Here is a 124,642-nt window from a genome sequence, read left to right on the forward strand (position 1 = left end):
TTGGCGGCGACTCTGGAAGTCTGTGCCGCGATCGGTGGCAACTCTGGAAGTCCGTACCGCGATCGGTGGCATTTCAGAAGGCGTGGCTGTGCGTAGCGGCAGGAGCCATCACGCGCCGCAGCAGTGGGCGTGGAGCCAGGTGCAGCTGGCTCAAAGTCCGGCGACGACCGCGGGTCCGGCGTTGCTGGCAAGAAGTCCGACGACGGCCGTGGGTGAGGCCCGATGGTGGCCGCGGGTCCGGAGTCGCTGGAGCGAAGTCTGGTGGCGGCCGCGGGTCCGCTGTCGCGGGAGCAAGTTAGACGGCAGCTGTGGAGCCCATGGCGCTGGAACCTGCTCAGACGTGGATCGTGCGTCGCAGCGGGAGCTGGTGGTGGAGGGGGGTCCAAGCGCTGGTCGTTTTGGTGGTCGGATCATTCTGTCACGGTCGGGTGGATCATGGAGCAGGACGACCAAGTGCAGCTTGGACCAGGGTTTATTGCTGAACTCAAACTAGGCAAACTAACAGACTCGGCAACTGACATGACCTAACAAAACCTAACAACGAGACTGACCAAAAAGACGTGAAACAAAATGACAGGGTGACATTACCAATGACAGCAACTGGAACCAAAAAGAGATCATGACGTGAACACATAACATAAATCCAACACCGAACGACCACAACCAATGATCCGACCGGGAGTGAGGGGCAGACAGGACTTATATACATGACAGGTAACGAGAGGCAGGTGGGAATAATCACACTGATCATGGGCACACAGGAGGGGAGGGCCGAGCACACAGACAGAAACCAAGACAACAGACACATAGTGGAGCAGTTGGGGACGAGACGTGACAACTAGAGGATTGTCTCAAGTAAAACTCTTACTCCTGAGAGGCATATTGGCCATATACAGGTCATAGCTTGCATTCTTCTACATGTCATATGATAACTACCATAATAATAAAAAAAAATTCAACCTTTTATTTGTGGGCTTAAGATGAGTGTATTTTTTTTCTCAGCTTTTTTCAGGTCTTTATCAAAGTCATATGTCCCTCACTGCAGTTACACAATATACTGTCGTGACACCATACTCTCCACAAGCAAACATAATTTAGTGTACTATAGTTAGCTGACATTTTAAACAATATACTATGTACACTAAGTTGTATGCTAATAGATATATGTATAATGTGGAGCAGTAGAAAATTGGAAACAAATTTCAATATACAAATATATAAAAATTGGAGAGCCAGAGTATGCAAATTTTAAATTGTGTATCCAGAAATCTTAGTGTCATGGAAGGAATGGAGCAGGGCGTCCAAATGCAGCTTGGACAAGGGTTTATTGGAGAACTCAAAGACAGACTATAAGAAGCTCGACTAGGCTAACTGAACAAAAGAGAGACGAGAACAATCCGACAGGGGTGTGACATGCAGACAGGATTTATATACGCGACAGATGAGAGGCAGGTGACTGTGATTAGTACATAGATTGAGAGTAGACACAAGAAGGGAGGAGCGAGCACACAGACACTGACACTTAGTGTGTTTGCATGTATTTGGTTAAATGTACAAACTACAAGATTTTAGTCAGTCACGAGACAACATGTATTACTTTATCCATCCATCCATTTTCTGAACCGCTTAGTCCCCATGGGGGTCGCGGGCGTGCTGGAGCCTATCCCAGCCGTCATCGGGCAGTAGGCGGGGGACACCCTGAACCGGTTGCCAGCCAATCGCAGGGCACACAGAGACAAACAACCATTCGCACTCGCACTCACACCTAGGGACAATTTGGAGTGATCAATCGGCCTACCAAGCATGTTTTTGGGATGTGGGAGGAAACCGGAGTGCCCGGAGAAAACCCACGCGGGCTCGGGGAGAACATGCAAACTCCGCACAGGGAGGGCCGGAGGTGGAATCGAACCCGCACCCTCCTAACTGTGAGGCGGACGTGCTACCCAGTGCGCCACCGAGCCGCCCCGTATTACTTTATGTTCATGAATTTATATTTTTACAGCACCATGGAGTTAAGCTCAAAGCACCAAGCATATTTCAAGCAGAAGCAGCCACAGAAAAGTACTGCAAAACAATGCTTTAAACCACAGGTGTCAAACTCAAGGCCCGGGGGCCAGATACGGCCCGCCACATCATTTTATGTGGCCCGCAAAGACAAATTGTGCATCAAATTCACGTCAATACTAGAATTGCAAATTGTCTTCACTTTTAATATCTTTCTTATTTTTTTTATATTTGACCAGTTTGACTTTACTTTTTGGTTATTTGGGGGACGCATACCTTTTATCAAGATAACATTTATTGACAGAGATGAAGAAGCTCTGCAAACATACAAACATGTATAAAGTTCAGCGAAGAATATAATAAACTTTATGTGCAGGGAACACTAGCAACACACAACTAATAATGAATAAAATGGGATCACTTACAGCACAGGTGTCAAACTCAAGGCCCGGGGGCCAGATATGGCCCGCCACATCATTTTATGTGGCCCATCATCATCGGTTTAAAGTCCGTTTTCCAGGCACCGCTGGGTTGGACTGGGTTCTTGATATGGCTTTCTTCCACCGGGAATGGTCCATGGCCATCTCGTGGTTGATGCCGAGTGCCTTCATGTCGGCTGACATGGTCGTCTGCCAGGTCTTTTTAGGTCGGCCACTGGGTGTTTTTCCCTCTACGTTATACGACATAACTTTCTTCACCCAGTCGTTCTCGTCCTTCCTCACTACATGTCCGTACCATCGCAGTCTGCCTCTCCTCACCACATCCACTATGGCCTCCACTCCCATGTTCTTTCTCAGCTCTGCACTGTTTTTTTTTCTCCCTCATTGACACACCACACATCCATCTGATCATCCTCATTTCTGCTCTGTTTAGCTTTTCTTCGTGTTCTGTTTTCAGGGCCCATGCCTCACTTCCGTACGTCATACTACTTCTGACGCAGGCTGAGTACACTTGGCCTCTCATCTTCAGGGATGGGGCCTTAGATGTTAAGAAGGGCATGAGTTCCCTGAATTTCTTCCACCCGCTTCTCACCCTTATGGTCACTGCTAGGTCCACCCCCCCATCAGCGTTAAGCATGTCTCCAATGTAGCAGAAGCTGTCCACCACCTCGTACATCTCCCCATCTACTATGAGCCCCTCTTGCTCAGCTGGGTCTGCTTGGGCGACTTCTCCCCTGCACCGCTTGCATTTGAAGGTCTCACTTGCAACTAGTAGGCTGCCTTTTACTCCGCTGCATCTCCGGTGTACCCATCTCTGACAACCCTTGCACCGGATAAAGTTGGCTTGCACCCCCTTCCCGCAAACTCCACATGGCCATGCTCCTGACTGTGGTACCACTCCCAGGCCAGCACCACCGACCATGACCTTTGATTTTGCCGCATTCACCTTCATTCCTTTCACTTCCAGGCAGGTCTTCCAGGCCTCTTCTCCTGGTGTTTCTCCTGCATCTGTCGGATGACAAAAATTGCGTCTGTTCTACCTTTACCAGGCATGAAGCCATACTGCATCTTGTCCACCTCTACCCGTGACCTCACCCTCCTTTCCAACACCCTCTCTAACAACTTCATTCCATGCTCCAGCAGCTTTATGGCCCTGTATGACCCGCATGCAAGTGGGTCCCCCTTCCCTCTGAATAGCGGCACCAGGACGCTTCTTGTCCAGTCCTCCGGAATGTGTCATCCACTGCACACCGACGTCTCCCGCTGCCTTTAGCATCTCTGCCACCACTCCAGATAGTCCAGCTGCCTTTCCATCCTTCATGGCCTTCATGGCTTTCCCCACTTCTGTTCGCGTGATCAGGCCGCATTCACCCTCCACTTCGTCGCATCCCACCTCTCCATCCCAGTCATTCTCCACATTTAGCAGCTTCTCCATGTACCTTCGCCATACTTCCTTCACTCCTCTGTTGTCTGTCACGATGTTGCCATCCTCATCCTTTACACAGTTTGCACCGGTCACATCACGCTTCTCCTTAACCATTTGCTTTGCTATCTTGAAGAAGCTCTTTTGTCCTCTCTCACTCTCCAATTCACTTGCAAATTCTCTCCTCTTGGTCTCTTGGGCCTCCCACACTGCTGTCCGTGATGCCCTTCTTGCCTCTACATACCGCGCTCGGTCTGCCTCCCTTTTAGATTTCTTCCATACTTTATGGCACCTCTTCTTCTCATTCACCGCTCTTTCGACGCTCTCATTCCACCACCATGTCTCTCTTTGTCTTGCTTTACCCTTTGACCATCCGCACACCTCCTCTGTAGCTTCAAGCAGAGCCTTCTTCATTGCCTGCCACTTGCCATCCACACCACCCGACTCCATCATCTCCTCCACTTCTTCTGCTATATGCTCAATCTTCTCCCTAAACTCGTTTTTACTCCCTACGCTATGTAGCTTCCACACCTTCAACTTGGGAGGATGCTTCTTAGCCTCCACCTTCTTGATTCGCAGAGTTATGTGTCATGCTGTCATGTGTCGTCCGGATCATTTCCTGTTTTATTGTGTGATTTCCTCTCGTTCCAGTCAGTGTGTCCTTCCCCTGTGCGTCCGGTCACGTGATCCCCTGATTCCAATGTGTGCACCTGCGTCACTGACCAACTGTCTTCACCTGTGTTCCCCTCCTGTGTCCATATAACCCGCGTCTTTCCCCGTATCCAGTGCCAGTGCGTCTTGCCTTGCTGAGAACACTAGCGATCACGAAACCCTTGAGTCCACGTAGAAAGCCTTGTTTGAACGTCTTTGCTCACCGATGTTAACTTGGTTACATCGCTATCTTGTTTTTGTATTTCCCTCGGTTCGAGGCGCTTTGATTTCTTCTTTTTCTCCCTCGGTTCGAGGCGCCTTAGTTTCCCCTTTTTTCCCTCCTCGTGAGGCGTTTTTTGTTCGACCATCAGTGGAGACAATAAACACTTTGTTGAACTTTGGAATCTCTGCATTCGAGTCCTCTCCCTGCTCTGTGCCTGACATTACGCACTGGCCAGACATGGACTTGGCAGAGACAGCGCAGCTGGTCGCCCAAGTCCGCTCCCAGACGTCGCAGCTGGGCCAACAGCAGAAGCAGGTCGACGCTCTGAGTGTTGGAGTTCAGGAACTGGCGAAGAACCAGGAAGGCTTCCAAGAGGCGGTGGCCGCCCAGGTGGATGCGTTGAGTCATCAAATGCAAGACGTCATCACTCTGCTGACCACGGGGCGAGCTGCGACACCCTGTTCCACAGCGGCGCCCCCTGTGGACCACCCGGCACCCGCGCCTATTGCGAGGGGAATCAGACTGGCTTCCCCGGAACGATATGCAGGTGAACCCGGGCTGAGTCGAGCCTTTATAACGACTTGTGAGATGCAGTTCGAGCGAGCTCCCGGCGACTTCCCAACGGAACGCTCCCGGGTGGCGTACACGATATCCTAATTGACGGGAAGAGCCCGGGCGTGGGCGACCGCAGAATGGGCCAGGAACTCCGCTACCTGTCACTCGTTTTCCGGATTCATCGAGGCCCTGTGCATGGTGTTCGATCCAGCTCCCACGGACAGAGAGAAGGCACGAGAGCTGTGCCATATCACCCAGGGTCGAGAGACGGTCAGCGACTACGCGATCCGCTTCCGCACTCTGGCCGCGGAAAGCGGATGGAACTCGTCGGCCCTGTACGATGCTTTTCTCCGGGGTCTTTCCGGGACCATCCAAGACCAACTCATCCCCCTTGATCTTCCTGTGGAACTCGACGCTCTCATCGCGTTGGCCGTCCGAACAGACAACCGACTACAGGAATGGAGGAAGCAGCGCGCAAGCCGGGGCGCGATCGTTACTCCTTCCGCATCATTGGGCGGGCGGTCATCCCACGAGACGCACCACCAAAGATCGACCCCGGCATTACCACTCGCTGGGACGGAACCCATGCAGCTCGGCAGGGCCAAATTGAGCGAGGAGGAAAGACAGCGTCGACGCCAGGAGGGCCGCTGCTACTACTGCGGGGCGCTTGGTCATCCCCGCCTCTCCTGCCCGGAGCGGAATGCGCTGAGGGTAAGCACCTTCTCCGTGGTCCGGAAGAAGAATAGGGTTCTACCCGTCGGGACACTAACCTGCCAAGGCAAGGAAATCGAGCTTGGGGTGTTGATTGACTCTGGGGCCGACGAGAATCTGATTGACTGGGCTTTCGCTCGCAGCTTAGGGGTAAAGACCGAACCCTTGAACACGACCATAACGGCTAAGGCACTTAACGGACAAGCCCTTTTTGACGTATCCTCTATCACCGAACCCCTCTCACTGGCTTTTGGGACTCATCATGAACTAGTAAGATTGCATGTAGTCACCTCCCCCCTGAATCCGCTTATCCTCGGTTATCCGTGGCTAAAACACCACAACCCTGCAATAAACTGGGAGTCAGGGGAGATAAAGGGGTGGGCATCCCAGTGCCAAGTATCGTGTGTCAAACCGAACCCTTCGATCGAGTCCACATGCACCTCTCCCTTGGACCTTGCGTCTCCTGAACCAGAGTCCAGATCTCCGGACCTAAACCAAGTACCCAAATGCTACCATCAACTTGCGGAGGTATTTAGCAAAGCCAAGGCAAGCTCCTTACCACCCCATCGTCCTTACGACTGCGCCATAGACCTATTGCCCGGGGCTTCGATCCCCAAGGGGAGACTTTATTCCCTTTCGGGCCCCGAAAATAAGGCCTTAAATGACTATATTGACGCGTCACTGAAAGCGGGTCTGATCAGGCCGTTGTCATCGCCTGCAGGGGCCGGGTTTTTCTTTGTGGGGAAGAAGGACGGAACCCTGCGCCCCTGCATAGATTACAGTCCCCTCAACCAGATCACTATAAAGAATCGGTACCCCCTCCCACTCATGTCGGCCGTGTTTGATCAGTTGCAGCAGGCTCGGGTATTCACCAAGCTAGATTTGCGTAACGCGTATCACCTCGTGCGCATTCGGGAAGGTGATGAGTGGAAGACGGGCTTCAACACCCCCAGGGGACACTTTGAATACCGGGTAATGCCGTTCGGTCTCACCAATGCCCCCACGGTCTTCCAGGCCATGATCAATGACGTTTTGATTGATTTCTTAGACCACTTTGTTTTCGTTTACTTGGATGACATCTTAATTTATTCACCAGATTTGAGGACCCATGAGAGTCATGTTAAGTCGGTCCTGCAACGGCTCCTGGACCATCAACTTTAAGTGAAGGCCGAAAAGAGCGAGTTCCATGCAGAAACAATATCGATCCTTGGCTTCATCATAGCCCCAGGGAAGGTCCAGATGGACCCAGCCAAAGTGAGCGCGGTGACCCAATGGCCGGTACCGGATAGCCGCAAAAGAGTACAGCAATTTCTGGGATTTGCTAACTTTTATAGACGCTTCATACGAGGCTTCAGCGCCACCGCGGCTCCCCTGCACGCTCTCACCTCCCCGACGGTTCCGTTTCGCTGGACGGCGGAGGCTGAAGCCGCCTTCCAGGAGCTGAAGAGGCGGTTCACCACCGCCCCAATCCTTACCTTGCCTGACCCATCTCGTCAGTTCGTGGTGGAGGTTGATGCCTCCAGTCAGGGAATCGGCCCCGTCCTGTCTCAGAGATCCCCGGCCGACAACAAGCTCCATCCATGCGCCTTTTTGTCCCGACGGCTGACCCCCGCGGAGCAGAACTACGACGTCGGACATCGAGAATTGTTGGCGGTCAAAAAAGCCCTTGAAGAATGGAGACACTGGCTGGAGGGAGCCCAACACCCCTTTCTGGTTTGGACCGATCACAAGAACCTGCAATATATCAAGGATGCCAAGCGATTGAACTCCCGCCAGGCTCGTTGGTCCCTCTTCTTTAACCGTTTCCATTTCACGTTGTCTTACAGACCGGGGGCCAAGAACACCAAACCTGATGCGCTGTCACGCGTCTACAGCCCAGACCCGGTGTCCACAGAGCCAGAGCCCATTCTCCCCCCTCACTGCGTGGTGGGAGCCGTAACCTGGCCCATAGAGGACTTGGTGAAGCAGGCAAACCACGATGATCCACCCCCTAGAGGAAGTCCCGAGAATAGACTGTTCGTTCCGCCCCAACTACGATCCCAAGTGATCCACTGGGCGCACACCTCCCGGCTCACGTGTCACCCGGGCGTGCGAAGAACCCTGCACGTCATCCAACAAAGATTCTGGTGGCCCTCCATGGGGGCAGACGTCCGGGAGTATGTTGCAGCCTGTTCCATCTGTGCGCGAAGTAAGAACACTCCGGGCAGCCGTGTGGGGTTGCTGCAACCGCTCTCCATCCCCTCTCGACCATGGGCCAACATCTCGGTGGATTTTGTCACGGGACTGCCGGTGTCTAGCGGTAAGACGACGATACTCACCGTCGTGGATATGTTCTCCAAGATGGCCCACTTCATTGCCCTGCCCAAATTACCTTCGGCAAAACGTACAGCAGTGGTCCTCATGGACAACGTCTTCAGGATTCATGGATTTCCTCGGGACGTCGTGTCAGATAGGGGCCCCCAGTTCGTGTCCCGCTTTTGGAAAGCCTTCTGCAAGCTTATAGGGGCCACCGTGAGCCTCACTTCGGGCTACCACCCGGAAGCGAACGGCCAAGCAGAACGCATTAACCAGCAGCTGGAAACGGGCCTCCGCTGTTTGGTGACCCAGAACCCCTCGTCGTGGAGTCAAAACTTGACCTGGGTAGAGTACGCCCATAACTCCCTTCCCACCACGGCTACCGGGATGTCCCCCTTCATGTGCGTTTTCGGATACCAGCCCCCGCTCTTCCCCGACAGCGCGCCGGAGGTGTCAGTTACCTCGGCGCGCGCCGTGGTGAGACGCTGTCGGCGTATCTGGGCGGCGGCAAGGGCCATACTGGTCCGCCAGGGCGACCGGGTGAAGAGGATGGCTGACCGGAGAAGTCGTCCGGCGCCCGTCTACCGGCCCGGCCAGCGGGTCTGGCTGTCCGCCGGGACCTTCCCCTCCAGGTGGGCTCCAGGAAGCTGGCCCCCCGTTTTGTGGGGCCGTTCCCAATTTCCAAGGTCGTCGGTCCAGCGGCTGTGTGACTCCGTCTGCCTCGGTCCCTTGCGGTGCATCCCACCTTCCACGTCGGGAAGGTCAAGCCGGTAAGGGAGAGTGGGATGGTGCCAGCTCCCGCGGCACCTCCGCCTCCGCGGACGGTGGGGGGTGGGCCTGCCTACACAGTTAAGAAGTTGCTGGACGTGCGCCGGAAGGGCCGTGGCTGGCAGTTCCTGGTGGACTGGGAGGGTTACGGGCCAGAGGAGCGGCAATGGGTGCCGCGTAGTTATATCCTGGATCCCGGGCTACTAGATGACTTTTACGCGGCTCACCCCGATGCTCCGGGTCCGTCTGGGATCCGGCCCTAGAGGGGGGGGTTATGTCATGCTGTCATGTGTCGTCCGGATCATTTCCTGTTTTATTGTGTGATTTCCTCTCGTTCCAGTCAGTGTGTCCTTCCCCTGTGCGTCCGGTCACGTGATCCCCTGATTCCAAGTGTGTGCACCTGCGTCAATGACCAACTGTCTTCACCTGTGTTCCCCTCCTGTGTCCATATAACCCGCGTCTTTCCCCGTATCCAGTGCCAGTGCGTCTTGCCTTGCTGAGAACACTAGCGATCACGAAACCCTTGAGTCCACGTAGAAAGCCTTCTTTGAACGTCTTTGCTCACCGATGTTAACTTGGTTACATCGCTATCTTGTTTTTGTATTTCCCTCGGTTCGAGGCGCTTTGATTTCTCCTTTTTCTCCCTCGGTTCGAGGCGCCTTAGTTTCCCCTTTTTTCCCTCCTCGTGAGGCGTTTTTTGTTCGACCATCAGTGGAGACAATAAACACTTTGTTGAACTTTGGAATCTCTGCATTCGAGTCCTCTCCCTGCTCTGTGCCTGACAGTTATGTCTCCGATGACTAAGCGATGCTGAGACACACACTCTTCTCCGGGGATTGCCTTGGCATCCCTGACCAGGACGCGGTCCTCCTTTCTGACCATGATGTAATCTATTGTGCTCTTGTAGCCACCCGAACTGTATGTTACTAATTTGGCTTCGTCCTTCTTGAAAAGTGTGTTGCACAGCACCAGCTCCAGTGCGTCGCCGAACTCTAGGATCCTCTCTCCTTCTGCGTTCCGCATGCCGTACCCCTGTCCCTCATGTACCCCTCAAAGCCATCTGACTCCCTCCCCATTCCTCTCCCGAGGAGCCCACTGGGCAATGGTACTATGTAACCCATAGTTGGGGGCTGTTCGTGGGCACCAGGGCATGTCCACACACCGGTGGGCCTGCGTGCCGCACGTCGAGGGGCCAGACCTCCTCCGAGTCCCTCGTAGTTTTGCCTGGGTCCGTGTTGTACCCAATTACCATGTGTCGCCACGTGGAGGCACTACATAGGGCTTGCTGTTAGAGAGGCTATGTACTGGCAGGGAGAGACTTACGCACTCGGCTCTCCCGTTTGCATACTGCTAGCCAGCGGTGAGGGTTGACAGTGAGAAGTGACATGCACTGGGCACTCCACCAACACACTAGATGCATCACAACAACCCGACTTGGTCTTATGAAGTCAGACACACGTCTTATGAAGTCAGACACACGTTTTATGAAGTCAGACACACCGCGAAGACAAATTGTGCTTCAAATTCGTGTGTCATTACTAGAATTGCAAATTGTCTTCACTTTTAAAAAAATATATTTTTTAAATATTTGACCAGTTTTTACTCATCTGATTTGAAAACGAGTTATTTGTCAGTTTGTTTCGTAGCTTTTACTGTATATACTATGAGGTGCTCATACATTTATTTGGGTTGACAGTCATAATGGCCCTCCGAAAGAAGCTATGACTACAATGCGGCCCGTGAAAAAAATGAGTTTGACACCCCTGCTTAAAACCAACTCACAAACAAAGCAGTCATGTATGAAGCAGATATCTTGCAGGCTGCACAGAAAAATCAGAATTTTGCCACAATGTCTCAATCTAGTTTTGAACGTGGTATGAATTAGTCAGGTGATATAAATTAATACATTTTAATTCAAAATAATACATCATTTGTCTGCGTCAAAAACGTCGACTGCTGTGTAAGTGTGGACACACACACACACACGCACACACACACACACACACACACACACACACGCACACACACACACACACACACACACACACACACACACACACACACACACACACACACACACACACACACACGTACCACTGGCATCAGCATAAGCCCGAAGAAGCAGAAAATGCGCTGAAAAAGACCACGGAGTTACTTTGGACAGCCTGTGTCCCACTCATGCCGCCTACCTTGACTGCGGTCCATTATGGGAGCTATTAAAGGAGCTAACAGCCATCAATCTGTCCATTTGGACAGCAGCAAGTGGGTGGATTAAGTGGATGAACTGGATGGCCTCTGCTATTGTCTTGCTCAATTTCTTGCTTGCTGAACTGCCTGCTTTTTTATTTGTTATCTACCATTTTCCTACGTATGGTACCTATAGTGCTATGAAAAAGTATTTGCCCCATTCCCAAGTTATTTTGCTTCTTTACTACACTTAAATGTTTCAAATCATTAATTTGGTCGATTTTGATATCTCACAAAGACAACCCAAGCAAATATAAAATGCAGAATTTGAATAACAGGTCAACTGTGGTTAACCATCGTTATCGAAAAGCTGAGTTCAATATAACTGGCCACACCAAGGCCTGATTATGCCCAGATTTATTCAATCAATAATTCTTTAGTAGTACCTTTCAGTAAAAAGTAATAACTAGGCTACAATCTAGGAAAAAGTACAATGGTATTTCCAAGGCTTTTGGTACTTACGCAAACATTCCTCGGAGTTATCAGCCAATCAAAATTACCAACATTGCAATAATGACTTATCACAAATGAACCCACAATGAGGTCCAAAGAAATACAGACGTCATTGGCCTCAGTCAAGGACTTGCTACTCCAGATCCTGGACAACCTGCTGTGATTCATGGAACAATGTACTCAGCTGTATACTAGAAAATACTGTAGGAAAACTTTCGACCATCATTTTCCGCAGGGCACTTTATGCTCATAAACCTTTATATTAATGAGTTATATGTCATACCGTTAGGGTTTGTGGGTTGTTATTGTCTTGTCTTTTTTGTTGTATTGTCACTTCCTGTTTTATTTTGATAAGTAACTCACCTCTCGTTTCAGTTCGTGGGCCCTTCCTCTGAGCGTCAGTCTGATTGTCTTCCCTGACCCCAACTGTGTGCACCTGTGTCCTTGCTCCTAATTGTGTGCACTGTGCCCTTACCCTTCTGTGTGTATTTAGTCATCGTCTTCCCCTTGTCTTGTGCCAGTGCGTCTTGTCGTGTCAGGAGGACTAGCGGTCACGTAAGCTGAAAGATACTTTTGAATATCTTGTCTAGTTTTTATTTGAAAGAACCCTTATTATCCTCGATTTACCCAGAGAACTGTTTAGTTAGTTAGTTAGTTAGTTAGTTAGTTAGTTAGTTAGTTAGTTAGTTAGTTAGTTAGTTAGTTTGTTTGTTTGTTTGTTTGTTTGTTTGTTTGTTTGTTTGTTTGTTTGTTTGTTTGTTTGTTTGCTTGTTTGGTTGGTTGTTTTTTTTTGGTCTGGATTTCCCTCTTCAAGGTGATTTAGATTTTTGCCGGATCTCGCCTGTCGAAATAAATTCCAGATTTTTTTTTGTCACTCTGCATCCAAGTCCTCTCCTTGTTCCTAGCCTGACATCATCCATCCATCCATCCATCCATCCATCCATCCATCCATCCATCCATCCATCCATCCATCCATCCATCCATCCATCCATCCATCCATCCATCCATCCATCCATCCATCCATCCATTTTCTGTACCGCTTGTCCCCACGGGGTTGCAGGCGTGCTGGAGACTATCCAAGCAGTCATCAGGTGATAGGCGGGGGACACCCTGAACTGGTTGCCAGTCAATCGCAGGGCACACAGAGACGAACAACCATTCGCACTCGAATTCACACCTAGGGGCAATTTGGAGTGCTCAATTGGCCTACCAAGCATGTTATTGGGATGTGGGAGGAAACCTACGCGGACACGGAGAGAACATGCAAACTCCACACAGGAAGGATCGGAGGTGGAATCAAACCAGCACCCGCCTAACGGTGCTACCCAGTGCGCCACCGAGCCGCCATCAATGAATTATATTAATGAATTATATTAATAAGTTGAAAATCTCTATATAAGGGTGGGTCAGAATCTAGCAGAATCTCATCAACAGTTAATGCAAATGCTTGTTTTCAGTTGTTTCTGTCAAGGGTGGGGTCAGATCAATTTCGATTCCCCCCATAGAATTTTTAAAATACATTTAAAAAATAGTTGAATGGTCTTTGAATTAAATAATCTTGGTTTAACAAGCAGATATATTTAAGTGTAAACATGTCTAAAATATTTCAGAAAACGGGAAGGTGACAAATACTTTTCACTGCCCTATATCATCTCCGTCTGGCAGTATACTTCTGTCTTGGACCTGTTTGACTAATGTCTGTATGGAGCAGAAGTACGTCTTGGAGACAAAGAAATCAAATTCTCTGCTAGTACCTAATTCCCACTGACATCCACTTCAGGCTGCTTGTCTTTCTTTACCTGGATCCTGGAGAGGAAAGGGGATGTGGAGGAGGGGGGAAGACATGAGGGCATGAACTAGATACTATGCACGTGTGTGCGTGTGTGTGCATGTTTGTGTGAGCATATGTGCATGCGTGCGTATGTGTCTGTACAAGAGAAAAGGGTGCAGTTGGATTAAGGCAGATACGCGCACTGACACCCTGCGCTTCTTGCCAGAGACCAACCTGCGGCAAAGACCTCACCTCATCATGATTTTCTAACACATACACACCAATCCACCCACGCTCACACACGTACGCACACCATCCCCCCCAAACACACACACAGGCAGCTACAGTGCAACAATAAAGTGCAGGCACAGAAACTGTTACAAAAATGTGTTTATCCTCTGCATTGAGATGACTATACTTTGTAGTAAATGCATACATGATAATACAGGCAAGCTTAATTGGAGTTAAGCTTGCTTTTAGGACTTGGAGGAGCTACCAGGTCGACGGGTTTGCTTGGTTTTGTTTGTGTTTGTGTGTGTGTGTGTATGTGTGTGTGTGTATGTGTGTGTGTGTGTGTGTGTGGGGGGGGGGGGGTCAGCCTAGCATACTGTGGTTTCGATGGCAGCCAAACTGGCTTTTGTGTCCTGAGGGCACGCCTATAGGATGCAGAATTTGCAAAGTACCTCGCTGCGTTGGCCCCAATTTCTCACCATGCTAAAATAAGCCTAACACATCAGCAACCCAATCTTTAGCACAGGTCAGACTTTTTACGTTACGGCTACATCTGCATTGTGTATGGCAATAAAGACTTTTTTGGGGTGAAAGAGATGTACAAATCAGTCTTCTGCCCAGATTCTTGCATTTATGTTGCTGTGTGTCTTTGTTTTGTCTTGTCTCGGTTTTTTACATTCTTTCTGGATCATGAGAGAGGACCACCTGGCACCACCCCAAAACGATCTGCTTTCAAGAGGACTGTGAAAAGAGCATGAAATATGAGCTTACAGTATTCCTTTAAAATTTGTAAAGCTGCATTTTCTGTTGCAGCCACTGAGTGGAATCTCACCTCATCGCCATCATCATCATCATCATCATCATCATCGGTTTAAAGTCCGTTTTCCAGGCACCGCTGGGTTGGACTGAGTTCTTGATATGGCTTTCTTCCACCGGGAACGGTCCATGGCCATCTCGTGGTTGATGCCGAGTGCCTTCATGTCAGCTGACACGGTCGTCTGCCAGGTCTTTTTAGGTCGGCCACTGGGTCTTGTTCCCTCTACGTTATACGACATAACTTTCTTCACCATCTGACATTTAAATATACATATACCTTATTTAGATTTCAACTAAAGAACTGGCTACTCAGAAATGTTAACAATAACAAAACCTGCTCTCACTGGTTTGCTGCCATCTTATCTTCTGAATGCTCTCATGTTTGTTTGTAGCTTTGTTTGTTTGTTTGTTTGTTTGTTTGTTTGTTTGTTTTGTTTGTTTGTTTGTTTTGAGCATTTGTTTAATTATTTTTCTGTCATGTCTATACTGTATATTATAGCTTTTTAGAACCCTTTTGCTATTTTATATGTAAACATTGTTTTATGTAAACATGCATTTTTAGTCAAAGTAGTTTCAATAAATGTATCATTATGTATTTTTCTTTTTTTTCTTTTAGGGTGACTCCATCTGTCTAGGCCTCTAGGGGCTGCAGATGAAAAATACCACTTTTATAGATGGCGTTTTTATAGATTTTTTTTTTATTCATATGCACTGTCCCTGAAAGAAAAAATATCAAGAAAGAAAGAAAGAAAGAAAGATGTACAAAGCACGCCACAGACATGAAACTTTAGGAACTGTTTCAATTTAACTATATGAAATGTTTCAATTTGTTGAAATTTTCCATTTCTTTTCACATGGCCCACAATTTTAAGAGTTGCAGATTTGTATATGTAGAGTAAATAGACTCGTCACGAGTCATTTCAAGGCCACGTACAGACAAAAGAACCATTCATACATCCAGACTTAGGGGTAATCTACTAGACTCCCCAGTCAACCCAACATGCATGTTATTGGCATGTTGGAGGAAGCTGGCAGCTGCAGCACAATCTGTCTGCCTGTGCCTCAAGTGAATACTGTACACTAAAATCACATTAGACCACCTTTGCATCCAATTAGACCTGATTTTAGTGAGTCTAAAATCTAGTCTATTTTTTGTAACCCAATTTGCATATGCCAGTGAGGCATATCTCATATACCAAATCCACAAACACTGAACTGGACTTGCACTGGCACGAAAATGATGTTACGCCCGTTTTTATGTCGATCTAATGGTTGCCAGTCTACCAAAATAGGGCGCTTAGAATTAGATGAACCTTCGAGAAATCTGGTGTGGCCTCAATTTGCACTGCTTGAACACCCTTTTAACATTAACAAAGATTCCACATGAGAATGGCACACTATAAAAATAGAAACATGACAATCATTGCATTTAACTTGTTTTGAGGCAATTATTTCTTATCTTTATTCTGCATGTTTCCATAAAGTTGACAATATGACTATTGACTGTTCCATTTTGTTTCCTGTCTTGGTAATTAAAAACCATATATCACAATGAATAGCCTGCATGATTTTTCAGAAGATTTACATATTTTAGGAAAATCATGTTCACACCTGCAATTTGACAAACCCAATTAAATGGGGTCATAACAGGAAAGCTCTAGTCTTGTCAGTTCCATGGCAATTAAATGACATCATTACCGGAGGGTATTGATTGTCTTCTAGTTGAGCGAAGCAGGTCAGCTAATAGATGGTGCTTCCACATTTAGAGGTAGGAGAAAGCTTTCGACCCACACATCTTCCACAGAGAAGATCAATTAGGTAGCCGATGTGCCCATCAAATGTAAGTCTGACAACAAGTATCGTTATTTGTGTAGGACCTTGTGCAATAGAAAAGGAACAATCTGTAACGAATTTCAGCATATGACAACAATAAATTCAAACAAAGGTCAAGTGGTTTAATAAGAAAAAACTTTTTCCAAAATACTATATTGTGAATCCTTGCTATTTGGAGGGATTAAGGACTCGAATTGTAAGCTTCTTTGCATGTATTTCCATCCATGCTTCCATTTTCTGAAATGCTTATCCTCATGAGGGTCGCGGGCATGCTGGAGTCTATACAAGCTGACTTCGGGTTGGCGGGGATATCCTGAATCGGTCATCAGCCAATCGCAGGGCACACAGACAAAAAAACATTCACACCTGAACAATTTGGAGTGGTCAATCGGCCTACCATGCATATTTTTGTGGGAGCAAAAAAAACAAAGCACTTGAAGGAAAGCTACACAGGCATGAGTAGAACATGGAAACGTCACATAAGCCAGAATCAAACTGTGGAGTGGATGTGCTAACCAGTGCATCACCATGCCGCCTGCATATAATGCACGCCCCATAAATATTCATTGTTGCCAATATTAGTAATCAAACCCTGAATATACCCAAAACTTTGATACCCAAACTTTAAGAAACTAATTTATTTCGCCTATAAATAAATGGCATACAGAAAATTAGATTTTCAAATAATGCACCAGAAGTGCAAGGCTGTGTATGTCACCTATCCGCAAACGGCAAAATTACCATTTACTACTTTGTTGAAATTATCTATTATTTCTGACCAATTGTTAACTTCCAATACCTTTCTCTCCATCATCTTGAGAAGTTTACCTGTCAATTCCAGAAACCTTTCTTAGCTGTCAGCCCCAGGAGTCTTGCTTAAGAACGTTAAGACCATTACTAGAACATCAACTAGTGGCCAATGCTAGCTGCGCTTCCACCAGCATGGCGATTTCGCCACCATGGCTCTTCCATCAGCATGGCGCTTCCGCCAGCATGGCGCTTCCGTCAGCATGGCGCTTACGCTAGCATGGCGCTTACGCTTGTATGGCGCTTTAAAAGGAGTAAGGGTTTTGGGCTGCATCTCAGGGCATTGCAGCGACTTGACTTGATACATGGAAGGGGGATCCTCCCATCTGTGGTCCCTTCTCAAGGTTTCTCATTTTTCCCCTAGTAATTTTTGTTTTTGTTTTTCCTTGCCCTCTTGGGAGCTGAAGATCAGGGGATGCTTTGAGAATAATTGTCAATTTGTTTTGTATATGTGAAGCCCTTTGAGACTGCTTGTGATTTAGGGCTATATAAATAAACTTGACTTGACTTAAACTTGACTTGAAGGTTGTGAATGGGAGGACTATTTTTGTTTAAAAAAATGTATTTTTGGTTTTAGTTACAGAGCAGTTAATTTTGTTCATGAATTGTTCATTTGGACATGTATATTTTTTTCTCATTAAATAAAAAGCATTAAGCTACTCACTTTCTTGAGTAGAGGGTTTTAGGGATTATAGAACAGAACAAATCTCAGAAGAGCCAGAGCAAAAGGTGGGGGCTGCACCTAGACAAACTCTGTGCTCTGACGTGTGTTACTGATGCCATTCTTAAGCGGCAGTCACATGAGGGCATAAACCCATGCCCTATCTAGCTCTTGTTCAGAAATGCTCTCTCACATGGATTTGCAGCCACTCCCATGTTTACATTCCATGCAGGGTCCAAAGAAGGTTAACTTGGCAAGAGAACACGATATTTCGGTTTCAGTTTAACTTTTAATCCCACTGAAAGAAAATCATGACGAATAAGATCAAACTGAAAAAATTAGGTGCACATCTTGAAAATACTTTTAACTCTGTCACGTGTGGCTTTTGATGTGTTTGCTCTGATGAACTTATGGCAAATTTACCCCATCGTGGACAACAACAATGACATTTCATTGCAAATTGTTTAACTAACCGGAGAACAATTGTCAATAGAGACAAAGCCATGATCAGATTTGTGTGGTACAATCACGAGCATTCATGTTCACATTTGTTACAGCAGAGTACTGTGCTTTTAAATAGAGGAAGAATTCACACCTTTGTAATGGGTCAAGGCAACATTACACAGTCTGATTACATCACACAAGTGTGTTGTTTTGGTTTGTGGGGGAAGTAAGCATGACCGTGGAGTCATATGTTAGAAATGTTTATTCATACGAAATTTACGAACATGAGTGAAAGTTGTCATGTTTGGCATGTATGTATGTGTGTGTGTGCGTCTATAAATGAATTTCATCATTAAAATATATTGCTAATTAAAAGTTTTTTAGGTTTAAGTTGTCTATCCCTAACCTGTTGGAAACAATGGATATATGCTGCGCATACAGTAATTGCCGAACAAAAGTTTAATATTCTTTGAGCAATAAAACCCAATTATCCTTTTTGAATTTATTAGTTGAAATATAAATGTTACATGTAAAAAGATGGAACTGCAGCTAAACTATTAGTTCCATTTATGCATTTCTACACATATTTACCAATAACCTTCATGAAGCACAAAATGTTAGTCTTGATAATGTCAGGAATTAGCCATATCTGGAGCAAACGAAATTATTTTCAATCACCAGTTCTAAACTTACAATCAAAAAAAATCAAAAGATAATACATTAAATGAAAACACTCGGGTACACGTATGGTGGTTGATGTGGAACATACACGCCTGGCAACCTACGTACATTGGGTATTGTTTTGCAACCTACTGGAAAGTTGACAATATAAAACCGGAGGTTCAATCCAGGCCTTCATCAAAGAATTGGCTGCCCTCTTTTCTGCTGCACATAATGTGAGTAAGACAACAAAACAGGTCATCGCTGCCTATTTTTCCAAATGGAACCATACTGAAGCGACTCAACCACTCTCACTCACGCAGTCACGTCCCTCTGCCGCCCCGATGTGGCATTTGAATGTCACGGCTTTCCATTTAGCAATTTAGTTCATCAACAAACAAAAAATACAAATGATTCAAAGGTATTTTTTTATCCTTCCTTCGTATTCGGCAAAAAAAATATGCTTTACATTTAATTGATGCAGAACTAAATTACACATTTTCATTTTAGAAAGGGGAAACTCTAATGAATGAATGAATCTTTATTTCGAACATGATTTAAAGAATAAAACCAATTTTAAAAAAACAACAACAATATATACCAATGAATAAAATAATAAATTTATGGAATGTAAAAAGTGTCTTGATTGTGATGTGATTTGTGTTATAAATGTGCTCTGCAACGTATGAGCAGTATTATTAATTGAAAACAATAAATAGGTTTTGGCTGAGGTTACCTGTGAGATGAGATATGTAAAACGTATTTCTTGGGCCAAGCCTACGAGACAACAACTGCTCGACACATCATGTCTATGACTGCTATGACGGCAATCAGCAGTGTGCAAGGCTAAATTACTTGAAGACGCAAGAGCAACATCTTGATTGTTTATTATTCTATTTTTGTATTGCATTTTATCTGTACTTTATACTGTTATATATATGTATGTGCATGATATGCCATGTGGAGCTGCCAAACTAATTTTCACAGCTAACACTGCGTTAACGTGACAATAAAGGAATTCAATTCAATTCATCTCACAACCCACGTAAGCACGAATACACGGTTGAATTAGGACACAATTGACAAAGAGTTGCGTTGCCTTGTGTGTGATTTGTGGTACGAACTCCCGTCAATGGCGCAGCTGCGTAGGTGCGTGATGTGTAACGCTACTATTAGTCATCAGTCATAATCAAACAATGGAAAATGGTTTGCGTTCAAAGAACCCCCCCCCCCCTCTCTCTCTCTCTCTCTCTCTCTCTCTCTCTCTCTCTCTCTCTCTCTCTCTCTCTCTCTCTCTCTCTTTATGATGTTCCCTAAATGTGTGCCTTTTGTACAATATTGCAGCCCGAGGTCAGAAGATTAGAAATTTGAACTTTGTAACCGAACCATCAACAAATACACTGGTAGGTAACAAAATAATTAGACGTTAGATAATTATCTTAAATTGTCGTAAATAATAACTATCCTAACGTCACCATACAAAATTAATAGAAATTTGAATTTTCACGGTGGTTTCAAAATAAGGCAGTCAGTTCTGCATTTTGTAATTCTAACCCTAACCCTAACCTTTTATAAAACATATGCAGGATACATCCATTTTCTTATGGCTTGAATATGAATACAACTGACTGTACATGAGAATTTATTAATCACACTGTCATCTGATTGTTTTGAATATTTTATTAGTTTCAATGGACAGGGATGAAGACCAGTTAGAAGACGTGGGGGGCATGGAAGCAGAAGAGGGACAAAATGAGCAGCAGGATGGAAACGAGCAAGCTGCAAATGACGGTGAACCAAATGAGTCTCCTTTTCCTCAGGTAAAAGTCTGGTACTGTCAAAAAACCGTCATGTTTCAAATGATGAATGCGAAATCATTGTTTTTAACGTGTTACTTTCTTTTTCACAGAATGAGCCTGGATCTGAGCCGGTTGATGTGGACTCACAGCCAGAAAGCCATTTTCTTACATGTTAGCATAAATAGCAATCCAACCAATTATATGGAAGGATGTAATCACATTGTCATCTGAGTGTTTTGAAACTTTTCTATTTCACTAGCTTCAGTTGAGACAGCTGAAGGCCAGTTAGAAGCAGAAGAGGGGCAAACCTTGCAGCAGGATGGAAATGACCAAGCTGCAAATGATGGTGAACCAAATGTGTCTCCTATTCCGCAGGTAAATGTATCGTACTGTCAAAAATTAAAAAAAAAAAAATTCCATTCTTAAGACAAATGATGACCACAAACTCACCATTAGAATTACTGGCACTGTTTTCGCAGGATGAGCTTGGACCTGAGCCTGTTGATATTGACTCGCAGCCAGACAGCCATTTTCTTACATGTTAGCATGAATTATAATGCAACCAACTGTACATGAGAATGGAATCAAAATCTGATTGTTTTGAAATTTTACTATTTCACCAGCCTCAGTAGAACAGTTAGAGGATGTGGATGGAATGGAGGCAAAAGAGGGAGAAATGGAACAGCAGGATGAAAATGACCAAACTGCAAATGTGTCCCCTTTTCCTCAGGTAAATGGGACTTTCAAAATACCTGAGATGTCTAACTCCAGTCCTTAAAAGGCAATATCCTTTGCATTTTCAATGTTTCCCTCATCTAACACATCTGATTCAAATGATCAGCTCATCTGCAAGCGCTAACAATCCTGATCACTTTGAATCAGGTACGTATGTTAGAGGAGGAAACAGCTGAAACCGTTGAGGGACAGGTGTGGACACGCTGGAATATCTTCTTTTTTTATTTACTCATTTTTAAACCAAACCACCACAAACATCACTGCCAGATTAATTGTCATTGTCATTGTTTTCACAGGATCAGCCTGGATTTGAGCCAGTTGATGTGGGCTCACAGCCAGACAGCAGTGGTGCTGGAGACCCTGTTGTGAACACACTTTCTGGTCTGTTTATTACAAAATCTACTGGGTTTTATGGCTATTGATAAGGCTTAAATGTCCCCCTCCCTCTTTTTGTTTCAGAGCAGGAAGATTTTCCACCCCACCTAATGAATACAGTCGAGGAAAAGGAGGATGGGGAGACATTTACAGATGAGGACGAGGATGAATTTCTTGTTCTTGACGCTGAACATGTGTGTGGCTTTTCTTTCGTTTTTCCCAATTATTATTGGTGATACATAAGATATTGTAACGGCTGGTTACACATTTGCACATACTGTCTAGTATTGAAGCAGATGTATGTAAGATGTAAAGAGCAATGATAATAGCAAAGCGTGTTATTGAATTCCGTGTATCAACCAGAACGGCTCAGATTATTTTGTTTCATCTTTTGACAGCCTTTGGTGGCAAAGAAACAAGCAGCACTGAAGAATCAACTCGTCAAAGAACTTGAAAGGCTTACCATGCAACTAAGACAAGAAGTGGGATACTAGTATTTTTTTCCTAATTCCAAAATTTCAAGATCTAAGTTGCTGTGTTGCCCTTGCTCACACATACAATCAGGTAAAAGTCTAATCATGTTGCTCTTTGTGCAATCTGTCCAGGTGGGCTTGGAGAGGATAGAAGCAGGCCAAACAGAGGACTTATATGTACAGGTGTTCAGGGAACAGGAAAGGCTAAAAGGACTCCAGGCTCGACTAGCTGACCAACAAAAGTCTAAGCTCTTGGGCGAAGAAAAACAAAGAGTAGCACAAGAGGAACTGAAGGCAATGAGGGCTCGCAATTCCAACATTAAGGACAAGAGCGCCAAGACCAGGGCCAATGGTGAGACCCCCCCATCCATCCAATGACAATGAATGAATTCATAATAATGCAGTGTACATGTAGTTTCACTTTTAACCTACTGATGGAAAACATCATTGATAGTTTTAAAGAGTCAATGCATATGGAAATGTACCGTGAAGTGTAAACACTAAACCGAGATACGAACCGAACCGTGGATTTTGTCAACTGTTCCACCCCTAATATGCAAGACAATATGGTGGGACTCAACTATATTCTCTTGTGCATTTAAGTATCAGATATTGAACATCAATGTCAGAGTCTACTTTAACATGTCTGTTTCTTTTTTTGTATAGCATCCAAGCTGCAGACCGAATTAGAAAAACTTAATTTGCATGTTACATTCACACAAGAAATCAGTGAAGATCTGCAAGCTAATGTAAAAGCAACAAAGAATATGACAAAAAAAGTCGCAACGGAGAAATCAAAAGTTGAAGACCAGAAACTCAAGCAGGTAAACTGGCTCATGAAATACAGAGGACTTGACCACAATCTGTTCTATGAAGGTTTTTGACCTTCAGTATGTTCAGGTATACAAGATAGTTTTTCTAATTACAATTTGTGGAAGTAATAAGTCAAGGGTAAGATTTCGGCCATCAGAAGACACTTAGATTGTACCAAGGCTTGAAATAACTTTCTTTCTTTGGGGAGTAGTTTTGCTAATCAATGACTTCAATAGAGGTCCAACTATCTCATTTTGAGGAGCAATTTATTTTAAGTTAACAAAGGCTTTATTTATTGCTCAAAGGAATTATTCAACAGATGCTGATTATATTTAACAAATTGCTGTACCAACAGGATTTGTATGTAGAGCGCCTCACATCGGAATTGGACAAACTGAAACAACAGATGGACCTATATGAGGTCCAAACCTATGCCCAGGCAGAGACAACACAAGCAACCAAAGAGGCTCTTTCTGAGGTGTGTACTGCACATAATAAACACAATCCTCAAACATCCCAAAAGATGCTTTTGAGGGTTGGCCAAAGACTGCTAATTCACTGTAATTGTGAATGTGAGTCTGAGAATGTGCGACTTGTATTAACCCTGCGACTGACCAGCGACCTGTCCAGCGACCTTTCCAGCGTGTTCCAGCTTCTCTCCTTTACTCAGCAGGGAAATGTTTTCACCCTAATGAAGACAGGCGGTGTAGAAAATGGATGGCTTGATAGATGTACGGAATTTCATTATTCCCGTGAAGGAGTAACTCCTTTGTCTTTATGCAAATGTGTGTTCAGGCTGAAATGCAAATGGAGTCTCTGGCGATGGCACAAAAACAGTTGCTGCAGCAGTGGAACAGCAGCCTGCTTAATATGAGGAAGCAAGATGAGGAATTTGGAGCATTGCAGCAGGCTATAAAGTAAGGATGTTTTACAAACACTGGAATTACATGTTCCGGTTTATAAGGCAAGAAAACGAGAATCTCGAACACAGTTTGCGAAGATTGCTTCAGTTATTGATTCATTTCTATAGTCCAGTTCTAAAATAGTACGTGAGAAAAAGTGTAGCCTTATCTCCTGAACTACACGAGTGTTTTCAATTTCTCTGCACAACATTTGCACTTGTTATAATTTGCATTTAGTTCAGACATTGCTTTGAATTAGTGCCACAATGAAGAAATAATTACATTTAAATTTCCTCTGCTATATATTAATGCCCAGCAACTAAAGTACATTAAATGATAGCTGTGTTGGGTCAATAGAGTCACATTAGCCATGTGTCCCATAGCATCGCTGAGCATCAAGTGATCGTGATGGACAGAGAGATTGATGGCAACAAGAAATATCTCTCTGAACTGCAAGAGAAAAGTGAGACTTTGACCATGTTGCTGAACTGCGCACAGATGGACTGCGATGTGACAAAAAAGATGATTGCTCAGAAGCAGGCACAGCATGAAGCTCTGCAGGAGCAATACAGCATCTTCCTTCGTGCTTTGGGGGAGACGGAGCGGACACTCGAAGAACTCACTAAGGTTGACAGACCACTTCCAAGGTTGCAGATGTGATTCTATTAAACAGATTATTATTATTTATATGTGTATATGGGTTCTACTTGTTCAGACGGATAACGGCCTTCAAGATGATGCAACTGATCAGAGACGAAAGTTGGAGAAAAGTAAAAACAGTCACCTGGAGATAGAGAATTCAATCATGACTCAAATGCTGCAGAAGCTCATGGACAACAAGGCCGCTCAGTATTATCAGCGACTCACTAACAAAAAAGCCGCGCTCAAAAAAGAGAAGGTAAACTGAATTTCTAGCGAGCATAACAATAATCAAGTCTCATATCCAAGTACCACTAGAAAGTCTACATAACACAATCTTTTGCTGATCAATCTTGTTTGGGTACAGTTTAACCAAAGTCAATCTTGTAAAGAGAAATAACATTAGACACAATCCATTCTTCCATCATCGTTTTTGTTTCATAGTTACTATTGTGAAAAAATCATGTAATTGATCGTTTATTCCAATCTAGGTTTAAGCTGTCATCAACATAAAAAAGGTGTACAAGTATCAAAAGAAAACTGCAGTTAAAAGTAAAAGACATTTTAACTGACAAATGTACAGATATGATTCCTGATTTTGACTGGTGAGATTTTGAGATTGGTGATTGATTTTCTCTTAGTAGTATAGGCAGTGCACTATATCATGACCAAACAATAAAGCTTGATGTTTGACACTAACTGCTGGAAAATTAGCTTTGGAATAATGAATTACAGTTAGCCTAGGACATTATTTGATTTGAACTTCCCCTTCCCACAGAGTCATTTGATATTCGTTATGCAAAAAGCAGTGGGGAAAATGGCAGTATTCTATTCTTGATTCCCTTTCGTCATCTAGGTCTTTCAGCTGTGGCAGCTGGAGAGTTCCGTAATGGCGGCTGCCCTGGAAAGCAATGTGATCAACGAGAAACTTGAAAATTTGACCCGAACGCAGAAGGAGCTTGATGAGGAAATAAGAAAGTACAACAAGGTGGTCGCATCAAACCAGACTAACAGTTCATCGATTGATGCACTCATCGCACAGAAGCAGACCACCATTGCAAACATCAACAAGAAAATTGAGCTCATTGCGGCTCGAACTGGGGTAAGGAATCTTGTTTACCGCCTTATGATTAAAAATAGCTCAGCCTCGCATCGAATTCAAGTTCTTAGCATCATAAATATTTATATTTACATCTGCATACTTTCTGGAATGTGATCTAACATATCTGATGTGTCATAACAACCCAGATGATGCCCACAGATTGATTGGGACTCTCCCTGACCAACCTTACATGTTACAGTTTATCTTTGCCATCCAGTAACGACGTGTGTGTGCACGTGTTTTCAGCATGAAGACCTCAGTCCGCTGCAAATCAAGGTAGAAGCGATAAAGAATCAGATTGAGGCATTAGCACAGAAAATGAAGAATGATCAACAGATGTGGCTAAAGCATCAAGGAACACTTATAGGAATAACCCTGGAGATTCAGTCACACAACAAGGAATATAACACACTGCAGGCAAAGTACACTGTGATCTGTCAGAAGAAGCTTTACCTGGAATGTATGTTACATCTTCAATGAAGCAAAGACTTGTAAATTGTCAGATACACAGCTATAGATATTCGCCAAACATAATCCCCGAGTTGGCATGCTTGCTTCCAGGCCAGCTTGAAGTCTTGCACCGTGAGGAAAATGAGGTGGAGAAGAGCAAAAAGATGCTGCAAAGAGATTTGCTAAAGCTCAATACTCTTCTGAGCAAGAACTCACAGCTGCGCCTTGCTTTGGAGCAGGAGAATTCTGTGATGGAGACTGAATTCCTTCACAAACTCAGAGTATACCCTTACTTCTCAGTCTCTTCTAACATATTGTTGCTGGATTCTTATGTAACCTAACATAATGTTTAGGAGGCGGAATGGCAGTCTATAGAGATGGAGGCCAAACTGGAGAAGACCCAGGAGGAAAAAGAGAGAATTATCAGCAGTCTGGTGGAAGCTGAGTCAGTTGTTTGTTCAATATCAATTCCTATTTTGCCCTAGTCAACAATGCATGCAACTAAGGCTGAGTTTGATGTGACAGGCGTCAGATTATGCTGTGGGAAAAGAAGACGCACGTTATGAAAGAGACACGTTTAGTTGTACAAGAGGGTCAAGAAGAAGTCCAAATAATGAGGGATGATGTTCACCGTATGGAGGTACAGACACTTTCTTCTTCTGAGAGATGTGTAATCATCAAGGTGTGTCAAGTTTCAAAATTCTCACTTGTCCCAGTGTCTTATATATTCCATATAAACAAGTGGAGTTGCAGTGTGGTTAGGGCAGGTCACAAACACATCCGTGATTATTGCGTGTTTTTGAGATCTACAAATATATATATATCACATTTTTCTAATACACAAATACATTCGCAATCATTTGGGCATCTGTTCTTCAGCAGTAGAGGAATCGGGCAATAACCAGAGGGTGCGCTGTTTGATTCCCACTCCACCTGAGTCTTTGGTCGTTGTGTCTTTTGGCGAGACATTTCCCCATCCTTGCCTTCAGTGCCACTCACACTGGTGTATGAATGGTGGTCGGAAGAGCAGTAGGCGTGGAACTGTTGCCACGCTTCTGTCAGCCTGCCCCAAGGAACTTGTGGCTACTCTACGCAACCACCACCAGAATGCGTATGCGTGAACATTTATGTGATGCAACATCTGTGAGCCTTTGAGTATTGGTTTCTACAGAAAAGCGCAACATAAACCCAATGCATCAGAATTATTTTCATGTGTTCTTTTATTGTTGTTTGTGTATTTGTCATGTATGACTTTGACCACTTGTAAATATTCACGTGCAGCTCAGAGGCCTCTTTTAAAGACGGCTCCATAAGAACATGCAGTCATTTTTGTCGCGGCTCACATCGTGATGGATGGATGGATGGATGGATGGATGGATGGATGGATGGATGGATGGATGGATGGATGGATGGATGGATGGATGGATGGATGGATGGATGGATGGATGGATGGATGGATGGATGGATGGATGGATGGATGGATGGATGGATGGATGGATGGATGGATGGATGGATGGATGGATGGATGGATGGATGGATGGATGGATAGCGAGAGATACTTTACTGATCCCCTCACTAGTTTGTCCAGGCGGGAAAATGTAGGAATAAAAAAATGCCCAGAAAAGTCTTAATAAAAATTAATATTCAGAGTTCAACTTCTAAATGTTTGTTTTGGCCACAGTGTTTGCTAAAATTTACTAGGATTTGCTAACATGGATTCCAAATGTTGAGATGCTTGTTTGTGGAGTACTGTACCGTGGATGTGTTTATTATTACAGCGTTGGCTCAGTTTGCTGATGAAGCAGCGTGAGCAGCTACTACGAGACAGTGTAGCAGTTGTGGAAAGGAGGGGTTACATCATTGAGCGCAACGAGGTCATGGCCCGTAGTACTCAAAAGCCCACCGTCAAGGGTGAGCTTAATCTGATGAATAATGGCTTGCGGCGAAAGATCAAAGATACAAACAAGGTGGTGAATTGAGGAATACTACATTGTATACATTGAGGGCCATTGTACAACTAACTACCTAACGTATAGTTTAAATATTTCAGTTGGTGAAAGAGTATGACCAGGAGATCAGAGAGCTTCAAGAGGGTCAGGTAAATCAGTCAGAGCATCCCTTGTTTCTCGTAAATTATTCAGATTATTTCTAAACTGAAATTACAATGTTTTGTTTTCACTGTTCATAAAGACTGGATTGTTCTAATATTGAATCCATTTTCTACATTATAAGATGGAAGTGAAAGATTTCTGGTCCTGTCAGCTTTAATATGATTGTGTACAATTGTCCATCACAGGAGGAATTTCAGAACAAGGCCAAGAAAATTCAGGAGATGATTGATGGCACTCCATCAACCACTACTTCACTTGAAGCTGCTCTGCAGGGTGAGACAGAGCGATTACATATGATCAACAATATAATCCACCGTGTCTGGGTGGAAATGCCAAAGTACCAGGGAGCACTCTGGAAGGTGTTGCGGTCACTGTCAGAATTTACAGACCTTGAAGAAGGAGGCACCAACAGAGTGGAATAAAATGAACAACAGTACTACAGGAGAATGAGGGGTTGATGAATATTTATATCTTAAACTATTGTAAACCAATAATAAAAACATGATTTATAGAAACACTTTCTGTGGATTGTGGTTAGGTGTTCCAAGCTACAGCTACAACTGAGCAGTGGAGGTTAGCGACGGTTTGCTCACGGCCTTAATGGGTTTTTTTTTTTTTGTAAGGGCGCACACTCAGGGTTCAGCGAGGTACGGCTTATGGCTTTCCACTCATTTAAGACTTTAAGAACTACTGTATGTCAGGATGCACTTATACTGCAGTGTTCTAGTGACCCAGTTAAAATATTTTTCCATGGCCCATTCTGTTGAAGTAAACATTCAGATTTTATCAAGCTTTATGTTAATTTGAATTATCAAATCGAGTAAGCTAATCACATGACACTATTATATCTATACTTACCAACGCCAATGTTCCCTGGCTTGCTGGTGACCATGACTTGCTTGTCAGAAAGATGTAGACACTTGTCACTCAAACTTGTCTTTTCCTCACGACGGTTGCGGGTGTGCAGGAGCCCATACCAGCAGTCTTTGGCAGGTAGGTGCAGTACACCCCAAACTGGTCGCCAGCCAATCACAGGGCACATATAGACAAACAATTTTTCATACCCACAACCACACCGACAATTTGGAGTGCTCAATTGATTTACCATGCATATTTTCGGAATGTGCTTTACCGTGCTACCCTGGTATACATAGAGAATATGTTGTAATTGGGAAATATTTGTTTTGATAAAATCACTATCAAAGTGTACCATATGTTTCTAGTATGCTGACATGAGCACAAATCACGAACCAGTGAACTCACAATTCATTACCAGGGTAAATTCGTCTCTTTCCGCTACTGTGCAGAAAGTAAGATTGCTGGTAACTAAAGGACAACACTTGGCCTTGGGGCTCTTCTTTTTTAAAATGTATTATCTTTTTAAATAGTGGCTATAATGGTTAGAAAAGGCACTTAACAGTGACAATATCCAAGTTGTCGACACTGAAGACAGTTCGCTACTTATTTGTTTGCTTGCACTGTTGCCCCGTACGTACATTGGGGGAAAAACAGTACTCATTTGATTTTTGTTTGAATTATTATTATATATACTTTAAAGGCTGCAGCGATTAGGGACGGGCTGGATGTGGCCCGTGGACCCTACTTTGCCCGGATGTGCTGTGTGTGTCACTGAAGGGCACACTCCTCTATTCAGTCACGCACTTTCAAGGAACTGAGCTGCGGAACCAGCAAAAACATGACCCATTGAATTCTGTGAACGCAAATCTCGAATTCTATAGATTTTCAAACACTGAGAATTACTATTTGGAATAAATTTACTTTAAATTGGAAACTGACGTGTATGGATTCAGAAGTTATATAGCGATAGTCCCTATTGACTATGTGGTTCGTGGTTGAGCTACATTGAAGGAGCATGTGCAGTGGCGTCGCAGGAGTCCCCTGGGGCCCCAAGCAAGAAGGTCGTCAGAGATACTACAAGGGGGGTGGGTATCAAACCCATAATACCAACATGTATAAATAAAAAATACAATGAATAATGAAGAATATATATTAGTTATAGATGATAGTAAGTTTTGAGACTAATTACTCTTTGATATCATCACACTGACACTTCTGTGGTATGTACTACAGTTTAAGCAAATACAACATTTACTAAATGTAGGGTACACTTATTTCACACAAATGAACAACAATATACTGTACAGCGGTACTTCAGAAGGTAAAATACAAAACAATGCCGACTAAACTTGGTGAATGGAAAATAGTACATACTTCTACATCACGTAGCCCTAGCCCGACCTACTCCTCTGAGCGGCTGCACGCTGTGTGAACACAAAAATTATAACCTTCTGGCATAATAAAATTTATTTGGAGCTGTTCCATTTAGTTTCACAGTTAGTGAGCTTGCCATTGTTTAAGCGTTGCCGATGCTTCCCACCACGCATGCGAGCACAGAACTGTGGATTTCATGTCTGGCATCTTATCAGTCAAACGAAACTAAGTTATTCAAAATGTTACTCATTGCCACTATTAGAATGACTAATGTTGTGAGCTGTGCTTTCAGACAAACTCCAAACGACTCTCACGAGTCAGCATTGGCAGTCATCAATGGACCACAAAAGGAATTCATTACGTGCATTATGTTTGAAGGGGTGCTAGTTCTGAGCATAACCCCCTGACAAGCGTAAAGATGCTTAAGTCTTTCGGAGAATGTGTGCACTGCTACATTTGACAAGGGACTTTGCTCCACCCAGAGTTCTTATATTTCATGAGTGCGTAAGTGATACGCTTAAGTCGATTGGAAAATCTGCACAGACCAAAAAATGCGTGGCAGCACGCCTTTTATACACATGGCAGATAGTTTATTCATGAAATTTGTGGCTTGAGGAAAAAAATTGCTCATTTGAGAAGCACACCTTGTTTTGTACCTCTGACATTGTAGATAAATACGCATGCGTAGAATATATTTTTGTAATTATCTAGAACTAGCAAATACAAATTTAAAATCTTCCCCTGTTTATTGTATCATTTACCACAGGTCAGGCTCCACCCACACAATTTTCCTCTGCTCCTCCCAGATGATGGTGCGCAACCTGGCCAGTAGTGAAGTTTGGTCACACCATGAGTCAGGAGCCACCCGGTGATATAAACACGGCAGTTTGTCCAACAGCGTCTCCTCACTTCTGGAACACACCAGCAGATGCTCCTCAGACCAGTTGAGACGGTGAAGCTTTGACCTAGAAGGTGCACAATCAATCAGTCAGTCAATCAACCAACCAACCAACCAACCAACCAACCAACCAACCAACCAACCAACCAACCAACCAACCAACCAACCAACCAACCAACCAACCAACCAACCAACCAACCAACCAACCAACCAACCAACCAATCAATCAATCAAGATCATGGTTAACATTAGTATTAAAGTATACAGTATACCATTTTCAAATAACATGCTGATAATAGATTGGATTTACATGGTTTTTAAACATAGAATGTTGAGACGAAGCTAAAATCATGTTCATCAGATGATTTTTCTTTTTTTAGTTGAGGTGGAGGCTTCAGCCGGATAATTAATACACAAATTTATGGTGTGACCTTGTCTGTCAAAAGGATGAGGGATGGATGAACTTTAAATGACCTTGAAACACTCAATTGTGTAAATATGCATTTGAATATGTGGCTTCCGTGTATTTTTGGGCTTTTGTATAACCCATGTCCAGTGTAATGGTATCAATTAGTCATTAACGTCATTTCTTAAATACTCTTAGTTTGGATGAAGAAGGAAGAAACGGTACTTGAGTTTGCGTGCGCTGCGTGCTGACTGGCCGATGAAGATGATAATAGGGAAGATTTCTGCCCTGTGCAGACGCCGTACACAATCCAGCCCAAGAGGTAAGACACAATGTATACCCTAAGATGAAAATTAGAAACAAACAATGGAACATTGGCTAATGAAGAAAACCTAATTGGATGGATCTGTATACTTTTCTTGGAGTCTAGCGTATGTGCGTTTACTGATATATTGTGTGTAAGCAGCTTCTTCAACAGTGTCACAAACTCTCCTAAAAGATTCATTATGAACACCCTCTGAAAACTCAGGGAAGTTACGTCAGCCAAGCGAGTTCTCATGCCTATGCTCTTCCTACTATCACTAGCCATCATTAGTTTGTTCACCAGTTACTTGTTTAAATACATCTAAGACCCAGCAGAGAAATCTTGACGGAGATACAGTAAATGCACGCAATTTAGTCAGCCTAAAAGATGAAGTCTACATACATACATACATACATACATACATACTGTATACATAGACACACACTAACCTTCTTCATGACTTTTTCCACACAATGCAAGGTGTAGCAACAGTTGCTTCCCTGCTCACACCCCTCCAGGAGCTCAGACTTTTGCATTCGGGCTGAATGTTCAGTGGAACTCAACATCTCTGCAAGTTGCAATAAACACATTAAATATATAGACAGAGATGCAATTCCACCCCCAGTTCTCCCCGTGCCTGCGAAGGTTTTCTGTGGCACTCCGGTTTCTGCCCACTGCCCCAAATCATGCATGATAGGCTTATTGAGCATTCCAAGTTGCCCCGAGGTTGAGTGCGGATGCTTGTTCATCTCTGTGTCCTCTGCGATTGGCTAGCAACCGGTTCAGGGCCAGTCCCCCGCCTACTGCCCGATGATCTTTGAGAATTGGAGTTTGTTCGAATTTTTTATGGCTCTTACCAGGTTCACAAATCTCAAAGCCCTGCCATTCTGCCACCTTCTTATCCAGGATGCGCCCCAGGATTGATGGTAGTAACAGGACTGGTCGACAGATGGGTGGAAAGTGGGGTGTGACCGGTGTGTAGGGCATGAGGGTTAGACTTCTGGGTGCTGATGTTTTATCTAGGTGTAAGGGAGTATACAGTGTTTTTATGCAAACATTTATTACAATTAAGTGTATAAATTCTCCTTTGTTATAAAATGTAAAATGTTGTGTTTCTGTACCCGACTCTGTGCTCTTGCTCTTCTCATTCTCTACACTGACCCAGAGAGGGTTTCGGCCTTGGCGACCTGTGCTGACAATCCTCACTGTTTTCTGAGTATTCTGATCCACCATGTGCCCTTGCTGAAGAGGGAAGTAGTATATATTAGTTAGCTGTGCAGTTTTACCCCTTATTCAATCACTCTTACCTTTTGAGACTTAGATGTTTGAAAGTTCATTTCTTCAATAGCTCGAATAAGAAGTCGTTGTGCTCTGTGATATCAGAAAATCAAGAAGGTGGTAACTGATAATGATGCTTGATGTCCAGAACCTTTGCATATGGCTCATAAATACCTGTAGTAGTTGGGTACTAATCCACTGTGGAGGGCCAGAAGCTGGCAAGGATGAACTTGATTCGCATACCACGAGTCTTCGGTGTCTGTCGGTCTTGTGTTGGTCACATGTAGAATGTCGTTGCAAGATACATTCAGTGTCCCTTTGAGACTTGCAGGGATGGTCACGTTGACGCGCACGTAGAAAGAGTCACCTGATGACATCTCACTCTCCTGCAATTGCTGAAGCAATGCCTCATAGTCTGGACAAAATGCAGAAAGAAAACAAAGTTCTATAAAATGAGTGAGCTGAGTTGTGAAAAAAATGTCAAACAAAGTCGAAGCTAATTAATGGAATTGTTGACGTTTCAGCGACTCTCCATTGTGTTTGTTATACTTACCTATGTACCTAAAAAAATAATGGCAGAAACACTGTACTTGAGACTGTGTCACGGATGTATCCACCGTTTGGTGGATTAACTTTTATACCACATCCACATTTGCATAGTAATACTATAAATGTCAGAATACATTTGGGTTGTACATTCAACAAAACAAGCAAGGATTGGTGATGATGGGTCACAGTGAACTTCCAGAGTGGCATTGCACATCTATTATTACTGAAAAGGCAAACAAGACAATGCCAAGCCACGAGTTTCAAGCACATGCTGTGGGACATACCATCTTGCCTTGGACGCAAAGAGAGATGGCAGAGACCAGTGACCTGACCTAGTGCCCACAGAGCTTCTTCTAAAGTGGAATCCTCCAACACCATCTTTAGAGCTTTCTCGTCCTGTTGGTATCTCACCTGCAATTCATCAGTGTGTTGAATTCTTGAATTTTGTTAAACACCTCAGATACAGTAATAATAATGGATGTAATAATAATAATAATAATAATAATAAACATATAATAAATAATTAAATAACAATTAACTCAAAATAATAATAATTAAATAGACCTCTCTCACCTCCACTATTTGTGCTCCATGGGTGATACCCACAGTATTTGCTGCACTCCCTTCTGTTACTTCGTGTACAAAGACTCCAGTCTTATTACCTCCTACCACTGCAATCTGACTTAGAAGTGCCTCTCCCTGGAAGGCAATGGTGACTATGCGGCCACTAATGCGAACTGCTTTTGGACGTGAACGCACAAGGAATGGAGGTACAGCATTTTTATCCAGGCTGTTGAAAGATTAGAGAAAATAAGAAAAAGTAAAGCACATCAATCAATCAATCGATCGATCGATCGATCAATCAATCAATCAATCAATCAATCGACCAATCGACCAATCAATCAATCATCCATTAATTCATCCATTCATAAAGGTGGGTCTTGAGCCTGTTCTTAAAAATGAGTACATTCTTTGCAGCCCTGAGGTTCTCCGGAAGGCTGTTCCACAAATGGGGGAATTCATGCCAAATTTGGTTTCTGTGTTTTGCCACACGAACATTGTGATTGTTTGAGGCGCAAAATGTGAATTTTGACTCGCAAACTAAGATGCAAAATTGCTAATTTTGAGCTTTGAACAGTAGTGAGCAAGTGAGTGACAAGAAAAGTGAGTAGTGAATTGTAATCCAGTTGTTTTGGTTTGTCCATGACAGCAATGTTTTTTGAAAATTTGGACCGTACATATTTGATGTGTGGTTTCAAACACCCCCTCCGTGAGTCTTCACCTTATCGTGGTGGAGGGGTTTGCGTGATACTAGGAGCCAAATTGTCTGGGGCTTTATGCCCCATGGCAAAAGGGTCCTAGGTGAGGGGCCAGATAAAGCACAGCTAAAAAAAAACCTTATGATGAGAAATTCAAATGGACTTCGTTTTCCCTTGCTCGGACGCGGGTCACCGGAGCCAGGCCTGGAGTTGGGTCTTGAGGCAAGCGTCTGGTGGCCGGGCCTTCACTCATAGGGCCCGACCGGGCACAGCCCAAAAAGGCAATATGGGTCCCGCTTTCCATGGGCTCACCACTTGTGTGAGGGGCCAATGGGGTCGGGTGCAAAGAGAGTTGAGCGGCGGCCAAATGCGGGGACCTTGGCGATCCGATCCCCGGCTACAGAAGCTAGCTCTTGGGACATGGAATGTCACCTTTTTGGCAGGAAAAGAGCCTGAGCTGGTGTGCAAGGGAGAAAAGTTCCAACTAGATATAGGCGGACTTGCCTCCACACACAGCTTGGGTTCTGGTAAAAGTCCTCCTGAGAGGGGCTGGACTCTCTTCCACTCTGGAGTTTCCCATGGTGAGAGGCGTCGAGCAGGTGTGGGAATACTTATTGCCCGAAGGCGGAGGGAGGCTACCCTCTTGTTCACCAGGGTGAACCCCAATGTGCAGTCTGTAAATGTGCTCTCTGAAGGGAGGCCAATTGCCCCCCCATTGTATGCTAATTTATTGAAGGGGTTCTATCAAGGCTGTGAAGTCTCTGACTACTGTATCATTTCAATAATCCCTGTGAAAACTTTTACTGGGGAGAATTCCCTTTTAACAAACTGTGAAGTGTTTATTTATTACCCCATGCTCTACCTTGTGGAAAGCCTAGTTTCAAGATTCAAAGTTTAGATTTCAATTCTTACAATATATTTTGTAGTTGGGTGACTGACCAATGAAATCTATGGTTAAAAGATGCCTAGAGTCATGTGACTGTTGTAGGACTGCCTCACCTGTATGTGCCTTTGTTCCCAGCAGACGCACATTGTCTTGATGTCTCTTGGTTGTCTCTTGTTGGAGTTTTTTCTTCTGTCAGCACTAAACAGAAGAGATGGTGTTTAAAGATTTGGCGTCAATGTTGTTTCAATGTGGGGACAAAAAAATGTATCCTTAATATTACGTCACTTCGTGAAGACTTGTCATCAAAGGAAGACGTGTCAATAATTTTATATTTTACTACAATAATTAGAGACCATTACAAAACAATACCTTGTCCTGATTAGGCTCATGGGTAACTGGAGCCTATCCCCTCTTAGTAAGAGGTGGGGTGCATTCTAGACTGGTCGGCAGTCAATTGCAGTGCAGATAAAGCCCATCAACCATGCACAAATATAGCAAATTTTTAGTGTTCAATGAGCCTAACATGTTGTCTTTGGAATGTGGGAGGAAGCTGGAGTATCCAAAGAAAACATGTGCAAGCACAGGGATGACGAGCAAACTCCATAGAGACATTCCCACAAACTGGATGTCGTCAATGTGATGCAGACATGTGAAGCGATATGATCCACTGTGCTGCTAAATTTCATGTTTGCATGGATTGGTGGAAGGGTCGTGTCCCAGTGATCCTAGAAGTTGTGGCTTGATAACCCTGGAAGGGTCATCCATCGAAAACAAGTGGCTCTAGGGGTGTGGAATGTCATCTTTTTGACAGGGAAGGAGCCCAAGCTAGTGTGCGAGGCTGAGAAAATGCGACTCGCTACAGTTGAGCTTGAGTCCATACACAGCTTGGGCTCTCGTACCAGTTCTCTTGAGAGAGCTTGGACTCTCATCCACTCTGGAGTTGCTCAAGGTAAGAGACATTCAGCAGGTGTGAGCATACTTATTGCCCCACAACTTAGCGCTGATACATTGGGGTTTACCATGGGTGAACAAGGGGTTGCCTTCCATTGCCTTCAAGTGGGTGGACAGGTTGACTGTGCAACAAATGCAGTTCAGAATACCCACTATTTTGGCGCATTGGGTGCTGCTGACCTCAAGATAGTACATTTGTGAATCCGTGGGGAAAATATTATCATAGACCTCCTCAATTCCACTGTTATGCCGTCCCATGAGGAAGCAGATTCTGGGGTCTAAAGGTAAAAATCTCCTCGGTGGCAAGTAACCGGGGGTGGTTGTGATCCACCTGGGGATGTCCTGATTGACATGCCTCTGAAATATCGCATAGGCATTGGAGCCAGTAGATTGGCAGAAGGGAGGGGGTTAGGTAGTTAGGTTTTAGTTTCGAAATGTGGTTCTTGCATGTAAGTTGAAAAACCACCGGTCAAACAAAACTTTCAAGCTTCAAGAATGAGAAACTTTCCAAACAAGATTGATATCGTCCATGCAAAATCACATGCGTTACAAAAGGAACGTCAATGTAAACACACAAAACACACCTGTGGGAAGAATCTCAAAATCGTCCAATGAAGAATCATCAGTCTCCGCTGTTTCCAGGCTACAAAATAATAAAACACATGAGATGATATCAGATTTGTGAGTCACAGACCTACACACATTAACACACGGACACAATGAAGTTCAACTTCATACTGTTAGATTAGGCCACTTTGGCACACAATTAAATAGGTGACTCAAGCTAGCCTACTGTGCTACTGAGACTTTTCTCCTTGTTTGGCTATCCTTATATATAGCACTCTTGGCACACATGTTGACTCCAGTTGACCGTGGAGTTACACATTGTCACACAGGCTACACAAATGCACCAATCAAAGAGCGGAGAAAATATAGTATATCGCACATAGCAGAATTAGAAAACATCGGTCCCTGGAAAGAGGAGGATTGCCTTATTGGACTGTGGGTAGATTGCAACATACAAGCAAACCTCAAGGGTATGTATTGAAAAAAGTCCAGAAAGTATTTCGTGTGTTTACTTAGTTTCTGACTCTGCGCGGAGCTCATACCAGGCATTTGGTGATTCTTTGTGCAACGAGTTCGTAAAGACTGCAGATAAAATGTGATGAAAAAATGTATTTACTACATATGAAAGCGAGCGGATTTGAAAACAATCTGAATTGAGCTGTTCAGATAGTCCCCTCCAGATGTAAAACTGAATTTAGTTTAGTAAACATGTGCGTGCTGAGTCTGAGGCATTTGCAGCAACTCAGACAGGTTTGACTGGCCAAGATGATCACATTGTTTGGAGAGGAAAATAAATTATCTTCTCACGTCATTGACACGTTGCTTTGTCATTACATAAAGAAGACATGCTGAACTCCTGCCCTTTGTCAGGTGTTTGTAAAACTTTGCCAGGGGCCTTTGAGCTAATAGTTTACTTTTAAATAACCGAAACCCAGTAAAATTTTACTCACAGACGCAGACTTACCTGCTGTCTACAAAAAGAGATCCTTCTCTTTTGCGGAGAGACTGCGGACTGGGAGGCTCTGCATTTCGGGATCGGACACTTGCCACTGCATCTTCACACTTCAAGATAAATGTTGATATGTGCACACACATATAAATAAACATTAACATTTTAAAACTCTGGTATATATGCTTAATTAAAGGCACACCAAAGTCAGGTATCTACTTAACCAATCTACTTACTACCCTTAGCTTACCCTATTGACAACCCTTGGGTAATTTTGAACACCAATTCTGACAGTAACTTAACTTTCATTCACATACTGTACCTCCGATGTAAAGGGATTCAGTGAAGTCAAAGGTAAAGGACTAATTGCATCCATGCGACAAAGTCTTCGTCTGTTTCGGAATGGTGACTCTTTAGAGCTGACTATATGATGCTTCCAGCCAGCAGCGCTCTGCTTAAGAAAATGGCATGTCATTAGAAGTTCTTTTCCTCGGCGAGTGCATTTTTAGTCCAAAATTACATTAGAGCTCTGTTGTTCTATGTTGTGTTTGGCATTCACACAAAAGGCTCTCTCCTGGAGACCCATCATTTGAGACCTCAAGATGTCCTTCTCAGCCAGGATGCGGGCGATCTGGGTCTGGGCCTCGTTTCTAGAAAGGTATGCCTAGGATGCAGGGAAACCACTGCAACTCAGTTACATTCAATCCTACCAAGGTTTCCAACCTTTTCAACCGTAATTTACGATCAGCAGTATCAAACAACATTCAATAAGCCTAGCATTGACACCTTCCCAGCGTCAGTGTTTAATCGTTTATCATACAATGATGACAGAAACTAGATTGAAGGTTAATAAAGAGCCCATTCGAATTGTAAAAAAATGCAGAGTTGAACAGTTTCTTGACAATCTTTCTTAAGAAGGGATGATTTGAGATGGGTGTACAATTTGTTAATCAGTGTTCTCTTGTTTAGAAATTGTTTAATGGCTGCTACTTTCAAGTGTTTATGAACCTCGCCTGACTGAAGTGAGTAGTTGATTATTTGCTGGAAATCACAGATTTCACAATGGTTTTGATGAAATGAAGACTGCTAGTTTATGGTTTTGACTGCTGCATCAATTAGTTATTGTATTTTGATTCACAGTATCAAATTTGAAAATTGAGTAATTCTTGGGTGATTTTAAGTGTTAACTTAACCATAATTGTCCCAAATCTGAAGCTGTCGCTTGCTGCTTCTTTCTATAATTCAAACTCATGTAGGAAAAATGTTACCAATTGTAATTACATATGTTAATTTAGGGTGGTTTTTGATTGATTGGCTGAATAAGCCTTTATTTTGAACATGCAAACAAACAGTGAGAGCAAATGAAGCAAAAAACAAAACAAAAAAAACATTAAAAAAGGAAAGAAATCAATTTAATTTGTATTTGAGTAAAGGAATAGTGTTATAAACTCTTTGTGTGCTGGGTAAGGTGAAGTCTAATTCCTGGGAAGTGTCATCTCTATTTCACCTTAATTTACAGTGTCCAATAAAAAGTTACATTGTTGAGTCTTGCTTACTTGGTCTCTCTCTGTCTGCAGCTCTCTCATCTGGTTCTGGATCGTAGTGCTCGTCTGTTGATGCATGTTACAGTCCTGGGTCAGCTGCTTCACTTGGAGGGTCAGACACTCATTCTGATCCAGAAGCTGAACAATGATACACAAAATGTAGTTGTCACTTTATAGAGACACAACATTTGATAACTAAATTAAGACAATGTTTATACAAAGAGAAACTTCATTCGTGTATAACAAATGTATTTGGAGGACAAGTTCCCCCATTCCATTACTGCAGAGTCAAGTGTTCACTGCCTACCTCAAGAACATAAAGCTGCTACATCTGTCTGTCAGCTTCATTGTCTGTCTCGAGGAAACATAGTAGCTGCTAAGCAAGAACTCCTAGAATCCTAACTGACATATTCCATTTCACAAGTCACAAAATACCTACTAACGACATGTTAGCTGGAGCAAGAAACATCTGAAGGCGTCAAAATTCTAAACACTAGTTCCAGTGACAGTAACTGAATTCACCTCTTGTTTTTCTCTGTGCATTTGTTCATTTTCTTCCGTATATCGCTTGAGTTGATCTACGAGCTCCACTTGGCTATCTTTCGCCTCAGCCAGGTCCTGAGCCAGAATATCCTGATGAGCCTGACAGAGTGAGAGTCGATGAAACACCAACAATGCAGATAAAAATAATGACGGCTTCTAATAGAATCTTTGAGTATTTTTCTCACTGGGTTCAGTTTCTCAATCTTGACTAACTGGCAGCGCAGACTCCTGACTTCCTCTTGCAGCTGAGACTCCTCAGCTACAGGGAAAGCTTTCAGAGAGCGCCGTTTCTGCAAGTCACTCTCTGTTTTGGCCTTTTGCAGTTCTGTTTGCAGTTGATATATCTGTTGTAAGTAAGGATGAGACAAAATATTGACAATTGTGATACATTACTGTTACATCTCAAGGTACAATACAACAACAGCAGTGGTAGTCGCAAATGACTTTTCAATGTGATTATCCACTTGACACATACTGTCCAGACTGCATCTGTAAACCAAAAATTAAGAACGTTTATTGATTTTTTTTAAAGAACAACTCCTCTACTACATTTGTTTCAGCAAATAGCCTCTTTAGTAAAATAAAAAAGAGAAATACTAAGAAACTGTATGCGCACAAGTATTCACAGCTCTTGCCACGGAGGCTTATTGTGCGTCCACTGATCATATATGAAAGGTTCCTACAGCTTAATTGTAGTAAATTTTGATTTGACATCATTTGGAAGAACTGACTCAAAAGGCAGGGGAGTCCCTGGACTGGTTGCTATCCAATCCCAGGGACGTTAAATCAAACAACAATTTATGGAATGTTGGGGAACCTGGAGTACCCACAGAAAACCCATGCAAGACAAATACATTGTAATTAAAGAGACCTTGTTATCACAGTATGTAATCTGGGGCAATCACAAAAGATGATGTGCGTGGAATGCTATGCACAGCAAACATTTCTGAAGAGCCACTTTGTTGAAAACACTTTTTCAGACATGAGTAAATAGTTGAGTGAAATCATAAAACACAGAACAGTATTGGACAGTGTACATTTTTGCTCGACATTTGAGTTTAAAGTGTGATGTTTAAATGACAGAATGCCCATAGACAGGTTTATACAGCACTTTTGCTATTGAGCAAAGCAAAATGACAACCTGTGTTATCAGTGCATTGTTTTTAGTTTTACATCAAATCGTCGTAATTCATTATTTACTGGCAAATATTCCCTCAGGATTTTGACAATCAGATTCGGGTAGTGAAAACATACTGTAATTTTTGGACTATAAATCGCACCTGATTATAAGCCGCACCAGCTAATATTAGGGGAAAGTCTTGTTTCGCTCATATCCTATAAGCCGCACTGGACTATAAGCCGCAAGTGTTTTAATGTTTAATTACCATTTGTAAGAGAATATACACAAAGAGGATTGTCAGGAAAGAGATGGTTCTTTGGGGGCCGCATACCTTTTATCAAGATAACATTTATTGTCAGAGATGAAGGAGCTCTGCAAACATACAAACATGTATAAAGTTCAGCGAAGAATATAATAAACTTTATGTGCAGGGAACACTAGCAACACACAACTAATAATGAATAAAATGGGATCACTTACAGCACAGGTGTCAAACTCAAGGCCCGGGGACCAGATATGGCCCGCCACATCATTTTGTGTGGCCCGCGAAGACAAATTGTGCTTCAAATTCGTGTGTCATTACTTGAATTGCAAATTGTCTTCACTTTTAAAAATATATATTTTTTTAAATATTTGACCAGTTTTTACTCGTCTGATTTGTAAACAAGTTATTTGTCAGTTTGTTTTGCAGCTTTTACTGTATGTAATATGAGGTGCTCATACATGTATTTGGGTTGACAGTCATAATGGCCCTCCGAAAGAAGCTATGACTACAATGCGGCCCGCGAAAAAAAGGAGTTTGACACCCCTGACTTATAGGGTTAAAGTTGGCAATGTGATACGGGCTACACAAAGAGTGTCGCAGGGTTCAAAGCTTGTGCAAAAAGTAGCGGTTTATAGTCCAGAAAATACAGTAGTTTTATTGTGAATTATCAAATAATATTATGTTGATTATTTAAGGGGGTTGGCACTTGCACTCTTGGTAGTGTTGTGAACATACTTTCATTTGCCATGTATTTTGAGAAAAACAACATTGTCGTCACGTTAAATAACTCATCATTAATTGAGCAACTACTCAAATTTGTCCTGCTACAGCATTTATAGACAAATGTTGTATCATTATTGAGATTACAATGCAGAAGAATTGGCCCAAAACCAAAAAGTTATTCTTAGACTATAATTGTGGGAGGCAATTACTCAACTAACTTGATAACTTTCCAGTTACATCACAAACCTTGATCAGGTGTATGATAGGGTTGGTCTATTTTAACCAAAAACAGTGATGACTACCAACCTGCAAGTTGAGGTCATGGAGGCGCATGCTCACAGCTGATTTCTCCTCAATAGCTGCAGTATAGCGGACATATAAGTCACACTTCTCGTCCTTCAATTGTGTAACTTCATGCTGCAGTGAAGACAAGTGTCTATGTATGCGCTCATATTCCAATTGAAGGCATCTGGACTTTTCCTCGCGCTCCATTATCTGCTGAATCTCAGACTCAAGTGAGGCACAGTGAGCACTCATTCTTCCAGCCTCAGAGCGAGCTTCCCAAAGCTCATTCTGCATCCCGCTTACTGCTCTGATAAGGTATTCAGTCAGTTCAGAATACTTTATCAGGCCTGCGCAGAGAACCAAGACATAGGGTAAGTAAGCTATATGGAATATAAAACTCATTGGCACTAGCGGACATTTGACAAACCACTGAATCTTGAGGGTTCTGAGCTGGGTTTGCGTCCAGTAATTTGAGTGTAGAGTGTTGGGTAGTGGATCATCAGGCTCTCCAGCAAAGCTACTGCACCGTTCCTACCTTGGGTCCGCAACAGATCCATCATATGGCCTGCAAACAACAAACAGTGTGTGTGTGTGTGTGTGTGTGTGTGTTATCAATCAATAATCATAATGATTATTGATTGACTTTATTGAACTTTGTGATACAGGTCAGGCAATTGAGAATACATTTTCTTGGCAGCAGACAATAGATGAAAATAAAGTTTTAATTTAATTGAAAAAAAAGGGCAATTTTAGAATGTATTTGCAATAACTACACTTACAAGTAATAAGTTTACAGTAAGACTGTCTAAGTTTTACGTGGGGAGGAGGTGAAGTGTTCATTTTATAAAAATGAAGCGTAATGTTTACCAGGTAATCAAAGTCAATGTCAAAGTCTGCTTTATTGTCAATTTCTTCATGTCAAGACACACAAAGAGATCGAAATTGCGTTTCCTACTATCCCACGGTGACAAGACATGTTACATATATATATATATAGCATCTTACTTGTTCTCATTGAGCGATTGGTGAGGTTGTGGCTGGAGAGGATCTCATCCTCGTCCATCTCAGTGAGAACCCTGGCTTGCCTAAGGTACGGGATAAGAATGCACGGCCGTACCCCCAGGGACAGCCGATGGCGGTTGTCATTGATAAGTTCCCAGAGTTCCTCTTCACCCATTCCCTTCAGGTCCGGCCCCTCGGGCACACTTTCTCCTGCCATCATGATTGTGTCGTATAAATCAACAACAATGGCTGCTGGTGGCTGGCGCTGCTCGGTGACTCATTACTAGAACAAGACAAGAACAATGAGACGGAAAGAGGCAGGCCAATGATATAAAAGGCACAGTCTCTCCACACCCACTAGGTGTTTGTCAGGTGTTATAGCAAATCAAGTGTAGAGTGTGAGCGACTGTGTGTGTGTGTGTGTGTGTGTCTGTGTGTGTGTGTGCGTGTGCGTGTGTGTGTGTGTGCGTGTGCGTTTTGGTCTTTGGGCATGTGGAAAGACCTGTAACACAAGTCTTCTCCACAGTAAGGGCAGATTACATACGTACAGTTGACAAAATCCCAACACTGGGTTGCAATCATAAATTACATGATGACATACAAACACAAAGCAGACCATTTTTTCAATATTAAACAATGTGGGATTGGCCTGTATCAGTCTTGTGTTTTACAACCAATTATATTAGTTGTCACAAAGAACTACATGTACTGAATGTCTCATCTACTCACACATTAGGTGACCAGTTTTCCTGTACATCATAATACATAATTTAAAAAAGCTCTGCAGCTCTGCATATATATGAAGGTTATTTAACTAAAATTAAAATTACATGCCTCACAAGTTTACCTTGGTAATTCCTCATTAATATGTCAAGATCTGTCACAATTTGTTTCCTTGTTTTAATGTCATAGTTTCGGTTCACGTGTCTGTGTGCTCGCCCCTATCCTCCTGTGCTCACAATCTACGTAATCGCCGTCACCTGCCTCTCGTTACCTGTCTTGTATTTAAGCCCTGTGTGCGTGTCACTCCTTGTCGGATTGTTCTCGTCTCTCGTTACTGGTCTCCAGTCTGTTCTGTCCTAATTTTTCTGTTATTCACGTCCCTCGTCGAGCATCTATAGTTTATCTTTTGAGTTCGTTCAATAAACCCTGGTCAAGGTGCATTTGGTCGCCCAGCTCCATTCACTTCATGACAGAACAATCCGACCAATTCAGCGACCAGTGCTTGGACCAACTGTTGCCGGGTCCCGCAACTGTTGCATGGTCGCCACAGAGCTGGGTTCCAGCTGCGCAAGACGCACGGCCGCTCCCAGACCCAGTTCCGACGGCGCAGATGCTGCGGCCGCCACCAGTTCTGGCGGTCACCCAGCCGGCCTTTGGCGGCGTGTGACGAGCGGCCGCCACCCGACCCAGTTCAGCGACGCAAGATGCACAGTTGCCCTTCAACCCAAGTCCGACGGCGCGGATGCTGCGGCCACCACCAGTTCCGGCGGCGTGGATCCAGTGGCCGTCATCCAGTCAGCCTTCAGCGGCGCCTGACGCACGGTTGCCCCCCCGACTCAGTCCCGATGGCGTGGATGCTGCGGCCGCCACCAGTTGCGGCGGTGTGGATCCAGCGGCCGTCAGCCTTCGGCGGCGTGTGATGTGCGGCCGCCACCCTGACCCAGTTCCGGTGGCGCGGATGCTGCGGCCGCCACCAGTTCCGGCAGCGCGGATCCAGCAGCCGTCACCCAGTCGGCCTTCAGCGGCGCAAGACACATGGCCGCCCCTCGACCCAGTTCCGACGGCACGGATGCTGCGGCCGTCACCAGTTCCAGCGGCGCGGATCCAGCGGCCCTCACCCAGTCGACCTTCGGCGGCGTGTAACGTGTGGCCGTCTCCCCGTTCCCTCCAGCCCCTTGTTAGACAGTTTGGGATTTTTTCTTTCTGGGATGTCAGGAGTCGTCCCTTACTGTCAAGATCTGTCACAGTTTTTCCTTGTTTTAATATCATAGTTTTGGTTCACGTCTGTGTGCTCGCCCCTCCCCTCCTGTGCTCACAATTTATGTAATCGTCGTCACCTGCCTCTCGTTACCTGTCATGTATTTAAGTCCTGTCTGCGTATCACTCCCTGTCGGATTGTTCTCGTCTCATGTCTTGTTTCTAGTCTCCAGTCTGTTCTGTTCTAGTTTTTCTGTTCAGTTATTCACGTCCCTAGTCGAGCATCTATAGTTTGTCTTTTGAGTTTGTTCAATAAACCCTGGTCCAAGCTGCATTTGGTTGCCCAGCTCCATTCACTTCATGACATAATGAAGCCAAGCAAACATTCCAGACAGCTGACAGAAGCAAACAGTCCAGTGCAAAGTCCTTGTTGAAATGAGGAAATTGGATTGGAGCTGCTGTAAAGTGACAGGGATGTCCAAACTACGGCCCATGGGCTGTGATTGGTCAATTTTTAATTGGCTCGCAAGAAATTTTATAAATAGAATATGGCCCGCACTTAATTGCTTCCCTCAGTGTATTTAGTGTGTACTTTTTAATTTTAACACCAGAGAGAGCTACAGCTCTTACGTACTACTGTTGATCAAGGCAGTTGCTCCACCAAAGAAGGACAAAAGTAGACAAAGAAGAAATGTACCCCAAGATATGAAACATGGCAGAACCAAAGAAGCAAAAATTAGAAAGTCAGCATCTGCTCCCAATGAGTGCAATGCCACTCTCAATTTAGGTGAGTAAAAGATATATTCCACAGTACTCGTGTTACTAACCATTTATGTGCAGGTATACATGCGCCAAATATCATTAATGCACATCAACTCTGTCACGAGCATGTTTTTGTCCACCACTTGCGTTTTTCTTGCTAACACACCGCACAGTGCACACGCTGCACACACTGCACACTCATCCAATGCAGATTTGCTCATTGGTCAAATGACATTTGTCTGGATTTTTGGCACAAGTGCCATCGGATATTCACCGCAGCTAGATGGGCTGATTTACATATCCAGCGCGGCTGATACGCACGAGAATAATTTACTAAAATTATACACATTTAGGGTATTAAGTCTAGTTTAGTCTGTTGTTGATAACCATTTCAAACGAATGTTAATAGGCGTGATGCTAGGCCTAAAGACTTAAAGAGCAAGCTTAAATTTACCTGTCCTTTTTCCCCTTTTGTTTTTTCTCTGTACTGTAAATCTTATATCTAAGAAATTTGAGGCTGCTGTTCTGAGAATGAGCTAGCAAAGCTTTTTATACATAAATCAATAAAGATCTATTTATGGAAATCTGTGATGAATGCAGTGTCGAATTTAATTATATTCAACAATCTGACATTTTTCTCAATAATAAATCAATTTTATTTTTAAAAATGTTACAATTATTTTCCATTTCCAATTGTAATGCCGCAAAAGATCACTAGAGGGCCGCAGACCACAGGTTGACAATCCCTAGACCCTCGGGTTTCTCATTTTGGTTGCTCACTTAGTGAGCAAACTATTTACTGAGCTGTGAATGATTTATGCAAACAAACAGACGATCTCAAGGCAATCTGTTAAGGAAACAGGTACACAGTCATTGCTGAATTATGGGAAAACTCGATAACAGAGAGGAGGAAGTCTTTCCAAAGCATATTTTAAGATTATCTAAAAATAATCAAGATAAATAAATTGTTTTACTTCAACTACATGTGTATGAATGGAAATTGAACCCACCTAACTCACTTCAACCAGAGTTGTCCTGAAAAATATGCCTTGCACAGAAACATAAATCAAATGAACATAAGGCTGTCCCATTAGGCCAGACTTGGACAAAGTGCGGCCACGGGGGACACATACTCCGTGTCCACCAGCCACAGTGAAAGTAAAGTGCAAATTATGCTGTGATTGTATTTTAAAAGTTGCACTTTTATTTTAAGTTCACACGTGAACAGAAGTACAAGGAAGGTCGTGAGCAAGCGCTACAAATTGTGTCTGCAATGCAACCTAATGATGTTATGGCTGGATTTTGTGATTTTTTTCGACAGCTCAAGCAACAATTTCCCACCTCAAATATGAAAAAATGTGGGCAACATTCTTATTTCCTGCATGTTGGAGGGAAAAGAAGGCCAACAAGATTTGGACTACGAACGCTGCAAATCAATCTATCAAAATTTTCTACTTATTATGTTTGGGATTCCTGATTAAGAACAGCTAACATGACATGGCGTTTAGGACACAAAATTAACGTTATAATTTTTTAAAGTGTGCAGCTGTTTTTTAAATGCCTGCTTATAATTTTTTTATTTATTTACTAATTGTAACAATAGATATCGTATCTATGCATGTAGCAATTATTGAAACAACACATCCATCCATTTTCTGAATTGTTCATCCTAACTCGGGTCTCGGGACATTGCAACATGCTTTTTCTCGCTTGACTTTCATGTGGCCTTTTGCTAAATTAATTGGCCACCCCTGCATTACATACTAGACAAATAACCCTAACCCTTGCAAAAAAAAAAAAAAAAGAGAGATGCTAGTCTGCTTTCTGACTACTGTTGAGGTACCCTTGAGCAAGCCATTGATCTCCCAATCTAAGTTTGAGGGGAGCATTATATATAAAAGAAATACACAAGACCGGTTCTCATGTGAAGAGACCTCACAGGGATGAAAATAGGGTCTTGAAAGTCAACAGGTGAAATGTCACAATTTTTAAACATAATGAGGTCAAAGAGGTGACCTTGACTTTTTGACTGACATTTTACATGTTGTGAAATACCCAAAAATAGTATGGAGTGCTTTGGTATCTTTAAACAAATTAAAGGGGTTCCAAATAAGGTTTTATGCTGCCAATACCGATTATCCATGCATGAGATTAGCCACTCACATGGATTTGCTTATGCTGAGCATTTTCCCCCTTAAAAAATAACTCAGAAGTGATTTAATGGTATTTTGGAACAGAGTGGCGGTGGACTTATTGATTAGGAGCACCGGACTTCCAGCAAGAAGGCCGACTCTTCAGCTGAGTGTGGCCGTTTGAAGCACGTCCTTTTCGGATCGGCGGTACTCCATATGTGGACTTCTGGGGAAATGTTCGTAAGTCAAATGAACCCTTACCAATTTCAATTGAATATACTATAACGACGTATAAACAATTCAGCTTATATAAAGCCTCTTGGAATGTGTTGTGTTTGTGTATGTTGGTGACTGGTGAAAGGAAACAGACAGACGTGACAGAGCACTTTCAGCTGGCTTCAGAGGCTGCTCATATCTCTTAAATCAGCCACAGAGAGATTAATCCTTGTGATTTGTTGAAGTAGTCATAAGTAGTCCATGTTCATGCAACTTTTGGTGCCAATTGATAGCTGTTTTTACAGATTTTAAACGATAGTCTGTACAATCATTTCTAATGGGGCAATTGTGATCGCTTCCTTCCGTGACATCAACCAAGACATGAAGGGGAGGGGTGTGTTGCCCAATTCCTCATTAAAAGTGGACGTTTCTAAAGGCATTTGTTATTTTATTATTTCTCCAAAATGAATGGGGGAAATAGAAAATGCTAACTTTTTTATTTTCCGAGTAAAAAAATACATAAACTGGGCAAATTAATGAAAAAGTAACCATCTTCGCTTGTGTGTCTGTCTGCAATATGTCACATGTCCAGATGCATCACTCTAATTGATAAGTGATTGTCTACGTCTGTTTTGTTTTATTTTCGTGATTAAAAAAAATACATAAACTGGGCAAATTAGTGAAAAATTAACCATCTGGGCTTTTGATGGCTTTATGCTACTCCCATGAGTGAAAATTCACTGGGACTAGAATATGGTTAAATTATCTAGTGGTGGCTTTGTGCAAGTGCAATTCATTTGTTGAAAGGACAGTGGAAGGAAACACCTGGTCTGGAGCTAGTCTCAGAGTCTCCAGTGGTCCATATTCAGTTGCAGATCCATGGTGGATCTGATGAAGAATGCCAGAGACATAGTATTTATTTCTGTTTGTCATTCACAATAAGCAGTGTCAACATGTACCCATTTTTATCAAATGTATCAAGATGTCCAACAAATACTGAGTATTCAAAACTGCATTTAGATTGGTTGCTATTGACCCTAAAGAAAAAAGCATTTTCCGCACTATTAGGCGCACTTAAAAACTTAAAATTTACTCGAAAAACCACAGTGCGCCTTATAATGCAGAGCGCCTTATGTATGGATCAATTGATGAATTTGGTGATCCATACTGGTTGTACACAGCGCTCTGCCAAAATGTTTCAGTTCGTTTTAGTACGACTAGTAAATTACAAGGTCGCATCGCTTCTCAGCATTGCGGCAACCGTGGTCAGGGGGCGTCACTGAATAGCTGTTGTACCTGCGAGGCTATTTCATTTCAAAATAATAATAACAATAATAATAATAATTCATTTAATTTATATAGCGCTTTTCAATAACCCAAAGACGCTTTACAGGGAATAAATAGAGTGGGGACGTACGGGGGGTGGGAGGGGGGTGGGGGAGCAACAATAGGATATAGTTAATAACAGGACATCGGTCAGCAGTGCAAAGGAGATGGATGGAGAAGCAGGAGGGGCGGGAGCGGAGGTTGTTGAGGTTGGCAGTACGGGAGGTGGGGGTGACGAGGGGTTGGTAGTCCAGAAAGAGGAGATGGGTGAGCCATCGGGGAAGTGCCGATCGAGATGTAGCGGCAACGGCGAAGGATCCCAGGCTCGTGGAGAAGCAGAAGTGGACCAGGTGGTGAGGCCGGTCGTACCACTCGAGCGGCAGGCCCCAACGCATCACGGCGGCACACGGCAGAGCCACAGTTGGCGAGCCCGCAGGGAGTCGAGCCCGTCCCCCGAGGACGCCGGACGAAAGGCCAGAGAGCCGGGCCAGAGCTGCCGTCGAGTCCACAGCAGGCGACCACAGGCTCAGAGTCGGAAGGCAGGAGCGTCCGGTGGTGGTTTTGGCCAGTTGGCTGTTGGCTAGCTGGCTAACGTAGCTGGAAGTCCGAGGGAGAGGAAACAAGTCGGCGAGAGTGGAGCTGCAGGGATGCGAGGTGGACGAAAGACAACACGAGAAATAAAAAAAATAGACGAGTACACTGAAAACAGGAAAAAACGAAAAACAAGTAATGGACATGGTCCGGGACAGAAGCGGCAGTCAACAGTCTGACGCCAGCGTTGCTCTGACCCGATAGACAACAGACGGTGGGGGAGGGGGAGTTAGTAAATAGGCTGTTCCGTTAATGTTTTCGAGTACGTTTACGGATCAATATCCAACGGAATCATAAATAAGTAGCACCAATGTGCTAAATTAGTCTTTAGTCGGTTCCGATCACTTATTTGGGAGAGAATTTGAGAAACATGATTGTTTTACAGGGGGCTGCCACGACACTTTGCTGAGGCTCATGGGAGTCTGCGAGCTGAGGCTCATGGGAGTTTGCGGGTGGCTAATGCTATAATGATAGCTGTTATACGCACGAGGCTATTTCATGTCAAAACAGGCTGCTCCATTAATGTTTCGATTAAATTCACGGATCGATATGGAAGAGAAACATAAGTAAGCAGTACCAATGTGTTAGATCGAACTTTAGTCAGTTCCGATCATTTTATAGGAGATAGTTTGAGAAACGTGATAGTTTACAGGGGGCTGCCACGACACTTGGTTGAGGCTCATGGAGTCTGCGAGCTGAAGCTCATGGGAGTTGGGCGGGTGGCTAATGCTATAATGATAGCTGCTATACGCACGAGGCTATTTCATTTCAAAATAGGCTCCTCCGTTAATGTTTCGAGTAAATGTACGGATTATATGGAAGGGAAACATAACTAAGCAATGTGTTAGATCGAACTTTAGTCAGTTCAGATCATTTTATAGGAGATAGTTTGAGAAACGCGATTGTTTACAGAGGGCTCATTGGTTATTGGCTAATGGATGCATACCGCAACCCTAGTCAACCTCAGTTTGTTGCATTATAGCTTCTATTTTATGCACCTTTTAATCCGGTGCGCCCTATATATGAAACGATTTCTAAAACAAAAAAAATCAATGAGTGTGCGCCTTATAATCCATTGCGCCTTATGGTGCGAAAAATACGGTATACTGAATTTTAAAATGTTTGATGGTTTAAATTAAATCACAGTCAGAAACACTTTACAAAAAAAAAACATCTGAATGTAATTTTAATAGTACAATAGAGCAGTACAAAGCAAGGGCAATAAATTATCACTCAGCCATTCAGACACAATCCCTGATACAATGACGCATAGTATGGCTTAACTGCATGCTTCTGGAGCACATACGATAGCAATAAAAACTTTGTCTTTAATATGAAAGTAACAGTTTCAGTCAGACTCTATTATATTACAGTGGAGTTATAGAAATACAGTATTCAGGTACAAGAGCCATTGTTAAATATTGCAAAAGCATACAACTAATAGTCACTGCTTGCTCTATTTGGGCTCAACGATTGACCATTTTCAGTCCACGAGGTTGCCAAGAGTTGTTGCCATACTAGGAAATCAATCCTAAAAATGCACTTAGTGTTAATGACATTGTTGTTAAAATGAGCAAATAGTCATTCCTTCGGCCCCCCCACACTAAAGTGCTATCAATTCAAATCAAAAATTGGTTGACTAACATGACAGTCAAGATCATTATTTTCAACTGGAGGTAGCAAAAGCAACCACTACTGAACTGATGATATTAATCTTTTCAAAATCATACCAATTAAATTAGAGATCATTTAAATAAATTTACAACCTCACTTTGATAGTAGGTTAATCATTAATGCAGTCATTTCGCAAAATGGTTAAAAAAAAATCACAAAAAAATACTGGTAGGCTTGATCTGTGTTGTAATTTCACAGAAGCACATCTTACTGTTTTTGGTTTTGTAAACAATAACATTCTAGGCATTTCTTACTGAAAGCCCTAAATGGAAAAACATACTATATGTAACTTGCAGTACACATCTTTTTATGAATATTTTGGCCCTAAGTTTTAAATTCTAAGATTGAACAAAATATTATGGCCAACGTAAAAACATCCAATAATATGTAGTATATAAATTTTGTGAAACATTTGGTGTAGTATTTGTTTTTTTTAACACTGTTGACTTTTTGGGGATCTTAGAGCGACAAGTAAAAGGCCTACCACTACAGCAACCCAAAACTCCAAAGAGTAAATCTAAGTATGTAAACAATTACAAATACAGTATGTTCTTACACTTCATCAGTGTAGTAGACTCATTTTTATCACGGGGCACATCATAGCTTGGGTTTCCTTCGGAGGGGGATTAAACATTTTGATTACAACATATTATTACGTGTACACAATAAACTAATGGATAACTAGTTTTTAAAATCAGAATCCAGGAACATTATCCATTTTCCTAACTGCTTTTACTCATGAGGGTCGCAGGCACGCCGGAGCCTATCCCAGCTGACCCTGAACCGGTTGCCAGTCAATCGCTGGGCACATATAAACAAACAACTATTCACACTTACACGATTAACTGGTAAAAAAATAAAAATTGCAAAATCTTAACATGATTACAATTGAAGACAATTTGCAATTTTGGTATTTTAACCACATAAAATGATGTGGTGGGCCAATCTGAGTTTGACACCTGTGCTAAACATTCCTTGCTTAAAACACTTTCGTAGCATAAATCAGGTAAATTATTTGATAAACGTAATGACATACATTCTAGTACAAATCTACACTGTAACGCAAGCAGATTTGCTTAGGCAGAGTGCAGGTGGGTTACTGTCAAACTTTTGGGGTTGTGCACATCATACAGTCAGTAAAAACATGCACATCACCATTCCACTCATAACCATGCCAGCTGAGGTTTTGCACCACGGGTTGCTACCTCCCGCCTCACAGTGCAGTGAGAGTACGGAAGATTTGAGTGAGGCAGAAGACAGATGCAGTGAGTGCAGTGCACTGTTTGGCTAGCAGCTTGGTGCTCAGGTCATGGCAGCTATGCTTTCTGCCGGCTCGCTCTGCTGCCAGACAAAAGTCCCTGAATGAGCGGGCCACGTCTTGCAGACCAGCAACTGCTTCTGCATTCCTTTGTTTACACCTGTCACAACTAGAAAACCATATGCATGCGCCAGCCAACTCCACCAGGGTCCGGAAACTATCAGCCAGAGCGTTGAGCATTTTCTCTGGACTCTGGCCAATGACAACCACTTCTTGGCAGTATGTTGTCAACCGCCTTGCCTCAGTTTGGAGCACTTGCTTGTTCTTTGTAAAGTGGGAAGCGCACGTTTCCCTAGGGTGAAAACCTCCTCGACCAACTACAGATCGATCAGCACTGATATTCTCCAGGACAGACAGGAGCTGATCTACATCCGCACGTAGAACTTGGAAGCCAGTGGGTGCTTCTGGGTAATGTTGCTTTCTAAGGCGATTAATGGTGTCTTTTTGGGTTTGAGTATGAAGATACTCTGCATCAGATAGAGGTGAGAGGAGGGGACTGAGCTCAGACGTTGCTGAGGACTGTAAAATGTGTGGATAGTAGGGAGGGTTTATGGAGGAAGATGTAAGAAGAGATGATGTTGGAGGATCGGTTATGAGTGGAAGAGGTAATCTTGAATTTTGCGTTTCGCCACTGCCTTGGCAAGAGAACTCATAGACGGTCAAGTCCTCATCAAAGCTGCCCTCTCTGCTGAAGCAGTTGGTGTAGACTGCTGGGCAACCACAAGCATCCATATTTAATCCTTCAACTACTGACTCACACCTGGACGTCAGCACAGATGTGCACCCAATCTCAGGTTTCAAGTTTGGAGTAGTCCCTTCCTCCCCTACGTGGGATGGTTCCTCCCAGAAGGTAAACACCTTGCAGCCTGAAGAAAGTGGGTGCGATGAGTCTGTTGTCTGTTCTGCTGACCTACAAAGACCCATCAAGGGCCTGTCACTGCTGGTCCTTTGCGCAATTTGCGACTGACTATGAAAATGCAGACACGGCCCATTTAGATTTTGTGTTGTCACCACAATCGGAGGAGGGCTGTGGGTTGAGCGAGTGCTCACTTGTTGTCCTGGTATGCTTTCATCGGGCTTTGTATCTCTCATCTTTGATTCTGGAGGTACAATTATAGGACCAGGAGTGTCCACATTAAAATCTCTTCGGAGGCTACTCAACGTGGAAACTGGAGGCTCTGTTATTGGATCCAGAGTATTCTCGTTTATTTCAGGGAGAAATATATGTTTATGTTGTGGTTCAGGTTCAACCTGGACAGGTAAGGATGCTGCTTCATGATCTATTAAGTCCTTGGCTGGTGTTTCCTTTAGTTCTGATACTACAGTCGAGTTATTGGCTGCGGCTGTTTCAACAAAGAACTCACACTCAACCTCTGATCCTGTAACAGTTGTATCTGAATCATCTGACTCCATTTCCTCCGTTGTTGTCTCTTTAAATTCATTGACATCATGAATGTTATTTACAACATGTGAAATATGAATGTTGCCCTCACCGTCCCTAATAGGACTTTGGGCTTCATTTTCCAACCCAACTTGGTTGAGGGTCTCTTGGGAACGTGACAAATAAAGAGGTAACTTTTGAATCTTCCCTCGAAGGGTGGAGGCAGACAAACGGCCCATAATACTGGGGGAACAGGATTGGAAGATGAAGTGAGTTGGCAGAAGAGGCTCTTTGGCTGGATCATGGGCCACGGCAGTGTTAGCTTGAAGTGAGCTAGAATCAACACTTGGAGAAGTGTATTCTTCTCTATTAGTTTCAGCCATGCATAAAGCACTTGAAATATCAGTTTTTAATCCAGTCCCTGAATTAATTGAAGGATTGATGACACTTGTTGCAACTCCAAGTTTAGCTGTGATGGAGTTTATAGTGTGAGTGTATTCGTTACTTTTTATATGGGTGGAAGTGGTTGAATTGTTGCGACATTGAATACTAATCTCAGATTGATCCTTGCCTGTAGGTGAATCGATACCCATGGTGCAAGTTATAGCTGTTGTCCAATCATGTTTGTCAACATTGTTGCCAATATAAGCAGTTGACAAGTTATTATCATCAAAAACATCAGAATTCATGCTGTCAGTGACTTCATTGTAAGCAGTCATAGCCACTGTAATCATATCAGTAGGTTCATCTCCACTTGGTGTAATTTCTAAATGTAACTGTGAGCTGTTGACTTTTTGTTTCTCCTCAGAGTTGGATGAAGATGTTTTGGTCGGGCTTTCTGGGAATTCTTTAGGTAAGTAACCACTTTGGGAATTGTGACAAAGTGGCATTGAGGGCAGAGGGGATGAGGGTGGAGGTGGTGGGGGGCAAAATGATAAAAGTGTTGCATCATCTTTAGGCATATCATCCTCTGCATGTGAATTTTGAACATGGGCAATCGGGTGAACACTCTTGTCATTCAACTCTGTCAGCCATGAAGTCATAATGAAAGTTTTGACCTCACGTTCACTGCAGTTCATTGGACCATTTGAATTGTCTTGGTTCTCAGTAACCTTCGACAAGAGCTTATCTGAAGTGGATGGGTCATTCCCTGTCACACTTTGTTCTTCTTCCTCTGTTTTTTTCTCTCCCTCCTCCTCCTGATCTTTTGCAGTCTCTGGTCTCTCAACTCTACAGTCAAGACTTTCCTTCGCTTCTGGATCCAACCGACATCGCACAACAGTGATGGAAGGGGCAACTATCTTAATGTGATCTGTGACAGATTTTGATTCCATCGCATCAGGTTCCATCTCCATTTCTTGTTTCCTGTTCCTGGTGTCTGACTTCAGAAGGTCGCTTGTTTGTTCATTGGTTCCACTATAAGAGGGAATGGGTTTTGACTCAAGCTGTGCTGGTTCCCCTTCAGAGTAAGTCATGGAGTACAGTACAGTAGAACTTGGATTATCAGTTTGTTCTAAAGGTTGAGGCTCAGAACTCAGTCTGTGGGCATTGCTACTTTCGGTCACAAAGTTGCTACTGAGAGTGGAATGGGCCTGGTCGTGCATCGATGTTGGGCGGGGTTCTGGATACGACACCCTGGAGGTATAATCAGTTTCCATGAAGGAACGACGCTTTCGGTGTCTTTTTCTCAGGTCATACAATGTTTTCTTGCCACTTCCTTTCTTGTCTTGTTTTTGCTCCTCCTCTGATTTTTCATCGGTCTTTGTATCTGCCATAGAGACACTGATGTCACTCAGGTTGAGTGTGCTTACAGAATCCAACTTCAACTCAGTGCTATTATCTGTAAGAAAAAAAACAAAAACAGACAAACTTTTATAACGTGTTTTCAATCCATTACTATACATAAAATACTTAACTCCAAATACCGTAGATGTTTTACATGTAGGTTATAAACTCACACAATTAACCTTTCCTCATTGAAAACAAAACAAAATTGTCTCCTCAATGCATGCATGCCACATCCAACATATGTGTTTGTGTGTTGTCATGTTAGTGATAACTAGTATATAATAATAATCAAGCAGTGTATGAGCTTCAACCACTAGATGGCAGAATCCTGTAGATTTGCAGCCTACTCTTACAATACAGTACTGTTTTTCCGGATTCAGAATCAATGGGATGATAAACCAAATCACAGAGTTGCCATACACAGTTAAAAACACAGATACTAAAATAATTGGCATGCTGGATAATTCAAATTTAAATAGCTGAGGATTTTTTTTCCAATGTTTGCAGTTCATATGATATCTCGATAGCTATTAATCATCCAATCAATATTTCGGGTCATATTAACTGTTCATTTATCTTTGCTGCCACTTATCCTGGTCATTGTCATGGGTGAGATGTAGCCTATTACTTTTTAGAACAATTTAGAATCTTAATATGAATTTTGTCATATGTGTGTCTGTGCACAAGCACAGTAAAGCATGCAAAATCATTATATGCTAGCCCAATCCACTTCAAACCCAAAAGCTTTGACGCCGAGTTAGTATCAAATATTCATGGTATTATTTATTAACAAGAGTTAGAATTGGAACAGACAGCACAGTCATGACTGGTTAGCATATCTGCCTTGATGTTATGAGATTTGAATCATACCTCCGGCCTTTAAATTTCAAATATTTTTCTGGGAACTCTGGCTTTATTCCACATTCCAAAAATGACCATATCAGGTTAATTAAGCACCCAACATTTTTCATGTCTGTGAATGGTTGTTTGTCTTTATATGCCCTGCGATTGACTGGTGACCGGTAGAGGGTGTACTTTGCTTCTCATCAGCTGTTATACACCCCAAGCACACTGAATTATACTTGAGAACCAATAATGGAAACTGTTACCTTTTAGCTCCATGCCTGACGTTGGGTCATCAGGTGACGTGAAGCCATCTCTGGCATCAAAGAACTCCTCATCGGAGCTGCTGTCTCCAAAGCCGGGTGGTGGCTGTAGGATTGGAGCTGACTCATGTTCGTTAACTTGACGCTGCTCTTCCACCATCTTCTCTCTTTCTCCTTTCGGAGTATCATTCACAGGCTGGGAAAGGCTACGAGCACTGTCAGGGGTGATGTTGGAGCAGAGTTTGTAGTAGCAGCTGGCATCTCTCTGGTCAAAGTTAAACACAAAATCTGAGTGGGAAGAGGCCGAGGACAAGGACGGGGACTGTGGGTGTCCCTTAATACTGCTCTTCCTGCCTGTTTGTTTGGAAACATAACCTTCACAAATTTTGCTGTCAATCAGCATATTTTTCCTTTTCCTCAAGCTCTTCTCTTCAGCCTCTTCATCGTCACTGGCTTCCGGAGGGCTCGGCAGGAAGTCCACAAGGCGAGAGAGCTCAGCGAAACATATGCTGTCCTCTTCAGTGTAAGAACTGGTGGACTGATTGGTAAGGTGTGTGTCATGTGAGATGGGGGCAGCTTCCAAATGTTGGGGATCAACTAGGTCATCAGGCCTTCTGTTGTCCCCTTCATCACTATTGTAGGATGTCAAGTGAAGAAGAGGATGGGAATGAGCAGGTGGAGGAACCAGTGAGTTGGCTTCAGAGTGTGGGCGAGCATAGGGATGAATTTCAAGGGGTGAATAGATTTGAGCATGATTTTGTGTTGACACAATTGGATGCAATGAGGAAGAGGAACATGAAATCAAGTCGTCTTCCTCCAGGAGGTCGAGAGAATCACTGGAAGGGCTGGTAACAATACGAGAGTCAGTATGACATGAATCTGATTGTGATGGTTGGTCCTCTGCTATTCCACTTCCCAACCTAGATTCCTGTGGCTCATTTTCAAGTTTCATATAATCCATTTCTGGTTGTCCAACATTTTGGGCTGCTTTCTCCCTGAGCAGTATGTTACACTCATTCTCATACGCAGATAGATGATTTTCTGTTTTTGTATCAGCATCATTCTTGTCTTTTTCCCTTTTGTCTGACGATTTGGTATTTCTACATTCATTGTCATGCTTGTTTCTCCTGACGTGCCTTTTCCTTGCCTCTGGCTCTGAAGAGGATCTGACACGTGGGCGGCGTTTGGCATTGAAAGACGGATGGGTGACAGGCCGCTCCATGTCTAAGTCGGACGAATGGTCTGAGTCGCTACCACAACGTGAAACATAACCTGTGGACCAAAATGAAAAATGACATTCAATAGCTGAATGCATTCAATACTGTTTTAATTGCTTCCAGGTTTTATTACGCTAAGCCTAATGGGACTTCTTGGAAATATACAGTATTTGATTTGATTATATGAGCTGTCCGTGTACCCTCTTCAGCAGACACTCTGTGTTTTTTTGGGACGTCCATCCAGGGAAAGATGTTAACATTGGGGTCAACAAATACTCGACAGTATCCTGCTATTAGGCATGACATATCTTTCGCTGCAGCTGTCTCCAGTAGTAGTGTGATCGGCTGAGGATGAGAGAAAGCAGCAATAATGGGTCAAAGAAGTAGGGGGATTAGACAAATAAGAACACAAACTGTAATGTAAGGACAAACTTGATCAATCACAAAAAATATACGTGTATACACATACATAAGCCATTGTGCGCTGTGTGCAATCACTCTTCCCCAGCTGCTGCAGATATATGTACATAATTCAGAAAATACCTATAATCAATACAATACAGATACAATAAATAAATTATCTTCTTTTTGAGCTTTAAAGAAGCTGTATTGTATTTTTAAGCTTTTCATATTTAACTATAGGCATGTATGCATATACGTATAGACACACACACACACGCTCACACACACGCACACACACACACACACACACACACACACACACACACACATCCATGGATGGATGGATGGATGGATGGATGGATGGATGGATGGATGGATGGATGGATGGATGGATGGATGGATGAAGTACATTTTATAGTTTGCCCAGGGGTGCGACCTACCGATAGATATCAGAACTGCAACCTCAATAGAAACATTTAAGACACGATTAAAGATAAATTTTTATGCCAGGGCCTTTTAATTAACCCGTGGTGGCCAATTTAGCGGGAGTTTGTGTTTTTGCCCCCCCCCCCAAATGGACATCCATTTTTTCCTTGGATTGTTTATATTATGTGTTCTATGTGACCTCTCTGCATCAATTGCAGCCTAGTCATCCCAGAAGAGGAATCCTCCCATCTGCGATCTCTTCTCAAGGGTTCTCATTTTTCCCCCAGTAGTTTTTTTTATTTAGTTTTTCCTTGCCCACCTGGGATCAGGGGATGTTTGAGAATAATTGTCAGTTTTTGTACATGTGAAGCCCTTTGAGACTTCATTGTGATCAGAATCAGAATCAATGTATGCGCATCCACATTTACACATAGTAATAGCATTGTGTGTGAGTAAATGCTCCAGGTCTTACCATAATGTCCTGCAGGTATATTTTAACCAAGCCGACCTTTTCAGACTCGGGAACAAGCTCGAGGCGTGTGATGTTGTTAAACTCTGTGAGGTTGGAAAGGATGCTCAGTTTGTGGTTGATCACCTGACTCACTCCATAACGGGCGCCCACCAACAGTGTAACTGTGGACTCTCTGTCCTGGAGCTGGATCGAGGGCAGAGAGCTTGTTAACCATATAGATATATATTTAATGTATACTGTATATCAATGTTCTACACCACTCGTTAGGTTCAAGGGCAGGGTGAACTGAAGGCTATGCCACAATGTGACTTTGTGTAAGACGGGGCTTTACCCCGTACTCCTTGCCGGCCAGGGAACATAATAACCACAATAACAATAATCACTTACCACTAGGTCACTGTGCTGAAAATAATCAGGATATTAATGAATAAATGAGTAACATAAAAATGTGAAATTCTTACCATCATAGTTGCACTAAAGGTTTTCCCGCCATAAGACTTGAGATCACTCAGTTCTTCCAGATAATTGATGCGCGCTTGATTGACTGTCAGGCCCTTTTGTTTGGATTCATGTTGTGATTGGCTCTTCTTCAGCTGGAAGCTAATGGCCTTCATCAAATCTTTCTCTCGCATGTTTCTCAGCAATGTAGATGAAACAAAGTTGTCAATACCCCACGTTTTACTGCAGCAAACACATTAACACACAACGTGATCAGTTAGGAGAATTAAAGTTGCATACATACTTTTTAAAAAAGTTTCAAATCAAATTTAAAACTCCACTGTTGGTTTACAATATAGCGGTTGCATTGTAAGGCGTAATATGTGCATCGTTACGTGACTATCTTCAGGCTGGTCTTAGGGGACAGTCCATAGCTCGCCAATCTCTCCTGGATTTGCAGTGCGGCAAGTCGTAGAGCCGTGTTACACCTCATTTCCACTGCGAAACGCTCTTGCAGGACATCATTCACTCCCTAACACAAACAGAAACACATGAGTCAGCCTCATATTTTCTGATTTACATGCATTTGCTTTTATCCTAAACAGGCTGAACTATTGCCAGGCTATTCTGTCCAGTGGAAGAAAGGTATCACATTTTGTAGATTGTACAGTACAACAACAACAAGCTCACAATGGCCTCCCACAAATTTAATTTTAATATCAATCTATTGATTTTAAATTAGTAAAAGAATGTGACCTATTATGTTTCTCTAAAATACTCCTTTCACGTCTCCGGCTCAAACCTTAAGAATACGTGAACCCCTGCAGGATTGTTTCAGTGTGCATAAAACCAAATCTACAAGCACCTTTTCTCATCCCATTTAATTGGCGTTAAACCTGTTACCTACCTGTTTTGTTTTGTTTTTTTGCTTCCTCAAAACTAACCCTGTATCATATTACCCTGCTAAATAACAGGGTCATCTGATCTGGATAAAATGCTGGTATTTCAATGAATTTGTCAACAAATCAATATGGTACAAAGCCATGTTGTAAAGTAGTTGTACATCATATAATGTCTGTTGTTCAAACATTCTACATCAGGGATGTCAAACTCATTTTTTTCACAGGCTGCATTGTAGTCATAGCTTCTTTCGGAGGGCCATTATGACTGTCAACCCAAATAAATGTATGAGCACCTCATATTATATACAGTAAAAGCTACAAAACAAACTGACAAATACCTTGTTTTCAAATCAGATGAGTAAAAACTGGTCAAATATTTAAAAAAAAAACATATTAAAAGTGAAGACAATTTGCAATTCTAGTAATGACACACGAATTTGATGCACAATTTGTCTTTGCGGGCCACACAAAATGATGTGGCAGGCCGTATCTGGCCCCCGAGCCTTGGAATGACACCTGTGTTCTACATAGTAACATTACATCTTAATCCTAATTCCCATTTATGAAAAAATCTATTAACACTTTACGGACTCTCATGACCATGTCGTACATACAGTACATACAGCTAGTTGTGGACAATGGTTGGCAGGGTCATGAAAATAACTGTTGAAGTGAGTACACTTGAGTGTTGTATCATAGGAAGAGCTTGAAAATACAACACACCTATAAATATATTTAGTGTGGTACCTTTAATCTGAGAGAAACTATCGACAAGCAAATTAAAGTAATGTATATCAAAAATGTCAGTTTGGGCATATAGAAGCTAAAATGCTAGCAGTAGAGATTACTGTTTACACAATATACCTGCAAGTAAAGATACTCAAAGGCAGTCGGATCATCTTGTAGCAAAGTCTCAGGTAGTTTTGGAATGAAACAAACACGGAATAGACATCTGTAGTCACGGGACTCCTTCTTCTGGACCACCTGAACTCAAACCAAAAGTGAAAATAAATATTTGTGTCACTGAACTTGTCTGTGCCATCAGAACAACAAGTCTTTATGTCATCGTACAATGTGCTCTGGAGGGATAGTCTAATTTAAACTGATGCTTAGGTTTTGGCGACAAAATTAACACTCTAAATTGAAAATTACACCTTTGTGTGTGTTTGTGGAAAACTGATTGCAAGACACTGGGCAAGATTCACATTTCACTTTTAATCTTTCCACTATAATTTGTTGACATACAAATGTCATAGAGAAAGCAAAAGAGAGCACTGCATAGCATAAAGAACACACTGATTTCATAAAAAGAAAATGTAGACATACTATGTAAGCATGGGACAATTTCCCCAGGGCAAATTGTACATGCATCACTGTAGAAATTCTTACTCCCTTTGGGCCACAAATTCTCATCCACATGACATTACCTTCACTTGCTATGAGCTATTTCAGAAAACTGCTTTATCATTGGGTGAGCTAATGCTTCACACATTTCCCTTTGTTTTAAAGTCAAGATTCACTTGGGTAAAAAATCTAATGGAAATGCATAGAAATAATCTTAATTATGCTTAATAACCTGAATAAGGCAATAATGACATAAGCATTTTCCATATAAAGACATATGATGAACTAATGCCAACATTTTGTGGGGTGTGAGACAATTCAACTGAGATTCAACATTATACATTTTGAGCAACAGCAAATTAGTAATTTATAATGTTGGAAATAGCAGAGAATTGACATAATTAGCATGGATGTGCAACTTGTTCAAAGAAATGAGAAATTAAATCTGCTGCAAAGAGGTCAAAGATACGTTGCTACAAAAAAACTTCAATACATCCATTCGGTGAAGCGTGTAAAGAGTGTCGTGTCGTAGCAATACCTGCTGTATTTTCTCTTCATCATGTAGCAGAAGGAGTTTAGTGACACTGTATAGCTGCTCGAGCATCAGGGAGAAATGTTCAATATTTCTCAGAGAAAGTTTTTCCTTAAGCGTCATCACAATGTCCTGATGAAAACAACAACAAAAATAGGAATAGAAATACACGATATCAGAGGTTGATAAACATTGTTGTACTTTATAAATAAAAATCAAACTTGCAGTTGCAAGTTTAGTGATTTGGGGGAACCAGCATGGCTTATGTGATGGTTACTTGGCAAAAAAAAAGTGTCTTGATAAAATTTCAATTTCAAATTTGGTGCAGAAGCCATTAGACATGGCTTGTCATGATTGCAGCACTAATTTCGCAATAGGTTACATTTTCGATAATTTGGCCTCACTTTGGTTTCTGTGTTATTGTTACTAATGATGCACAGACTAATAACAGTACATTTTCAGGGGTGACCATGGTCATCCCCTGGTGACGCCCTTGGCTAGATGTGGGATGGCTTGTGGGATGGCTCGAGACTGACAAGGTGTGGCCATTGCCACCCTTTGCCATTATGTTCTTTCATCTCTTGCTTAGGAAATATCTCATTTACACATGTAATAATATGAATGTATGTTTAAACTTACCTTGACTGTTGTGCTGGGCTCGAATTTAAAAGCCTTGGTTTGCCCATTCTCCAGATATACCTTCAGAACATTAGGCAGGAATAGCAGTGAGTTGCCCTGCAAACCATACAAAGAATAAAAATAAAGGAGGAGTTAGACAAAAGCATAGTTTTTCACATGCGGAACTATTTATTCATTTTCATTCATTCATTTTCAACACCGCTTATCCTGTCCAGCTGAGTTCAGGCAAAAGTAGACAATACCCAGAACTGGTTGTGCCCCCTCCCTAACATGGATCTACTTGTTGTGCACATTAATCACAGTCATTATTGGGCAATGAGGCAAATATCGACTTGCATTTTCTCTGGGATTAGTAATGGGCACTCCAGCCTCAGTGGTTTTTCCCATACAGCTAATTTCACATCCGGTAACAGAATGGAAGAAGCCAGAGCCAGGCTTGTGTGATAAAAAAAGACATCACTTATCTTGAGTGGACAGCATACAAGCAAGTATATGTCTGAGCACATATTCACACAACAACACGAACAATTTACAGGACACTTGCTACATCCTGCTCATCGATATACAAAACTATGTTGATTTAAAATATAATCCTCATGCTAAAAATAGATCCAACAGGGGTCTGTCCACATGACCACCAACTGAGATATTTGTCAACCAGGTGTTTCCATATACTCTGACTTTGCCCATATATCTCAGATGAGTTCACAGACATCAGCACTATGCCATGCAGATCTGTGAAAACAGATCTGAAAACAAACATTCACAGAGAAGAGCGTCGTCATAGAAGTACTGTAAACGGAGATCGTGTTAACACTAACCTGAGCGTGTCCATTGAACTCCACCTCCTCAGCAAAGCGAACTTTTACAGGATTGGACTTGAGCTTGGCCCTCTTCTCAGGCGTGATAAATGATGACTTAGGGCCCTGAAAGATATACAAGGTACTAAAACGATTGCGGGATATTTTCATAATTTAATCAGCAGACAATATGATGCAAGTCATAGTATGTACTTTGAATAACAAACTAAAATTTAGAGGCAAGACATTTTCTTCAAAGTGGGCATTCAGCAAGGATTGATTTCATTATGGCATTTGTCTTCATTAGGGTTTTGAGTGTGCTGAAGCCTATTCCAGTCAATCACAGGACATTATAGATAAACAATCATTTACACTTACAGCTACGCAAAATGTCCTTGATTAACTTCACATGCATGTTGCAAAATGTGGGAGCAAGCCCAAGTGTCAGGAGAAAACGAATGCAAGCTCTTGGAGGCTGAAGCCATGATTTGAAACCCCAACCTCAAAACTGTGAAGCAGTTGAGCTAACGACGATACCTCTGTGCTACCAATGCTATTGACACTAACAATATGAACAATAATTACTTTTACAGTCTTCAGTCAATTACTGTATTTTACGGACTATAAGGCGCACCGGACTATAAGGCGCACCTTCAATGAATAGCCCATTTTAAAACTTTGTCCTTATATAAGGCACACCGGACTATAAGGCGCACCATTAATGCATCATGTCAGATTTTTAATCCAAATCAAATCATTCTCCATTTTATCTTTTTTATTTCAACTTCAGACACAACAAATTACTTTATAATCACAAAATAATGATCCATAGTCTTTTTGATTCATGATTCATAGTCTTCAGCGGGCCACTTATGATTGATTTCAAGACACAATGCTTCGGGCCAGTTTAAATTTAGGAATTTGGTCCATATATAAGGCGCACCAGACTATAAGGCGCACTGTCGGCTTCTGAGAACATTTTAGGTTTTTAGGTGCGCCTTATAGTCCGGAAAATACGGTAATGTGAAATATTCAATTCCGTTTAATATTTTCAGTAACATGCCAATGAAACTCGTAGAAGCTGAAAGCTATGAATCAAATGAGATTAGACTTGCTACTACATCAGCAGCGGCATAGCGGAGAATTTTTGAGGCCCAGTCTCATTTATTTAGTGATCCCATTCACATGAGTGAAGACATAAATTTGCTACTTGGAAATTGATTGAAGTGCAATGCTTGGACACTGCACACCGACATACATATAGAGTACAACCAACATACACACGTACAATTAAGAGGGATATAGCAGCAGGACCTTGGTGACAGGAGAGCTGTGCAGTAAGATGTTCAACCTGAGCCTTGATAACATGATGATTTATAGGTTTGTTGCCAATAAGAGCATACATGTGAACATTATTCATTGCATCCACACGATATGAAGGAACACACACATGCAGTATATAGTAAATCAGAAAGGTTCAAGGACTTGTTTCACAAAAGTCTTCCAACCCAAACTACAAACCATTAGTTTTTCTCTTCAACGTGGAGCAGACAATCAACAATTCATACATTCTGTAGCGTTTGCTTCAGATGTTTGGGATGACTGCAATACAGAGATTCCCAGAATAATTGAGCGGATGAATGTGTGGCAGAGAAGACTGGGAAAGTTCCTCCGACTCCAGGGGGATTTCTTTGAAAGGGAAGATTTAAATTTCAAATAGTTTTACATTCTATTTTTAGGATTAGAAATTTTGTTTTGTGCCACTAGTCCCGGATCTTTTGTGATACAGCTTGTACGCAGAGGTGGGCATTCTGTCCCAGACTTTTTTTCCGGACTGACAGTGGATGGACGGACCGTTGATAGAAGCGCTTTACAATGTCAGGGACAGATGAGGACAGCTTTGAATGCATGACAGACGGATGAGGATGGAAGGGTCCCTAAGTCGTGGACGAATGATGGACGACGGACCGACAACATTTCTGTAACTGGCCACCTCAGTATATGTTTTGTCAATCTTTTTCACCTTTTTGTCACTCAATGTAGACAGTTGTCCATATGAAATTTAAAGTCTAGCTCTGGTGGCAATTCACACACTAGTCATACTAATTAATCTAGCCATCCATTTTCTGAACCGATTGTCCTCACGAGGATCGCGGGCATGCTGAAGCCTATTCCAGCTGACTGGGCAGTAGGCAGGGGACCAATCGCAAAGCACATTTAATATGGTTGTATTTATACCTTGATGCTAAATCATCATTTTGTGCTATAGGGTATATCACCGGCTTGCGCTAAATACCCAACTTAAAACCAAAACAAATTTCAAATAAATTTTACACACTGATAAGTGTGTGTAAGTCAAATTTCAACAATGCCTGTTGCTTACAAATATGTGTATGACATTGGTGAGACACTGTGACTTACCAACATTGTTCTGAGTATAGTCAGAGACAATGACTCTTGACACTCTCTATGAAAAAGAACGAAAAGACATACATTAATAAAGAAATACAGGTAACTCAGTTTAAATTTGGTGTTTACATTGCTACTCATGCATGCATTGTGTGTTGTGGTTGAATGAAGTTGCCAGTGTAAGTGCAGACCTGATTATTTCAGCTGCTTGCTCTGGTGTCAAGTCATCGACAACAACATTATTGATCTTCACAAGCTGGTCGCCAGGGACAAGACGGCCATCTGCAGGACCACCTGAATGCATAAAATGTTCTTGTACTATCACAATTGTGGGGGTTAGTGTAGGTAGCATCATGTATTCTCCTACACAACTTCAGGCTCTTTCATTTCACTAAAGAAATTTAGGAAGTGCGACCTGTTTCAATTGTAATTATTACATCGTCAACAAACACTGAGGGGAATAGCATTGAAAAGATTTGTTTGTTTCATTTTCAGTCAATGCATTCCTGACTTCAGCACTGGATTGCAGACAACAAAGAATCAAGCGCTTCAGGCAATTAATTGATTGGCCAATACTGTGAACAAGAAAGTCCAATGACCTAAAGATTTAAGAAGCAGAATTGTCAGCTTAATAGTTGTGTTTGTTTGGAGCCATTTCTAAACAACTACAGATGCCAAGAAGATCATCAGTTGCAAATAAGTTATTTGGATTTGACCAGATTTGGAAGTAGAACTTGCGAAGAATCACCCTCGGGGGAAAGTAAAATAGGTAAGGACATTTGCAAACAACCCAGGAATTAAAAGTGTGCAATGCAGGCATGTTTAACTGAATACAAAGCTGATAGCAGGATGTCCTATTCTGTTGTATGAATGGCAATGTGTTAATTGTAACCTCTTGTCATCTAATGAAGCGGAATGTACGTATTAAAACTGTTCTGTCTCTTATGTGCCACTTGCATAAAAAGATCACTCTTAGAGGACTATGACATCATCATGATGTGTGGAAGTAAACCTCTGAACACAATTGTATTTATGAACAAAGAGCAAAAGCGACACATTTCACACTGTCATACCTTGGGTGACTTCTTGAACCACGATAGGTGTCAGGGAAGAAAGTGTGAGGCCATGAGATTTGAGCTTTGGGTCCCGCTGGATCAAAACATTCAAGCGAAAGGGATAGTTCCGCTCCTCTGTGCCAGAGGATTCTGCTGGCCTCCCATCTATTGCAACTCTGTCTCTGCAAAGTGGACAGAAACGAGTGAGTGAGTCATTGTCAATTTGATACTCATTGTCCTTTTTGTGCCTTGTGCTCAAGTTGTGATCAAGTTGTTAATTAGCACCTTTAAGAGTGCGAAAAACTATCGCATTATTGCTGGATGTGTGTTTGTGTGTGTGTACGCACTTTAAATTTGCCAAAATGAAGCATCTCACACAAACTGTGTGTAGGAAAATCAAACTACTAATATGACATGAAAGACTTTCCAAAATGCGAGTCAAGACGATCAGCGTTTTAAATCCTTCGATTTTGAGCACTGCCTGCTTCTCATCTCCCTTTTAAGTCACCCCTATCAGTTTAAAAGCAACTGGAGGCTAGAAACAAGATCAATGACATGTGAAAATCATTTTTTTTTTATCTTCTCAGAATGATGTACGTATGTAAAACGTTGAAGCGATAGTGCTCAACATTCAAAATGAAACACGCAATAAAAGAGCAAACTGCTAGCTGTAACTTCTACAACAAACAAAAGCAGTAAATGCTCCGGTGAATGAAATGAACAATACAATGTAGCCATCCATCCATTTCCTCTACCTCTTTTCATCATTCCACCCCACACCAGTGATAAATCGCTTTTAACCCCTTTGCCTGTTCAACTAGATTATTGCTAATTTAACAAGCTTCACTAGTTTACTTTTAACTGCAACTCAGTTTTCAGACTGTAGACTAAAATGTTTCATTTGAAGAGGATTTATTAATAGTAGTAGATGGCAGGGAGGAGAAAGAGTGAAGTCTCCAACAACCAGTATGTAGGCACCCGATGGCCCGGACACCGAGTTTAATTACATTAGTCACGCAACCCTCTTTGCAATACATAAACTTATTGCATGTGCTGCATTGAGGTGACAGGTCATTTATCTTAAAAGTCAAGCCACACTTTAGATTGTATATATGCATATGCCACGGAACACACACTTTGCAGTTCTTCCAGTTGGCACTCAGCAGATAAGCACTCATCGGACTATGCTCAAAGGAGTATGCAAGTGCGCTCAAAGCACGTTTCTGTGCTCAACATTTCGATGGTAATTGTGGCAATTGTAGCACAGCTTGAGATGAGGGTTTTCTTACTGCTACTTTTTTATAACACAACACATACTGACATTGATTTATTACCCAGGATTAACATGTACCTCCCTATTATTTGTAACATTTGAACTACTGGTTAGAAATACGCTTCAGACATAACATTTTATATCCAAAAGTTTACCTGCCCAACGAATGAGACCTGCTGCCCAACTCCCGTGAACGTCTCAGCAATCTGCCCACCACCTGCTCCACCCTGCTGGTCTTGCGGGAAGGGGAGCGACTCCTGTCCTGCACTTCCATTTACCTGAGAAGAGGTCAAGTTTGCTAGAATCACAAATACGTGTTACTGATTCAATTAAAATCAAATGCATTTAAAAAACGGTTGTTTTTAATCAAGACATCAAGAATATAAGAAATGGACCGTCACATACATTACGAGGAAAATAGATCAGCTGAAAATCCTGTTGGCAGTTAAACAGGATCAAACAGCTCCTTAATGATGATCAGAAGTTCCACAAGGCAAAATTGGCATAAAATAAAACTAACATGCACATACACAGTGATACATGCTGGATATGCTATATTCATGAAGAGTAGTTAGGGTATAATAATTTTGAAATGATTGAAATAAAGGATGACTCGATCCCATCTAGGCTGTGATGTATTCCACAGCTGCAGGAAGCAATCTCTGGCAGACGTGCTTTGCTGATGATGGCATTAGCACCATCCATTAGAAGGAACAAGCGGATGAGGCGGGAAAAGAGCGGGTAAGTTGCCAATGTAAAAAAAAAAAGAAAGCATAGAAGAAAGGAGGACAGAAAATATGGTAACAGGTTAAGAAGACAAAGACAAATATCTTTTATTGCCTCTGACATCAGCCATGATATTTTCTGACTTCTTCACTTCACTCCCCTCTCATGAATCACAATATGTGTTTGTCATGGTTACTTGAGCTTACATTATTCAGCCACTGGCATTGGCATGTGGAGAAATTGACAATAAAGCTGACTTTGACTTTGACTAATACAACACCATAATGGAAGATTACCACCAATTAATGTTGCGATAGAAATAAAAACAGAAGAAGAATCTCACATTTTTTCTTATAATGGATTTTCTGTGACAAAGCTACTTCTATTCCTGACCATCACATTTTTTATGAATATTACTAGAATATTGATCATAGTCTTGTAGGCCTTAATATAGAGTGCCCATGCATTTGTTTTCTGTAAAGTTATTGCCATTAGGGCTGTGGGCAACTAGAGCCCATCCCAGTTGATTCAGGGCAGGTTGGGTACACCCATGAAATGACAGCAGGCCATTGTAGATATAAAGACAAATAACCATCCACACTCACATTCACACTTAAAGACCATTTAGCAGGGATAGGCAAGTGGTGAGCTGATTAATTTTCACAAAAATATTTTTTTTCTGGGGGCAGGGGGGTGTAATAAACATGCTTCCTGTATTACAGAGGACAGCAACACACTCATACGGCCTTGGCTGCCTTATTAAAAAAAGATGACTCAGTGGGAGAGGATTTATTTTTGAGCACATGTATCTTCTTTCCCAAACTGGTGTGAGAAGCTTCTTAATTGGGAAAAAACACGTAGAGGTTGTTAACAATTACATCAACAACGTTACCTATAGTCATAACACCGACCATATTTTTAAATCTTGTAATCCTACTTTTCAGCCCCAAAAATATGTCCGAGGCGAATTTCAAAAATTTGATTTTGTTGGACTCCCTCACGTGTAAAGTACATTGTCAATAGAATTGCCATTCCGTTCCATTTGACTCTATTCCAGGTTTCTCTGTAATCGTTCGCAAATAAGTCACACCCTTCTCCTCAAATCTAGCCGCCTTGCTGATTGCGTGTGTGTGTGTAGGAGGAGGAAGGAGGCGAGTGCTTGCCAGCAAGTGTATACAAACAATTGCGAAACGAGAATGCACGTTTACGGAGGAATACATTTTTTTTTTTTACTTACTTACTTTCTTTTTTACTATAAAACAAAAAAAATGTTAGTGTGTACTTGTTTTTCCTAGTGTAAATATGTTCTTGTTGTACATATGTAGTTGTTATTGTAGATATGTTGTTTTGTATTATTCACCAATAAATGCAATTGATAGACAGACACCTTGTCATTTAACCAGGAGATCCTTATATCTATTTAAAATACTACTTACTTGCATGTTATTTTAGTTAAATACAATGTTGATTTCTGACCATAGCTGATTGTTAACAAAACTATTTAGCAATCATACCATTTTTTAAGCCCAGCATAATGAAAGTTATACTATACATGCTGAATGCAATAAAGTCACAGTGCTGGCAAATGAGATTACCAAGTAGTGTATGTCTGCAGGCAATGACAGGGACTTTGTGCGTCACCCACGCTTAGCCAGATTAGAATGTGTTTCGCCTTAACCTTACAGGTCTGGCTAGGGCAATGGACAAAGTTAAACGGGATCACAGACAGTGTCTGTGGTTCACTACACACTTCCCTCTCGCTGTCTGCCCCATGCAGTACTTATCCCACATTCTGCTAATAGTCTAATCTTGTCATTTGTCTTTTTATATACAGCTATAAAAGGTTTCGGGTTCACAGACCAACACACCTGCTCTCAGCCCTTTGTGTCAGGGCTCCACGTGGGCGCCACTTAAAGTCCCATCCTACTTCTCCATCCATCATTATGTTGAAGAGGACCAGCCTTCATTACCTAATGACAAACACAAATTCATAAAACTCAGTTATGGTGCACAGGAAATCAAACATCAACAAATTAAAAGGCACCAAAACAATGCAATCCTCCAAGTTTTTATTATGTGTAGCTACTACCTATCATAACCATTTTAAACCTGACTTGAGCAAAACTCAAAATACCTAAGTCAGCATTTTAGAAGTGCCTTTTTTATTTTTCAAAAAACAATATTCCCATTTAGACATTCAATGGTCCAGTCTTGTAGTCGAACTGATTACGAATTCAATGTTTTGTGAGGTAGGTGGATGCCTATTCTAAATGTAGAATAGGCTATTAGCGACGAGCATAGACACTCCACTTACATAGAAAGCTGTCTCCCTATGTCAGGGGTGTCAATCTCATTTTTTTCCCGGGCCGCATTGTAGTCATAGCTTCTTTCGGAGGGCCATTATGACTGTCAACCCAAATAAATGTATGAGCACCTCATATTATATACAGTAAAAACTGACAAATAACTCGTTTTCAAATCAGACGAGTAAAAACTCGTCAAATATTTAAAAAAAAGATATTATTAAAAGTGAAGACAATTTGCAATTCTTGTCATGACACATGAATTTGATGCACAATTTGCCTTCGTGGGCCACATACAACGATGTGGTGGGCCGTATCCGGCCCCCGGGCCTTGAGTTTGACACCTGTGCCCTATGTGATTACAGCACAAACCATTGCATACTGCTGCACAATAGTAACACTTCCTTGCAAACGTCCCTACTCAAATATTTTGTGCTTACACAGATGGAGAGAGAGAGAGAGAGAGAGAGAGAGAGAGAGAGAGAGAGAGAGAGAGAGAGAGAGAGAGAGAGAGAGAGAGAGAGAGAGAGAGAGAGAGAGAGAGAGAGAGAGAGAGAGAGAGAGCAGCAACAAAAAGAGAAAACAGAATGGGAAACATCTCAGCAGAAATGAATATAGAAATAGTGGGATAGACCACCAATCAACGAATAAAGGCGTCAGGGAGGGAAAAGAATCAGGAATTTGGAGAAAGAACAGGAGACAGCTTGGGGAGACAAGTGAGAAGGGGGGAAAAAAAATGATGGTCCTGCCAGGCTAGGCTCTTTGTGCTGTTTGTTGAGTCCCACTTGCCCCAGCTCCAAACATCATGCATATTTAATGAGGACCTCGCAAAGCCCTGGCAAAAGTCCCATCAGCCCAACTGTCAAATACTGACTCAAGACTTTTCTTTCCTGTAGCTCTCACTCTAGTCAATTTTTCTGTCGTGTTTTATTGCTTGACTTGATCATATTTACAGTGTAATGGAAAATTATTTACCCAATTGGCTTTTTTTTAAAACCTATTTCTTAAATTAATATTTACAGTACATTGAAAAATTATTTACCAAATTGGCTTTCTTAAATTACCTCCAATTTAACATGTTTTTTTAAAATAAAAAACTATATGATGGATATGCACAAAATAGTCTGTGTTAAAGTGAAATAAACCAGAAAAGGAGGTTACTAATCAGTTCAGCAGCAAATAGTTCAGTGGGGGCTTAACACTGATCCATCATCTCATTACCCCAAAATCAGTGAAAGATGGTGGTAGCAACATCATGCTGTGAGGATGCTGGAAACTAACATAAAATAATACTTAACATGTACGCTGCACTCAACAAATCATATTCTCATCCATCTAGCAAACATTAACATTTGAACATAAAAGGCCATGCTGTACGTGACTTTTTCTTTGTGAATGTAGGTTTGGTGAGTTCAATTGTGTTTGTGTTTGAGTGTTTCAATGTGGGTGTGTCCTCGTCAGGGGCTGCACGCATCAATAATGTATTCGGATAATGCGGCCACTTCACTTTGCCAACAATTTACAGACTTGTCAGCGCACAGACGAGGATAGACACTGAGAGTAGAAGGAGGGAGACATAATATATGAGGTTCCAAAGAACACAGTGTTCATTCACACAAAAACAAAAAATAAATAGAAATGTTAAAAAATGTCAAAATGTGTTGCCTCTGTTTAAAACTTGCAGGGAGACTTGCTCAATAGGAATTTGAACATTTTGCATCTTTTTCACAATTGAGAAAAGAAGAGATTTGCTCATAGGAATTTGTAATATTTGGTAATATTTTGCATCTTTTCACAATTAACGAAAAAATGCAATCACAATTGTAGTTTTGTGGTGAAGAGAAATATTCACCATATTTATAGATTTAATTTGTTCTCTCACCCTCATCTATGCTAGCAAGCTTTGAGTAGTGACAAAGAGGTCATCATCGTGGCAGAAATGAGTGTCTAGGGTCACCCTGAAGCATCGGCGCAGATGGCATTTTAGAACTGGCTGTATAGCGCTGTCAACAAATCATTTCAAGTCTGTGACATATATTTTTGTGTCGCGCCATCAGCTTTAATTTGTATTCAAGTACTTTCATATAGTAACTGGATTTTTTTCATATGTAGCAATTGTGACCAGCCAGTTTGTGACCATCTGATTTCTTATGTATGTATGGACCAGTTCAAAAGTGATTTTTCCGAATTTCTTAGTTGTGTTTATAAAAGACTGGTCAACTGTGACTAAACCCTGGAGAACCCTCCCTTGACTGACTTAGCCTGCTCACATTTACCAAGAATTTCCAAGAGGCCAGGAGGGTCAAGTCGACAAAATAAATATTATTTTTTCTAATTTGTACAGATATAATGAGTGGTTTATCAATATCTTTGTACCTGAATTTGTGCAGATTTTGCGAACAAATTTTAAACATTCTCAGACCATGCGTAGGAACAACTAATGAAGGATCAGCTGCTGACAAAATGTCAAAATACATATTTTATGTATTGAAACTACAGTCTTGAATAAACAATAATAATAATTCTAACAAGTACTCAAGTCAAAAATGTGCTAATGAGTTGTCACATTTAGCATCATTCTGTTAAAGTGCTTGGATGTGCTTGCGAGTGTATCCTTGGCACTGTGCGTCACTTGAGCACCTGTGATGCAAGCATCCGAAAATCCATCGAGCCGCTCGCATTAATCCAATACATCAAATTTTTTGCATCGATGCAGTAACCGCACCTCATAATCGTGATTATGTTTTCTGTGTGTTTTCATTCTGTAATTAAAGTTCAGAATTAATTAAAAATGAATGGCATGGAGGCATATCATGGAAAATCCACTTGTTTTGCATTTATATTCATTTTATTGTGTACTTGGAGTCTCCAAGATTGTAGAAAATTGTAATCTATCCCTCCAGGTGCTGCAGAGATACTTTTATGATCTGTTTCGGGGCTATTTTTTTACTCCATTCAGTTTTCTCCGTTTTCTATTACATGTTTTTATCTATTACATCACATACGTTGGGGCGGGACTATCAAAGAAGGTAATAGGTGTGGCCAGACGGTTTCGCAAATCCGCCATCTTTATTACTCTGAGAGATTTTTGGAGTCCGAACAACTCAAGGATGCCCAAACGGAGCGATCAAAATGTTCATTTGTTGGATGCATCAAGCCACACAACTCATTGCACCGTTCCCCAGCACCAGAACCTCAAAGAAGTGCCTGGTCAAATTTCAAGCAGTTTTTTCACATTTGTGGGCAAAATCCTGTTTGTTAAGGAGTCTTTCAGAAATCTTTTGCCAGTGTAGAGAAGGATTCACCGAAAGACTTTATTTCGTTGATGGTTCAGTTCCTTCAATCTATGGAAACGACGGACACAATAAAGCAGTAAGCCTGAGATGACAAAAATAATCAACCGTATTTCACTTTCATATTATTGCGTGCCTATGTTGCACTCATTTTCATATCATTAGCGTCAGTCTTTCTGCTGATTTTAGAGCTGAAAAAGTCAGAACCGAGGCAACCTGCAATCGTACCAAAACCTTCTTGCGGCACGACGTTACACTGTGCAACACATTCACCCAAGCAATAGCACACCGAAATTTCCATCACATTTTGCACTCAGCTGAGCTAAATTTGCCGATCAATAACAATGCTACTTGCTGTATTGTGTCTATGTATAAATGTTTGCAAAACGGTCATCATCGTCATCATCATCATCATCAGCAGCAGCAGCAGCAGCAAAACAGTGTTGCAACATCATGCAAACAGTGATATGCACACCGAGAGCCTTCATCGAATAGAAAACTTGATAAATGCATCAAAAATGTATCCGAGCCTAAAAATAACATCATAAATTAATAAAGCATGAGAAGGCCTTCCGAACTGCACTCATTTCATCTTATTTCATCTGATCTCTTCTCAAGTCTCAATGGTAATTTTGATCCCAAATCCGGCCATGAGTTATATACACTGCTTGTGGCACAAAAATGGGCACGTCCTTTGAGCACATGGAATAGCAATAATAAAAGTTGCCTGGTTCAGGGAGGAATGATGCAGCAAAATATTCAGAGTAACATTGTCCAATAAAATGCATGGGAGTGTGTGTGCACTTGAGATACAGTTGGTCACTGAATGAAGCTATTGATTTGTAACTGACTGTGATTTATTTGTGTAGTCATCAATTCCTCTGAAGTTGCTGAATAAAGACGTTGCCTACTTTTAGAAAATGTAGAGTGTTTTCTTTCTCAAGCTTTCTCCTGTCAGCAGTGAGACATCTTGGGTATTAAGTTCATTTTTCTTATAGAGCTCCAGTTCTTTCAGCACCACCCATCTGTCAGACTGTCTCTAATCTTAGAAATCCCCAAATAAAGCGCCATCATCATTATGTCTGTGCATTCCTTTCATCATATCACTTAGTGTATCTAAATATGTAAAGTTGAGCAGTGGCAGGACTTTCTTGCATGTGTTATCCATGAGTGGAGGTGAAGCTACTTAATCACTATATAAAACTTTGATGGTACTGTTGTTTTTGATTCGGGTAGGTCTGATGTAGATTAGCTGTCCGTTATGTAACTACTAATAGACACTTTTGAGGAATATACAGCATCCATTGCACACATTGGTGGAAGGTATATCGTTTATTGACATATTTATTGGATTGTCAGAGAGTTGGCTGCTGTGCTGGAGTACCCTCAAAGGAGTATGCTCCTCTCGCCTTGCACTTTTAAGATTTAGGAAACAACATAATAAAATGTCAAATGCCTTACTGTTTAATTTGTATTGTACCTTTTTACTGAGCAATCAGCTCCGTTTAACATGTGTACTACTGTATACCTCGAGTCGGGACAGAATTTTGGCAGAACTCAAGAACCGCGCAATAATATTTTTTCTTATTTTTTTTTAAACAGTGTATTGCAATTTCCTACAGTGTAGTTGTTATTCAGTCTTGTTAATGAGAGTTAAAGACCTTACCGTGCGGGTTTGTGTTTCTAATCCTCTCCAGAGAGGTTTGTGGTTGGAGGTGGTGGCGGGGCGGAGTTCACACTGTCCCGGACGTGGAATTAAAGCGTCCACAAAATAAAGACAAATAAATAGAAAACAGCAATAACAACACTGATTCTCAGCGGATGCAGCCCTCCATGTTAATGCAAATGACGCACGTTATCCAGAGCTGGGGAGCGCGCGTGATACTGAAAGGTGAGACGCGCCGCACATGCACACTACACAATCCTCTCTCTCTCTCTCTCTCTCTCTCTCTCTCTCTCTCTCTCTCTCTCTCTCTCTCTCTCTCTCTCTCTCTCTCTCTCTCTCTCTCTCGCACGCTCGCTCTCTCTCTCTCTCGCTCTCCGGCTCTTTCTCTCTGTCTCTCTCTCTGGCTCTGTCCGCCCCTCGCTCTCGCTATCTCTTACGGTGGAGGCTCCACTCCCTCCCCAAATCAAACACCAGAGGATGGATAAGTAAAGAAAAATTTTCATTAAATAACTGACAAACAATTTCATTACCGACAGTGGAAGAAAACAAAACATAATTGTAGCGATTTAGCTTTGATTGCAATATATTTAAGAACGTGAGATAAATTGTTACTGCATCCCATTGTGTGAGGACGCAAGGGTTAATGTTGTCCACTTATAATGCCTATAGAAAATCATCATACGCCTTTACAATAGTTGCATTATCTGTCATACCAGAAATCAAAACCTAGTTAAATATAAAATATGTTTTTCCAGGTTTATTGGACAAATATAGATGCACAACATCAAAATAATGAGAATAAAGGCAAGAGCTCTGAAAATTAATTAAAACAAAACTAGAATAATAGGGTTTTAAAAGCCATCAGCCCCCTGATGATTTTTTTTTTTTTAGCTTCCTTTGGGCTTTACTTACAGACAGATTTAAGGATCATCCATCCATCCATCCATCCATCCATCCATCCATCCATCCATCCATCCATCCATCCATCCATCCATCCATCCATCCATCCATCCATCCATCCATCCATCCATCCATCCATCCATCCATCCATCCATCCATCCATTTATCCGTTCGTTCATTCATTGCATAAGGAACCAATTAACTTACATGCAAGATATGTCAGTTCATGGAACATTTCGATGAGGAGTTTGGGTGCGAGCATTTCTCAACATGTTCACAATTACCCACCACAATTTTCAATATATCCTCATAAGTTTTTACATTAGATAGACATTAAACTCTGTCTTTGAACATTTTATTCACACTGCAATGTGGAAAAACATACCAATGGTGTTATAAAAGAAAACACAAATATGTTTAATTCCTACCGTTTGCTCATGTGCTTTCAGAGATGCTCGTGTTATTATTTTGCACGGGTTATATTATAACTGTGATGTCTTGATCAGCCACTAGATGTCGGTGTTGCACAAAAAACATTGATCCCCCAGTTTTGTCTGGCCCCGTTGATGTCCTTTCTCGTTTCAATAAAGTCTCAACCATCAATCTCCTCTTTATTAATACGAAAATAAAATCACAGCAATACCGCCATCCACTTGTAGTAAATCCTACTTGGTCTTCATGCCAATCCACAACATCTTTGGTCTAACATTCCCATCTACATTGTGGTCCCCCAACAGAATTCATCCATCCATCCATGCAATTTCTGTATCGCCGGAGAAAACCCACGCGGCCACGGGGGTATGAATAAAATAAAATAAACTTTTTTTGTTTCTTTAATTTGTTTGCATTTTATTAAACCTACAAATGTGTCAGATAATTTTGCCGTATATATATATATATATATTGGGCGGCTCGGTGGCGCACTGGGTAGCACGTCCGCCTCACAGTTAGGAGGGTGCGGGTTCGATTCCACCTCCGGCCCTCCCTGTGTGGAGTTTGCATGTTCTCCCCGGGCCCGCGTGGGTTTTCTCCGGGCACTCCGGTTTCCTCCCACATTCCAAAAACATGCTTGGTAGGCCGATTGAAGACTCCAAATTGTCCCTAGGTGTGAGTGTGAGTGCGATTGGTTGTCTGTCTCTGTGTGCCCTGCGATTGGCTGGCAACCAGTTCAGGGTGTCCCCCGCCTACTGCCCGATGACGGCTGGGATAGGCTCCAGCACGCCCGCGACCCCCGTGGGGACTAAGCGGTTCAGAAAATGGATGGATGGATGGATATATATATATATCAGGTGGTGCCAAACAACCCCCTCCCGCTTCTTTGGCCTGCTCCAAGAGCTTCCTCTCATGATGAAAAAAAACTCTCGATTTTCAAAGCTAACCAATCGACCCGAGAAGCTAAAATTTGTCTTTCAATTCGGTCCTAAGGAGGGCAGATATTTTTGTTTCATGGCTGACATGAAAGGAGAACAGAGGATCCTCTGTCATTAGCCTTATTAGCTTCATTAGTGCAGTATGGATGAACTTCAAATGACTGGCTTCCAGTTATTTGTGTTACCATAGAAGCAACATGAGTACTTTTTAATTTTCTGTGTTGGAGACTGTGGTACTACGAATGAAAGTGGTTGAAAATGAAGACAGCCAATACTCCTCAGTTCTCACCACTAGATGGTAGAACCAGGCAGAAGTGTAAGAGGAACTGACAGCAATATATATATATATATATATATATATATATATATACTATTTTCAGATGTGTGTAATAGTGTTTTACCTACACATCCATAAACTATCCAATCTATTCAAACGGAAAAAAAAATATTTACATAGTAGTTGATACAAATAGACTGCAAAGAAAGGGAGTACAAGTTTTGACTGAAATAAAGCACAAGTAAATAAGTCATCATATGGGTATGATGCTTAACTGTATCTAGGCACAGTGGTAAAGTCATGTGTGGAACAAGAAAAATTCAGCTAACATTTCACAAAATACAATTGCTCTATCATAAGTAGGTCTTGGATGACCAAGGGCTAATCCCATTGCTGAAACTGTAGTTAGTGTCAGAAAGGTCATACAAGTAGAAAACATTTGTTACAATTGTAATTTGTATTTTTTCATCCATCCATCTATTTTCTGTACCACTTGTCCCCACAGGGGTCGCGGGCGTGCTGGAGCCTATCCCAGCCATTATCGGGCAGTAGGTGAGGGACATCCTGAAGTGGTTGCCAGTCAATCGCAGGGCACACAGAGACGAACAACCATCCGCACGCGCACTCACACCTAGGGGGAATTGGGAGTGCTCAATCGGCCCACCAAGCATGTTTTTGGGAAGTGGGAGGAAACAGGAGTGCTTGGAGAAAACCCACGCAGGCACCGGGATAACATGCAAACTCCACACGAACCAAGCACTTAAATATAAAACAGCAGTACTTTGTAAAAGTACAAATGATTTTTTACTGTTAATAATCTTTGACAACTCCACCTAATGATTGTGTCTTTACTGACTGACTAGTATATATTCAATTTAGGGCAGCACTGGTTACAGCACATCACCTCACAGATCAGAGGTGCAGGGTTCGATTCTGGGCTTCCTGTCGTTTGCATGTTCTCCCCGTGCCTGCATGGGTTTCCTCCAGGTACTCCAGTTTCCTCCCACATTCCAAAGGCATGCATGATTGACCAGTCCAAATTGTCTGATTGCGTCTGGCTCGTAGATTTCGGCTCTTCAAATAAAACCACTTGTTTTAATCCAGCCATCGAATTTCCGCGGCTAAATCCTGTTGAGGGCTGCAGTTGGCTGCAGGAGCAACTGTCCATTGTTTTAATTGGATAATAGCATACAGGTAAACGCCCCCTTTAGAATTTGTTTGCCCGGTCATTAACTCAGGAGCTGAGGAGCAACTGTCTATTGTTTTAATTCGATAATAGCCTGCAGGTAAACGCCCCGTTTTGAATCAGTCTGCTAACCCTTCGACAAAGAAGATGGCGAAAAGAAAAACGGATGACGAGTATCGTACATTTCTGAATGGACCGAAGAATTCGACTGCGGGAGACAGTAGAAAGAAATGAAGCTTTCATGAAGATTTGGAAAGAATCGCACGACGGAAAGCAGAGTTGGCGAGCAAGTACCTGTGGACAGAAATGAAAAAACTTCAACCCAAAGACCAGCTGATTCTCCAAACTTGGAACGCGCTTCCTGTCACATACCACACACTGCAGCGTGTGAGTATTGGTGTATTGACCATGTTTGGATCTGCATGTGAGCAGTCATTCTCACATCTTAAAAGCATCAAGAACAATCTACGATCACGTTTAATGGATGAAAGTCTCAACGCTTGCATGAAGCTTAACCTCACCAAGTACCAACCAGACCACAAAGACATCAGCAAATCCATGCAGCACCAGAAGTCGCAATAATGGTGAGTATTACAACATTATTAAAAATAAATAAAAATATAGGCTTATTATACTGACATTTAGTTGAATTTACTTTTAAAATATATTACTATATGGCTCTCACTGAAACACATTTCCAAATATTTTGCTTTTATGGCTCTCTTAGTCGAAAAGGTTCCCGACCCCTGCTCTAGTCTAGAATCATTGGGTCCCTGACATTGAAGATGCGAATAAAAGGGCAGGCAAAATTTTGCATGAGATTTAGATGGCAGGTGGGTCTTTAAAACCAACCCAAACTTGATTCCTTGTATCTTGATCAAGGAAGTCCAAACACTGTGCAGTAGATGGTGGATAAGCGCAGCAAGTCTGATTTGGTTCCAACTTGTCTTTTATTCATTCCATCACCTCCAGTACCCACACCTCCACCATGGCCCGGTTTCTCCTGGCAGTCCTTAATCTCACTTCCTAATCGGCTGCAGACGTGAGGCTTTGCAACTCCCTACACAGCCTTGCGTGGGATATGACCAAGTTTAAGAGAAAATGCAGACATACTTGCATTTGACAATGGGATAGAGATAAATAAACTATAGAGAGCTCAGTGGGCCTTCGGATGTTGCCCAGATCTACTGGATTGACCTTCAAACCATTCATACCCCTGAGAGGAGATTCTGCTCAGATGACACTCATACATTTGATTCTGTACCCTGAACATCCATGACCATCTGAGTGACATACCATTTAAGTGATTATAATACATAAACTGCCATTCTCTGAACCTAACACTCCATTTCAATGAGTGTGATAAAGTAGAGGGAGCTCACCAGAGTTGGAAAAAGGCCCCGAAATAGTTTGCTTGCAGCTCCCAAATCAGGCCATGGTGTCAAGTTGGCGTCTCCCGAGAGAAGCTGGCTGGACACACCAATCACATTAAAAGGAAACTGAAATTTGAAAATGCCGGTCACGTCCTTTGTGTCAAATTTCTGGCAGCACTGGATCAATGGTCCTGCACGTCTTGGTCATTATCGTGCACGTCAGTGATTAATCTCAGCAGAGAGCCTAAAAATGATCAAATAACCTTTGATAAATCAAGCAGAATATCTCAGATCAAACTAAGCTTTATGTTAGCACAGATGAAAACTTTGTGTCGCACCGAGGTTTGATTTGGACTAGTTTAGTTTGGTGCTTGAAATAAAATACAGAACAGAAAGGCCCAAGTACTTTATTATTTATTATTTATTTATTGTTGTGTTATTTATTCATTATTTATTCAACACACTTTTGTTATACTTGTTTACTTGTTTGTCTGTTGTGAGTCATGTCTTGTCACCGTGGGATAGGGGGGAACGAAATTTCGGTTTGTGTGTCTTTGGCATGTGGAGAAATTGACAATAAAGCTGACTTCTGACTTTGACTTATTCAGTATGCTCTACTGTTTCTCTCACATTCCTTCTTTTTTGGGTGTTTTTAAAAAATATTTTGCAAAGCAGATCATTTTTACATGGTACATACGTGTGTATATATATATATATATATATATATATATATATATATATATATATATATATATATATATATATATATATATATATATATATATATATATCTTTGTCAAACTTAAATAAATCTAATACAAACAAAATAATGACTATTGGATAGAGTGCATTTATTTAGTCGAATTATAGTCATTCCAGGCGTCTCTGTAAGAGGGTTTGCTTACTTGTTCTTCACAGTTTTAACATAGCTTTTGCCGCTGTGTTGATCCGACTTCAGCTACACACCCACGCTAGTAAAATTAAGTTTTAGCATATCAAGCCAACCTGTACCTTTCTGTACTGTAAATTAAAGCACCCACCTGTTGTTTTTACAGAATCAGGGACTGTTTATTTACTCAATTGGGCAACACATGCATTGACAAATTGAGATAGGGCACCTTTTAGAGTAGAGGCCACTATTTATGTAATATATACAGAACAATATTAATAACCAGTCATTTAAGAGCCAACTAACAATCTATCTGAAGTGGAAAAAAGTCATTCTGGGCTTTGTTATTCACTTTGGCAGAAGGTTGGCACAAATACAGTATGGGATTCTCATAGTCTTTGTGAACTGTTTTACAATTCATCATCTCTTGTAAAGTCGACTGGCTCTTCATTTTTGTGCCAAAACAGCCAGATGGCCAGCCTTAGTCTGGCTACAGATTTGTGTTTGTTCCTCTTAATATACGTTACATCTGATTCACTGACTCTGACCTACATGCCAGTGAGTGGTCTAGAATATTTTCCTTTACACAAATCAGTCAAAATGCAACGTATGGCCAATTTTGATGATCAGGTAGAAATATAGATAGAGCAGCAAAATGTGGTCTTTAAAGTTGCGAAACCCACTGATTTGTACATTGGCATAGATTCAGTTGCCCTTCTGTTTTTTATTATTAACACTGTGTTTTGTTGGGTTGGCTACACTTAATTTCTTTCAATGGATAAATGCAACTTTGCCATATACTTTATTTTGGATGAAAATTGTTGTCGTAATCTACTGTAAAGAAGAAAATAGATGTCTTGCAAAAAACGTGTATAATCTCAAATACATTTTAATTTTTAATGTAACAGTTTTTGTCTTTTCCTCTAATTTATACAAAAGACAGTGCTACCATTGAACCACAGCCATATCAGCTACCAAAAGCTACAACTTGAACAACTTATCACTAATACATTTACATAGCCTCTTATTTTCAATGACCTAATATTTAGTTACACATTATTGATGTTTGCCTATTCAAGTCAAATCAAGCACATTTGTCTTGTCTTGTCTTTATTCATAGAAAAGTCTCAAAGTGCTTCACAAACCGGCACTTGACAAATATTATTGATATCCCTCAATCTATTTAACATGAATATTGTAGAGAAGCAACATGTGAAGCTCAGATCATAAAACTGAATATTACAGCAAGCGCAATAGAGAGGCAAATTTGAAGAACTGTCCACAGCACGTGTCAAACTCAAGGCCCGGGGGGCCAGATACGGCCCACCACATCATTTTATGTGGCCCGCGAAGACAAATTGTGCATCAAATTCGTGTGTCATGAATAGAATTGCAAATTGTCTTCACTTTTAATATCTTTTTTTTTAAAAATATTTGACCAGTTTTTACTCGTCTGATTTGAAAACGAGTTATTTGTCAGTTTGTTTTGTAGCTTTTACTGTATATATGATGAGATGCTCACACATTTATTTGGGTTGACAGTCATAATCCTGATGATGGTGCAGAAAAGCGACCACATCACACCCATCCTCCGTTCTCTGCACTGGCTCCCCATCAAATTCCGAACTGATTATAAGATTGCCCTCCTCACTCACCAGTGTATCCTCGGACATGCTCCCCCATACCTCAAAGAACTCCTTGCCCCAAAACCTGCCACCCGAAGCCTCCGCTCATCCAATTCACACCTTCTCCACGTCCCAAAAAACAAGTTGAGCACCATGGGCGACTGAGCCTTCTGCCATGCAGCCCCCACACTGTGGAACTCCCTCCCCGACCACCTAAGAGCACCCCAATCCACTGACTCTTTCAAAACCGGACTTAAAACTCACCTCTTTATTCTAGCATTTCCGTAATTCCTGTTCTCATATCCTGGTTGTCGTACAGTTATTTTATACTTGTCCTTCCTTTGTTTTCTTGTTTTCACTTGCCATGTAGCACTTTGAGATTCCTCCGAATGTAAAGTGTGTTATAAATATAATTTATTATTATTATTATTGTTATTATAATGGCTCTCCGAAAGAAGCTATGACTACAATGCGGCCCGTGAAAGAAAATTAGTTTGACACCCCTGGTCCACAGATATCAACACAAAGCTTGTTTGTGATTTTGCAAATGTTAGTGTTATAAAGTGCCATTGTTGGACCCTTACATTCTTGTCCAACATTAAAGAGGAAGTAGCGGTAGCAGGTGGTGTGCTTGAGGAAGAGAATCTCCCTGTGGTCCCATTCAGGCCTCAGAGGCTTGAAACAGGCTTGAAACAGGTGGTTAACGCCTTTAATGTTGCTTGGCTTTTAATCCTTGTGTGGCTCAGTTCTTCAGCTTTATAACCAAGCATACTGTACACGCAACTTGGGTTACTGGAAAACCTCTGACAGAACTTTTGCTGCTGCTGGCTGTTTTATGTAGTTGCATCCTACACATGCCTGCGGTCATAGCTCTATGACTACTTAATCCTTCTATGACATGTGAAATGCTCTTTCTGTTCTTGACACATTATGTACAATGAGAAACCCTTATCCACCTGTCCCCAGCAACTGCTACATAGCTTTTGCCATCCCTTTTTGTGCTTAGGTCAGCCTTGGACAGGAGTGTCAAACTAATTTTTGTCACGGCTGCATCGTAGTCGTAGTTTCCGTCGAAGTTTTTTATTTTATTTTTTTATTGATCATCTTCAAGAGTTTTTGAATTAATGGGGACGACCCTTGACGGGCAGACCCTAGACACTGCATGGTGTTGAACGGGCCAGCTTCCTGGGATGGGCAGAGTGCATGCAGCTCCTCCAGCCCCACCCTTGGCTACATTTATATGATTACCATTAAAGTAGTAAAATCTTGATTGTGCCTTGATTTTGCATTTTAGCGAAGTACCTTCCCTGATTCTATCAGAATATCATCTGTGGGACTAATTTTAGGCTGGGGTCATTCCAACATGACAGTATGTAATGCTTCCCACATGTTGTAAGATGACGTGCATATAGTGACCATTGATACTGGAATGCTAACTCTACTTACTTTGTATAAAAGGGAACGTTTCAACCACCACAGCACTGATCCTGAGCAATCATTGCTCAATTATTATGTTTTAACCAGATCTGCACTTACTCGCTTACTGTCAGTAACATAGTGCCACAGGCATCTTGAAGGCCAATTCCACCATTGCTTTCAAGGTGTAGCTTCACATGTATCCCTGTTTTAATGTCACAGTGACCTACGCTGCCTTGCTAAAGCTGTTATTCTCACATTGCTCCAAGTCTTGTTCCAATAACTCAAAATAACCTCTCTGACTCTTTCATCGTGCTCAAGGATCTTCACACATCTTGTATCCATCATTTGTCCCTCCCACACATGATACTCTCCGCCTCTATTCTCACGTTATTCTGGCCATTTTTTGCCTCACTCATTTGCACTCTCCTCTAGTCATGTGAGAATCAGGCCTGTACTCTTTATCCTTTGGGAACAGTTGTGTGTGCGAGCCACATTTGTTTTGGCACAAGCTCATGCTTCTAATATTGCCACTTAAGATTAAGTGTACTAGATGACTGTGGAGGGAGGCGTCCTTCTCATGAGACTACTGTGAAAGATCAGAGAAAGTGGGAGGTGATGTCCACTAATCCATCAATTTTTTTCTATTTTCTTCCACCAACCAGCTCGAGTTAAAAACGCTCAAATGAGTGACCTCTGGTTTTGGAAAAAGTCCCTTGTAAAGGAGTATTTGGCTTTCATGCAGGGTCCTTTTTAACAGTGGTTTTAAAATGTATTAAAATTCAAATACAGTGATCCCTTGCCACGTCACGCTTCACCTTTTGCGGATTAGCTACATCGTTGGTTTTTTTTTTTTTTATTAGAAATTAATGTGAAAAATAATTTGTGGCTCAACGCGGATTTTCTGTGAATTTCCAGCAGTGGAGAATACATATATTTTATAAATCTTTACATGAAGAAAGCCCAGTGTATAAAAAGATTTTACCAATATCAATTCAAACAATAAAGATATTTATTAGTAAAATTAATATGAATTACAGTACGTAAATAGTGCATGTAGTACTACGTATTTGCGGTGTATTTACATGAAGAAAGCCCAGTGTATAAAAACATATTACAGTGATCCCTCTCTACTTCGCGTTTCGTTTATCGTGGCTTTACTACATCGCAGATTTTTTCCCCCAAATTAAAAAACAATTTAAAAGTAAAAATAAAACTTCTAAATTGAGGAAACATGTGTCTAACCTTTAGGACAATGTAGTATTACTCCAAATGTTAGTTTACATTCCTTTAAAAGTCCGTTTTCGCGTGTTAGCACGATCGCGAATTAGCATATTTTCGCTAACTTGTTAGCCTGCCCAGTACTTCTTGTTGGTGACCGTACTTCGCGGATTTCATTTATCGCGGGTGGGTTTTGTAACCAATTACCCGCGATAAACGAGGGATTACTTTACTAATATTAATTCTAACAGTAAAGAAATTTTATACAATTACAGTTATTGTTCTGTACTGTATTGTTCCACAATAAAGTATGACAGTTTGTGATTGTTCTTTTATTTATGCTGCAAAGGTACTATACATGTTTATGTAGTATAAAACTATGGGGGAGGGGGTTGTTATAAAGCGTTAATATTACATCAATAAAACTGTTCCTACTTTGCAGATTTTTGTTTATTGTGAGTATTTTTGGAATGCATCCCATTTTTAACAGTTGTTACAAAATTAAGTTCAAAACTTATATCTGAGTCTCAGTGCAGGATTTGAGCCCACTCCCACCCACATCCAAAGCCAGGGGTGCAACTCACCAACCCACGGTGACACCTTTCACTTTTTAAACCCTACTTTGAAACTGTGTTTTAAAACTCGAGGTCTTTAAAAAATATATATATTTTTGAACTTGTTGGGTAGCTATTTATGCACTGATCTGTTCCCTTTGTAGTTGACGCAAATGCATGCCGTCAAAGAGATTAATAGCTCTGTCACTCGTAATGAACTTCAGAGGAAGTAACCCCAAATATGTAAGCCGCAGTTTGTGTATGTGTGGGTGTGTTTAAGCTGCTGTGCAAAAGGGTTGGCCTTTGAAGTTGTGTTGCTCGGATCTTTTAGTACTTGGCCGTTCCCAGGCTGTCTGAGCCTGTCCTTGTCTTTGTCAAGGGCAGGACACAGAGTGATACAGATGAGAAAATGAGAGAGAAAGTCTTCTTTTCTCAACTTTACAGTCTTTGAGTGATACTATTAAAAGAAAACAGGTCAAAGAGGGCACAATTTTCTAAATACCCCTGTAATTGCTGCTGGAAGTCTGAGTGTGCATGTACGCGTTTGTGTGCTTTCTTGTGATTGTGAGGGAATATTTATGTGTGAATATCCTTGGGTGACAATGTTACACTTTCCAGTTTACATTGGCAGCTTTGTGAAATGGTTAACACATTTATTTTTAGTTAACATATACAATAATCCCTCGTTTATCGCGGATAATTGGTTCCAAAAACCACCCGTGATAAGTGAAATCCGTGAAGTACGGTGACCAACAACAAGTACTGGGCAAGCTAACGAGTTAGCGGAGAGATGCTAATTCGCGATCGTGCTAACACGCGAAAACAGACTTCTAAGGAATGTAAACGAACATTTGGAGCAATACTATATTGTCCTAAAGGTTAGACACATGTTTCCTCAATTTACAAGTTTTATTTTGACTTTTAAATGTTTTTTTTAATTTGGAAAAAAAATCCGTGATGTAGTGAAGCCGGGGTAAACGAAACGCGAAGTAGTGAGGGATTACTGTAGTTTCATATCCCCCCCCCCCCCCCCCCCCCCCTCTTTATTTCTTGAGCAACCCAGCAAGTAACCAGTCTTTTTTTTTCTTGAGCAACCTAGTAAGTGGTTCAGGAGAAAAGTAAAATAACAAGTACAGTGGACTACATAGTCCTTTTTTTTCTTTTTTTTTTACACTGGTTAACAGATAGGACATTACGGCATATGGCTCGCACATGTGCTTTGCAGTCAATAATTCTAGATTTAAATCTCATTTCAGGCAATGCTGTGATGACTTTGCATATTCTCTCCTTGCTTTGTGTCGACTATGGTTTCGTGACACATTTTAAAATATGTGCACATTCGGTTGATTTAAACTAAGTTGTCCATAGGCACGAGTGTGGAAAGTTGTGTCAATGTGTGATTGAAGTCCTGTCAAGTCCTGGAGTCCTTGACAGCCTCCTACCCAGTGCCAGGTCATCTGTAACAATGACCCTAATATGCAGTAGAATACAGATGGATGTTTCACTTGGGTGGTGAGATTAAAAAAAAAAAACAAAAAAAAAAAAACAGCCAAATAAAAAGCAAACACATGGTAAAAATAAACAGTTATGAATGATGCTCATTTTCCATAAGACTTATAAGCTTGAATTCAATTGTCTTCATCCATTAAGTGACTTTTAAGGGATATTTTTCTAAAATGTTTAAGTTGAAAATGTAATTTTAAAACTTTTGAACTATTTGCAATGTGGGTTGTGGGACTACTCTTTTTCCGTCATTGTTTAAAGGGTGTTGATTTCAGTGCTGGTTATGGTCATATTTCCAAAACCTCCTTGGGAACTTGAATAAACACCTTTGAGGTCAAAAGTCACATCTTCTTTTCCTGCTCATACCTTTCAGGCTATCTCTGTAAAGCAGTGCTTTTAGAAACATCCAAGTTCTCCCCCTTTGTCTAGGATGTGCTTTTAACAAACCAGATAAAGCTCGTGTGTGTGTGTGTGTGTGTGTGTGTGTGTGTGTGTGTGTGTGTGTGTGTGTGTGTGTGTGTGTGTGTGTGTGTGTGTGTGTGTGTGTGTGTGTGTGTGTGTGTGTGTGTGTGTGTGTGTGTGTGTGTGTGTGTGTGTGTGTGCGCGCATGTGTGTGTGTGCATGTGTGTGTACGTGGATATAGTAACCCTCAATATCTCTAACCTTCAAAAAAACTTCTGTTGTACTGCCAGAACAGAAATAAATAAAAGTGAGAAGAAGCTTGAAATGTGTGGCAAAGAGCCAGAACGAATTGTCAGATATGTTTCAGCAGATCATTGTCTGTTTTTGCTCCGGTTTATCTTGCAGCCTTGTTGCCATAATGTTACTGCTTCTGAGATTTAGGGTAATCTTTTTTTACCATTTTATACCTCTTGACTAAGAAAATAATTCAGGTTCTTACCTTTTCTACTTTGTTACAGTGAAAACTGCAACCCTTTACTTGTGAAAGTCTTCTGTGGTCCAGCTGCAACCCAAAAAATCGAGCATCTGTTGAGAATGCGCCCTCTAGGGGTATAAAGTCTAAACATTAGCAGCCTCTACCACAGAAAAAGGGGATGAACTCATTCTCAAAACAAGATTTTTGATATTCCCCATCCTCCACTTTTGATCTGGGATCATCACAATACTTAATTCCCACAGATAAAAGGAATACGTATGCAGAATAACAGATGGGCTAAGATATGGACACCATCATCAAGTTAAGGCAAATATTTAATAGCTAGAAGCGTAGCCAAGGTGTGAGCTCACCTTAAGCACTGCTATCTATCAGTCACTGTAACAAAACAGCACTTCCTCTGAAGCTTTCTGCCTGAAGGATCTCAGGAACAGGGTTCCACCTGGAATCTGTAATATACTGCACCTCAACACATCCAGAAACATCGCTTCACACACATACGTATATTCTTTAAATGAAACATCTGCTCAACTATACGTTTCACCCCTGCAACAGAGTATGAGTAATTTGCTTTGACTGATCCCCCTTAAGGGTCCACAGGTTTTCCCCAGAATAGATATCTGAAAAATATTGCACAGATTGATAGTTAAATAACAACTATGATTGGAGGTGGAAGGATATCTTTTTATGGAGGTGAAACTTGAGGCATGTGTGTGTTACTTGGCTGCTCTTCTCAGAAGTCGGCCTTTACCAATGTGCTTGCTTGGCAAGAAACTTTTTCAAAAGCATTTTTGAACATTCTTGGATCTAAGATGAAACGCCCACATACGAATTTGTGATCTCAGATAGCCTTTTGACTCACTTCAATTGCATGTGTGTAGGTCCGCCTTTGGCTCCTCTAAACAAAATGCAAGTGACGTGACTACATAGCAAAGCTTCAATATATAAACATATATTTCTAACCTGAACCTCAGGGTCTCCAAGTTCTCAATGTTCCTATCAATAGGTACACCACACAATCAGGCATGAGTGTGAATGGATTGCTCGACTGTTCATATGCTCATTACAATTGACTTGTGATCAGTCCACGATCATCAGGGATCACGTTTAGATTATTTGTTAGTAGGAAAAAGTGCTCCAGAAAATAGATAGAATCGCTTTTCAATGATTGATGGATGGATGGATGGATGGATGGATGGATGGATGGACGGACGGACGGACGGACGGACGGACCTACGGACGGATCCGTCGCCATTTAGTCACTATATAATTGCATGATTACGACATAAAAGAGAGAAGTGGTCAGCCTTGGCTGCAGTCTTTTCCACGCTGGTTGAATGCTCTTATTTCCCTAAATCACACTCAAATAAACTCAGTACCTAAGTGAAAATATATATCCATTTCATACTTGCCAACTTTCTTGATCACGTGGGAGTCTCCCAAATTTCATGGATGGATGGATGGATGCAGTGGCGTGCTGGGACTGTTTTTCAGCCCGGAAGTTTCAAATCCAACCGGCCCAATGGTAGGCGCACAGAATAATATAATACCTCTGTTATCCCTACCACTATGTCACTTGACTCCACTATTTAAGTGCTGACAATGGGTGAGTATAACAGAAAATAAAAGATTACATAATATATAGATAATAAAATAAAAAATATATAGTAAAACACATAATTAAGATTGTAAGTAGGCTACTGTAGCATTTGAGTTATGTTTTATGTTGCATTATTAATATTATTTCCCATTATTAAAATATGCTGTATACGTATATTCTAAAATGCAAGATGAATAGCTAGCAGAGCATCCAAGCCTTATATTAGCATACTAATTAGTGTTGTGCCTGATATTAGCCCGTGTTGTGCCCTGAGCCCCTAACCCTGGCTCTTTACCATTTTCCTCTTCGGTTGGTCTTCTTAAAAAACATATTTGTGAGCTTTGCACACTTGGCAGCATTATCCTGTAAAGCCTGTCTTTTACGTATCGGAGCTTTTTCAGCCCCACTTGGCTTTTTTCTGTCCATCGTTTAATTCACTGGCTACACCTCTTCCAAACACCTAGCGTCATCCAGGCATGAAAATCCACATATAAAGTACAGGTTTTTTAATTAGCAAGGGTGAAAGCCAAGGGCAAAAGTCTTTTTCTTAAAGCCTAAATTTTATTGTATTTGAATATTGAGCCATCGACACCAGGGATCCCCAACCAACCGTACGCTGCTCTATTAAAAGTAAACGGGTTGAGGACTACTGCATTACATTAATTTACATTGGTGCCTTTAGGAGTAAATAAGCAATCAAATCTTTATGGGAACTCTGTTTACAGGTATGCATATGGAGGGGGTTGAGTTGGAAAGGAGTTAACAGCTTCTTCTCTGGACGGAGTCTCAAAGTCACCAGTAATCACCAATAACACCACAAAAAGTTGCTAGACGTGTTGCTAGTCACTTAGAGTAGGAGAGATGGAAAAGTAACTAAAAGTCAGGTGGGAACCCTAGGCAGCGAATGCTTCACCGCACATGCTCATCATGTAAGCTCTACTCTGCACTTGCATGAGACAGCGCTCCCGCCATAAAAAAAAAAAAGATAATTTGAATTATGATGCAAGTGAATGTTACGTGTGCTCAAATCCTTTATCTATTCTATGTTTTGACAGAAGAATGTCAACAATATTTTATTACTACTTTTTATATTTTATTTAAACAGTTTCAAATTGAGAAAAAAATATATGAAAATATCATTTTCAAAGGTGTGAATTACATGCTTGAATAAACTGACCACTACTTCATTGATCTGACAGGTTTGAAAATCCTGCAGGCAAGAAGGTATCTCTCGTCTCCCTCTTTGCTGTAGTCGTAACCTACTTGACTTTTTCCATGTAAGAATAAAAAAAAAGATGCGTATATGAATAATAAATATGACACCTCTACATTTTAATTGATTCTTCTTGAGCACCCACATGAAAATTGCCAAGATTTCCATACAGCCCCTGAGAGCCTGTTGGATTTTTCCTTTTATTGACTAATACCATAATACATTTATTGCTCTGGATCCCTGAATTAAACAAAGAAGAAAAAGGAGAGGTGATACATTTTTGACAAAGAGTTTTTAATCATATGTAATATGTCAGGGAGGTATTTTTTTTAGCTTTTGTTGCAATGCATAGAGTCTTTACTGCAATTGTTTCTTTGTTGTTTGCTTGGATCATACCTGCACGTCTGATGTTCATAACAACCCGATCTGCGTCAAAATCACTAAATCCAATGAGTTATAATGAACAGACCCAACCTAGTTGTTGGCTTTTTTTTCGTCGTCTTCTTCTTTACCTTCTTCCTTTTCTTCTCTGTCTTCTTTCCAGTAGACGAGCCACGACAAGTCCCCAACCAGCAATTAGGACTACTGTAATTATCTCTCTTCTGCAACACTCGTGTGCAATATCATTGAAAATGCGTAATTCATTGATAGTGGTCCCTCTACTTACAAACTTAATTGGTTCTGTGATCAGGTTTATAAGTAGAAACGTTTGTAAGTAGAAGCAACATTTCTCATACGAATCAATGTAAAAGCAAATAATGTGTGCCGAACACACATTTTGCCCTCGTTTTCCATGAAAAACATACAGAGAACCAAAATGACAGGTTTTATTTTTGCTTATATACTCGTCATTACATTTTGGTGCATTTAAAAAATTGAACCCACCGCTTATAAATTCTGAGACTCAGTCTATGACTGAGCCATGTGGAAAAGTCATCAGGCAGTCAGGAATCACTGTTGGCTAAAACGTTTGATGGCCTAGAATCAGTTTGAAAATGGGATATTCTCATGGGTTGACTTATTCTAAAAAGGCTGCTGTTAGAATGAGTACCCCTGTAACTTGGAGAGGGAGGCACCTATTCAAATTTGCTACACTTGGTGGAAATACCAAGTACACACAGAAAAGGTAAAGTGATGCCCGCCATAAACTGCGCTACCAGGCCCTACTGGGAGCAAAATAAAGTTCAATATCTTGCTCAAAGGCAATATGATAACCCGGATTAGTGACTTTTCCGACTGTGTGAGTGGTCATTGAAAGTACCTTGCAAAGAACGCGAGTGAGAACTTAAAACAAGAAATTGAAGAAAAGGAACCTAGCTTCCAAAGATGAAAATTGACAAACAAAAAGTTGTGTTCTTCATGTTATTATTGAAAACAAGCTGGTACTGTCTGCCAACCGGCAACAGCTTCTGTCTTTCACTCAATGCGTGGGGGCTCCTGCAGCAGGGGATAGTACATACGTACTCTGTCACGTGTTCGATGATATCCATGCCTTTGCGATGCTCCTTTATCATTTCGTGTTTCATATTGATCGTCCTTGAAGACATACTTGACTATATTACTTGTTTTTTTATACCACAAATGCGGCGAGATGAACAGGGAATGGCATAACAAACGAGACAAGGCGGGGGAGATGGGGGTGGCTAGTGCGTTGGTTCGAGAGTCGAAAATTGGTTAGTAAGTAGATGCAAAAAAAAAACGTGAGGCTCTGGTTCGTATCTCGAAAAGTTAGGCGTTCGTACCATGGTATGTCTTTTTTAATTAAAAACTTCAGTCAGATGAGTGAACAAGTAAACAAAAAAAATACCAATGTGATTGCTTGTTTTGCCGAAATATTGAAATATGACTTAAACAGTTATATGTTTTGTGATTATGGTATGTGTGATGTGCTTGGGGTAAAGTTTGCCAACATGTAAGAGAAGTAGTAAAACTGTGTAAATTCTTTCCAGAATTGTTCTGAGGCACAAGATGTGATGGACGTCACCCAGTAGAGATGTGACTTGAGTACAGATACAGCTGTACTGTTTTTTTTTTTTGTGGTGGGTAAACAATAAACACTTATGAAGCGGGATGAAGACTGTAAGGGCAAACTAGATCAGACCATTAACAGTAACAAATCTCAAATTCATGGGTTGTAGTGTGACTTTGTGTCAGTGACTTTTATAACTGGCCTGAATGCTGTTTTGAATTTAACTGATAAAGTGTAGGTCAGAGTGGCACTATTGTCCTCATGTTCTCTGCTATAGCATTAGCAATTAATTTGGAGGCAGAGGTAAACTTCACTTTCAGCAATAAACCTCTTGTTTGTGGGTCAAGGATCATTGGTGTTGACCATTTCTAACAGACAAAGGTTACCATAAAATAGATTAAACTTCACTTTTTGAGGGACATAATTGATTCACCCAGTCTTATCTAAATAACTAACAAGATTTGAAGATGATTTAGTATGCAAATTATTTTTTTATATTACCTGTCTGAATCCTTCCTATGACTTCATTGTTATATAAATGATTTCCACAAGTAATAAGGACACAGAAAGTCAAAGTCCTGGGGATTACTGATAAGAACTGATGCTCAATAGTGCTGAATATTTAACACTACTAGATTGATTTTATTTGGCAATTTTATCATCATTCTCTGGGAGCATGAAAAATGGTATCAGAGAATGACATTTCCGTCTGCACATGTCCTTGGACTGAGGCTGTGTTTCGATAGAAAAGTAATTGCAAATGATTTTTTCAGCATTTCCACATTAACAATGATAACAGCACGAATTGATTTTCTGCAGCCTGTATTGGAGAGATGTTTGATAAGAGGATCTATTTCTGTGTGGTAACATTCTTAATAATAATTATCATCATCGACATCGACATCATCATCAATTGATAAACTGTACCAATATATGCTAATTACCATAAATTTTAGGGTAGCAGGTATAATTACGCAAATACAATAATGATTAATAACAGTGGAAAGTTATTAAAAGTCAAAAGAAAAAGTTTACTGCAGCCATTTTTTTTTTTTTAGGGGCTCTTCAGTATACTATAAGTGTATATTAGTACTAGATACTAGTATCAGCTGCCCTCTTATGGCAGTTTTATAATCAGGTAAAAAAAAGTTGAAATTAGAAAAGACAGTTGCCATTAATTTCATGCAATTTTAAGGAATAATGCTTTGTAGGGCTTTCTTTAAAATTATTGATTGTTGTTTTGGGGGTTAAATATTATGTATCAAAAGTACCAGTGGTATCTTTACTTGGTATCGATGGCTGCTCAAAATTTGTGTATTTATATTGGAATCGACCTAAAAAAAAGTGGTGTCCAACATCCCTAATTCAGGCACATCCTGATATATATATATATATATATATATATATATATATATATATATATATATATATATATATATATATATATATATATATATTTTTTTTTTTTTTAACCCAGTGTGATGGTGTATAAAGGCAAAATTTAAAAAAATCATCATCAAAATGTTCATCAACCTACAGCAATAGAGTTTACCCAGAAGACAGCACCTGAACTTCTGTTGCAAAAGATCCAAACTCCAGATGCGTTGTATTTTAACCAGATCCATTTATATATCTGCTGTCAGTGAGCCAGTTTTGAAACATATCCATCTCACAGTCAGACTGTTCTATCCATAGATCCTGACTGCCTTCCAGTCTCTTTGGTGTCATTCTGGAATTTCTAGATTCCACGTCTTATCTATCTGTGTTGGCTGACAGCACAGACTGCTGAGTGTTAGATCTAATTTGTACAGCTCAGCATAAACAAGCCAGTCACAGTGAGCCAAGTCAACCAAATCCAAGGAACAATCTGAAATACATATATAGAGGTATGGAATTAAATCTTTGGTCCAGCCTGCCTGAATTGAAATGCTTTTAAGAGATGCAAAGGTTATTTAGGTTTGGAAGAGTTCAAAATTCAAAAACACTCGCGGCGCCTACCCACGTTGCTGATAGTGTTGTTTCGAAGTGTGGCTAGCAGCGCTAATAACAGGAGTTGTGGCAAGGTACTGGAAGGGAAATAAAACAGTTTCTAATTTGAAATGTCAAATTGACAATGAAAATTGTCTATTTAAAGATGGGATTTTCCCCCAAACTATCTTTACAATATCCTTTTCATTTGACTATTTATGACTCACACATCATATAAATAGCAGATTAAAACGTAAAATGTACACAATGGTTTTTTTTTTTTGCAAGCCTCTGGAAATTAATTTTCAGACTGGATAAGATTCAAATTTCCCTTTAACCCAGTCACTTTAATACTGTGTGCCTAATTTACATATGACCCGGCTAAATTTCTTGATTTGAAAATTTGGCCCATCTGAATTAGCAATTGAATAGCGCTGCTGTACAGTTTTACAATCAGCGATACCAAGATGGAATCAGCACAGATAAGAGCTGCAGATCTTCTGTTTTAAACACAGTTTTGGGGTTTGTTACTCATTGTTTGAATAAACAGTCTGCATCACGGGAGGAATGTCTTGCCTGCAAGTCAGGCCGCAGTTCAAAGGCGATAAAAGCGTCATGGGATAGGAAAGTCAGGGGTCAGGGGGTGATTTGCTGAGGATAGGGGTTCTGTTGTCCCCAGCTGTCCTGTGCTTGTCATCCCCACCCACCGACCAAGGGTTAGCACCAGGTCAGACGGCCACATAAAAGAGAGAGAAGACAAAGGTAAGCAAGTTCAAATGCAGGCTACAGACTTGAAAATGGCTGAAGGCTGTCTGTGAATGTGTTTTGCGACAGTAAAAGCTGTCATCTCTCGCTCTCCGTCTCTCTGTCTCACGTGGCCAGACGTCCTATTGGCCTTTGATATATTTGTATGTTACAGCAGCCTCTGCTCATAGAGGGAGACCCACAATATGCACCTGTGCAAATATTAACATCCTCCATGAGGAGTCTTTGAAGTGCAGAGGGCAAATCCTGGGGTCGCCCCCCTCAGTGGACTTGACTGGAAGCATAGGGTCTACTGAGACAAGAGAGCAGTGGGAAGACACTTGAGATAAGATGGGTCAGATTCTCTGACGCACTTGAAGGCTAGTTGACACAGGAATAGTTTACACGAGACTGTTTTACCCAAAAGCAGACAAAAAAAAGTTTGTTTTGGTCCTTTGTTTGTGCATATAAACTTTGGAGAAAAGGGTCTCAGACAAAGTTTTTGAAAACAATCATGGTGGGGGTTTGAACAGCAAACGTGACATTCACAAGTGGGCTATAATATTTACTTTCAAAAGCTAGGTCCAATCAATTCTTTAAATTGTGCTTTAGAGTGATTGAGTGTTGATTGTTGTCTATGGGTGCCCTGCCAGTGATTGTAGTTAGTTTTTTTAAAAGTATTAGTGAATGTACATTATTTTTACAATGTTATTGTCTGTATGCAAAAGTTCTAAAGTCATAAACATGTAGAGACAAGAAATTTACCAGGGCAGAAAATCTGTATCAATGTTACAACTCCATTTAGGAATTGAAAAGGTATTCTCTGGATTATATAATCTGCACAATCTGCTGTCATGACAGTTAAAATAAACATTTCAAATGTTGTTCAGTACAGGATTTTAATCCTTCCTGAGCTACTGTTAAATTTTTATAAGACCCTACAAGGAGAGAAAAAAAAACTTATTTAAATGAGAGTGAAAAAAATATCCATTTCTAGAGTCTTAAGTGTCGTTTCTGCTGAATCCCTTTTCAGCAGTTGGGAATAGACGAAAGAAAGAAATATATAAAGTCATCCAAGAACCACGGTAAGTGGTTTATATCTTTTCATCTTCCTACCACTGAATGAGGACTAATCCTGCCTTGTGTCTTCACTGTGCAGTTGGGGGCCCCTCTGAACTACATTAAATAGAATGGATTAGTTCTTAAAAAAATCACACAGTGGCATTTGAGAATCTTCTTTTTATAGTTCCTTAGATACTGTCGGAGGATGTCATGAGTCAGTCTCTGCACATAGCTTTGTCTTTGAAACTGTGGCTGATATCTGAACTCTTACTAAAATGGAGCAAGTTTTGCAGGCTTGCTGATGATAAGAAATCATTAGTTTTCTTCCTAACCAGGTACATGTTTTGTTTTAATTATTATTATTTTAATTGCGTACAGTGCAGTGCATCTACTGTACTAGTCATTGAGCCTCAGACTGAAATAATGTGTTCATAAGGCAAATATTCATTAGGCCTGACAGGGATGCCTCCTCCACCAACTCTGCAAATTGACAGGGCTGAACCATATATATAGACATAGAGACTATGTCTGAACTGGGAACGCCTTGGAATCCCCCGGGATGAGCTGGATGAAGTGGCTGGGGAGAGGGAAGTCTGGGCTTCCCTCCGAAAGATGCTGCCACCGCAACCCGACCCCAGATAAGCTGGTAGAGGATGGATGGATGGATGGATGGATGGATGGATGGATGGATGGATGGATGGATGGATGGATGGATGGATGGATGATGGATGGATGATGGATGGATGATGGATGGATGATGGATGGATGATGGATGGATGATGGATGGATGATGGATGGATGGATGGATGGATGGATGGATGGATGGATGGATGGATGGATGGATAGGGTGGATAGGGTGGATAGGGTGGATGGATGGATGGATGGATAGGGTGGATAGGGTGGATGGATGGATAGGGTGGATAGGGTGGATGGATGGATGGATAGGATGGATGGATAGGGTGGATGGATGGATAGGGTGGATGGATGGATAGGGTGGATGGACGGATAGGGTGGATGGACGGATATGGTGGATGGACGGATAGGGTGGATGGACGGATAGGGTGGATAGGTGGATAGGGTGGATAGGATGGATGGATGGATGGATGGATGGATGGATGGATGGATGGATGGATGGATGGATGGATGGATGGATGGATGGATGGATGGATGGACACAGCTCATCTTCCCTAATGGTGAGACAGCTCAGTTGGACTCAGTCTGCTAACCCACCCAACAACCTCTCATCCTCTAACACAACCTCATTAATATTTTGAAGAAGATTACCCACAGCTTTTCTTAAAAATCAGCCGCCGTTGGTTGCTATGGAAGCCTGGCAGCGACAGCCGAGCATTGCAAAAGATTTACATTGAAATGAATAGAGTTGTTAAATTGACGGCTGCAAGTAGTTGAAGCAGTAATGGCACAAATAATTTTAGATGTTTTAATGCGATGAAAATGAAGCATGAGAATATGTATACAGAGATAGAAAAAGTAAAAATGCAAGTAACATCATTTATCTAGCTAAACAGAGTAATAACACATCAAAGTTTGAGAACGGTCCAAATGACAATCTTCGTGCTAGTGCTAAAGCATCGTCACCAAATCTGTCAGTTAATGTTAATTTGATGTGCAATAAATACTGGGTAATACATGCATTGCAGTGTATCCTTTTTATTTAGACTTATCCGGTACTCATTTCATAAAATAACTGCTCATTTATGAATTTTTGTCATTTATTGAATGTATGTGATAATTCTAAGGCAAAAAACTTGGAACTTTAGCGCAAAAATCTAGGGCCTAAACACAGATGAAAGCAAAAATCTCCCTATTTTTCACAACCCAAAGTTATCTCGTGTGCAATTTTCCATATTACTTATTTTCCTTTGGATTGCAAGTGGTCTAGAGCTCATCCTAGCTGATTGTGTGCAAGAATACCAAAATATACATCAGTGAAGACTGCGTTGTTCTTGAATGGTGCATCGTTATGGCTCTTGGTAATTGAGGCTTCAGTCGCCCATGTAGTGTGTTCTTCAAAATGCCTGTGTGTATATTTGAACAGATGTAAGAGGTCTGCTTGTAGAATAAAGTGGAGTGGGGGTGTGCAATGCAATTAAAACAATTCAGTCATCTTGTTTGATGTGTTCATTTGAGTTGGGCCCAGTAATTTGGACCATATATCAGATAAGGCAAAGCCGGCATCTGTTTTGACATCAAAAGTGACGGATTTTTGTTCTGCTATGTTTCTTCTTCATCATCTCGATCAGACTTCTGAGAGAGCGTTGATTAGATCATTTCCAGTTCTCTTTAGTTCTCTTCACAATGAGCTATTGTGCGAAGCAGCCATGAACTGGACTTTCCCCCCCAAAAAAATAATCTATTTAAAACTGCATCAAAGTCTTTGCTTAAGAGATGACTTGTTTATCTCAGCTTGCTTTTATTTGCTTTCTGGAACAAGAAAAGTTTGAGGTGAATGAGGAGGGTGTTTGATTTTCACATTTGAGGTCTGCACAATAAATGTTCTCAAATTATAAAATAGGAGGTCTTATCTTGTTTTAAATCAATTTAGCTTTTCTTAGACAATAAAATACCGTTTGCTGATATACACAATGTGCGTCTAAAAAAATATGAACTTCTGAATAAATAAAAAAGAAAAACAAATCTCATTCATTATATTTTTATAGTATTCTTGTTGTTAAACACCATTCTATTACATTGCTTGGATGAACCTAAAAAAAACAGCTCGAATTAGAAAGTTGCTCCTCAAATGAGATCACTGATTCGCAAAACTGCTCTGGAAGGAAATAAGAATATTTTGAGCCTCACTGAATAAATCATTTAAAGACCGTACACAACCGCTGAACAAGAAAGCAAAATTAAATGCAAGAACTAATTTTGTACATTTTTGTTTTGTTTTTATATAAAATCTTAATATATTGTTTTCATGCTGTACTAGTATTAAGCAATTATTATATTATTAAGCAAAGTATGCTTGTCTTGCACATCATTACAAATCCGCAAAACAAAATTAGGTCTAGCAGGAACTGAGAGCAACACGGGCATGATAACAGGATGAGCTGGCATGGTGTAACTGGCGGTCCAGGCTTTAAGTAGGGAAGTTAACTGGCTGGGAACAGGCAACGGACGGTGATTAGCGTTATTGCAGGGGCGTGGCTGGCAGCGATGTGTGTCAGGCAAAGTTACCGGCTGGGTGGCAGGTGGTGCGGGCACGTGACAATTTGTGGATGCATCAAATGAGAGTCAGAGCTGAAGAGCAGGCCGCCTTATTAAATAATTAATCAAAGTTTAGTTCAAGGAATACAATTTCATTAAAGCACCGTCTGTCAGCCAAAATTAAGATCTTCTGTCACTGCATTATTATTGTTACTTCAGGCTGATTTGTCCTTCTTATCTCTGTCCCCCCTCCTCGTCTTCCATCCTAGTTGGGCTGTCTCTCTCTGTCTCATAAGTTTGATTTTGAGGTTGTCAGTGTGTCAATTAATGAGAGCTGCAGCATGTTGTTTCATCACTTGGGACGTTTGATGTCTTGATATAAAAGTGCTTTGAAATCTGTTTATTTTGTATTTGCATTGCTCTTTTCACCATTCTTCTTCTGGCTGGCTGTGACGCCGCAGGCTTCTCTAATCTTGTGTGGCTGTGAATTAAATTCTGGGAGGAAAAAAACAAAAATTATGCACAAGTACCAAAGATGTCTATCACATGGCTGATGAAGACGTGTAGAATCTCTACAGGGGCAAGTAGGCAAAGGAGATGAATCAAAACAGCAGTATAAGTATTTATATATTATATTTGTCATTCACAAAATGTGCAGATTCATGATGCACAATGGAGGTTTTATAAAATTGCATGCCCCGCAAAATAAATTTTGTAATTCCTTTGAAAACATCAATGGAAAGTGCTGAAATTTTGTTTGTCCATCTGTCCATCCATCCATCCATTTTCTGTATTGCCTGTACTCAATGGGGCTGCGAGTTTACCAGCACCTATCCCAGCTGACAATGCGAGAGACGGCTTACACTTACTGGGTCACCAACCCATACCAGTGGCAAATACAAACAATCATTAACCCTCACACATTCTTGTCTTTTGACAAATTTGAACCTCCCTATGTTTTTTTTTTGGTGGAAGGAATCGACTTACCTTGATTTAACCCACACAAGCAGGAGGTGAACATGCAAAGCTCAGTGGCCTAGGAGTAGAGTGTCCGCCCTGAGACTGGAAGGTCGTGGGTTCAAATCCCGGCCGGGTCATACCAAAGACTATAAAAATGGGACCCATTGCCTCCCTGCTTGGCATTCAGCATTAAGGGTTGGAATTGGGGTGTTAGATCACCAAATGATTCCCGAGCGTGACACCGCTGCTGCTCACTGCTCCCCTCTCCCCCAGGGGATGGATCAAAATCACATGGGGATGGGTTAAATGCAGAGGACAATGTTCACCACACCCAGATGTGTGTGTGACGATGATCATTGGGACTTTAACTTTGAGTAGCTAATTAAAGTGGAATATCGTCAATGTTACAAAGTGGAGTAGGTGTGAATCACCTAATTGCTTGAAAAACAAATACAGTATTGAAATATGTTGAAATGTAATTGTATGCTTATGTTGCTAAAACTGTTATTGTGCTATGTTTTATTTTATGAAGTAGGCTTCTGTTCAAGTTCTTATTGGTCTAACTAAGAAAAAAGACAGTTGCAATTGGGACAACAACATGGGGAATTCGTGTTTCAAAAGGGCCAAATAAGAAACTAGAATGCTAGCTGAGGACCAAGCCATTAAGCAAACCTCAACTTGTATTTTTAATGTATTTAGAACAATGTTTCAATAAATTGCTACTTGTATTGTTCTAATTTGGAAATAGGCCTACAAATTGAAAACAAATTTAGAAACAGTCATCAAAATTAAATTTTCATAAATTATAACATTCATTTTAGTCGTTCCAAGTCAGGACCAACAATTGTTGACTCACCATTATTATTGATAGATTTATAATAATATACTGATGACTTATAATAGACTGAACATGTACAGTAGGCTGAATCAACTTGGCCCTTGTTCCCTCCAGAAAATAAGAATGTTGCGAAAGGGACCACTGTTGTCATTTTTTCACTTGACATGGATGGCTCTAAATCAGTAAATATGGCGTATATAGTAAACTTCGAAGCAATTTGATATTTTGATAATAAGCACTCACTAAAGGTCCACCTGCCACAAAATTATCGAAAATATATTCCACAATTACCGTTATGCATTTACGGTAGTTAGTTTGCAGTTAATGTTTGAATTTTTGTTTACATAACCTATGAAAAAGAATTACAGCTCTGGGTAAAGTGTTTTTTTTTTTTTTTTTTTTTTTTCTTTCAAAAATGAAAACTCCCAAATGGATTCATTATGGACAGCCCAGGGGAAATTTGCATTTCAACGGATAAATAATATGAGTTGTATGTACATATAAACAAGATATCATACCAGCAATGCATAAAATTGTCTCCAAGTCATATAATTGCTTAAAACCATTAAAAGCACACATCACAGGAGACAAATAGTCTTTAATGCTGCAGAATTTATGGATTGGTAATTACCAACAGCAAAGAGATTTTAATTGGCTAGGGTTTGTTGACCTGTTCTATCAACTTGTTTGTTTATATGAAACTAAATGGCCAAATCTTGTCTTTTAATAAAAGGTTTATAATATATATCAAATGAAGACACACATTCATATTTTCGCCATGAAAATTGTTAGGCTGTAGTGATGTTGCCTCTGCAGGCAACTTGAATTGCGCAATCTTTGCTCTATAACCATGGAAGCTTCAAAGGAGAGTCAAGAGGATGCAGGGGGCATTTCAAGTGAAGAGTAGAGAGTGGTAGGTAAACATGAGGGTGTTAAAGAAAAGATCAACACATTTTAAAGATGGTAAAGGAGTTTAAAAAATTATAAATTGCGCATCAATACATGATTGGGTAGTTTTAAGGGAAGCGTGTACCAAGCATGAAGGACAGGGGTGGTACAATATGAGAAGTATTAATCTCCATTGTTTTTCTTATTTGCATGTTACTATGGCAACAACATAAAAACTACAGTGCTTCAATCACAACACTTTTATCCCTAGTGTCCTTCTGATGAACACAGAAAATTGGCATATCGAGAAAAGGAGAGCACACAGAGGACAGCAATTGTGCATTTGGAAGGCTGTCCTGGCTCCCTTAACAAAATGGGGGCGCGGGAGGTTTAGGAAACTTTGCGATTGACGAGGAAAACACAAAAAAGGGAGGGGGGGGGAGTTTTGTTTATTAATTACTTCTCATTTTGGTTTCTCATAGCTGTCATCCTATATTTCCTGCCTGCACACAAACATTAGGCATGCATAACATATCCAGTAATATGTCGTCCTTTGTTGGTACCAATGAAGTTAGGATGTCTTACGCGCAATAGGGTGAGCATTCCGTCCGGACAGACGGAAGATCGGTCAATCATTCACTGACAGACGCCCATTTTGATGAAAAATGATGGGAAAGTTTCCACACAAACTATCCGAATTTGTCAGGCCGGGAACAAGGCGAAGGACTCGGATGCAGAGTCGTTTCTATCTTGGATTTATTCCAGCAAGCACACAGAGCGAAAGTACAAATCAAATCGCCTCTTGCGAGGGAAAACACGTGGCAAAAAGTACAAACAAAAGGTGTCGCACTGAGGCGAGTCAAAAGGCTAAAAGTACAAATCAAAACGCCTCTTACGAGGGAAAACGCGTAGCAAAAAGTACCAACTAAAGGAGTCGCACTGGGGCGAGACAAAAAGGCGATGGAGACCAAGGCACAAACAAAAGCGTCGCTCGGTGGCGAGACAAAAAGGAGGGTTCTTTCAGAGAGTTCAGGCATCAAGGGATCGCTGGTGGTCGGGACGAGGCAAGACACACTGGCACAAGACAAGGGGAAGACACAGACTAAATACACACAAAAGGGCGGGGACACAGGTGATGACAATTAGTATCGATTTCGCAGGTGCACACAATCGGGATCAGGGAAGACAAGACAACCAACACCGAGGAAGGAAACACAAACTGAACCGGAAGGAACGACAAAATAAAACCGGAAGTAAAATTACGACATCGACGAGACAGAAACCCGGAAAAATAAACGCGACCGCATGACAGAACCCCCCCCCCCCCTAGGGCCGGATCCCAGACGGCCCAGGAGCCCCAGGGTGAGCCGCATAAAAGTCCTCAAAAAGTCCCGGGTCCAAAATATAACTAGGCGGCACCCATTGCCGCTCCTCCGGCCCATAACCCTCCCAGTCCACCAGGTACTGCCAGCCCCGGCCTCTTCTGCGCACATCCAATAGTTCTTTAACGGTGTAGGCCGTCCCACCTCCCACAGTCCGCGGAGGCGGAGGGGGCGCAGGATCTGGCACCAACGGACTGTCCACCACCGGCTTGACCTTCCCAACGTGAAAGGTGGGGTGGACTGCAAGGGACCTGGGCAAGCGGAGACGCACCGCGGCCGGGTGCACGACCTTGGCGATGGGGAACGGACCCACGAAGCGAGGCGCCAGTTTCCTGGAGTCCCCCCGGTGGGGAAGATCCTTGGCGGATAGCCAGACACGTTGACCTCTCTGGTACACGGGCGCCGGACGTCTCCTCCGGTCAGCCATCCGCTTGACCCGGTCCCCCTGTCGGACCAGCTTGGCCCGAGCCGCCGACCAGACGCGACGACAGCGGCGCACCAAGGCGTGGGCTGAAGACACCGTCACCTCCGGCTCACTGTCAGGGAAGACAGGGGGCTGGTAGCCATACACACACTTGAAGGGGGACATACCTGTAGCCGTGGTGGGCAGGGAGTTGTGGGCATACTCCACCCAGGAGAGGTTCTTGCTCCACGAGGAGGGGTTCTGGGAGACCAGGCAGCGGAGACTTGTCTCCAACTGCTGGTTAATACGTTCCGTCTGTCCGTTTGCCTCCGGGTGATAGCCTGACGTGAGACTCACGGTTGCCCCTATGAGCCTGCAAAACTCCCGCCAAAACCTGGATACGAATTGGGGCCCTCTATCGGAAACAATGTCTTTCGGGAACCCATGAACCCGGAATATGTGGTCCATCATCACGGTGGCCGTTCGTTTAGCGGACGGGAGCTTGGGCAAGGCGATAAAGTGAGCCATCTTTGAAAATCTATCCACCACTGTGAGTATGGTGGTTCGCCCATGCGAGGTCGGAAGCCCGGTGACGAAGTCCATGGATATCTCCGCCCATGGGCGCGAAGGAATGGGTAGGGGATGCAGCAACCCCATACGGGCGCCGTGGGAGTTCTTATTCCGGGCGCAGACGGGACAGGCTGCAACGTATTCATTGACGTCTGCCCTCATGGAGGGCCACCAGAATCGCTGCTGGATTACAAACAGCGTTCGGCGCATGCCCGGATGGCAGGAGAGTCTGGAGGTGTGAGCCCAATGGATGACTTGGGATCGTAATTGAGCAGGAACAAATAGTCGGTTCTCAGGGCAACCACTAGGGGGTGGCTTGTTACCATTGGCCCGCTGTACCCGGCCTTCGATAGGCCAGGTCACTGCTCTAACCAGGCAATGAGAAGGCAGGATGGTTTCGGGCTTCTTAATTTCTGGATCCGAGTTGAAAACACGGGAGAGGGCGTCAGGCTTGGTGTTCTTGGTTCCCGGTCTGTAGGACAGAGTGAAGTTAAAACGATTGAAAAAAAGTGACCAGCGGGCTTGGCGTGAATTCAGTCTCTTAGCTGACTTTATGTATTCTAAATTTTTATGGTCTGTCCAGACCAAAAAAGGCTGCTGTGCTCCCTCTAACCAATGTCTCCATTCATATAATGCCAGCTTGACTGCCAACAGTTCGCGATCCCCCACATCATAATTCTGTTCGGCGGGCGTCAGCCGTCGAGACAGGAACGCGCACGGATGGAGCTTGTTGTCGCTCTTGGCCCTCTGTGAAAGGATGGCACCTACTCCTTGATTGGAGGCGTCCACCTCCACCACAAACTGCCGCGACGGATCAGGAAGCGTGAGGATGGGAGCGGTGCTGAAACGGTTCTTTAGCTCCTGGAAGGCCGCCTCCGCCTCTGCTGACCAGCGGAAGGGGACTTTAGGAGACGTGAGCGCGTGCAAGGGAGCCGCTGTGGCACTGAAGCCCTTGATGAACCGCCGATAAAAATTGGCAAAGCCCAGGAATTGCTGCACCTTCCTGCGTGAGTCAGGGGTAGGCCATTCCGTTACCGCGCTTACTTTCGCCGGGTCCATCTCTACCTTGCCCGGGGCTACGATGAAGCCGAGAAAAGAAACGGTGCTCTTGTGGAATTCACTTTTCTCGGCCTTTACGTATAGTTGGTGTTCAAGGAGTCGTTGCAACACCGTCTCGACGTGAACCCTATGGGTCTTCAGATCTGGGGAATAAATCAAAATATCGTCCAAATATACGTACACAAACCGGTCCAAACAGTCTCTCAAAACATCGTTTATCATGGCCTGAAACACAGCGGGAGCATTGGTGAGGCCAAATGGCATGACGAGGTATTCAAAATGTCCTCGATGGGTGTTGAACCCTGTCTTCCATTCGTCCCCTTCCCGGATGCGCACCAGATGGTAGGCGTTGCGCAGATCTAACTTTGTGAACACCCGGGCTTGCTGTAATTGGTCGAACACGGTCGACATCAGTGGGAGCGGATACCGATTCTTGATGGTGATCTGATTGAGGGGACTATAATCAATGCAGGGACGTAGGGTGCCGTCCTTCTTGCCCACGAAAAAGAACCCCGCCCCCGCAGGCGACGACGATGGTCGAATCAGTCCTGCTTGCAGGGAGGAGTCTATATATTCATTCAAGGTTTGCTTCTCAGGTCCCGAAAGAGAATAAAGCCTCCCCTTGGGTATAGTTGAACCCGGCAGGAGGTCAATGGCGCAAGCATACGGACGGTGGGGAGGCAGAGAGGTAGCCTTGGCCTTGCTGAATACCTCGGCCCATTGGTGGTAACACGCAGGGACCCCGGTTAGGTCTGGGGTTGGCGCGTCTGGAGCAGGAGGCACAGGGCGCGGGTTAGACTTGATACAGGAATCATGACAGTCGGACCCCCATCCCGTTATTTCCCCTGATCCCCAGTCTATAGCGGGGTTGTGGCGTTGAAGCCATGGATACCCGAGAATGAGAGGGTTCATTGGAGAGGTCACGACATGTAGCCGTATGTTCTCCTGGTGGGGACCAATTGACAGCGAGACTGGTTCTGTTATGTGAGTTATCTCAAAGAGTGCCTGTCCATTGAGTGCCTTGGCTTTCACGGGAGTGTTCAGTAGCTCAGTCTTTACCCCCCACCGGCGAGCAAATGCCCAGTCTATCAAGCTTTCGTCCGCTCCGGAGTCTATTAATACTTCGAGTTCTATTTCTCTTCCCAACTGTGTAATCCTGCCCTTGGGGAGCACTCGCCCCGGGGACAGAGCCGCAGAGAAGGCGCTTACCTTCAGGGTCCTCCTCACTGGACAGGAGAGAAGGAGGTGTCCGAGCTCGCCGCAGTAGTAGCATCTTCCCTCTCGGCGCCGCCGTAACTTCTCCTCCTCTGTTAACTTAGCTCTGCCCAACTGCATCGGTTCTGGCTCCTGGCGCTGCCGATCCCCGTACAGCCTGGAGTGGTGAACGTCAGGGCCGGCTACTGGGACGAAGGCGGGGGCGTTGCTGCGTCGGTGCTTCCTCCACTCTTGCAGCCGGTTGTCAGTGCGGATAGCCAGAGCGATGAGGGCGTCGAGGTCGGTGGGAAGGTCTAAGGGGATTAGCTGATCCTGTATGGGTCCAGACAGGCCCCGGAGGAAGATGTCATATAGTGCCGCCGCGTTCCACCCGCTCACCGCGGCCAGCGTGCGGAACCGGATGGCGTAGTCTCCGACGGTGTCTTGTCCCTGGACTATCTGACAGAGTTGGCGAGCCTTGTCTCGGTCAGTGGAGATTGGATCGAACACCGTTCGCAGGGCCTGGATGAAAGCGGGGAGAGAGCGACAGGAGATGGAATCCCTGGCCCATTCCGCGGTGGCCCACGTGCGGGCCCTTCCCGTCAGGTAGGATACCATGTAGGCCACCTTGGAGCGCTCGGTGGGGAAATCTGCTGGGGAACTCTCAAAATGCATCTCGCATTCTGTAATAAAGGCCCGGCTAAGGCCGGGTTCTCCGGAGTAGCGCTCTGGAGGAGCCAGTCCGGCACTGCCAGTCATGGGAGCTATTGCAAGGGGAGTAACGGGGGAAGCGACGGGTGTACTGGAGGTCGCTGCTGGTCCCGCGTTTAAGAGCGAGAGCACTTCCTGCATTTGCTGACCCAGCTTTGCTACTTGGGTGGCGACCGCTCCTCTGAAATCTTCTTGATTCTTAGCAAGTCCTCGGATCTCTTCTCCCAAGTCGCCCACTTCCCTCTGGTGCTGGGCGAGCAGTGAGGCATGGGAGCGCACTGCGGCGCACAGGTGCTCCGACTCTGCCGAGTCCATGTCTGGCCAGTGTGTACTGTCAGGCCGGGAACAAGGCGAAGGACTCGGATGCAGAGTCGTTTCTATCTTGGATTTATTCCAGCAAGCACACAGAGCGAAAGTACAAATCAAATCGCCTCTTGCGAGGGAAAACACGTGGCAAAAAGTACAAACAAAAGGTGTCGCACTGAGGCGAGTCAAAAGGCTAAAAGTACAAATCAAAACGCCTCTTACGAGGGAAAACGCGTAGCAAAAAGTACCAACTAAAGGAGTCGCACTGGCGCGAGACAAAAAGGCGATGGAGACCAAGGCACAAACAAAAGCGTCGCTCGGTGGCGAGACAAAAAGGAGGGTTCTTTCAGAGAGTTCAGGCATCAAGGGATTGCTGGTGGTCGGGACGAGGCAAGACACACTGGCACAAGACAAGGGGAAGACACAGACTAAATACACACAAAAGGGCGGGGACACAGGTGATGACAATTAGTATCGATTACGCAGGTGCACACAATCGGGATCAGGGAAGACAAGACAACCAACACCGAGGAAGGAAACACAAACTGAACCGGAAGGAACGACAAAATAAAACCGGAAGTAAAATTACGACATCGACGAGACAGAAACCCGGAAAAATAAACGCGACCGCATGACAGAATTAACCTGCAGTCAACGTGGCCCAGGTCAGATTTGATAACATAGCAAGTAAGCCTTTCTGATACAGGTCATATATGGACAAAAAAAATAAAATCCAATATGGGTCGAATTTGCTTGCAGAGTGAAACTAGCCTTGGACCAGAAGTCGAGCCTTTTCTCTGGCATTAAGGCAAGTGTTCATAATTTTGTTTGCAAAGGCTGATAATGTCTGGCAATGGAGTATTTGTGAAGGGGTGAGGTAAAGACAACACGGGGTTGAGCTAAAAAGGATAATTGACGGCCAACATTAAATGCTGCATCAGTTCATTAATGCATGCCAGTGGTGACTTTTCCCTGAACAAAACAACACATCAACTATGGCATCAAGACCAACATAACATTAGCTGTGAAATCTTCTCAGAAACCCAAAGATTTGAAATGATGCCTTGATTTTCTTGTTTCCTGGAACTGCGGAATTGGACAAAGGCTGGAGATTGAGTTTGGAAGCCATGGTAAGGTGCTTTCAAAATATTATTCTATCCAATGGCAATATGTAACGTGTGTACTTGTTTTATTTTGTGTGTGAGAATGATAGCATAGACTCAAAAGACAAGGAAAAAAATGTTTTTCATTGTAGTATTTACACCATTACATTGGTCATATAGGGATGTTGTTTTCCAATTTTGTCTGTTGCAAAAGGTGGTTAGCCACAGATGAAAACCGTTGTGCTTCAAACTAAGTGTACGTGCCTAAGGCGATCCAGTATGCAATTCCAAAACAAAGAGGCTTCCTTTTGATTTCTACACAGTGTGACCTTTTTTGATTGGGTGAGATTGGTTGGCATGGAAATCAATACCGCATTGCACATTTGATGTAGCCTTATCTCTTCTCCACACTGTCAGCAGGTGGAGTTTTTTTTTGCGTTCGTGTTTGTCAGCGTATGTGTACGTGTATATATTTAACACTTGTCTAGTGTGATTTCATACCAATAGAACCTCTTTATGTGTAAATGACTTGAATTTCCCGCTGAAAAACAAACAATCAAACAAACAAGAAAAGAAGCAAGTACTGATCGAAATGAGTTTGAGTCGACTGGAAAATTTTAGGTGATGCATGTATGTTTTTCACATACTTCACTATTTGATGTTGGCATAAAGATACAGACATTTTAAATGCGTATGTCTGTAGTAAATGGAAAAAAGAAAAAAAACATGCACGTCTTGTACTATTGTTTCCTTTAACTGGGGAAAAAATAGAGGTGGGCAACTAAACTAAAAAAATATGCTATGCAGTGTCGCACTAGTTAGCACATCCACCTCAGAAGTTGTGGGTTCGATCCCACCTCCAGCCCTCCCTAAGTTGAGTTTGCATGTTCTCCCCGTGCCTGCGTGGTCTTTCTCCGGGTACTTCGGCTTCCTCCCACATCCCAGAAACATGCACGGTAGGCCGATTGAGCACTCCAAATTGCCCATAGATGTGAGTGTGGATGGTTGTTTGTCTCTCTGTGCTCTGCGATTGGCTGGCAACAAGTTCAAGGTGTCCCCCAACTGCTGCCCGATGACTGCTAGGCTAGGCTCCAGCACGTCCGCGAACCCCATGGGGACAAGCAGTACAGATGATGGATGGATGGAAGGATTCCAGTATTGCACTCAGTTATTTGTTAGCACGTCAAGGTTTGCACCTGTTTACCAGATAAGCACATTTCTTATGATTAGCTGGAGTTGACTTGCCAGCGTATTACAATTGGAGTCATCTACAGCTATAACTTGTTTGTGCAGGTGAGAGGTGTGTGCAGCTCCCAATGGAGCAGTTCTATTATCTGCAAACAAAAATCTAGCATAGTAGGAATTAAGAGGACCAATGCTGTTTTTCTCTTCACATTCTAACCATGGATTTTCAAAACTTGTAACAAATAAATCTTGTTTTCATTACATACATGTTCCCTATTGTAATCAATTGAATATTTACCTCGATCCAATATTTACCCCAACAAACATTTACACTCACTACTACTACTCACTACAATTTGGCGTCGGAATCGGCCGGCCATGCATGATTTTGGAATGTGGGAGGAAATTGGACAACCCGCAGAAAACCCACGCAGACACAGGACGAACTTGCAAACTCCACACAAGAACGCCGGAGACGGAATCGAAACCTCCATCTCTGAACTGTGAGGCGGACATGCTAACCAGTGCTCCGAAGTGCTAACCAGTGGTCCACCGTGCTAGCCAAAATAATAATAATAATAATGATGATGATCAGAATCAGCTTCATTGACCAAGTTTGGCATGCCAAACAGGGAATTTGACTCCGGTTGATCTCAGCCTCTGTACATTTAAGTGACTGACAACATTCAGGTAACTAACAACATTTAAGTGGCGAGAGCAGGATGTTATTGCACAGTGATGTCTGTGAGTCTCTATGAGTGGTGTGAGTTCATCAGAGGGACAGCCCTGGGGAAGAAGCTGTGTCTCTCTGATGATGATGATGATGATAATAAGGGGGACTGCCCAAAAACTGCTAGGCTAGGCTCCAGCATGCCTGCAACCCTTACGAATATAATAAAACGGTTCGGATAATGGATGATAATAAGTAGTAGTAGAACTAGTAGTGATAATTTTCAAGGATTGGGACTAGTGTAAATGTGATCTCACTTTTTGTCTGCTTGTTGGTTCTTATTTGAAGCAGCAAAATATTGAAGCCCAAGGAGCTCACAGGTTATTCAGCTTGTCAGCACCCTTCCTTTTGTTGGTCTTTTCCTTCTTTAGTGTTCCTGTGGGGAATGCACTATGGGTGACATATTTGTGCTGCCCTTCATACCCGTATGTCCATGCTGAGAGAGGCTGCAGCATAAAGAAAAAGGCCATGCTGGAATGCTGTGGAGACTGTAACTGCTTTTGATTTAAATGGTTTCAGATGTGCATTTTGGAGGTGCATGGTGAGAAACAGCTGGCTGCACAAAAAGAGTAGTGAAGCTTACATACTGATCACATGATCATTCAAACACATGGTTGATAGCTTATGTTCAACAAAATTATTGCTTTGTGATTGATGGACATCACTAGCAAAAATTATGGGATTACCAGTCTCAGAGTATATTCATTCAGTTGTTAAAAAAAAAAAGCAAATCACAAAACTGAAGTCATTTCAAATGCCAACTTCTTTGCTTTAGGGAATACTAAAAGAAATCAAGTGGGGTATCTGAAGATGCCACTGTATTCATCAGTCAAGCTTTATTGATGATATATTGTAATTTTAGTTAGTCATCCATTGAGGACTGGATTCAGAAACCTCATCAAAATTATAGGCTTGGTCAAAATCTGTGATTTTCTTCAATTAAACTCAGTAGTGTGCATGGATTTCCCATGTTTGTATGGGCATATGTATTTAAATAAGTGTGTGTGTGTGTGTGTGTGTGTGTGTGTGTGTGTGTGTGTGTGTGTGTGTGTGTGTGTGTGTGTGTGTGTGTGTGTGTGTGTGTGTGTGTGTGTGTGTGTGTGTGTGTGTGTGTGTGTGTGTGTGTGTGTGTGTGTGTGCGTGTGTGCATCATTTTCCACTTAAAATAATTGATATTAAATGTCATATTTAGTAATACATTGATGATAGATGTGCTAAATCAATAAGTTTGTGAATAAATCTTTTGATAATGTAGGCGTGTACCGTAATTGCCGGCCTATAAACCGCACCGGATTATAAACCGCAACAGCTAAAATTCGGGGATATTTCAGTTTTTTCTTACATAAGCCGCACCGGTCTATAAGCCGCACGTGCACATGAGTTTTTTACAAAGAAAGACAGTACATAGAAAGCCTTTTTAACGTTTTAATAACATACTTGAACATGTCTTTCTAAACATTGCCTGTGACGCAGCAGTAGTACCGCAGCAACGCGGAAGTGTGCACGCGAGTTATTAGCAAAGAAAGACTGGACACAGAAAGTTTTTTTTAAAGCTTTAATAACATACCTTAACATTTCTTTCCAAACACTGCGTGTAACGCGGCAGTAATACCGCAGCAACACGGAAGTAACACGGAAGTAACACAGCAAAGTCACTGAGACGCGGCGGTAACACAGCAGCAACATGGTAGCACAGCACTAACAGGGCTGGTTAAAAAAAACATACCAGTAAAAGTAAAAAAAAGAGCCGTCTTCATCTTCCTCCTGTGCACTGAAACCATCGAAGTCTTCCTCCTTAGTGTCCGATTGGAATAGCGTTAGATATCCTTCGCCTCACACTTTCTCAGTCTCTCTTTCGTCGTCGGTTTTATGCATTTCTTCGAGTGTGAAAAGGGTCTGTTCATGCTAATCTTATTCATGCACGAAGCGCTAAATTACATTAAACTAGCGAGCGACACGTATAGCTTAAAAGCGGCATCATATGCATTTCTTTTGTCCCCCATAATGACGGTTTGTGTATAAAAGCTTCCTGTCTTTGTGTGAATGCAGGTGTGTGCGTGATGCGCGAAATGTAAACACAAACGAGCACGTCTTCTTCGGCGCATTATCTCTTCTTCGCCTGTCTCGCTCTTGCTTCCTGCTAGAGCGCCCCCTGGAGGCCGTAAAAATCCATAAGTACGCCGCGCCGCCGTTTAAGGTTCAAAGTAACCTTCTGAATAGAATGCATTAAAAGTTCACATTCATTACAACTTGTTTTTGGTGAGCAAAATGTCAGAAGAATTGAATTTAAATGCTGATTGATTGGGTTTTAATACAATGCAGATGGTTCAAACAGCGCCACTGCTTTGTGTAATCTCTGAGTGACATGGCAGAGTAAGAGAAAGGGTTCAGAGCACAGGTGTCAAACTCAAGGCCCGGGGGCCAGATACGGCCCGCCACATGATTCTATGTGGCCCGCGAACACAAATTGTGCATCAAATTCGTGTGTCATTACTAGAATTGCAAATTGTCTTCACTTTTAATATATATTTTTTTTAAATATTTGACCAGTTTCTACTTGTCTGATTTGAAAAAGAGTTATTTGTCAGTTTGTTTTGTAGCTTTTACTGTATATAATAGTGTTAAGAGTAAAAGTGATCAAGTCATCACAAAAATCACGAAAAAAATGTTATATAAGCCGCACCTGACTATAAGCCACAGGGTCCAAAATTTTGGAAAAAAGTCGCGGCTCATAGTCCGGCAATTACGGTAAATAAATAGGAATTTGTAGCGCGCTCACTTTGCTGCTCATCTTTTGACTACAAACCCAGATGAAGTCACTGCTGCTTCTTTCCCATGTTATTTTGTAGCAGCCATGTATAATCTGTTCCAGCACACTTGCCATGAGATGAGTGATGTGAGACTTGTAATGTGCAGGCAAAGCCTAATAGATAACATGAGCATGCCCCTCCCATCCCTACAACTAGTGCTCATTCCCTTCCGCAGGCAAATCAAGGCCCCTTAGTGGTAAACAGCACAACGATTTGGTTCATTCCGGTGGAAGTTGTTTTTTTTCTGGCTGACTCATACACGGTTAAATGTCTTTGGCAAGTTGGTCTCATTACATTATGCTTGACCTTGACAATGACCTTCCTTGTCAGACCTATCAGGAGAGGAGCTTGTTGTGGTTTTTGTTCTGATCGACTGTTTAAAGTGGTGATTGTCATTTGGAAAATAAACTATGTGTGAACTATGTGTGTACATGCATCTATCTATCTATACACATGAGCCTTGACGGGAAACCAGCGCAGAGCTGACAGTAGTTAGTCTTTAGTCTCATGGACTCTTTTGATTGTGATGCATATATAATTTTCATTTTCCAAGAGCTGTCTGCTTTTTCTTTTGTGCTATTGTTCCTTTGATCTGGCTTTGGTTTAAATCTCATTCCATCTGGATGAGCTCACTCTCGCCTTGCAAATAAAGGCATTTTCCACTAATATATACAATATGTTCATGTGCTAAACCAGAGCAGTTCATCTCAGCATATAACTGTAAAAACTGGGTAGCTATAGTAGGCCTGTTTTAGTAGGCCTGTCTTATATCATCATATTAACTGTAAAAACTATAATGTAGCTGTAGTAGACCTGTTTTAGTAGGCCTGTCCTACAACACACCCGATTCAAAAGTTAACAATTGGGAGCACATATATACTTGTGCGAAAAGCACTATTCTACCTTGAACTTCAATAGGTCCAAGTACAGGTCCAGACTCATTGATGAGCATCTTCAAGCCCTACTGAGGGTCTCAACTGCTTCCTCTCTCACGCCAAATGTGGCTCAGATAGCAGCAAGAAGTAGGCAGAAGCCAGAACAATGTTTCTCTAGTCAGTGACTATATGTGGTTTCTTCAATTTTCTATATCTGCTGTATTATTATTTTCATTATTATCAATTTATTTATTTATTACTGTTTGATAATAATTTTTCTTATATTTGATAACCGTTTAAAGTTTTCATCTGAGCCAAAAAAAGACCCAATGCGGCCCAGCCTCACCCCAGACTCTACCTCCAGTGACCCCCCCAGGTAAACTGAGTTTGAGACCCTGCTGTACAATCTTAGGGTGTATTCACACCTGCACACTGTTTTGTCCGCTTTAAACAGACCAGGGTTTGTTTCAACACTGGTCCGGACACGCTGGTCCAGCTCTTTTATGGACACCGTTGCGCGTGGCAAAAAGATTAAAGTCGTTTGCCTCTGAGAGAACGTCTGCTTTGGTTTAGGATACCGTAAATGGCCGATGGTGGACTGACAAACGGACGGACTGGTGACAGAAGCGATGACGGAAGCGCTATTAATATAACAAGAATGGACAGATGATTATATTATGGACAAACTGATGATGGACAGAGCACATACCAGCAGCATTTGATTAAGTGCCTGAAAATAATAATGTCAATTTTTTTTTAAAAAATCTCAACATTTTAACAGTAAACTTGCACTGTATATGGCTGGCTACTATGTCAAAATTTTGCAAATGTAATATTTTTTCACATCTATTGTACCGACCCATATTTGGTCTTTTCAAAAATGATATGCGATTGGCTCTGGGCAGTTTTGCTCCTGTGACAGCGGTCATCCAGTCTGGCCCTGCTCAAAACAATGCAACCACCATCCCAAATTGGAATGGGAGTTGAGTTGTTCTAACCGGCAGGCCAAAAATCAACCTCCTGGCCACCTCCTGGCACGACTCAAGGCTTTCGTGAAGTGAGGTTTGACTGAAGTACTTTTTGCTGGCATGAGCATCACTTACAGAAAAAAGCCCAAGATAAGAAGTGAAGTGCTCAAACCAACAAAGAGACACCACTGATTACAGTGTGTTGAGGTCCATACCCTTTTGCTTAAATTTGTATCACTTATAGAATATATTTAACACTGGGAATAATGTAATGTTTCACAACATGCAGTCCAGACTATGATCAATACTTTCCCAGCAGACATCTGCCAAGTATCCTGTGGCTTTTTGGGTTCTGCAAGAAAGCAGGTCCTTCCATCTTGGCTGAATCAAATATTGTCTGGGTGGTTTCTGTCCCATGCCTTACTGTTCGGAATGCTTAAACAGTGAGGATAGCTGTTTCCTAAAACATAACTGGGAATGCTTTAATTTGGGCATTTGCTTTTGCCACTTCCTCCAACCAAAAACCATTTCAAATTCATGGCCACGTTGGAGTAGACATTGCTTTTTTCTCAATTTTTTCTTTTTATCTTTCCCTCATTTTGTTTCTTTGCATTTTCACCACGTTTCCACTAAAAGTAGTTGACCAATGCAAATATGTTCTGTATGATGAAATTTGAATTTAATGCCATCACGTGTCATGTAATAATTGACCAAATCAGATTCAGTGTATAGAAACACACACACGCACCCACCCACAAACACACACTCACACAAACACGTTTGCGTACACACACACTGAGTGACAGTGATCCACCGGTACTTCTACAGCTTTTTGTATAGAGTAGTGTGGGTGCACAAGCTTCGTCTACCAATGTGCACAGTGAAAGTGACAGACCACCCACCCACCTGCTCTGGCATCCCTTATTTGTGTTTGCATTGCCTTCGTGGTAGCACAGCTAATGGGATTTTCCTATCAGCATTTCAGTGTAGCGACCATGTCAGCTCACCCTCCTCTGTCTCTGAATAGTCAAGCAAGGTGAAACTGCTCAGTCTGCACGGCCACAAAATGACTGTGAATGGCACAATGCATTAGGTGCAACATAAGGCTGCATTCGTTACAGTGACTCACAGGCAGTTGAGGTACAGTTCCAACAGAGAGCGCGATACTGCCTGTTTGGAAGAGACTACAATCACTGCAATGCAAGAGGGGTTATTTATGTAAACCCAATTTATACAGGTGTTCATATGAAGAAAAGTGGAAATTAGGTTATCATAAAAAGGAATACTGTGTGTTCTGGCCCCTTTGTACACAATGTAAATAGTTGTCATTGTTTTAATTGTTTACCTGAGCCTGAATAAAGTTATTTTGAAAACTTTTCAGAGTTTGCAAAATGATTTGGGTTGGAAATAGCTACGATGCCATTTTCAAGCTATTTTGGTTTATTTTAAATGCCTGAGATGATATTGATTTAAGCTTTGTTCCAATCTCATAGTTGTTAATATGTGGCCATCTTGTGGCCATTGTATTTCTTAATTGTGTTGGCTTTGTTGAAATTCACACTGTCAGTTGTAGAACAATGCATAGGCCACAGTGCACTCTGGGGTGGCCACGGCAGCTTTTTGTTCCTCCATGGTGTTGCCCAGCGACCTCATGGCCACCTAGCAAACACTCAAAACACACTGGTCAGCGGGTGGTTCTCAGTTCTACTATTTTGAAGTCCACCTTCATGAGCGTAGCAGCCCTGAGAGCACTCTGAGGGTCCCATTTCCATTCCAAGTGCAAGTCTAGTGCAAAACAATGTTTAGCTGTCCACGTGGATGGAGTTTGCTTCTTTTTGGTATTTTGCTAAGACGGGTGTAAAAAGTAGTATTTTCCAGGCGAATCCTTGCGGCATCCCTCATTTGCATCAACATCAGGGCGGTCAGAGCCGCAGTGCGCACACGTAAACCATGCAGCAACAGAAATAGACTCACTGGGGTCTGTGCATGAAAATAAATGGCAGGTAAATGGTAAAATCTATGCTTGCTGATAATGTAGTCGATTATAACATATGACAGGGGGAATAGGGCTTCACATTACTCCTCCCAATTTTGCATCTGTCAGGGTTTTCAAGTATCCTGGAAAACCTGGAAAAAGATTGTCCAATTTTCCAGTCATGGAAACACTTAGAAAATTATTTAAAAATATAAGTCAAATATAAAGGAAAAGCTTGAGATGTCCTCAAACCTTATCTTTCCTTTTTGTGAGTCACTTTTCAGCTGCCTTCTATGGATAACACTGAGCTATTGCACTTTTCTGCTTCATGTCTGTTTCTAGCCGGCACAGCACCTGATACTACAAACCAATACTACAAAAATGTAAACACCGCTATTAGCAAATCGGGAAAGCATATATTGGAGGGTAGAGGAAAAGCAGTTTTTGAAGGATGATTGGGGGGGGGCATATGATAGATAATTGCTATTGTTGAGAAACTACAATATACTGTGTGCCCTGCAATTGGCTGGCAACCAGTTCAGGGTGTCCCCTCCCTACTGCTCGAAGTCAGGGTGAGGAGAAGCAGTATAGAAAATAGATGGCTGTATCTTTTATGAATGCATTATTTAAGTGCCAATTTGCAAGTTCAATGAGGTTTGTGATATTTCAATATATTAATCCTGTATACTGACCTTCTTTTTCTCCCATTCACTTTATCCTATTCTCTAGTCGCCAATATAAACAAAAACACTGAAGTCAAAGTCAAAAGAGGTCATGAGCATGACAGCTAAAAATGAAATTATGGAGGTCTTCGTGTGATGGCACCCTCTGTCTCAGGCTGACATGTGGTAGAAGGATTTTTTTTTTTCTAGGTTTTCTAGGCGTACTGTTGAGCAGAACCGTGTGCGTGTGCGTGTGCGTGTGCGTGTGCGTGTGCGCGTGTGCGTGTGCGTGCGCGTGCGTGTGCGTGTGTGTGTGTGTGCATGTAACATTACTGCAAATTTCTTTCAAGTTATCTAATCTCATTTTAATGTCAAACAACAGACGATGCGTAATAGTTGAGTAAGTAATGTCAAAGCAAACTTCACATGAGAATATAATGACTAAAATAATGAAATACATCCCCGTAAACTGCCTCAGAACGTCACACTAAGTACCACTGACTGGCTTCCAGGAACCACTGTCCACTTCCACAGTGAAATTCCCTGTTTCCCAGCAATGGCTGACCAAGACATTCCTCACTGTGGAGGAGATGACGCCATGAAAATGCAGAGATTTACATGAGGTTTGTGATGTTTCTGGGTATAAAGTCTTGATGCTTTGACCTTTTCTCCATTTCAAGTGTGTGGGAGCAAAAAAAGCGCAGGGAAGAAAATCCTCTGAAACAAACAACAGGGATGCAGCTGCATTCAATTTCCTGCTGCATGCTGTTTCTATCACAAGGTCTGTCGAGGTGCGTCAAACGAGCCAAGCTTGGGAATGTCCATGAATTTAAACCAGTTCTCCCTCAGCACTTGGCTTAATTAGGGAGATACTGTATATAGAAATACCAGTTCTCACCCTACATCTTTCTCTCATTCTTTTTTTTTTTTAAATGTTCTTTTTGATTTTATGATAACAAGAGAAATCTAATAATTAAGATCGTACAGCATGCAATGTAGCAAGTGTTGGATCTGTGACACATTGTTGCATGGCATATTAATATCTTAACAACAGTATCTCGATATGATAAATTTTAAAAATGATAAATGGTTTAGCCCTTACAGCAAATCTAAACAGTGTGAGAGGGTGCAGTTGAAGGGGTTAGCAGGACATGTGTTGCCAACACAATACACACTTCAAACCTACTTTGCAGCATGATAGTCTGTTACAGATTATGTTCCCTTCAATCAGATAAAATCATGCCATTTCCCTTTATCAATAAAAACGGCAAAGAATTAGCAAGTCCGCCCCATGGATAAATGTAATCAGCAACTCATTTGTAAAGCTTGAGACGTTGCCAAGAGATAGCATTTGGGTGCAGTTGAAACATTCAGATTTGAAATATGACAGTAGATTTGGGAATTGATTTTTTCAGTAGGCTCCATTGAAATGATTGGTCACTATTCTGGTGATTAATATCAAAATCAACGATATAGGCTTTCCCTGCTTGAAACTGCATGTACAACTAATTTTTAATGAGTTGAATTCTAAAACCAAAAACAAAGCTCACTTCATGATGTTTGAGGTACAGTAACTGAAGCTAGCCAATGACAAACACAATTTGGCAGATTCATTGGCCAAAGAATAACGAATCTTGTGCTATTATTTTTAGGTATTTTAGATTGGAAAAAAGAGACTCCGAAACCAGAGAGTGAATAGTTAAGCTTGTCGTGCTCACAAAAATTATGAGCGGTATTATCTGAAGACAGACATGATTAATATTATAGTGTTCCCCCTCAAAGAACTTGCCGCGGTCAAGCCATGCATGCAAAAATGCACGCATGCCCAGTTGTTTGTAGGGTCATAATTATAATGGATTTCATGCGCCCCCCTAAAGACTGATGTTTGGGGACGCATCAAAGGAGATGGCACCATCTCCTCACATGGGGTTGCTTTTCTTATGCCGATTATCACAAGAAAATACTTCCTTCATCACCTTGACTTTGGTGGTGAGGTCAGAATAAAATTATGCAATTAAAGCGTATAGTGTCTACGGAATGTCACTGGTCCTCATTAGCTTGTATCATGATTAAGAGTCTTTGCTATTCCCCGGAGCTGCCTACTACCAGTCATCCCACCCCCCTTGGCTCTCGCTTTTTGTTGCACTTTGAACTTTCTGCATTTCTGTCTCCATTCTTACATGTTTACATCAAAGCTGTGGAGGAGTCATTCTCTTCCCATTCAGTACAGAATTAGTTGTGGATTGTATGGCAAAGGCAAACAAAAACAAGTAAACATATTGATTATATGTACATATGTATCTGTTAATTGATTTGTATATGTATTTATTTACTATTTGATTGTTATTTTTATTGTTGTGGGCTCTGGTCATTTTCAGCAAGATTAACAAACTCTGAAGTACTAAACAGTCATGACCATTGAACCTCCTACTGTTCTATTTTGATCATTGATAACTATATTTGATATCACCATAGCAAGTAGTTGCATATTAAGTGAAGTGAAACGATGATGAGTCAAACAATTAGTTCATATTAGTTTGATATACAGTATTAACTTGCCTTTGTTTCACAATGAGACGAACGAGTATAATTAAATTGGGAAATGCAAAATAAGTGTATTTGGGGAGAATGCTTTCATTGAAATGAGAATTAATTTTTGAACATTTGTTTCATTCAGCATTCATCTTTTATTCAAGACTCTGCATCATGATTCGCAACCCCACTACCTGGCCCCTTCCCAAAAATATCTATCTATCTATCTATCTATCTATCTATCTATCTATCTATCTATCTATCTATCTATCTATCTATCTATCTATCTAT

The 124,642-nt window shown here is 41.9% G+C and overlaps 3 protein-coding genes and 1 long non-coding RNA gene across 10 annotated transcripts; 2 read left to right on the top strand and 2 right to left on the bottom strand.

The window, feature by feature from the left end:
* Nucleotides 1–20,092: 20,092 nt before the first annotated feature.
* On the top strand, nt 20,093–28,909 carry ccdc40 (coiled-coil domain 40 molecular ruler complex subunit). Of its 4 annotated transcripts, XM_049720111.2 has the most exons (24): nt 20,093–20,142; nt 20,338–20,396; nt 20,680–20,813; nt 20,903–20,963; nt 21,052–21,167; nt 21,272–21,332; nt 21,416–21,522; nt 21,824–21,908; nt 21,987–22,096; nt 22,301–22,384; nt 22,508–22,727; nt 23,042–23,199; nt 23,544–23,666; nt 23,984–24,105; nt 24,474–24,717; nt 24,806–24,988; nt 25,586–25,831; nt 26,078–26,291; nt 26,393–26,562; nt 26,635–26,726; nt 26,807–26,921; nt 28,060–28,248; nt 28,332–28,379; nt 28,578–28,909. In XM_049720111.2, exons 3-24 carry the CDS (start codon nt 20,685–20,687, stop codon nt 28,812–28,814), a joined length of 3,114 nt encoding a protein of 1,037 aa, XP_049576068.1. In that variant the 5' UTR covers nt 20,093–20,142; nt 20,338–20,396; nt 20,680–20,684; the 3' UTR covers nt 28,815–28,909. The 4 variants fall into 4 exon arrangements, with proteins under 4 accessions (XP_049576068.1, XP_049576069.1, XP_068506689.1 ...); XM_049720112.2 differs by lacking the exon at nt 20,093–20,142 and having other exon boundaries at nt 20,218–20,396; nt 28,060–28,192; nt 28,578–28,716; XM_068650588.1 differs by lacking the exon at nt 20,093–20,142 and having other exon boundaries at nt 20,218–20,396; nt 28,318–28,379; nt 28,578–28,685.
* Nucleotides 28,910–30,478: 1,569 nt separating this feature from the next.
* On the bottom strand, nt 30,479–44,466 carry card14 (caspase recruitment domain family, member 14). Of its 2 annotated transcripts, none has more exons than XM_049720114.2 (20): nt 44,157–44,466; nt 43,579–43,716; nt 43,173–43,498; nt 40,944–41,102; nt 40,738–40,857; nt 40,228–40,353; nt 39,192–39,335; nt 38,994–39,122; nt 38,687–38,784; nt 37,740–37,798; nt 36,318–36,402; nt 34,633–34,849; nt 34,344–34,470; nt 33,685–33,925; nt 33,540–33,603; nt 33,354–33,474; nt 33,090–33,251; nt 32,682–32,800; nt 32,154–32,269; nt 30,479–31,589 (listed from the first exon to the last, which is right to left on the bottom strand). In XM_049720114.2, the coding sequence occupies exons 1-20, from the start codon at nt 44,371–44,373 to the stop codon at nt 31,382–31,384; spliced, it is 2,976 nt and encodes a 991-aa protein (XP_049576071.1). In that variant the 5' UTR covers nt 44,374–44,466; the 3' UTR covers nt 30,479–31,381. The 2 variants fall into 2 exon arrangements, with proteins under 2 accessions (XP_049576071.1, XP_049576072.1); XM_049720115.2 differs by having other exon boundaries at nt 43,579–43,793; nt 44,157–44,283.
* Nucleotides 44,467–52,256: 7,790 nt separating this feature from the next.
* Nucleotides 52,257–78,535, bottom strand: LOC125968737 (FERM and PDZ domain-containing protein 1). Of its 3 annotated transcripts, none has more exons than XM_049720098.2 (16): nt 78,265–78,535; nt 72,871–72,972; nt 70,432–70,554; nt 69,022–69,185; nt 68,140–68,242; nt 67,961–68,006; nt 65,561–65,665; nt 64,740–64,835; nt 64,107–64,232; nt 63,089–63,208; nt 61,718–61,854; nt 61,346–61,565; nt 60,885–61,067; nt 59,785–59,929; nt 58,371–59,639; nt 52,257–57,313 (listed from the first exon to the last, which is right to left on the bottom strand). In XM_049720098.2, the coding sequence occupies exons 3-16, from the start codon at nt 70,548–70,550 to the stop codon at nt 53,988–53,990; spliced, it is 6,159 nt and encodes a 2,052-aa protein (XP_049576055.1). In that variant the 5' UTR covers nt 70,551–70,554; nt 72,871–72,972; nt 78,265–78,535; the 3' UTR covers nt 52,257–53,987. The 3 variants fall into 3 exon arrangements, 2 of the variants coding, with proteins under 2 accessions (XP_049576055.1, XP_049576056.1); XM_049720099.2 differs by having other exon boundaries at nt 70,432–70,574; XR_011086820.1 differs by lacking the exons at nt 52,257–57,313; nt 72,871–72,972; nt 78,265–78,535 and having other exon boundaries at nt 59,491–59,639; nt 60,885–60,967; nt 70,432–70,923.
* Nucleotides 78,536–81,937: 3,402 nt separating this feature from the next.
* Nucleotides 81,938–94,409, top strand: LOC125968777 (uncharacterized). Its single transcript, XR_007481368.1, has 2 exons — nt 81,938–82,581; nt 93,799–94,409. It is a non-coding gene; the product is annotated as an uncharacterized lncRNA (long non-coding RNA).
* Nucleotides 94,410–124,642: the final 30,233 nt, after the last annotated feature.

The sequence above is a fragment of the Syngnathus scovelli genome, chromosome 5 (assembly GCF_024217435.2).
Source record: "Syngnathus scovelli strain Florida chromosome 5, RoL_Ssco_1.2, whole genome shotgun sequence".
Classification (NCBI taxonomy): domain Eukaryota; kingdom Metazoa; phylum Chordata; class Actinopteri; order Syngnathiformes; family Syngnathidae; genus Syngnathus; species Syngnathus scovelli.

Bases quoted from the DNA above. Each gene is read 5' to 3' on its own strand.
- ccdc40 (XM_049720111.2), top strand. From the start codon at position 20,685: ATGGACAGGGATGAAGACCAGTTAGAAGACGTGGGGGGCATGGAAGCA. The intron at 22,097-22,300 runs GTGTGTGGCTTT...ATCTTTTGACAG, and splicing joins TTGTTCTTGACGCTGAACAT to CCTTTGGTGGCAAAGAAACA. The intron at 26,727-26,806 runs GTCAGTTGTTTG...TTGATGTGACAG, and splicing joins AGCAGTCTGGTGGAAGCTGA to GCGTCAGATTATGCTGTGGG.
- card14 (XM_049720114.2), bottom strand. From the start codon at position 44,373: ATGATGGCAGGAGAAAGTGTGCCCGAGGGGCCGGACCTGAAGGGAATG. The intron at 34,850-36,317 runs GTGAGGCAGTCC...ATCTTTCAACAG, and splicing joins GGGAACAAAGGCACATACAG to CCTGGATAAAAATGCTGTAC. The intron at 32,801-33,089 runs GTAAGAGCCATA...TGCAACTTGCAG, and splicing joins CTTTGAGATTTGTGAACCTG to AGATGTTGAGTTCCACTGAA.
- LOC125968737 (XM_049720098.2), bottom strand. From the start codon at position 70,550: ATGGAAGTGCAGGACAGGAGTCGCTCCCCTTCCCGCAAGACCAGCAGG. The intron at 68,243-69,021 runs GTATGACAGTGT...TTATGCATTCAG, and splicing joins GGTTCAAGAAGTCACCCAAG to GTGGTCCTGCAGATGGCCGT. The intron at 61,068-61,345 runs GTAAGAATTTCA...CCCTCGATCCAG, and splicing joins CCTTTAGTGCAACTATGATG to CTCCAGGACAGAGAGTCCAC.